This window comes from Aotus nancymaae, unplaced genomic scaffold (assembly GCF_030222135.1).
Source record: "Aotus nancymaae isolate 86718 unplaced genomic scaffold, 86718_ANA_hifiasm-v0.15.2.pri h1tg000057l, whole genome shotgun sequence".
NCBI classification, from domain to species: Eukaryota; Metazoa; Chordata; class Mammalia; order Primates; family Aotidae; genus Aotus; species Aotus nancymaae.
Window position 1 is genome coordinate 52,686,364 of NW_026988471.1, and position 144,179 is coordinate 52,830,542.

The 144,179-nt window shown below is 39.2% G+C and overlaps 1 protein-coding gene and 1 non-coding gene across 2 annotated transcripts; both read right to left on the minus strand.

Moving 5' to 3' along the window:
- Positions 1-732: 732 nt before the first annotated feature.
- On the minus strand, positions 733-109,567 carry PSME4 (proteasome activator subunit 4). The gene is made up of 47 exons (XM_021672856.2): positions 109,332-109,567; positions 86,740-86,880; positions 85,781-85,897; positions 76,695-76,739; positions 73,835-73,984; positions 73,017-73,080; positions 72,392-72,466; positions 70,881-71,003; positions 68,416-68,508; positions 67,583-67,848; positions 63,406-63,592; positions 62,209-62,298; positions 60,802-60,866; positions 60,383-60,533; positions 58,296-58,394; positions 58,027-58,096; positions 57,495-57,562; positions 56,663-56,878; positions 55,983-56,140; positions 55,384-55,479; positions 46,541-46,596; positions 44,977-45,033; positions 44,710-44,765; positions 44,520-44,618; positions 42,499-42,561; positions 42,291-42,386; positions 40,261-40,392; positions 37,332-37,541; positions 35,617-35,753; positions 34,052-34,105; positions 33,609-33,738; positions 32,866-32,947; positions 31,522-31,675; positions 30,946-31,015; positions 29,608-29,733; positions 28,730-28,882; positions 25,708-25,812; positions 23,735-23,826; positions 22,857-22,988; positions 22,277-22,485; positions 20,523-20,608; positions 11,524-11,652; positions 10,214-10,369; positions 6,205-6,367; positions 3,740-3,873; positions 2,784-2,922; positions 733-2,251 (listed from the first exon to the last, which is right to left on the minus strand). The coding sequence occupies exons 1-46, from the start codon at positions 109,565-109,567 to the stop codon at positions 2,788-2,790; spliced, it is 5,526 nt and encodes a 1,841-aa protein (XP_021528531.2). The 3' UTR covers positions 733-2,251; positions 2,784-2,787.
- Positions 3,328-3,464, minus strand: LOC135269822 (small nucleolar RNA SNORA2/SNORA34 family). Its single transcript, XR_010338072.1, has one exon. It is a non-coding gene; the product is annotated as a small nucleolar RNA SNORA2/SNORA34 family (small nucleolar RNA).
- Positions 109,568-144,179: the final 34,612 nt, after the last annotated feature.

Sequence of the window (144,179 nt, forward strand, 5' to 3'; positions counted from 1 at the left end):
CAGGAACAGGCATTGATACTATGAACTGGGACAATGAATTCCATGTACATTTTAACAAAATCCCCTCATGATTCTCAGGCACATCAATTTAAGAACCAGTCACTTAGGACCAGGAACTGTGGCTCACGCCTATAATCCTAGCACTTTAGGAGTCCAAGGCAGGTCTAAGCTCAGCAGTTTGAGATCAGCCTGGGCAACATGGTTCAACATTGTCTCTAGTAAAATACAAAAATCAGCTGGGTGTGGTGGCATATGCCGTTAGTCCCAGCTACCCGGGAGGCTAAGGCACGAGCATTGCTTGAACCTGGGAGGCAGAGGTTGCAGTTAGCAGAGATTATGCCACTGTACTCCAGCCTGGATGACAGAAGAAAACTGTCTCCCCCCCGGAAAAAAAAAAAAAAAAAAGGAAATAAATCACTGTCAGTGCTAGGTGAACTTTCTGTGATGATGGAAAAGTTCATCAATGCTATTCACTGTCGTAATCACTAGCCACATGTGGCTGAACAGTATTTAAAATATGCCCAGTGAGACTGAGGAAATAAATTTTTGATTTACTTAAACATAAACAGATGTGGCTAGGAGCTACTATATTGCATGGGGCAGATCTAGATAATTTATTCTGGTCAGAGGACATACATTTACAGATACAAACCTACGGCTACAAAAGGAAATCCACAGGAGTCACGGCCTACAGAACTGTCTTCTCCTCTTAATGAAGACAAAAGCCAGCTGTTAAAAACAATCCATTTATTGGGTTTTAAACTAGTTACACAATTGAAATAATCAGTTTGGCACTACTCTATACAGGGATTACGCCTGTGTATGCTGACACTTAAATACTGTACCAGGACCGTTGCTGTGCTTAGGTCTGTATTGAGTCATTCAGCATGTAGATACTAAAAATATACTGTAGTGTTCCTTTAAGGAAGACTGTACAGGGTGTGTTGCAAGATGACATTCACCAATTTGTGAATTATGAAGATACCTTTCACTCCATAATCTTGTCATAGGCAAACGTGATGTTAGCATTGAGAGATGCACACAAAAATGTTACATAAAAGTTCAGACATTCTAATGATAAATGAACTTGAAAAAAAAAAGGAAAGAAAAACCCCACATCTCAGTTTTTGTAACAAGAAAAGATAAAGAAAATAATTTAAAAACACAAAAAATGGCATTCAGTTGGTAGAAAAGCCCAAAATCACTGTAATAAAGAACTACATGTGGATCTTTACAAATTACACAATGATGTTGTGTAAAAGGTTGCATCTGTACAAAGTCTTGTCAATGCTATCTCTACAGTTTATACATCTTTTACATTTATATAACATATATTAAACAAGTCAATTAAATATCAAGCCTTATTAGTCTCTCAACGATTCTGCAGGCAAAATAAAAAAGAGAGAGAACAAAAGAAAAAGAAAAAAATTACAAAATGTCCACAAACACAGCAGTCTTCCATTTAGGTGGTAACAGTTTTAAGAGGGTCAAACAACAGTTGTAAGGAATACAGGGAAAACCAACCAGTCAGGATTTTTATTGTTGTTGCTGTTTATTTTTAAAATCACACATCGAATACACACAACAATCAGAAATTTCTTCACCAAACCCCCAATTTTTTTAGCAACTGGCTCTTATTCAGCACCAAAAACTCCAGTCTGTGGGAGGTGCACAAATACAGACTTCACTTCTGTGTCTTGGTCGAGCAATCCATCAGGTCATTGGTTAGGTTCAAGACTTGCCCTCTTTTCCTTCCCTCTTCAAGGCTCTCCAGACCCAAGGCTCTCAAGCCTTCAGATTTATGGCCCACAGCCTGACTATCATCTAAATCCAGCAGCCATTTGGGAAAAATTCAAAATAATTTGAGATGAATGAAATGACAGGACTTGTATTATAGATGGTTATTCTCCATTCCAAGTAAATTGTTTCTTAATGAGCTCCTAGATCCTGGTCTTGGATGCCATGATCATACTGGGTAATTATTTCTAGTCTGAGACTTTGTGATTTATCAGATGTCTCAAAAAAAAAAAAAAGTGATCAGTATTCTGGAAACATTTCAGGACAAGTTAGGAAATCAAATAAATAGCAACTGAGAAGCTGTGGAATGCAGACTAACGAGATCTAACACAGAAACCACCAAAATGATGAGAGCTCAGCAGAGGCAGTTTTAAAACTTGCAGAGAGCCACCACAGATGGTACCTGAGGGTGTGGAATTTTTGATGAAAAGAGCCTGAAGTGAGGACTAGTCATCTGTATCAGGGAGGAAAAAATTTCAATTAGGTAACAGGACATCCAACTCTAAAAGCCCAATAAATGAAATTTTTAATTCTTCCTGTTAAGAGTAGAAAGGCTTCTAAGTGCTCCCTCTTTAACAGAATGGGTAAGGATCCAGATGAAATATTCTCACAACTGTCTAGAACCCGGAGTCCTCAGGGCCACACAAAATGTCCCAGCTCTACCCAGGAGGCAACTAAGAATAAGATTTCTTTCCCTTTATCTAACTATTCCCAGGCTACTGAGACATTCACTTATAAAGGTCCAAAAGCAGTCACACATCAATTCTCTGCTTTATACCTAAAGCAAGGAGGCACAGAAAAATTCTCATTTCCAATGGCTGTAGCAAAAGCCATGTTTAAAAACAAATAACCCTCCCACCCAACTTTATCTAAACATTGACATCTAAGAATGTCAGCAAAAAGAAATAAAAAATACCTACTTCTCAGTCACCAAACCATGTGCCTGAGGACATCACGTCTTTACATTCAAAACTTTGCTGACTTACCTTTCTATGCATAATAGCATGGTGACACAAGAAGATCGGTAAGAACAAGCAGTTGGTCATCAGTGAATTGCTGTTTGTGTTCCTGCCAGTTGTCATGGTGGGTCCTTCGGAAATTGGATAAGGTCTTTTTTACAGTCATCTGTAAAGTAGATGAACCACATATGTTTTAACTTCTCTGGACAACCAGGATCATACGTAGGATATTTTTAGTTAAATTACAATCCCTCTAGACATCAGATCTCACCCATTACTAAGTGCCACAAAAACAAAAAGCCAATGAGAAGGACAAAATCAATGGTCTTTTGAGTTACTAAAAATGCCATCATAATTTCCTATTTAACATGAGCTTCCAGTAAAACACTTTGCAATGCTAGAAAAAGAGAAATTTTTTTTTCCAGACTTATCAGTGGCCATTTATACTAGAAATAAGAACAATACAACAGAAATAAATTAATTCTGGGCAGATGCTCTTCCCTATATTAGCTATCCCTGTCCCTTGGAAGAGCCTATTCCTGAGGATCTTCCAATGTGATGGAGAGCTGTAAGTTGTTTCTTCCAAATGAAAAAGCCATTCCCTGCTGAGGTCCCAGAACAGCCAACAGACCATAGGAAGAGAGTCCTTTAGGCCTCTGCTTGAAATCAGCAGCTACAGAACAACTGTTGGTCTTCAGTCAGGGCCATAGAAACATAAAATTTATCACAATATTGACAGTACTTTACTTCCATTGGACTAGGAGGGATAGAAGCTACAATAATTTCCTCACTACCAAAAAATCTCATATATATGGGAGCAAGGTCTCTGTAATTTTTAAATAAACAATGGTGAGCAGACTAAGCCCTGGCAGAGGCAGTAGCTTTATGAAAGCAGTAGTTCAGAGAATATAGGAAATTATTATTATTATAGTTTCTTATAAAACATCACTGATACTACAGGTACAAACTAATAAGAATTGTACCTCAATAGGCTGAGGATCATTTAGATGTGCACTGAGATTCATGAGGAGCTGGGGCATCCAGGTGGGAACATCATAAGGACTAGAAAGGACACATGCACCAAGTCCTAGCACTCCAGCATGGCGTTTGACCAACTCTGCAAAGAAAACAGCAACATATGTGCAAATATTTACATGTCTCGAATGCCCTTGTTACAGTGAGATAAAATTAGTTTGTGTTGTTTTCGATATGTGAATTTCTGCATTTAAAATGAATCTACATGTATCCATATCAAAAACTTGATTTTGAGGCTAAACTGAAAATAATCCTGTATTTAAGAAATTGTCAGTCAGGCACAGTGGCTCAAACCTGTAACCCCAGCACTTTGGGAGCCAGCGTCGGACGATCACTCGAGGCCAGGAATTTGAGAACAGCCAGGGCAATAAAGTGAGACCATCTCTCCAAAAAAAATTTGTGAAAAATTAGCTGGCAGACAGGCAGGGTGGCTCATGCCTGTAATCCCAGCATGCTGAGGGACCAAGGTGGGCGGATCACCTGAGGTCAGAAGTTCAAGACCATCTTGGCCACCATGGTGAAACCCTGTCTCTACTAGAAATAAAAAAATTACCTGGATGTAATAGCATGTGTAGTCCCAGCTACCCAGAGGCTGAGGCATGAGAATTATTTGAACTTGGGAGGCAGAGGTTGCAGTGAGCCAAGATCGTACTACTGCACTCCAGCCTGGGAGACAGAGCAAGGCTCTGTATCAAAAAAGAAAAGAAAAAATTAGCTGGGCATGGCAGTGCATGTCTGTGGTTCCAGTTGGACAAGAGGTTGAGGCAGGTGAATTGTCTGAGCCTGGGAGGTCAAGGCTGCAGTGAGCCAGGTTCAAAACCACTGCACTCCAAGGAGGGCGACAGAGCAAGATCTTAACTTAAAAAAAAAAAAAAAAGATTTCCATAGTTGTTCATCAATGACAGCATAATTGTACCTAGGCCAGTGCAATCCCTGATTCTAAAACAATCTCCAATCCAAATCAGTGTTTTTTCTGGATGTGAGAACCCTACCCAGAATACATCAATTCATTAGTTTTTTAACACATAATGTATGAAGAACATCTATTTCTTAAAACAGAGAATTGCAGCATGTCTATATGCTAAAGGATCTCTATTCTTTCTGTAGTGGTGTAAGTTAAAGTGCTTTCAAATTCTCAGTTTCTCAATAAAGCTGTATGTATTCATATGTTTTAAAGCATATTATGTATTACATGTGTATGGAAAGTAGGAAGCTGACAGTAAGGAAAAGAGAATTTGAACTGGTCAAAATTGTGAACAATACCATTTGGTGTAACAAAAACCTAAAAACACTTGGGCACTTTATCATTAAATATATATATATATATAATTCTCAGGCCGGGCATTGTGGCTCACGCCTGTAATCCCAGCATTCTGGAAGGTCCAGGTGGGCTGATCACTTGAGGCCAGGAATTCAAGACCAGCCTGATCAACATGGTGAAACCCTATCTCTACAAAAAAGTAGCCGGGCGTGGTAGTACACCTGTAATCCCAGCTACTAGGCTGGCAGAGGCATAAGAATCGCTTGAACCTAGGAGGTGGAGGTTGCAGGGGGCCGAGATTGTACCACTGCACTCCAGCCTGGGTAACAGTGGAAGACCCTGTTTCGAAAAAATACATATTATAAAATGTATTTATAATATTATATATATATATATCCCAAAAAGCAAAGATACTAGAATGTACATTGATGTTTTATTGGATTCTGTTATTAGGTAACTTTGTGACATAATTAAGACACTAACCAGCAGTAAAAGCTTGATATTCTAAGCACTTCCTCTAAATTCAATAAAATTCCTACTTACTATAAACCTTTTTATGTATTTTTATTATGATTACAGTTAACGGTGGCAAGGTACGATGCATCTTTGTAATCACATTTACATTTCTCTTGTGACATAGTAGTCAGATCTTATTCTCATGTTTATCTTGTGTCTGTATTCAATTAGACTGGAAGCTCCTGCAATGACTCCGAACCCTCTCACCAAATGACTAATGAAGTCCCAAATATTCCCCTCTCCAATAAAAACAAGGCTTGCTTTGTTTACTTGTTTTTTTCTGTTAGTTCATCTACATGTAAGTTCTAAATTCCAAAAACAGGTTTTTTAGACCCTCCAAAACAACTAATTCTGGATCTCTCTTTTTTATGAAGCTATTTTGGTTGTAGGGTAGACTGATTATAATTAGGTAGCAGTTCTACATATGGACCTGCTTTGTATCTACATCAATTTTAGCTTTTCTACACTCCAAGTCCTGCTTTCTATATGAAAAGTTCCTCAAAAGAAGGGAAAACTTCCCAGTACCTAGCATAGACATGGGCACATACAGGTATTCAATAAATATTTGTTGAGTAAGCCTGGTTAGCCCTCATTCATCCCCAAAAGGATATGGGTGTTTTCTACCAGCAACGTTACCTGCAGAAGGAATGGTATCTCCTACAGAACCAGGGTCTCGCTTTCTTTTCTTAGGTAGTTTTGTTTTGCAAAGTTGCTCAAAATGAATCTGCATAGGACTGTCCATGGTGAGGAAGTTACACTGCAGCAGGCCGCTTAAGGTGGTAGCAGCCATTTCTCGAACCTGTAGAGATAATAATTTCTATTAGAACTGACATTCTAGGCCGGGCGCAGTGGCTCACACCTATAATCCCAGCACTTTGGGAGGCTGAGGCGGGTGGAATCACGAGGTCAAGAGATCGAGACAATACTGGTCAACATGGTGAAACCCCGTCTCTACTAAAAATAAAAAAAAAAAAAATTAGCTGGGCATGGTGGTGCACGCCTATAGTCCCAGCTACTTGGGAGGCTGATGCAGAATTGCTTGAACCCAGGAGGTGGAGGTTGCGGTGAGCCAAGATTGCGCCATTGCACTCCAGCCTGGGTAACGAGAGCGAAACTGTCTCAAAAAAAAAAAAAAGAAAGAAAAAGAAAAAAGAGAACTGACACTCTGAGGGAATAATGGAGGATAGGGGGTAGTGTGGGAATTGGGGTGAAAACCTTCCTGAAATCGCATCCGAATTTTGTGTATGCTCTTTGGCAGTTTCTCAACAGAGATTTCAGCAGATTCTCAAAGGGTTTGTGGCCTCATAATGGATAAAAACTACATTAGGGTTATGAGCATAAACTTTTATTTATTTTAGCAAAATTACATTTCTCCATAAATTATCTTCCCTGCTGATAGCTCTCATCAGGGCTGTAACTGTAAAAGCAGTGCCAGAGCCTGACATTAAGATCAAGTGTTCCTAGACTCTACATGTAGAAGGCTACTGCTATAGTAGCAAAGACACAGACCAACCTAATTTCTGTAATTGGCATACATCACAGAGACTTATATCCTGGTTAATTTTTAGGAATTTCACAAGCTGTTGTCAGACTATAAACACAGTTTATATATACAAGTATTAAATGAAGTGTGTACAGAGTCCATTTCAAATTGGAACGGTGACTCAACTTTTGGGGAAACAAAAAAAGCACTAAAAAGTCTCACATATAAATTACAAACATTTCTGTTTAATATTCATGATACACAATAATAATTTTAAAAAACAAATGTTTTGCTCTGTTGCATTCCTTCAAAAGGTTGTTCACAAGTTTATCATCATCGTCTGTCGAGAACATAACATCTTCTTTGCTACATTCATTACACTAGCATGCGAAATACATTATAAAATGTTTTACTGGTTGTGTTATTTCCTATAAAGCTTATATGCCACAACTTATTTGCATACTTAACTACTGATTAGATGGCTTTCACATTCTCAATACTATGCTATAAATATTCTTAATTTGTGTAACTTTTCACATTATATATTTTCACTCGGCTAATTTTCTATTTTTTGTAGATACAGGGTCTCACTTTGTTGTCCAGGCTGGTCTCGAACTCCTGGGCTCAAGCAATTCTCCTGCCTGGGCCTCCCCAAAGTGTTGGCACTACAGGCGTAAGCCTCTGTGCCTGGCCTGCAGTATATTTTCTTAGATTGCAAAAACTGGGATTAGTATATTTAAAGATACAACAATTTTCCTATTAATTTTATGGCTATTAGTTGCTTTTCAAAAAAGCTAGTGCTAACATGACACAAAATGTGAACTAGAAGTTATACCTTACACTGCTTATCATTATTACACATTTTTGTTTTCTGAGGGGAGGAAAACACTAAATTGGGAGGAGGTAAAAATGCCTCATTATTTCAAGTTTGCATTTTCCTAGTCATTGAGAGGTATAACTTTTCATTGTTCATAGCATATACTGTCTTTATCTGTATACATTATTACACTACCACCACTATTCTACAAAGTCTTCATGATTCTTGTAGTCAGATATGTACATGTTTTGATGTGACACCTATTAACCCAAAGGCTTAGAAAGTTACCTCTGCTCCTATTATGTTCCTATAAATAATATTCAAAACCACTTTCTCCTAATTTATTTAACTTAAAAAAATGCGGGGGGGGGGGAGTTTCTTTACTATATCAAAAGTATATTGTAATATGAGATGTTTTAATTTATTTTTTTTTCCAAATTGCTAACAAGTCATCCCCAACACCTCCAACTGATTTATGCTCTTTCCCAGTGGTAGGGTCTACTTCTGAGATATTTTACTCCAGGGCAAATGTCTATAATTAACTTTAAAAAGTGAGGAAAGAAGAATACATTTAGCCTTCTCAGCTAAAAACATACTGTTTTCCTCTATTTCTAAGAATTTTCCTTTAAATACAGTAAGATTTTCTTTAAACAGTTCTCATTTATATAACACAGTTCTTTCCCCCATAGTATCAATGAATAGAATTTAATTATTACTGCTTTTTGGTATTACATGTTGCTTTAAAAATATGATAGTTTTAATGAACATCATGGTTATGTTTATATAACAGCTGTGTTTAAACCTCTATATTATGGAAAAAAATATAAAAATAATTTATAAGGCCAAGGCAGGTAGATTGCTTGAGCCCAGGAGTTTGAGACCAGTTTGGGCAACAGGGTGAAACCTCGCCTCTATAAAAATACAAAAAAAGTAATTCGGTGTGGTGGCGAGTGCCCAGAGTCCCAGCTACTCAGGAGGCTGAGGTGGGAGGATCACTTGAGCTCAGGAGGTAGAGGCTGCAGTAGCCATAACTGTGCCACTGCACTACAGCCTGGGCAGCAGAGCAAGACTCGGTCTCAAAAAACAAACAAACAAACAAAACCCATAAAAATGTTCTAAAAGAAGCTCCTAAAAACTACATTTTTATTGCAAGTTGTATAATAATTTGTAGGAAACAATGACATACATAGTCTCAATTTTCCCACTCCTTTAGCATAGTTTTTAAAGAATACAATAAAAAATTAGGAAAAAAAATCACAGCTGTAAATATTTTAATTGAAGCCTGTTGGAGTCATTATAACCAGACTGTGAGTACCACTGGAACTAGAAAATACGCACTCTCAGAATGTAAGAAATCTGAATAGGCTCATTAGGGAGGTGGAGAAATTTCCATTCCTAGTTTCCTGTGAATAAATCTATTTTCAATGCTGATAAGTATATAAAATACTGTGAGTACTACAAGAAAAAAACTATAAAGTCCACAAAATAAGCAAAATATTCACAAAAAATTACATTTTTTTTCTTAATGCCAACTTAAGAAGTAGTATCTCATGCCACATTTACTACCAACATGCTTCTTACATTAGACTGTATGTGATAATACATTATCTTTTTGTACAAAACATTAATGAAACCTCACCACAAAAGTTACCTTTAATTTCTCTACCAAAGAAAAAGAAAGAACGTCAACTTCATCTTAAGTCTACTGGATAGCAGTATCTATGTGCAGATTTTTACTCCCTTTCCAACTGCCATCATGAACATTCTCATTAATTCCTTAAAAATCAGTAGAACTAGTCGGGCAATTATAATCATCATGCCCAATTTCTCATGGTTAAGAAAACTTGGGTTCACAAGTATTATTTGCCCAATTGCAAAGACAGAATGAAAACATGCCCAATTTTTCTTCCATTTGTATTGTAAGGAATCATGATTAGGGTATCAAAACTACTCACACAGAGCTATGTTAAAATTAAAGTTACTTTTATTTAATGTTTTTGAGACAAGGTCTCGTTCTGCTGCCCAGGCTGAATGCAGTGGTGCAATCAAAGCTCAACCTCCAGGCTTAAGTGATCCTTCCACCTCAGCCTCCTAAATAGCTGGGACCACAGGCGCACACCATCACATCTAGCTAATTTTTGAGTATTTTGTAGAAAGAGCCTTGCTACATTATCCAGCTGGTCTCAAACTCCTGGCTTCAGGTGATCTCACTGACACGGTCTCTCAAAGTGTTTGGGTTATAAGTATAAGCAACTGTACCTGGCCACAAGTACTTCTTAAAAAGGGAACCATGATGGTTTTTTCAAAATTGACTGAATTTCCATTTTCTATAAATTAAATTTTACCTCTAGTTGTTCATCCTCCAGAAGACTTATAACCAGCCACCTGATATCTTTAACTGCATCTTCATTGTTTAGGAAAATAAAGAGGTTATAAAATACCATGGTCTGGAGGTAGGTCAGTACTGTGTATCTTGCATGCCAAGAACTGCTTCTTGCTGTCTGTGAATGAGAAATAAATAGAAACGATAAAAGCAGTACTGATGAAAACATGAGATGACAGATAGTAACATTAAACATAAGTAATGTCATATTCTAATTTAACTCTATTTTCACAGGTATAGTTAGGACAAGCTCATCTTCTATTTCCTTATAAATAAAAGGTTGAATGAGGCTGGGCATGGTGGCTCAAGCCTGTAATCCCAGTACTTTGGGAGGCTGAGTGAGGTGGGTGGATCACCTGAGGTCAGGAGTTCGAGATAAGCCTGGCTAACATGGTGAGATCCCCACTTCCACTACAAATACTAAAATTAGCTGGGTGTGGTGGCAGGCAGCTGTAATCCCAGCTACCTGGGAGGCTGAGTCATGAGAATCTCGTGAACCCGGGGAGCAGAGGTTGCAGTGAGCAGAGATGGTGCCACTGCACTCCAGCCTGGCCAGCAAAGTGAGACTCTGTCTCAAAAACAAAAACAAACAACAAAAAACCACACAAAGGTAAAAGTCAATTTCAGAAGAGACAATTAGTCATGATTAATGGCTCTTAACTCCTCTGAGGGTGGCACATAAAATTTTATTTTTGGTAGCAGCAGTAGGGTCTGGAAAGCAAATTATTAACGACTTAAATTCTACTACAAAGAAATAACGTTTTAGGTTGTTAAAAATATTTTCCAGTGTGGTTATTAAATTTAAAATGTGAAAGCTATAGGGAGATGTCTACTTCTATATAACATGTGAAACGTCTGGATAAAGCTGACCATACGGTATAATAACATTGCAGGCAGAAAATGTACATTCACTATAGGTCTCTCTAGAATAGACCAGGTCATAGAAGTGAGGAAAACAAAGGGGAACTGGCATAAAGGAATCACCATCCCCCTTCCTCTTAAGTACTTTTTATCCAAAGCACTTAATAATGAATTAGCTCTCTGCATATTTTTGGCTTGAGTGACTTGCCCAAGGTCACAAAGATGGTGGCAGAGCCAGGCACAGAATCTAGGTCTGTTTCTTTGGTCAATATGTATGTCTTCTCTTATACTAAAAGAAAATTCAAAACAAACAAAAATCAGGTACCGTGAGCATTGTAGCTGACTGTGAAATTCTTAGAATGGTAAACCAAAATCCTAATCAAAAGACATAAATATTATAAACAGTCTTACTTGTTTTAGCACCTGAAGTACCAAAGGCACTTGATGAGGGTAAAGCAACCCCTGAGACATTAATGATAAACATAACTTTGCATCTCTTTTCAGTTCGTCGTAGCTATTGTCATTTTCCACTGGGGCAATCTAAAAAAATGTTAAAAGGACAAAAATGGAAAAATAATTGCCAGTAAGTACAAAGGCATCCTACACAAGAGATAACACATTTTTACTTTTAACAATATTTATGGGAAATTTCAAATATATACAAAACTACAGAATAGTATATGAACCCCCATGAGCCAATCACCTCTTCAAAAACGACAAACCCATAGATAATCTTGTTTCATTTTTTGCTCGCCTCTGATTTCCATTCCCCAGTGAAATTATTTGAAACAAATCCCTATTTTATCCTAAATATTTTATGTTATTTCTAAAAGGTAAAAGACATCATGACACATAAAACTTCATTAGTTATAAAGTAAAAAAATAAAAAATAAAAAAATAATATGAAGTATTTGGCAGCACTCAGATTTCCCCTATTATCACATTCATGTGTTATTACAACCATTTTTTGAAATCAGGTTTAACATAATGACCACATATTGTAATTACTTGGTACGTTTCATAAAGCTCTTTCGATGCATACATTCCCCACACCATCTTTTAAAATCCCTTGCTCTGTATTTTTTTTCCTTAGAGGACAAAGGCTGTGTCTGTTGTTTTGTAGTTTCCGCCATTGTGGCCTTCCCGGATTACTCCCTGCAGTGATATTCCTTGGTCCCAGTAAGTTCTATAAAATGGCTACTACATCTAAAGGTCTGATTTTATCCAAGTTGCATTTTTGGGGCACAACATTAAGTGATGCTGTGTATTTCTTTCATTGATATTTAGTTTTCTCTTCCTGTTATAATCCATTACGAAAAGAGAGGCTCGAGAAATGGTCACTCCTTCTTCATAATTAGCTAGAATACTTAAATATACAAAAGCTTTCCCTCATTCAGAATAATGATTTCCCTTCTGTCCTCCAAAAGTAAATGGCAATTTTTTAAGAGTATCGTTATGAATTCCAACAAATCTGATGGCTGTAGCCACCTCAACTTTCTGGAGTTGGTGAACCTCCCACCTCAGCCTTCCAAGTAGCTGGGAGCACAGACACGCACTACCATGCCCAGCTAATTTTTTTTTTTTTTTTTTAATTTTTTGTAGAGACTGTGTTGCCCATGCTGGTCTCAAACTCCTGGGCTTGAGCAATCTTCCTGCTTTGGCCTCCTAAAGTGCTGAGATTACAGGCATGAGCCACTGTACCCAGTACCCTTATTTGTTTTAATGAAGAAATCAGGTTTGTCTGGTACCATACTTTGATTAGGAATGTATGCTGTTTGATGCCTTAAATTCGTTTTAAATGTCTTAAAAGTATACCCTTGCATATTCAGTAGGGGAAAGCTCTAATCAAGTTTGCTAAGCGATTCTGGGGCACTAAGTTAGAGGGATATCATTAGGCCAGCACAGGTAATAGAACAAGACTTGGTCTCTACAAAAAATAAAAAATAAAAAAAAGTAGCTGGGCGTGGTGGCACATGCCTACAGTCCTTGGGAGGGTGAGGTGGGAAGACTGCTTGAGCCCAGGAGTTCAATGTTACAGTGAGTTTTGATTACACCACTGCACTCTGGCCTGGGTGACAAATTGGTACCCTGTCTGTTAAAAAACAAAAAAACAAAACACCAGTGGCTCGAGCTGATAATCCCCGCACTTTGGGAGGGTGAGGTGGATCATGAGGTCAGGAGTTCGAGACCAGCTTGACCAGCATGGTGAAATCCCACCCCGTCTTGACTAAAAATACAAAAATTAGCTGGGTGTGGTGGCACACGCCTCTAATTCCAGCTATGCAAGGGGCAGGAGAATTGCTTAAGCCAGGGAGGTGGAGGTTGCAGTGAGCCGAGATCACACCACTGCATTGCACTCCAGCCTGGGTGACAGAGCGAGACTCCATCTAAAAAAAAAAAAAAAGTTTGCTAAGGTAAATTATGTCTATCAAACACTGGACAAATCACCACAGTGAATTAATACACTCAGCTTGAAGTTATTGTTAAAAAAATTATTCTGACATTTGTTAAATCATAAGGACAACTTTATTCAGACACATGAGGGGTAGGAGGATTCCTCCTAAACCAACTTAACAGGATTCTTGTGAAAGGCAGAACAGGGCAATCAGATACCAAGGGTGGGGGATTCTTTCTAAACTAAATTAGAGACAGTCTTGCTAAAACTGGACCAAAGACAGACAGGCCAAAGACAGAGCCCAAGGATGAGATGTAGTCAGAAAGAGGGCTCAGAACAGCTGATGAAAGTTTGGTCAAGGAGAGCCTTTGTCATAACAAGGGCATGATGAAGTTCTTGTTTGTTTTAGGTAAGCGAAGACATTTTATAATGCTGAGTTTTTAATATTTTACCTCAGTTGATATAATCCTTGGTATTTTAGAAAAAAAAAATGGTTTCTTTTTGCAAATTAAAACCACAGTGAGTTATGTATTTTCACCTGTCCTTTTGGCAAAAATCATGTTTAATATCATACTGTAAAGCTGAGTATCTGAGGAAATAACCAATAAAGAGGGGTGTGGAGCAGCATCTAGCAAAAGCACATATTCATTTACTTTCTACTGGCAATGTACGTCTACGCTCCTACCTCACAGATACACTGGCAAACGTATGAAATGACTACACCAAGATCTATATTGCAGCACTATTTCAAAAGCACAAGACGAAATAATTCAGATATCTACTGGATCTGGAGAGTGTCTGGTTAAATAAACTGTAGTACATCCTTGTAGTTTAGATATCCTATTGTATGAATCATTCCTATTGTTACGAAGTAATCCCTTAAAAATCTCTTCAGAAAAAAAAAGCAAAAGCAAAATGAAGTATGTGAACCTCACTGTTTAACTGTCTGGCAGGATACATACTTAGAACAGTGACTTTTAAAAATGGTAATATATGCTTTGTGGGATGTATAAAAATCAAATTTATAGTAACTGTCAACAGAAACCAAGGGTTTTCACATGAGAGGTAAAAGATACAAAAATACAAGTGGTTCAATAAAATCTTAGTAATCACAAGTTTAAATTGAAAATGTCAGTATGAGCTATTTCTCATATTTCTTTAGAAAATGTGCTGTGTCTACCAAATAAGCCCAGAAACACTAATCAACTCAGTAACAATGAATACCCCTTGAGTCCAGGAGATTGAGGCTGTAGTGAGCTATGATCCTGCCACTGCACTCCAGCCTGGGTGACAGAGCAAGACCTTGTCTCAAAAAAAAAAAAAAGAAGTAACATTGAACATTAATTACTGAACATCAATTGGTGCAATATCAAAATACATTATTTTTTATCCCTGGCATGTGACAAAAATTAACTTCATGAATTTAATTCCATTCCAGTAGGAATTACGTTTTTAAAGGTTAAAAAAAATTACAGAAGTATAAACTTGACAAGATTCAAAACCCTGCCTTGTTGGTGTGGGTGAGGAAGAACATGGTGGAAATAATTTAACCACATCTCCATAATGGCAGGACATCCACAGTAAAGTAACTTAAATTGGAAAATCAAAAATGAGCAGTATAAGGGCATTTCCTTAGACACAAAGAGGTATGCAAAAGCTTAAAAGTGGTAAACTTGGGCTGGGCAGAGCAGCTCATGCCCGTAATCCCAGCACTTTGGAGACCAAGGCACGAGGATCACTTGAAGCCAGGAGTTTGAGAGCAGCCTGCACCACTGTTAGCGAGACCCCATCTCTACAAAAAATAAAATTAGCTGGGTGTGGTGGCACTGGCACACGAATGTAATTCCAGCTACACAAGAGACTGAGGTGGGAGGATCACTTTAGCCCAGCAGTTTGAGGCCAGCCTGGACAATATGGTGAGATATCATCATCTCTTAAAAAAAAAATGCAGATACATCTCTTTTGCCCAGCAATCTGATACCTATGAAGTATCCTACAAATATGCTCATATGTGCAAGATACTTAAGAAGAGTCAGAGGTTCCATAAACAGAAAACTGGTTAGATTTTTAAATGATGGTACAATTTCATCATAAAAAGAAGCAATTTTGTGTACTGATATGAAAAGACAGACATGATATACTGAGTTAAAAAACAAAATCAACTTGCAGAATTAAATAATTGCTATTCATAAAACAATTTCACAAACACATTTGTAGGTTATAGCAGAGACACATTTATATTATAGTCAAAGGTATAAAAGGACACACACCAACCAAGTCAGGGTACAAATGGTAAATACTCAACAGTTCAAATCTCTAGGCATTACAGGTAGAGTTGTTTTCCTTGTCATTTTATTCACACCACAGTAGATATGAGGTGATTTACAGTTTGGGTAGTTAACTGGAGTATAAAAAAGAAGATATTCATTTGCTGGCAAGGTCTATTACCACCAGAATTTAAGATGACTCACTCGTCTTTTGAATCAGCAGTCTCTCTTCCTACTATTATGAAAAAAATGTGTTTTTCTAACGAAATTAAGACAATATTCTCAACTACAGCATTGACGAAAATGTTCTACTAAAAATAGTAAAATTCTAAAACCCAATAAATTTCACTATGGAGATTACATACTAAACTATGTTAACCAGTAGAAAATGCTGTCCATTTAGTTAGCAAAGGAATCATCTTATATTTTTCTCCTGATTATTGAAAAAATAATTTTTCTAAAGAAATAGGATCAATGTGAGGTAACTGTATCTAATGTACCACAGTATTTGTACATTCTTCTCTAAGTTTCACATATACAAAACTATAGTGGTGGATTTTGATGAGCATTTCCTGAAGTTTGAAACAGGATAAAATACCTCTCCTCCCACCTGGCCACCACTATTTGAGCCCTTAATTGTTCCAAATTAAAATTCAGCTAACTATTTGAGTCCTTAATTGTTCCAAATTAAAATTCAGCTAAAGAGTAGTAAAATAGTAAGTATGTACTTTACCACTATGCTCTCTGCTTTACAGGTATGTCATTTCATCCTTCTAACAATTCTGTGAGGGATACTGATATTAAACTCACTCTCTTTCTAGAAAAAGAGACAAGTTCAAAAGCTTGTGCAAGGTCACAAAGAAAGCACCTGTTACAGGCAGGATTTTTTTTTAAACTGTCACCCAGACTGCAGTGCAGTGGCTAGATCTCAGCTCACTGCAGGCTCCGCCTCCCAGGTTCAAGTGATTCTCCTGCCTCAGCCTCTTGGGTAGCTGGGACTACAGGTATGTGCCACCATGCGTGGCTAATTTTTGTATTTTTGGTACAGATTGGGTTTCACCATGTGGTTCAGGCTGGTCTCAAAACTCCTGATATCAAGTGATCTGCCCGCCTTGGCTTCCCAAAGTGCTGGGATTACATGTGTGAGCCACCGTGTCCAATCTACAGGTAGGATTTTAAACTAGGACTCTATTTACCCCAAAGCCAAGGCTTTGTAAGATATTCTTGGTTGGAAAACTTCTTCCTTTAATCTTAAGAATATGAAGACTCTTAGACCAGAATAGGCAAGTTTATATATAGAAAATATAAATTTAATACATATATATTTCAAGGTTTTTTAATAGATACAACACCGCTTTTTATGGAATAGGATAAAGAAGATTTTTTAACGGAACAGCCAGTGTACCATATGTTTCTTACAACAATGTGTTAGCTGAAGTAGATCCAGCATTTTCACTTATGGTGATTTATCCTATAAAAAATATGTGCAAAGTACGAAAGATATGTACAAGATGTTCACTGTATCCCTAATGAGGAACATGTCCACCATGTTTACCATGTGCCTGATGCTGCTTTAAGGACTTCGCATATGCAATCACCCCTTATTCTCTTAATTTAGGATGCAATATCTTTTAATCTAAACTCTTGCTATTTGCTAATGGCAACCCAGGAATTGGAAAATGCACATAATTCCTTGTAATCAGACTCCATCACTCACTCCTCAATTTGGATAATGAGGGTCATGTATTAACTCATTTAATCCTCATAACATCCTCAGGAGATGGGTGGTATTATTATCACCATTTTACTGATGAAAGGGATAAAGTTCCAAGGGGTTGAATTAGTTGCCCATGATTACATAATTAGTTCATGGGCCATGGAGATGAGTCTGATCCAGGCAGCCTGGCTCAAAACTTCATGTTGTTAATGACTCCACTCACTGCCTCTCTTGTTGTCTATCTAGTGAACAACTGTGATAAAACCAAACATCTACTACTAGAGAGCACACTGGATTTTAAATTCTAAAAGCCGCATAAGAAATACAGATATCTACTTTCTCATGTGGAAAGGTACGTAAAAGATATTGATTAGGTTAATAAAAAGAAAGCTGCAGAACTACTGGCATGACCCTAGCGAGAAACAACTGTGTAGAAAAGTAACATTTGAGGAAATATAAATACAACTATGAAGAGTAGCTGTCAGATATTATACACAACTAGTCTTTTCAGTCTATCTTAAAGATTTTGTATGAGTACGTACTGCTTTTATAAACTCACAGTAATTTCAAGAAAAGATATTTAAGAAAGATTAATGGTAATGGTAGTTATTAATGAATATTTCCCTCCAACTTTCTAAACTTTCTCTCAATAGGTATTTATTTCTTTTAAAAGGAGAGAAATTAAATTTACACTATTACTGAAATTTTCCACAAACTTCAAGTACCTCTTGTTGCCCAGGCTGGAGTGCAATGGCGTGATCTGCCTCCCAGGTTCAAGTGATTCTCCTGCCTCAGCTTCCCGAGTAGCTGGGACTACAGGCACACGTCACCACACCCAGCTAATTTTTTGTATTTTTAGTAGAAACGGGGTTTCTCCATGTTGGTCAGGCTGGTCCCAAACTTCTGACCTCAGGTGATCTGCCTGCCTTGGCCTCCCAAGTCCTCGGATTACAGGCATGAGCCACTGTGCCCAGCCTTAATCTAGTCCTCTTAGATGGTTCTAATTTAGTTCATATAAAGTTATGAGACATATGCTAACTGAATCATCTTTATTCGTTGTGTTTTCATCACCCTAACCTCTGAACACTGGCTAAATTCTTATACTTCTTTTTTTTCCCCATCTATACCCATTCCCTTGATGATCTCATTCAATTTCATGGTTTTAAACACCATCTATGTTGATGACATCGAAGTCTGTACCACCAGGCTGCACTGCTCCACTAAACTCTGAATGTTCACCCATTATCTTCACTTATAAGCAGCATCACATTAAAAGCATCTTCATTTAGAGGTCCTATAAGCATCTGAAATACGTTGAAAAGGGAATTTCTGACCTCCTCTTCAACTCCTTCTGTGCTCCTCTCATGGTTTAGTAAACAGGTTTCTTTTAAATACCTCTCTCTATCCTGACACTCTACACATCTGATTTACGTGCAAAATAACTACGATATGATGCCTTTGTACATCTGGCCCCATTCATCATGATGGCCTAGGAGATTCTAAACCTCAATGTTAGTGTATCCAGGTGAGATGTGAGGCTTCTCAATAGCAACTTATATTGTACAGATCTCTAATGATCTAAGTTTTTCATAAACTTCAAGTGGATTCAAATCATCCTTCTACCAACCTCACTCTTACATACTTGCCTGTATTTGTTCTGAATGAAAGAAAAGGGATGGAACCCCAGCTATCCTAACAATCATTGCACATTATGAGTTTATAAATGTTCTATATCCGCTTACTACGTGACAGAGGAAAAACATTTAAGTACTGGGCAGACAAATCCTACGTACACCAAAGACCTACAGGTAAGAAAGACTTATATACTAGCAACTACTGTCTCTACTTTTATACCCCAAAAGATCCCAGGGACATTCATGGGTATCATTCTCTGCATAGCATTCTTTTTTTTTTTTTTGAGACGGAGTTTCGCTCTTGTTACCCAGGCCAGAGTGCAATGGCGCGATCTCGGCTCACCGCAACCTCCGCCTCCTGGGTTCAGGCAATTCTCCTGCCTCAGCCTCCTGAGTAGCTGGGATTACAGGCACGCGCCACCATGCCCAGCTAATTTTTTTTGTATTTTTAGTAGAGACGGGGTTTCACCATGTTGACCAGGATGGTCTCGATCTCTTGACCTCGTGATCCACCCGCCTCGGCCTCCCAAAGTGCTGGGATTACAGGTGTGAGCCATCGCGCCCGGCGCATAGCATTCTTAAGTGTATTTTAGTAATACAATCTTTGAAAGTTACTGGTACAGTTATCTGTTTGCAATTTCCTAGAGACAAAGTATACTACAGCAAATCAAAAGTTTAGCATACCATTTGTTAATCAACAATAATAAAGGCCCTCCTCCTTAGGTAATAACTGTACCGATGAATAAAAATCAGAAAGTGGTGATGTTTGTGTGAAGCCTTTCAAATATACAGCCAACCATATTATTATTGCAAACTATGATTTTGGAAACTAATGAGTCAACCTGTGACTTTAGTTGTATTAACTACATCCCCTGAGTGGATGGTTAGATAAAACCACTTCAAGCCATGCCTTTCATTAACAAAATGGCATTATGTGATACCAAAGGCAAATGATTTCCTGCAGATATTTGTTAGAAACAGTTATAGGCCCTTTAACACTGTAAAATAAACACAATATACTGAATACTTTCATTTGTAGATTACATTGAGTAAAGAAGTCAGAAATGGGTATATTAAAAATTTTCTTTGTAGCTTTTAACTATCAATAGCCCCTCTAATCTGCTATTACTCAGAAAAAAACCTGCTATCAGGTAAAACAATGTTCTGTTAAATTTTAATATATCTGTCAAAATCCTGCTATCACCTAATATTAAAAACATGATTTCAACAAATACTAAACCACTATCCACTAATGATTTTTCTGTGATCATTCTACTTTTTAGAGATCTAAGCAATATTTACACACTGTCTGAAGAACTTCAACCATCAGACGATGAACACAAATTCCTTATGAAGGTCAAAAAGAGATACGTTGTTAATTTCAGCCATAAACTTACCTTAAAAAACAAAGGCAGAAGCTGAAGTTGTTCTGTGACTGCTGTAGAAAAGGATCTTCCTGCACTTGCCATCAGCCATTTCAATACTATTTTGAAAACAAAGACGCAGAGTAAGTCTTTGCTATTCATTTACAGACCACAAAGTAGAACAATACTGTAATGTTAGTGTCAGCCACTCTGATAGCTCTTCGATGTTACAAAAGAGATCACCTATGTTATTTCATAAATTAGACACTTATTGAGAAGCAGTATAACAGCACCCAAATTAAAATTTAAAGCTTTTGTGCAAAAAAAGATACTACCCTGAGAGTAAAAAGACAACCCATAGAATAGGAGAAAATATTTCTAAATTGTTTATCTAATAAAGGATTGATACTAGAATATATAAAGAACTAAAACTCAAAAACAACAAAACAATCTATTCAGAAATGGGCCGGGACTACAGGTGTGCACCACGCCTGTAATTCCAGCACTTTTGGAAGCCAAGGTGGGAGGATCCTTGAGCCCAGGAGTTCAAGACCAACTTGGGCAACATACGAAAACCACTGCCTCTAGAAAATATTTTAAAATTGCCAGGCGTGGTGGCTCACTCCTGTAATCTCAGCACTTTAGGAGGATGAGGCAGACGGATCACCTGAGGTTGGGAGTTCAAGACCAGCCTGACCAACATGGAGAAACCCTGTCTCTATAAAATAAAAAAAATTAGCTGGATGTGGTGGCACACACCTGTAGTCCCAGCTACTTATGAGGCTCAAATGGGAGGATCTCTTGAGACCTTGAGGTTGAGGCTGCAGTGAGCAGCCTGGATGAGAGTGAGACCCTGTCTCAAAAAAAAAAAAAAAAAAAAAAAAAAAAAAAAAAAAGGCAGCAGAGGGGTGGGTAACGAATGACATGAGTAGGTATTTCTCCAAACAAGATACATGAATGGCCAATAAAGATTCTCTGTAACAGTAATTTTTAGGGAAATACAAACTAAAACCACAAGATACCTCTTCATATCCACTAAGACGGCTCTACTTTAAAAAAGCAAGCAAACAAATGAAGAAACAGAACACAAGTGGTGAGAACACAGAACCCTTGTGCATTTGCTGACTGGAATGTAAAATGGTGCAGCTACTGTGGAAGAGTCTGGCCGCTCTTCAAAAACGTAAGCACAGAAATACCACATGGTCTGACAACTCTACTTCTAGGTACATAACCTAAAGAACTGAAAGCAGGAACTTAAAAACAGGTACTTATACAAACATCAATGTTCAGAGCACCATTAGTTACAATAGCCAAATGTGGAAACAACCCTAATGTCCATCAAACAGATGAATGTGTAACAGATGAATGATATAACATGAATGAGAAATTCATTCATTCAACTTGAAAATACTATGTAACATGAAATAAGCCAGAGACAAAAAGATTTATGATCCAACTTATGTGAGCTACCTAGAATGGGCAAATTCAGAGACATAAAGTAGACAGTGGTTGCAAAGGATGTGGGGAGGGGAAAATGAAGAGTGTTGTTAAAGGGTACAGACTTTCAGTTTTCAATGATGAAAAGGATTCTGGAGAAAAATGGTGGTGATGGTTGCACAAGGGTGTGAATGTATGTAATGCCACTGAAATGCACATTTAAAAATGGTTAAAATAGTACATTTTTCATTATGTCTATTTTACCACAAAAAAAAAAAGTGGCGGAAAAACTCCACAGGGTAATCACATAGATGTTTTCAATTGAGTTTCTACTACTTTTACCCACTCACTGGTTTTCAAGAGTTTAATGCCCTGAGTTCGTTCATCTTCTTCACCGATTCCATTTTCCTCCATAACATGGTTCTGAATTTCTTCATCCACATCCATGAGAGGTTTCAATTTCTCCAGAATTCGAGCAGTAAACTCAGGGACATGAGGTGACGTGGTTGGCGCGGTATTTGGCAAAGAAACATCTATCATGAATATGTAGGTCAGCACACTGCAAAATAAAATAATAATAGGAAAAGGTGCCACATTATAAATAAAAATGAGGACCAAAAGTTATGACCCAGTCAAAGTAGAGCATCCCAAGACAATTCCTGCAGTGGGTCTTAGATTATGCCTGTGTGTAAAAGAAGCCTTATAAACTGAGGTATTATGACTGCTCATCTCTGGCTTCTGAGCACACTGCTGTCCTAGCTTATATTCAGAGTGTTTCATCTTGTTTCCCATGACACAATAGCAAACAATTTGAAGAAGACACCGTGAAACCCAATGACAACATAATCAGCATGTATTATTAGCTATTACAATTACAATTAAAAAAAAAGAAGAATTCGAGAGGTATACCAGAGAGAAAACAGTACCTACCTTCCTATTCTTTCTCTGACATTTTTGTAAACCTGGGTGAGTTTGGGTTCCAAGTACTTCAGTAGTCTGTGCAATAGTTCAGGCACCCTCCATTCTTGCTGGGCAAGGCCACCTTGTAGTACATAAAGTCGACTAAAATTAAAGCATAGTAGCATTATATTGGAGGCCCTTTCTGCCTTTATTGGCAATATGGATAGACAATATCTGTATTTCACTTAAAACCTTTTCATTTTTTCACCTAATAAATAATGCAATATCTACAATTCAAAATAGCCTCTTTATGAAGATTCTATTTTTCCTACATTATTTTCTCTGTATTCACATTTCATCTCCACTACTAGACAACTGAAATACTGACTTAAGAATATTCAGGGAGTAATCTTTAAGCATCAGAATTCAAGTTTTCTCACTAATTAAGTACTTCTTCTTTTTAATGAAATTATCCATATTTCTATTGTCTAACTTTCTACAACACCATATGCCCCAACCAAGGCAGTTTTTCCTTAAAATGATTACTTTCTCTTTGTATCTTTTAAGCAGGAAAAAATGAAAAATAAGATATGATGAATTTAATATTGTTATGGTACAAAAGGCAATTCCAATAAAAGATATGACAGCAAAGAATGCTGACTGTAATTTGTGTTTAAGTTGCTCAGGTTCCCTACATCTTACTTACTTATCCAACTGATAAATAACTCTTACTAAGTATCATATGTTGTATGGAACCAGATCACATCACCTTCCAGAACAAAGTAATTATTTCATCTAGACTTTACAAGTATAGACCATTCATTTCCGTTTATACACCAGTTAACACAAACTGCTGTATACCTCATAGATTTTTTGTGTTAACCTCACAGATTTTTAAAAAAATTTACCACGCATCTACAAAGGATCCTCCTTCTCCACTCAATGGTGATTCCAACAGCAGTTCAAAAAGCCAATGAAGTTTACGGGGATCTCTGCTTTCCTATGTTTAAAATATGAAGTAACAATTAAACAGGGGATCTACAATTCTGTAAATAAATCATATTCAGTTATTTAATTTTATTTTTGAGAATGGATCTAACTCTGTTGCCCAGGCTGGAGTGAAGTAGCGTGATTACCTCCCAAGCTCAAGTAATCCACCAGCCTCACCCTCTCAAGTAGCTGGGATGACAGGCATGTGCCACTACACCTGGCTACTTTTTTGGTTTTTTTTGTAGAGACAGAGTCTCCCTATGTTGCCCAGGCTGGTCTCCAACTCCTGGCCCCAAGCCATCTTCTTGCCTCAGCCTCCCAAAGTGCTGCAATTAAAGGTGAGAGCTACTGCACCCGGCCATATTCAAGTATTTTAGAAATACTAAAAACATATGTAAGTATAGTCACCCCTTGGTATTTGTGGTGGATTGGTTCCAGAACTCCCTCAGGATACCAAAATCCACAATGTTCAAGTCTGATGGTGTAGTATTTACAATAACCTGTGCACATCCTTCCTGTACACTAAGTCTTCTCTAAAATATTTGTAATACTAACACAATGCAAATAGTTGTTATACTGTATTGGTTATGGAATAATGACAAGAAAAAAAGGTCTGTGCATGTTCACTGAAGACACAACCATCCTTCTCCCCAGTCCCCCGCAAATATTCTCCATCTCAGGTTGGTTGAAACCACAGATGTGGAACTCATGGATATGGAAGGCTGGCAGTATAGAAGAAGAAAATCAAACGAAAACTGATAGGTGACTCAAATTCAAATATAATTATCACAGCTCAAGTTAACAGTGAGAAAACTGTTGACAGCTAAATGGATTATCTTCAGTCAAAGTACACAAGCTATGGATGTATCTGGTATAAAAAAATAATATCTAGGCCAGGTGCAGTGGCTCACGCCTGTAATGCTAACACTTAGGGAGGCTGAGGTGGATGGATCATGAGGTCAGGGGATTGAGACCATCCTGGCTAACACAGTAAAACCCCGTCTCTATGAAAAACACAAAAAATTAGCTGGGCACGGTTGCACGCACGTGTAGTTCGAGCTACTTGGGAGGCTGAGGCAGGAGAATCTCTTGAACCCAGAAGGCAGAGGTTGCAGTGAGCTGAGATGGCACCACTGCACTACAGTCTGGGTGACAGAGTAAGACTCTGTCTCAAGAAAAAAAAAAAAAATCTATAAACTTGTATTATGTGGCTTTTACTATATGTAAGTTACATTTCCAAATACATGATTGTCACTTAATTTTAAAATGCATTACCACAGCAGAGAATACACAATAATCACTTAAGAGTTATCTCTCAAGACTTATATGAAAGGCTAAATAGAACCATCTCCAATTACATAAGATGACAAAAGTATGAACAAACTTTCAAGATTCAAGAAGTGAGTTACCTCACTTAGAATAATAGTCTCTAGGCCAGACGAGGTGGCTCATGCCTGTAATCCTAGCACTTTAGGAGGCCAAGGCAGGTGGGATCACCTGAGGTCGGGAGTTCAAGACCAGCCTGACCAACGTGGTGAAACCCTGCCTCTACTACAAATACAAAAATTATCCAGGTGTGGTGGTTGTCACCTGTAATCCCAGCTACTTGGGAGGCTGAAGCAGGAGAATCGTTAGAACCTGGGAGGCAGAGGTTGCAGGGAGCAAAGATTGCACCATTGCACTCCAGCCTAGGCAACAAGAGTGAAATTCCGTCAAAAAAACAAAAAACAAACAAACAAAAAACCAAGTCTCTAATCTCATGGAAATAAAAAATTAAAAAACAAAACCAAAAAAGACTGAAGAAGTGTTATGAGATTTCACACACTCTGAGAGACAGTATCAAACAGTTTGAATAGATGAGTTAGACAAAGAAAGATGCTGGAGAACTTACACAGGACGTTGCTATACAAGCTCCCCAGTCATTGTAAGTTTCTACAGTAATGTTGGACAGTGCTGTTCTAAGCAGAGGGCACAGAAGCTCCCAAAGCTTCTCCACCTACTCAAAACAAAATATATGGGTAAGAGTTAATGACACTCAGAACATTTTTCTTCAAATATCTTTCTTTACCTGGAAATGTACACACACACACACACACACACACACACACACCCCTACATCATTTACTCTATTGCCCAGACTAGAGTACAGTGGCACAATCATACCTCAATGCAGCCTTAAGCTTCTGAGTTCAAGTGATCCACTCGCTTCAGCCTTCCAAGTAGCATGGACCATAAGTGTGTGCCACTATGCCCCGTAATTTTTTAAAAAATTTTTTGTAAAGATAGGATCTTCTGGTCAGGAATGGTGGCTCACACCTGTAATGCCAGCACTTTGGGAGGCCAAGGTGGGCGGATCACGAGGTCAGGAGTTCGAGACCAGTCTGGCCAACACAGTGAAACCCTGTCCCTACTAAAAATATAAAAAATTAGCCAAGTGTGGTAGTGTGTGTGCCTGTAATCCCAGCAACTTGGGAGGCTGAGGCAAGAGAATCACGTGAACTTGGGAGGCGGAGGTTGCAGAGCCGAGATTGCTCCATTGCATTCCAGTCGGGGCTACAGTATGAGACTCCCACTTAAAAAAAGACGGGCTCGTCTTGAACTCCTACCCTCAAGCAATCTTCTCACCTTGGACTCCCAAAGTGCTGGAATTATAGCATGAACCAGCATGCTTGGCCCTAATTATTTTTTAAAGCACCCAAATAATCCAGGGAAGTACCTTACTTCCTTATCCTCACACACATCCAAGTATAGGTGAATTTTTTCCCCCAAAAAAATATTCAGAGAAGAGTAAATACTTTATATGGCTCTTTAAAAAAATATCTTGACTGCGTGCAGTGGCTCATGCCTGTAATCCCAGCACTTTGGGAGGGCGAGGCAGAGGGATCCCTTGAGATCAGGAGTTTGAGACCAGCCTGGCCAACATGGCGAAACCCTGTCTCTACTAAAAATACAAAAATTAGCTGGGTGTGTCGGCGCATGCCTGTAATCCCTTGGGAGGCTGAGGCAGGAGAATTGCTTGAACCCGGGAGGCAGAGGTTGCAGTGAGCTGAGATCATCCCATTGCACTCCAGCCTGGTCAACAGAGCGAGACTCCGTCTCAAAAAAACAAAACAAAAATTTCTCATATGACCGATATTCTTAAAAATCTTGTATAATAGTACACTAGGCTGAAACAAAACCTCAATCAAGTTCTCCATGTTTATCAAGATCATTTGATTAAATCTTAAAAGAGGCAATGGTATTTTAACTTAATTTAGTAATTAGCCTGAGACGTATCTTCAAATTCCAAGTCTTGGATAAACAGCCCTTAAAAACATGTACAGTTGTACAGAGACTGCATTTATACACACAGATTTTCTTATAGGTTAATGAGCATACAAATTACCTTGAGGTCTTGATAAAATGTAGACTGATTAGGCCAGGCATGGTGGCTCACGCCTGTAATCCAAGCACTTTGGAGGCCAAGGCGGGCGGATCACCTGAGGTCGGGAGTTCAACACCAGCCTGACCAACATGGTGAAACCTCGTCTTTATAATTAAAAAAAAACACACACACACAAAAAAAAGTAGACTGATTAATCTCAGGTGGGCCTGAAATCTTACTTACCTAACAAGCTCCCAAGTGCTAACCCTGCTGCAGGTCCATGGATTGTACTTTACAAAGGACACACCTTGATTTCATCATTACATTGTGTGCATGTATCAAAATATTACATATACCCCATAAACATGAACAGTTACTATTATTAATTTTTTAAGTTCCTAAAAAATATGAAAATTAAAAAAAAAAAAAATGAATGAAGGCCAGGCACAGTAGCTCATACCTGAAATCCCAGCACTTTGGGAGGCCAAGATAGGCGGATCATTTGAGGCCAGGAGTTTGAGATCAGCCTGGCCAACATGGAGAAACCCCACCTGTATTAAAAATACAAAAATTAGCCTGATATGCTGGTGCATGCCTGTAATCCCAGCTACTCAGTGGCTGAGGCATTGCTTGAACTGGGGACGTGGAGGTTCCAGTGAGCCATGATCACACCACTGTACTCCAGACTGGGTGACAGAGTAAGACTCTGTCTACAAAAAAAAAGAAAAAAGAAAAAAGAAGAATTAATCAGTAAGAAGGGTTTAAGACAAAATTTCCAGTGGCAGCACTGTTTTGATTTTACCAAAAAAAGCTTTACTCAAAGAAGTTACGAGGAAAGGAGATTTGTTTTGCAGAACAGGTAACTCAAGAGTGGCTTTAGTAATGTAATAAATGACAAGAATACACGTGACATTTTAAAATAAAATTGCTTCTTATAAGCAAAAGTGTTCACAGTCCTCCTAAAAGTTGACCAAAACCCCTATTTGTGTTTCCTCTTTGATAAAATAGTGGTCTAGCTTCTGTTCAGGTATTACTGACATTTGGCCAGGTTATTTTTAGTCTGGTGCATTTTGCTAACAAACTAACCTTAAGGCAGGTGTATGAAAACTAAATCTTACAATTAAAAAGAGGGATATTCTAAAAGGGAGAGTCAAACGCCAACTATCTAGAAGACTAGGCAAGTAATATAAATGATAAGGAGGCTAAGAGAAAGGACTTAATGAGAAGCTGGAATGGCTTCATGAAGAGAGAAGCACACATGTACCATCAGCGAAGTGATACAGTGCAATAATGTAGGACCAGAGTTCCAGGATCTATCTTCCTCTTCTTCAAGACAAACTGGAATTCTTTTTTTTCCCCCCAATATGGGTAAATACTCATTAGGTTGTAATCGGTAATCAAAAGCAACGTCTACGTATCAGCATATTTTACTTCATATCACTGAACATTTCATATTTTAATTATCAGTATCTAATGTGTTGGGAATTGTTACCAAAATAGATAATATAGCTATAACAGGAAATGTTCTGTACAAATATTAAGACATCACCTTTTCAAATGTCCAATGCTTAGAACCTCTGATTAAACCAGCTATAATTTCTGCAACACATCGCTGGGTGCTTTCATGTGAATCTGCAACCAAACGTTCTAAATGGGGCTTCAGAACTGGCAAGAAAGCATCATCAAAATTCCTGAATATACCCTATAAAAACAAAGACAGCTCTTCAGTATTCAAATGACTATGATCTCAATTATAATTATAATATGCCTATAATTATTCTGTACATTACGAATGTGCTTCAAAACTCTAAGCGCTCTCCCCTTTAGAACTAACTGCTTTAACAATACCGGTAAGTTAAATAGTTAAGAATACTGTCATTTTACACATCACATTAAAATGTAACCACTGAAACAGACATTAATAATCTTTCTGATTAAAATATCACACCTCAAAAAAAAAAGCAACTAAACATAAAACACAAAGTTATTTTTTTTCTTTCTAGTGCCAATTACAACAAACATTAAACATAAATACATTCATCCCTTGGTGTACATGGGTAACTGGTTTCAAGATCCCACCCCAGAATTCTAAAATGTTCAAGTCCCTTACATAAAATGGTATTGTATTTGCATATAACCTATATACACCCTTCTGTGTATTTTAAATCATCTTATGAGTACTTACAATACCTACTACAATGTTTCCTAATTGTATTATGTATTGTTATGTAAATACTTGTTATAATGTGTTGTTGAGGGAATAATGACTGACAATAATGACAAGAAAATAACTCTGTACATATTCAGTGTAAACTCCAGTGCCATTTTAGATAAAGACAGACTTTAATAAAATATTTAAAAGTTATGAACCTACAAACTGAATAGTCACTAAGCATTACAAAGAGGATACGTAAATAATACACTTACCTTAAAGAGACAAAAACGTCGTGGATTAAACTTATCTTTTCCTTTTCTGTCTTCTAATGATAGAAAAGTAATTAACTGTTCAACAAATTTGGGATCAGAAAAATGATCAAATATAATCTGTTCTGCCTATAAAGTTAAAAAGAAGAACAATATTCAGGGTTTAAAATCCACTTAAAAACATTATTCTGAAAAAGTTAAAATTACAAGATTTTGATACTCAAATGTAGGCTGTATTTTTGTTTCAATGAATTTTTAGTTCTCATAGATTACAATGATTTCTAAAACCAAATATCTCCCTCTAAAAAACCTAAATCAGTAAGAATAAGCTAAAAGTTTTCCTTCACATTCTCAAGTTTGAATCCTGTTTCTCACACTGTGAATTAAAAATCAACAAATGTTCTGCTTGGGAAATGAAGACTAAAAGCTACTGTGACACTTGGTGTGCAATTTATTAAAATCCCCAAAACTATAAATCAAGCCCCAAAAATCATTTCTATATTTAAGAAACACCAGAAGTTAAAAGGTAGCCCGTTCAGAATCAGAAACTGTTACAACACCATTACCTTTAGGAATATATAAACTTAAAAATCCTTTGTCAATTTTCTTTTTTCTTTTCTTTTAAGACAGGGTCTCACTCTGTCACCCAGGCTGGAGTGCAGTGGCACAATCATGGCTCATTGCAGACTCAACTTCCTTGGCTGAGGTGATTTTCCCACCTCAGCCTCCCGAGTAGCTGGGAATACAGGTATGCACAACTACGCCCAGCTAATTTTTTTATTTCTTGTAGAGACAAGGTTTTGCCATGTTGCTCAAGATAATCTCAAATGCCTGGGCTCAAGTGATCCACCTGTCTCACACTTCCAAAGTGTTGAGATTACAGTCATGCGTCATGGTTCCCAGCCAAGTCAAGTCAACTTTCAAAGTGAAGTAAATTAAAAGAAGTTTAAGAAGTTTTAACCAAAACCTACCAACATGTATTTATGGAGTACCCATAATTTATATGCAATAGAAAACTAAAAATCAGTTATTAACTTTTCCTTCAAAAAGCCTGTATCAGAACTGATACAAGGAATGAGCAGCAAACTACACAATGCAGTAGCCAAGGGAGTGCTGGATGGGGTGGTAACTCAATCTTAGATCCATCAAGATCTATGTCAACTGGCGCTAGTATAAAGGGGTTGGGGAGAAAGGATTACACAGTCACCAATATTTATGCAGTGCTATACTGAAAAACACAAATTGTATTAAGAAAAAAAAAAGAAGAACTGAAGTGAGGTTGAGATAGATCAGTGGCCAAAAATAAGATGCATTTTAACCATGGTGAAATGGAATGCTTACCTCTGTCATATCCTCCCTGCTTCTGCCAAGCTTAGGCTGCTCTTCCACACCAGCATAAACAACCATATTCCTATATAGTAAGAGTTCGTATTTATAATACGCATAGAAAAAAATATTAGAGCTTCATGGATAAAAGCATTAGAAGGCACTTTTAATGAACTCTAACTAGATGCTAAGTTGGGGAAATTAGTAGAGCAATAACAGTCTAGGTCTTAAAAATCTATCAGATCACTGTGTCCTAATAACAAATAGAGTCAGTAAGAGAGAAAAATATGTATTTCTCTGGGTTGGTTTAGGCATATGTATTATCAATAGGTAGGAATATAATTTAGAGCAGCTATTAACAACCTCCTTAGCCATATAACCATGGGATTCAGAAAGGCTAAGGGTTTTAGTACAAGGAAAGAGGCAGGAATGAGGCACAGCATTGGCAGGAGCAAAAGAAAGAGAGGACTAGGGAAGGGGAAAGAGAAAAGAACCTTCAAGTGCCTCGGAACCTCCCCCAGAATCGAAATATGATAAAACAGTTACATCAAAGGCATTTAATGATAAGGTCTGCATTAAGTTACTACTTACTTTGGCCAGGTGTAGTATCCCCAATGAGTTTTTTCCACAAAGCAACTTGACTCCCATTCTTTTTTAGTTCTTGGTATGGTTTTGCTATCATAATGCAACCAATGATTATCTGGCCTATCACCAGCAGTAATTTGGGTGGGTTTAGGATATCCACCTAAGGAAAGGACAATCGCATTTTGATGAATTTAAAAACATTCACCCAACAATTATTTTCAAAGTTCAATCAACAGTACCAGTGTAACTTTGTCTTCACAATACAACACTATTAAATTTTCTCAAGGCAAGACCACACAAATATGAGAAATTGGGGGCACATTTCAAAACAGAGAAGATGGGATTATCTACTAAATTGTGTTGAGTCACTTATTTTGGGGGAGAAGATCAAGTATGAAACATAATTTTGTTTAAACTATTTAGATCTGAAATAACTTCAGACTTACAGGGCTCAATGAATTCCCACATATCTTTCACCATGGCACCCCAAATTTTGACATTGTACCATGCATAGTTTGATATTCTCTCTCTCTACACACACATGCTTATCAAAACTATGAGAATAAACTATAGACACCATCTCAAATAACCAAAATATAATTCTCAAAAAAATTTACATTAACACAGTAAAATTATTTCATCAACAGACTGTACTCAAATTTTGACAGCTGTCCCACTGAATGTACTTTTTACATATTAAAAAAAAATTTAGGCCAGGCACTGAGGCTCATGCCCGTAATCCCAGCTCTTAGGGAGGCAGAAGCAGGAGGATAGCTTGAGCCCAGGAATGAGACCTGCCTGAGCAATATAGTGAGACCCCACTCTCCACAAAATGGAAAAAAAAAAAAAGAAAAAAAATTTAAAAATTTTCTTCTAGACTACAATCCAGGATTAAACATTGCATTAAAGAAAATAAAGACATCATATAATTAAATGTAAAGTTTTAATCCTGGATTGGAGACCAGAAACATTTTATTCTTTTGAAAAATTCTGGTAATACAGTAAGGTATAAAGAAAATTCACCTTGCCCCTAATCCCACAACCCAGAGAGAAACATTTAACAAACTAATAGCAGGAATTTAAGTCTTTGAAATACAGTTGATGAAATAATTAGTGTAATTGTTTAGTGGGTGAGATAAATAATATGAAGACAGAAACAGTCAATCTATTTTTGTAAATACTTATCACTAGTTTTTGCTAAGTCAACTGTTTCCTTCATAATCTTATTTCATATTCTGTGTGAATATCTGTAGAACAATATTTGAGGTCAAGAACTAGAATTTATACATTACAAGAAAATTTTCTGAGTTTTATTGGAAAGCACTATTAATTGCTTTCGGTAGTACTCACTGATTTCACAAGGGTTAATGGTCAGCTTTTTGTGGGTTCTTTTTAGCTGTTTAAGGATACCGGCAACAGCTGAGATAGCCATCTAGAAAAGAAAACAGGTAAAGGTACGCATTCATAAAAAAATTTTAAATCACTTCAGTGTTTGCCTCCTTTACTCAAAGCACAACTGGATTCTGTTTCTTTAAAAAAACACCTCACCTATTGATATCTGGCAGTACAGCCATATATGAGTGCTAAATCTGACTTGGAATGAAATATTTGCAGTTCTTACTCCACAATCTTGGTCCATGAGAGTGACACTTTCTTTGTTAAACCAATACCTGCTCATTCTTCAAATCTTAGCCTCAGGGTATATGTAAAGGTCTTTCTCCAATGCATCAGCTTAGGCCATCTCCCCAACCCCTACCTCACCTCTAACACTTGGGAGAGTAAAAACCCATACCCTTAGGTTTCTTGCCCCTCCTGAAACACTGCACACCTAATTTTCTAATTTTTCAATCGTTCCCATTAGCCTATAAACTTATTCCCTGCTATATCCCCAGTGTTCAAACACAGGGACTAAACATGTCCCTATATATTTGTTAGATGAATCATTATCATCTCTAAACCAATGGGGTGAGATCTCAAATCAATATACTTCAAGATATTTATTAACCAAGTGTGTATTGTTTGTGAAGAATTTAAAGACTTCAAGTACGTACATATTCTTAAATCCAAGACTGTAGCTAAAACAAGGTACCTACCTTTCGAACTACGATTGCATCATGGTTGAGATTCTCAACAAAAAACCGTATGGCACGAAGAGGCAAGACTCGGTCATCTCTCAGCAGTAGAGACAGCAGCCCAATGCCTATATGTTCAAATTTCCAGGGCCTTAAAAGAGGGAGAAATGACAAAGTATATCACACATAAAATCACGAGAATAAAAAAAACTGTATGTGAAACACATTATAATTTTAAGTTGCTTAAGAATTAAAAAAGGTCTACTGAAGAACACTGCTCCTACCATTAATCTCAAACTTTCCCTCCATCTCCTCTCCTCTTAATCTGCTGCCAAATACACAAACCAGAGTATAATTTTTTTTTTTTTTTTTGGTGACACAGTCATTCATAGCCTTCCATGTAGAAAACACCTGTAGTATTTAAGATAAATGCTGTGAGAATTATAAAAATCTTTTCCACTTACAGGTTTCTTTGCTCCACACCATCTAGCAAGGTATCTACCAAATTTTCATAGTTCCTTAAAAAAAAGAAATCAGGTGAGGTATTATTCTACTATAATTCTAAAATGAACATCAAAAAATATTACAGAAATTCAAATTCTAGCCAAATTCACCCTCCTTCCTCATTTCTCACCACCTGACCGTAAAGGACCTGGTGAGAAGCAAGCCAGAATGAAAGTAAACAGGTGAACAGAGATGCTGGGAAAAGCTCATGAAGGGCTAGGGAGAGGAAACTCAACTTTTCCTGAGTGATATGCACAAGTAACTCTGTAAGTAGTAATCTATTAATTGGCAGTGGTACACACACACACACACACACACACACACAGTACACCAGGTATCTGAAATATATTAGGTAGGCTGTAAGAGTTTATTATATATAGACATTTCATAAAACAACAAATAGGCATACTCATATACTAATTTTAAGGCAAAGACAAAATCAAGTTAGGAAGACCCTTGCTTGAGGGTCATCACTGAAGCATTTAAGTGCTTTGGTACCAAGAATCCAAAAACAATTATTAAAATCCTTGATACCAAATTTGACCAAAAAGTCATTACTCTTATACAAGAACTATAAAATGATACATTTGCTAAACTTGAATTTAGGATTTAATGACTGATGTGTACCAGTTATGTAGTTTCTGAAATATTACTACCTTTAAAAAATGAAAGATAACTCACTAGAAAAAAAGATATGATAGTGAAATAACTTTATGCTTTGTTTACTTGAGACAGGGTCTAGTTCTGTTACTTAGGCTGGAGTGCAATGGCACGATCTCTGCTCACTGTAATCTCTACCTCCCAGGTTCAAGTGATCCTCCCACCTCAACCTCCAGAGTAGCTGGGGCTATAGGCACATGCCACCATGCCTGGCTAATTTTTGTATTTTTTGTACAGACAGGGGTTCACCATTATTGCCCAGGCTGGTCTCAAACTCCTGAGCTCGAGCGATCCTCCCACCTCAGCCTCCCAAAGTGCTGCGATAACAGGCATAAGCCACTCCATTTGGACTTATTTTTAAGATGGTGTTTTATAACTCCAGAGCTTAAGAAGGAAAAGTAGGAACCTTTGTAATAATTATCTCTGAACTTTTTCATATTTTTTTCAGAAGTCAATGTGTAAACATCATTAAGCAGTTATGGTATATATCAATATTTTAGAGATGTTAAAAGCTTACTATCAGCCAGGCACGTTGGCTCACGCTTGTAATCCCAGCATTTTGGGAGGCCAAGGTGGGCAGATCACTCAAGGTCAGGAGTTTGAGAGCAGCCTGGCCAATGCAGCGAAACCCCATCTCTACTAAAAATACAAAAATTAGCTGGGTGTGGTGGTACATGCCTGTAATCTCAACTACTTGGGAGGCTGACACACAAGAATCGTTTACACCTGAGAGGTGGAGGTTGCAGTGAGCCAAGATCGTGTCACTGTACTCCAGCCTGGGCGACAGAGCAAGACTCTGTCTCAAAAAAACCCAAAACTTACTATCTATAATGTCATCTACCGAAGCACACCATTCATCAATTACCTTACGGCATCAGCATTCTTTTCTTGTTGGCGTTTAATTCCTTCCTTAATTTTTTCTGGGCTAAGCAATATCTGCTTGATAGAGGGGTTTTTTGACTGCTGAAGTAATTCCGCTATTGCAACACATGATTTTGGAATCTTGTTAAAAAGAAAAAAGCAGGAAAAAAAAATGAAGTTCTGATGCATACTATGTCAATGAACCTGGAAAATGTTATGCTAAGTGAAAGAGGCCAGACACAAAAGTCCACATATTTTATTATTCTATTTATATGAAATATTTAATAATGGGCAAATTTGTTGAGCGAGAAAGTGGTTTCCAGGGGCTTGGGGTATTGAAGAATGGCAAGCGACTGCTATTAGTTACTGGTTTTCTTTTGGGGTGATGAAAACATTGTGGAGGCCAGAAATGGTGGCTCATATCTGTAATCCCAGCACTTTGGGAGGCCAAGGTGGGAGGACTGCTTGTGGCCAGGAGTTCAAGACCAGCCCTGGGAACATAGCAAGACCCCTGTCTGTATAAAAAAAAATTTTAATTTTTTAATTAGCTGGGCGTGGTGGTGCATACAGTCCTAGTTACTTGCAAAGTGGAGGCAGGGGATGATTATGCCGCTGCACGCTAGCCTTGGAGGACAGAATGAGAAAAAAAGAAAAAGAAAAATGTTCTGGAATTTGAGTGGTTACACAGCGCTGTGACTATACTATTGTGGATACAACCTGTATATATTAAAAGGGTGATCTTTATGATATGTGAATTATATCTCAATTAAACATTTTCTTTCTAAAAAATATAGGCCAGGCACGATGGCTCACGCCTGTAATCCCAGCACGTTGGGAGGCCGCTTTGGGTGGATCACAAGGTCAGGAGTTCGAGATCAGCCTGGCCAATATGGTGAAACCCCATTTCTACTAAAAATATAAAAATTAGCTGGGTGTGGTGGTGCGCACCTGTAGTCCCAGTTACTCCGGAGGCTGAGGCAGGAGAGATGCAGTGAGCCGAGATTGCGCCACTGCACTCCAGCCTGGGCAGCAGAGGGAGACTCCATCTCAAAAAAAAAAAAAAAAAAAAAAGTAGAATCTAATGACAGTCGCAAATAGCAAGCCTGTGCTTGATTTAAAAAGGCATATATTTAGACCAGCGGTTTTTAAAACAGGGGAGGGATGTCAACCATAGTCACTTTAGGCAAGAGAGGGATTCTGATACACTCACCCCACGTTCTGAGGGGGTATAAATACAGATTTGCAAGTTCTTAGAAAATCTGCTATAACTCTCAACCTGAGCACTATTGAAAGTTATATTCTTTAGTCTTTCATTTGTCAAATCATTCTATTTTAGTTTTCTTCACTATAAATTACGAACTTAGTAGTTGATCTTTTGTGACTCTGGCTAGCATTGTAAACCTCCTAAAATATAATTAATTCTATGAAAAAATGAAGCTGTGGTTACACACAAAATAAGGGTGAATACAACAAATTAATAACCCTTTGTGGAGCCCTACCTGTCTCCCCACCACGCTCCGACTTGCTACTCTATCCTGTTATCTATAATAATGATCAATGAAAGTACAAAAAGCAAACAGGTAACAAATGCTTTAAAAAAAAAACAAACACTGGAATCAAATGCCAAGAATATTACTGGGAAAAAGGCAAGAAAATAAAGGGCATTTTAACAAGGCAGGATTTCCACTAAAACTTGAATGAAAGAATGGTTTTGCTTACTGTGAAGTCCAAGCCAATTGTTTCATACTGCCTATGAATCTTTTCTGCAAGATCATCGAACAGTCTCACTATTGATGGCTTTTCCAGGGACATTGCTTGGCTAAGCCCTGAAGAAACAATCGCTGGCCAAGTCTGTACAATACAGTCCCAATCATGGAGGTTTGCCAAGCACACACCACTGTGATTTCCAAGGAGACAATACAAGGCACCCTGCAGGGAAAAAAAAAAAAAAAGTTTATATGGGAAATAAGAGGCATCATCATGTAGGTGTAGCCAACGCACCTACATGTGGGTTTTAAATGTGTATTGATTACTTAAATGCTTAACATTGGTTAGGAAAATATGTTCACATATTTAACATGTTACTTTTAGAAACTTGAGCCTGACAAATTTAAGTGGCATCCATTAATATTTTCTCTAGGTCATTTAATACAGAGTTTGGGACAGGTGAGGTGGCTCATGCCTGTAATTCTTGCATTTTGGGAGGCCAAAGCAGACAGATTGCTTGAGCTCAGGAGTTCAAGATCAGCCTGGGCAACATGGCGAAACCTCTTCTCCACAAAAAATACAAAAATAAGCTGGGCATGGTGGCACACGCTTGAGGTCCCAGTTCCTCAGGAGGCTGAGGTGGAAGGATCACTGGACCCTAAGAGGTCGAGACTACAATGAGCCATGTTTGCGCCACTGTACTCCCGTCTGGGTGACAGCGAGACCCTGTCTCCAAAAAGAAAAAAAAAGTTTGCTCAAAGAATGCCTATTAGTAAGGTAATAAAGAAATGTAAGGATGTTTCTAAGAACATATATTCCATTCTAATTTTCTTCAACTATATCACAAAAACCACAAAATGTGCCACTCTTAAAATTTAGAGTCTAGGCCGGGCGCGGTGGCTCAAGCCTGTAATCCCAGCACTTTGGGAGGCCGAGGCGGGTGGATCACGAGGTCAAGAGATCGAGACCATCCTGGTCAACATAGTGAAACCCCGTCTCTACTAATACAAAAAATTAGCTGGGCATGGTGGCACGTGCCTGTAATCCCAGCTACTCAGGAGGCTGAGGCAGGAGAATTGCCTGAACCCAGGAGGCGGAGGTTGCGGTGAGCCGAGATTGCGCCATTGCACTCCAGCCTGGGTAACGAGCGAAACTCCGTCTCAAAAAAAAAAAAATTTAGAGTCTAATATTTGATGTCTGAAATAATTTAGTAAATAGTTAACATGGGTTGCTGAGTAATTTACAAAGTACACAAAACTAAACTATACTGCATATTTATTACTCATAAAAGTCCAATTAATCACAATGATTCTGATGACACCAAGTATCCTTTGATGACAGCAGGTTATCATTTCTAAAATGCTCCTTTTTCCTAAAAAGAGTTATTAGTATCAAAACATTTTGATTTCCAATTCACCTCACTTGATTCCAATCTAGCTTGTTACCCACCTTGTATTCCATTCCTCTTACAGGTTCTCCATAAGGTCACTGAAAATCCTGATTTTGTTGACCTAATAAGATATTTTTCTATTTTGACCGTACTTAATCTCTCTAATTTTGTCCATTTAAACTGCTCTCATTAAGGTCAACAACAGAATAGTCAATGAGTCAAACCTACAACACTCTCAAATTACACATCTGCATCAGGGGTCAGCAAGTATTTTCTATAAAGGGCCAGAGAGTAAACAGCAAAGCCATTTTCTCTGTCTCAACTACTCTTCTCTGCCACTGTAGAATGAAAGTAACCACACATAATACATAAAGTAATGAACATGGCTATGTTTCGATAAAAGTTTTGCAAAAGCCAGCAACTGAGCCTAAGCTATAGTTTATTGACATCTGTCTTACAAGCTTCATGGAACATGTTTAGGGCTCATCTTAATTATCTACAAAAAGCAGTGACTCTACACATTAAGTCTTCCTTCTAGAAAGACCTCTCCTTGCCTTCTGTGATTCTTATTTCTTGATATCTTCCTTATTTCTTAATACCTTTCTGACCTCTCCAGTGTCACTCAGCTCTTCTATTTGGCTTCTAAAGGAGTTTCTCAATATATGCCCCTTGCTCCTCTTCTTAATCTCCTCCCAGGCTTTCTTATCTATGCCCATAGCTTTCAATCATCATCAACATACATGGAAATGGTATCTTCAAACTCAGATGTCTAACTGTCCACTTGATGCTCCTCTTAGTTCACTGGAACCACTTCAAATTAAACTAGTCCAAATTAACTATGTCATCTACTCTACACACACACACACTCTCTCTCTGATGTGCCCAATGACTAACTGTACGATCCAAAAACTTAGTCATTTTGACATTTCCTTTTTCCAGTTCCCTCATTTTCAATCACCAAGTCCTATCTGTTCTCACTCCTAAATCACTCTCAATCTATTTCTTTCTACCTGACAGTATAAGTAATCATTATCTATTACCTATACTCTATTACATCCCCATAGGATGTAGTATTTGCCTTATCTTGTATCATTTCCTTTCTTCTCTACTCCAGTTACATAAGCTTCCATACCATCGCTCAAACTTATCGTATTTCTTCCTTCCTGTCTTAAACCCTTCCTTCATGCTGGTCATGCTTCCCTAAACTTTTTGGTCCTTCATCCCCCTCTCCAATAGGCCAGCCAAGCTACTTGGCCACTAGCACTCAAGATAAATAATTCTTTTCCTCAGGGAAGTCTGCTTCTTATATTTTCTTCATCATAATACTGATCACAGAGGTAAATAAGTAAATAATGAGTCTCCTCATATTGGTATAAAAAAAGTTGATTATATAAAAAAATAAAATGGATGAACAGATGCGATAAAGCAAATACAGGAACATCTTAAATACAGAATGTCAATGGTGAAGATATGGATGTTTACTGTAGAGCTGTTTCAACTTTTCCGTATGTTTGAAAATTTTTACAGTAAAACAGAAAAAAATTCCTATACCTTGAATTGCTGCTGTGTGACATCTTGTCTATCAGGCCGTAAGAACTCCAAAACCAAGGGAATTATATCTCTGCAACAGAAGTTGTATGCTCCCAAGGCAGCAAAAAATGTTTGCTGAGCCTTATTTCTCACCTGGAAGAAGTATTATTAACAAAAGACTTTTATTAAATAGTAAAGTACAAAGCACTATAAATTATCAAAAACAGTGATAATTTAAATGTTTTTCTAACTAACAAAAAAAATTTGAAAGCACATACCCTAAAAAATGATTTATCTACATATTAAAAGGGGAGCACATCACTACCAATCAAATCCATGGTTTAGGTTACACTGATTGAAATGTGTTTGATAGAGGGAAGACTGAATAGAAGCAATGTGCATTTGCTCAGTAACATAGCTGCAAGTCATCAGCATACTACGACACCTTTTATTCTCAATTACTGTTGATATCAAGAGCAGATTTTCACTTCTGTCCACACAAAGAAAATTAAAGGATTTCCAGGAACTTAAATAAACCAAAACAAACACACAACAACTTAACCTTTTTAAGGCAAATCTTAAGTATAGTCTCACATATTTTTGACCCAAACAAAACATTCAGTATAAATTTACAACCTTTGAACTAGTTAAATAGTAACGGAAAATAAATGGTTATAGTAAAAGCAACACATTGCACATATTTCAAACTTTTTTTTTTTTGAGATGGAGTCTCACTCTGTCACCCAGTCTGGAGTGCAGTGGCATGATCTTGGCTCACCGGAATTTCCGCCTCCCAGGTTCAAGTGGTTCTCCTGCCTCAGCCTCCCATGTAGCTGGGGCTACAGGTGGATGCCACCCCACCCGGCTAAGTTTCGTATTTTTAGTAGGGACAGGGTTTCACCATGTTGCCAGGTTGGTCTTGAACTCCTGATCTCAAGTGATCCACCATGCCTGGCCTCAAATTCATTTTAAACATTACTTTAGAGAGTCTCTGAGTTAGAGGCTAGGTACAGGTTGAGTATCCTTTATCTGAAATGCTCAATTGGCCAGGCATGGGGGTTCACACCTGTAATCCCAACACTGTGAGAGGCCCAGGCGGGCAGATTGCTTGAGGCCAGGAGTTTGAGGCCAGCCTGGGCAACAAAGCGAGACCTTGTCTCTACTAAAATTGAAAATAATTAGTCTGGCATTGTGGTGCACACCTGTAATCCCAGCTATTCCAGAGGCTGAGGTAAGATGATCGCTTGAGCTCAAGCTCAAGCTCAAAGCTTGAGTTCAAGCCTACAGTGAGCTGTGATCACACTGCTGTACTGCATCCTGAGTAACAGAGAGAGATCTTGTCTCAAAAAAAAAATAAAGTAAAATAAATGCTCAGGACCAAAAATGTTTTGGATTTTAGGTTTATTCACATTTTGAAATATGTGGATTATAAACTTAGTGGGTGAACATCCCAAATCCAAAAATCTGAAATCTGAAATGCTCTAATAAACAAGAAGTTTTGGATACTGGAGCATTTTGAGTTTCCAATGCTCAACCTGTAGCTAATTTACATTATTTTACAAAGATAGAATAATTGGTTACACATGTCTTTTTCCAGTTCTCTGGGCTTGGAGATAATCTCTTGTTCCTACACTATCTTAAAGGATGGACCTCACAATTCATGTGGTAGCAGCTTCCTAAAACCCAAGCATAATATCTAGAAGGAATTATGTGGCCTTCATAGACTGGACTTCAAAATCTGATTGAAGTGCCAACAATATCACACTAGCACTATCTTTCAAATTTAAAAAAAATGAGAAGAATTATAAACAGAAACATTAAGCATTACAAAAAAATGACTAGCAAACTTAGCTTGAATATATTTACAATTTGAAAGCTGTTTTTTATGCTAATATGAATTAAGAGAGCCTAGCTTTTGGTTCTGGTTTTCTTACTTCCTGGATGTGTGACCTATGGGAGAAATTACTTACTCTCTTGTTAAAAGCGGGATAGTAAGAATGCATGTAATCAAATGGGAGGGAAGGGGAGTACAGTGTTTGCGTAAGTCTTACCTGACTGTATGAACTTGTAGATAAGCGAAGAAGATCTCTGATCATATCTTGATGTATCTTTTTATATTCACAACCCTCAACAGTTAGCGTCCGTAGCTAAGAAAACAAGTGCAAAGTATTTACTAGAATTTAATTATGACAACAAAACTAAATACTCATCTGGAAAACTGGCATTTAAAAAGTCACCATGACTGAAAAAAATATTTACCTCATGCTGTAACATTACTCTATCAATCAACAGTGCTCTGATATGCTGTTTTTTCCCATGGAGCTGGAAAACAAAGTAGCAAGAAACACTTCAACATTTTCGCTAAATGACTTCAACAATGAATGCCTCTAAATACCTTAATAAGGATCAAAAAGGCCCATGGTAGGCTGGTGAGTGGTGGTGGTTGTTTCCTTTATCCTAAAGACATCCGGCTTATATAAAAATAAGCTATCTTAATTAATTTTATGGCTAATAGTAGAAACATCCCCCTTTTAAATAGCCCATCCAACACCCTGTTTTTCTCTAATAGTTTACCATTACACCCATGCAGGGGAGAGCAACAGAGTTGTGTTCTTATTCAGTAAAATATTAAGAGTACAAAAACAGCCTACTAAGAAAATTGTTCAACTCTGTTAAATCTATAAATAGCCACAGCTTTTCAGGGTAAGCATAAATGTTTACTACAAAATACAGTATTTTTCAGATTTCTAAAAGGTATCATTTAAGCTTTTGCCACATAATCTTCTACCCAGTCACCAGAGGCAGATAGTTGAGGCTCAAAACTGTTCCTCTTTCATACCATAGCTTATTGATCATCAAACCTCTCAATTCTACCATTTCCTTTCTTTTTTTTTTTTTTTTTTTTTTTTGAGACAGGGTTTCATTTTTGCTACCCAGGCTGGAGTACAATGGCGCAATCTTGGCTCACTGCAACCTCCGCCTCCCAGGTTGAAGTGATTCTCCTGCCTCAGCCTCCCAAGTAGCTGGGATTTTACAGGCATGAGCCATCACTCCCAGCTAATTTTGTATTTTTAATAGAGACAGGGTTGGTAAGGCTCGTCTTGAACTTCCGACCTCAGGTGATCTGCCTGCCTTGGCCTCCCGAAGTGCTGGGATTACAGGCATGAGCCACCATACCCAGCAAATTCTACCACTTTCAAAACATGTGATCTCCAATTCAACACCAGTGACTTGACTCAGGCTGTGGTTTTCACCTGGACTGTAATAGTTTAACTTCCCTTCTTACTTACAGTACCAGTCTCTCTGCAATTATTGATCACAGTGGTGGCAGAGCTTTTTAACATTTAGTGAGTTGAATGTTGACGTTTCCAATATTCAAATCAGATCTACTTAAGAACTGTTAATGTAACTCCCACTGATGAATATAAAACTAAAACATTTTCTCATAACAAAGTATAAACAATCTAGTTTACCCCCTACAGCCACTTGCCCCTAAAGCATGTCATGTTTTCATATCTCCTTGCCCTTTTTACATGCCATTCTTCTAAAGTATCTAGCAACTGTTGTCTAAAGAATTAACTCACACAACCTTTTTAGACTCAATTTCAGTTAAAAGTTTCTAGTATAAGAAAACTGCCATAAACATCTCCTGGCTTATGATGATACACTTTCTTCCACAGTCCCAAAGAAGCTGTCTTCTATGCAGCATAAATACATCTTTTTCGCAGATTTACATAAAGTAAAATGTTTTAAATTCATGCCTGTAGATAATTCCTCCCTATTTTTAAATTCCTTCAAGTTCTTACAAGATAGCCTCAATGGTATTGTCCAAATTCCCACTGAAAGTTTAGAGACTATCATGGAAACAGAGAGAAGATTCTGTATTAAAAAAAAAAAATACATTTTTTTCTTGTCTCACTGCAATCTCTGCCTCCCGGGTTTAAGTGATTTTCCTGCCTCGGCCTCCCAAGTAGCTGAGATTACAGGCGCCCGCCACCACGCCTGGCTAATTTTTCTATTTTTAGTAGAGTTGGGATTTCACCATGTTGGCCAGGATGGTCTCAATCTTCTGACCTTGTGATCTGCCTGCCTCAGCCTCTCACAAAGTGCTGAGATTACAGGCATGAGCCACTGCGCCCAGTCACCTTTTACCTATTTTAAATCTACTGTTTTTCCTTTTAGGGAAATTTCCTCTATATGCTGAATAATACCCAAATTAGGAGGTTATTATATATACCTTTAAAAAAAATTAGTGCAGACTTTCAGGTGAAAATACTGACCCGATTTTCCATTGATTTCTTTACTAAGTTGAAGCTTTTCCATCGGGAGTCAAATTCATGCTTGTGAGATCCTTGGAATTGCAAAAGGTCTCCAATGATCTGTGTCAAAGAGTTTCAAATTGTATTTGCAAGTCATCAATCCAAGCCTGATCATATTAATAATTATGCAACTATTAAATGACAACTGTACCTTTATAATAAGAAACAATGACTTGGTATCATCTTCTGAATTAGCAAGTATGTGGTCTATAATGGGGGAAGGAAAAGGATTTTGTTTAAAATATTGAACTACCATAAGAATCTTGAGGCATTAGTCAAGAATCCATTAGTTAAGGGGAAAAAAAATCACTGCCAATATTCTCACCATTTGGAATAAAAAACATAAATATGTGCATGCTATAGATTAAAATTCCAAAATACTTAAGAACAAAAAAGTTAAATGTACAGATATACTTACTAAGAAGTTTCCTTATAACTCTAGCAATTGCTTCTCGGTGGTTCTCTCGAGACAGATCTATTTTGGGAAAAATAAAAGAAGGTATTTTAGACACTGAATGCTCCTCAGACTATTAAAGTTTATATCAACAGGTTAGGTCAAGAAGGGATCAAGTATTGGAGAAAAAAACAAATGTGTCTGCCTTTACATAGTTGGATTAGTGGCTAGGCATGTTACAGAAACTTCTAAAACCTCTACATTTAAATTACCTGCTTATGAGCTGTCTGTCACGTTTCAAGAAAAAAAGTAGTAATAAATAAAACGACCTGCTTATAAAACTTCAAGGGGCAAGGAGGTGGGAGGGGCAAGGGGAATAAAAACCATCTTATCTTTGTCAATATTTCAAAGGCTCTAGTCACTAATTAGAGATAAAAATCCACCGAATTGTCTTCTTTTTTTTTTTTTCAGGTGGTGTGTGTCTGTGGGCTGGTCTGATGACCTCAGGTAGGTAAGTAGACCTCTTCATGGAGAAAACACAAGAACAGGGACGGGGGTTTGGTCTCCTGTAGGAGTTCCCCCATCCAGGGTTTCCGGAACCAAATGTTAAAACTTGCGCTTTGAATGAAGAGACCCCCGCAGACAGGCTTTGTGTAAGCAACATGGCTGTTTATTCACCTGGGTGCAGGTGGGCTAAGGTTGAAAAGGGCGTTAGCCAATCCATGGAATTTTCTGATTAGTTGTAGGTGACCTAAATCAAGCAATCACACCTTAGCAATTAATGTATGTAACTAACTTTAGTGTTAATCCAGCAATAAGAAAGGGTGCTAAATTTCTATTTAATGTTAGACTCAGATCAATAACAATAAAATGTTTTATGTAAATGTTATTATAAAACTTAATTTACTAGGAAAGTACAAAGTTCATTCAAATACAGGGTTACAATATTCCTATTGACAACAAGTGTAATATATAAGTGCTAAAATAATTTTAAACATAAATTAACATTACAATATATAAAAGCCTACCTTTGTACATAGAAAGCATTCAAATACAGATTGACCCAATTTCTTACTGACTGTTCTTTATATAATAATTTTCCAGTTTTTCCAAAACAGGCAAAAATGACTGCTGTGTAATTAATATTTTTTTATATATCAAAAAACAGATTAGGAATATCACAATACAAAACTACTTCATTTTAGGCTGGGCATGGTGGCTCATACTTGTAATCCTAGCACTCTGGGAGGTGGAGGTGGGTGGATCACTTGAGGTCAGGAGCTGGAGACCAGCCTGGCCACCACAGTGAAACTCTGTCTCTACTAAAAATATAAAAATTAGCCAGGTTTGGTGGCGCACGCCTGTAATCCTAGCTACTTGGGAGGCTGAAGCAGGAGAATCATTTGAACCTGGGAGGCAGGGGTTGCGGTGGGCGGAGATCTCGTCATCACACTCCAGCCTGGGCAACAGAGTGAGACTCCGTCTCAAACAAACAAACTAAAAAACTACTTCATACTTCATTGTAGTCCTTGTGGAGTTACTACCAAACATAGTCTACACAGATTTACTCAGATTAGGATTCACATACCATATTCAAGTCCAGTATACAACTTTGTCTCTTCCAAGGACACCATACTTGGTACTCTGTATAAAAACAAGAGTGCTTGCATTTATTAATAATACCAATATGAAGTATTAAAGGGAAAAGTTTCACTGCTGGAGTGTTTAAACCAAAACAAAGATAACGTTCTTTCCCACCTTCAGTGGGAAAAATCAATCTACCTTTCTCAAGGTTAATGCTGTTTCAGTAAGAATCACGTTATTTATCTTAAAGGAAAAATTTAGTCACTTCAGGAGGCCTCCTAAAGGAACATAATATTGATATCCAATATTCAAATGTAAAAGATTAAGTGTGGTGATTAACATTGATATAAAGAAAAGTCAGCTTAATAATGGTACAACAGTTAAAACTCACAAATTTTTATTTTATTTTTTTTTATTTTAAGACTAGTCAAGTGCAGAGTGGGAAGGGGGGAAAGAGTAGAACAAGGAGTTCGATCTGTAACTGACTGAACAATCAGAGATAATTCACTACCTTCGGACCTGCCAAAACTCACAAATTTTACTGAAGCATATGAATGAGACAGACTTATTCAGATAATCATTACCTTTCCTCTTAAAATCAGTCAAATGCATTTCTCCTAACACGTGCAGTAAAAAGACACTCTTTTCAAAGAAATTCAGAGGTTAAAAATCACTGTTTCCTAATTAAGATCTGCCATAAAGAATTATGTTGCCACAATCAGAGACTACCCTGAGCCTATAAGGGGTAGCCCTGCTCCGCAAGGCTACCACAAGCAGACCCAGGTAGTTAAATTCAATAAAGGGTTAAAAGTCACTTTTTACATATGCAAGAACAGATTTTATAGTCAAATGAGAATTTATATATCTGAAATCTACATTTTCTTCAGTGAAAAAATATACCTCAATTTTCGACATTTTATTTCAAAATATGAGATTAAATTCAAAGCTTTTTTTAAACAAAGAGATACATTCTAAAAGGAAAAACAGGCACAAATGAGGCAAGCATATACAGGGTTAATAAACAGCAATCTTATTATTATTGCTAATCACCAATGCACTGCACAGCACTTACCATGAAGAAAACAACATTTTTAAATCAATACATCCCCAGGTATATTGTCTACCCCCAACAAGTAGCTGAATTAAATGGGTTATCTCTACCTTAATATTTGACAGTTATGAATTCAGGTATTTATTTAAGTAACAAGTAAAAACATATTTCTAAAATGTCAGTATGTTCCTCGCCATAACCTAGTACTGAGGACAGCAACAATACCTTCTCAAGTTTCAAAACCAAGCCTACAGAGACAAAGAATGGCTTCTTTTTCACTAACTTACTTCAAAGCTCATTAAGATTTTATATTAATAGCATCATCAAACGTCAATTTGCTTTTTCAGACTTTTAAGATCAAATTCCTCTTAAAATTTGGTTTTCCTTCAACCACTGGCAAATTTGAGCATTCTATATCTTTTTGCATGATCAAAAATATGTTACATATCCAAAATCTGTTAGTAAAAAATAAAATCAGATTCCTTTACAAGAACTTCAAGTATTTACTGAAATTAAATTTCATCAAGAGAAAAGGCCTGTACTCAACAGTAACAAGAACAAAGCAGAGGAGGGTTCCCACTCTTCCCCATCCCACCCATTGTTAAAGCAAGGGGAAGTGATTGCCATGAGCCATCCCATTAGACTATGGTCGCCTCACTGCTGCCATAAACACTTAGTTTTCTGAAGTAGAAATACATAGTCTGAGTCTGCAGCTTACCCAGTCTGTATCTAATGCCATATAATATTAAATCAAGCAGGAATTTTAATTACTGTCACTTTAGTTATTGTTGTATTACACAAATAAGAGAAAGCATTCTTTATAGTCAATTATTCTCCACAGTTTTTAGCATATAAAAAAAGCCTCTTATTTGAGAATTCGAAGCTTTTCCTCTAAGAGTCCTGACACCAAATACCTTAAAATCCATGTGACACTTTGAATTGTTTCCTTATCAGGGCATTTGAAAAATTATCACTTATGCTGACTACTTTAAAAAATTCTGTGTAAGATTGTAAAGTATTAAGTAATGTATCTTAAATAAAAGCCTTATCTTCTTCCTGTACTTTTAAAACTTGGATTAAAATACAGCTTCCATATCTCTTGACATAGTTGACCCTTGAACAACACAGGCGTGGATCTACTTACAAATAGATTTTTTTCAATTAAATCTATTAGCAGGATAAGAAATCTACACATATGGAGGGTTGGCGTTTTGTGTATGTGAGTTCTTCAGGGCCTACTGTGGCACTTGAGTATGAGTGGATTTTGGTATGCCGGGGTCCAATCTCCCAACTACACTGAGAGAAGACTATATATAGGACCTATCTGGGTAGTATACATTACAGCTTTTATTTATTTTTATCCACCATAATTTGATCTCTTCTTGCCTACCACAAATTAACTGGATTAACATGTTTTACAGTAAATGTTTCTCAGCAAGTGTAGCTATTAATTTTTTTCAAGACAGGGTCTCCTTCTGCCACCCAGGCTTCAGTGCAGTGGTATGATCATGGCTCACTGCAGCCCCAACCTTCCAGGCTCAAGTGGACCCGCCCACACCTCAGGCTCTTGAGTAGCTGGTACTACAGGTGCACACCACCACGCCAGCTAATTTATATATTTATTTATTTGGTTCAGACCGGGTATCCCTGTGGTGCCCAAGCTGGTCTCAAATGCCTGGCCCCAAGTAATCCCATCTCCACCTCTCAAAGCACTGGGACTACAGGCATGAGCCACAATGCCTTACCTCTCTGATCTTTAGAAGATTTTTTGCTAAAAGAAATCTCTATCCATTACCCAAATAAAATATTATGACTGTCTCTCTTTGTGACATTATAGATCTAGTTGTGCCCAGGATGTAATCTCTGATATATCAAACTGTTCTGGTAATTTTTAGCTATGCACATAACCTTAAGTGAATAGGCTTAAGGCACTGTCTTACAGATCTATATTCTGACTAAAAGCAATAGTAACAATATGTGCAAGTGAAATCAAATTCCATCATCACCTCCCCCTTCCCCATGTGAAATCCATTGTACTCATTCATTGGTTCATTTTACAAACCATAGTATCATTTAATCTAAGGAACAATACAATTAAAAAAAAAAATTCCAGCACCACATATTGTAAATAACACCATCTATATAATAATAATAAAGTTAAATCTGCTTCATAGCTTCTAGATAGTACCAAGCCACCTAACTTATAATAAAATGTGTTAAAATATTTGTACCACTAAAAAAAGACCTATGAATTTACCATACTATTCATACCACTAGATGGCAATCTTCTTTAGATATGATTAGAGAAGAACTATGAAAATAATCACTGCTAGGAAAAAAGGGATGGTGAAAAAGAAATAGTAACATAAAAACAAAATATATAATACAAATCACATATGTAAATAAAGGCTGGGTGAATTGTCTTCCAACCCCTGTAAATAATAATATAAAATACTTCCTGTGTATAAGTGAAAGAACATCCTATCTTCTCAATAACACTTCCCCTTCCAAATGAAAAAAAAAACGTCAAAGATGTAAAACCAAGCCACTAATAGATTTTTTTCCCTTCAAAGGACAACTGTTTCACAAGAGACAATTACGCCTATTTTAGTTTTCTATTATCCAATTCAATCCTAGGTAGCAGTAACAACTATAAACACAAACAAAAAGCTGGCTCTTACGCTGCCAAGTGAACAAAGAGTTGCTAAGAGAAAGCTTACACACTGCTAGATTTTAAATTAACTCTGAAAATAAGAACTATTTTATTTCCATGTCTGACACACAAGCTTTTAAAAATAAATGAAAACAGTCAGAAGGTGAAATAAGGAGAAAACAGGGTTACTCACCGTGGAGTAGTAACTGTTTCCTTTTCTGTGTGCAGCTCCCCCAGCAGAGCTGGGTAGTTTCCTGGAGGTGCCAAGAGAGGTTAGCTAGCCCTGCCCCTCATTGCATAAGCAACACATCCTTTCACATATCAATGAAATGGTCTCACTATTAGACCTTAAGTATGAATTTCTTTCAGTGAAAAGTTAGTAAAAGCTGAGAGCCTAAGGATGATTCAACTAAAAATGATGTAATAAATCTATAAGAGGAAAGGGGGCACAAAGTAAAGAAATATTTTGAGATGACAAATGACTCCTCTACCTTGAGTAACCCTGTTTTTTAGATGTTAGTTCTTTGCATCCTGTGATAGCTGGTTAGACCTAAAAGATTATTTAGAGAATGGACTGCAAAAGAAAAAATTAATGACAATTTCAGGATTAAAGGCAAGTGTCCAAAATTCCTGTGACTCTGGAAAGACATAATCCAACTTCCACATCTATAAAGGTAGAACTATGAGTATAAACTATACCACAAATATTTCTCTTAAAACACTATCTAAAGGTTCCAAGAGCAAACTAGGTCCTATTTTAAGATTAATTCAGCAACCTGTGGTATCTGACAAAACTGTTAAAAACTCAAATTGTTTTCAATGATACTAAATAAGAGAAGAATTTAACCTTAATTACCCATCATGACTTTATTATATCCATCCTTTCAAACTGTAAACTTTACAGTAAGTATAAGATATTTAATAACCCTACACTGCTAGAGGCCTAAAGGTACATGGTATCCCCAAAGCGGATATCATTAGGTAGATCATTTACTTTTATGCTTAGGACTTGGCTTATTTTTAGTCAGTCTCTAATATAATAACATAGCACAGAAGATAGGTTTTCCCATTTAGTAGCCATTTTCCTGAATAAAGAGATTTTAAAACCATCCCACATACCCTAATAGGACTAAGTTAGATATTCTCACAGGAAAACTAGAAAGTAAAACTAAACTTTGGCTGGGTGTGGTGACTCATGCCTGCCTGTAATCCCAGCAATTCTGGAGGTCAAAATGGGCAGATCACTTGAGGTCAGGAGTTTGAGACCAGCCTGGCCAACATGATGAAACCCTGCCTCTGCAAAAAATACAAAAATTAGCTGGGCATGATGACACATGCCTGCAGTCCCAGCTACTCAGGAGCTGATGCAAGAGGATCATTTAAGCCCAGGAGATGGAAGGTGCAGTGAGTGAACCAAGACTGTGCCACTGAACTCCAACCTGGGTAAGAGGTTGAGACCATATCTCAAAAAAAAAAAAAAAAAGGCCAGGTGTGATAGCTCACACCTGTAATCCTAACACTTTGGGAGGTCAAGGTAGAAGGATCACTTGAGCTCAGAGACCAGCCTGAGCAACATAGTGAGACCTCGTCTCTATTTTTTTTTTTTAAGAAGAAAAAATAAAAAGGTAAACTAAGCTTCTAGGTATTTTTAAAATTTTTTTATATCACTGTATTCTTTCTTCTAGAAGACAAAGACTACTAATACATGCACAAGTCAATCTTAATACTGAGTAATGGACAAAAAAATTATAGCAGCTAGAATTTTACATAACTAAGATTTATGTAAGTTTAAATGTTTTAAAAAGGAATTACATGAGGCTAAATGTGGTGGTTCACGCCTGTAATCCCAGCACTTTTGGAGTTCGAGGTGGGTGGATTCACTTGAGGTCAGGAGCTTGCAACCAGCCTGGCCAACATGGTAAAACCCTGTCTCTACTAAAATACAAAAAAAATTAGCCAGGCGTGGTGGCATATGCCTGTAATACCAGCTACTCAGGAGGGTGAGGCTGGAGAATTGCTTGAACCCAGGAGGCAGAGGCTGCAGTGAGCCAAGACAGCACCATTGCACTCTGGCCTGGATGACAAGAGCAAAACTCCACCTCAAGAAAAATTAAAATACAAAAATTAGCCGGGCGTGATGGTGGGCACCTATAATTTCAGCTACTTGAGAGGCTGAGGCAGGAGAATCACTTAAACCCGGGAGGTGGAGGTTGCAGTAAGCCGAGATCACACCACTGCACTCTAGCCTGGGCAACAGAGCGAGACTCCATCTCAAAAAAACAAACAAACAAACAAAAAAACCAAAAACAATCATGAGTTACTATGTGCTTCTAAAAACTGGTCTGGTATTTCACAAAATGCATAATGTCTCATAATACCACAGCCAAACTGTTGTTAACAATAGATATTTTTCTCAGACATATTCTTAGGCATTTTACTAAAATATTCTTTACACTTAGGTGTTTCATTTTCTCTCTCGTATATTTTCCCATTTCCTATGAAGTAACTAATGCCGTAAGAGTTTTCTCTTCCTCTACTAGTTTCAAACTGATCTGCTAATAATCACCATAAATTATGCTACAGATATTCATTCTTCACACCAGGCAGTATGAACTCTTATCATAGAACAATGGAACCATCTATTGAAATTATTCTATTAGTTTTTTCAAATCAAATTAGATTTAGAAGATTTTAATAATTACTAGCCTATGTTAAAATAAGCATTTTAGAAATTTTAAAGGCTATTTTATTTTATGATACTTTGTGAGAGTTTACTGTTAAAAAAAGGTAAAAATGTTAAGACATAGGAAATAAATGTAAAAAGTTACACTTTGCCCAAAAAAAGTTTCAGCTGAAGGTAATGCTGGTTATAAATTAAATACAATTCTATTAAGAACTTTTAAAAGCCAAAGGAATTGCCAAAAGATGCCCTCTTTTGGCAATTCAAAGCCAAAGAGCTGTTCATTTATTCTTAATTCTCTTTATATAATCATTATCCCCCATATATACATGTAACTAAAAAGAACTCTAAAAATATGTATTATTCAATGATTTTTAAAAATTGAAGTTTTACTGTTTTATTTATGTATTAGGAAGCATTTTATATTTTTATCTATATATGTTTAAATACATAAACATTATGTAAGTATATTTAACATAGATTTTTATTACTTCATTTCATTATTAAATTAAATGTTCACTCTAAATGTGAAAGTGCTAAAACGCAAAACCTTTCAGGCTAAATTTATCTTTCCTCTTTAACTTTTCTGGGAAAAGCCTACGAAAGAATACTCAATATCAATTTTATAGCTTATAATATGCAGTAATATAAACTAACAGTTTATATTAGGGTGTTCATCAGATTGTCATAATACACTCTTCCTTATTAAAATGCACTGCATTATACAAAAACCTAACTGGCTTTATAATAATCAAATATATGAAGCTTTTGTCATGATACACATTTATTTCAAAGGATAAAGCCTTTCGTTTCAATTCACTATTATAATGTACATGGCATCGAGACACAGGGTGATACGAACTGCAAGAAAAGTCCCTCGGCCTTTTTAGCTGACCCTTCTGCAGTGCATCCTAATGATCACTCAGTACTAAAAATTTACTAACATGAAAAATACATGTTTTTAAAGTAAATTATGGGATTAAATGACCACAATTTAAACTGTTGACACCTTCAAGTCAAGTTCTTACTGTATTATACACTGTTAAGATCATAGGTAAAAATCAAAACTTTTAAGCCTCTTATTTTAAAATATTGTTCAAAATTAATCTTTTTTAACAAAAGTGAATTTTGGTACAATTGCTCTTATATCAAACAACAAAACTAATGAAAAACAAAAGTTCTTTAAAAAGAATTTGGCAAATTCCTAGAAACATTTAACACAGATTTCCTTACCTGAAATGACCCTAACTTCTCCTTCTTAAACTTAATACTATAAGAAGTTCAATGCCCAAGAACATTTGAAGTGGGAAAAAAAAAAAAAAAAAGGGAAATGCATGACTCCAAACAATGACTATACAACGTATGGGGAAGACATGTAAGCCACATTTTGAAACCACTTCTTGAGGGTTTTTAGCATTTTTGTTGCAAAATTAGTAAATCATTTTCCCTTTTGTGTTTTTTGAGGGGGAAGAGAGAGCACTTACTCATTAGAATGTGATTTGTACGTGATTTTCATTAACTGGCTTAGTAATTAGATATTGATGTTGAAAAAAATGATCTTAGTATACTTAGACTATTATCTACTTAATAATTAAGCTAAAATTAATATATACTGCTGATTTTATTATTTCTTTTATTTTCTTTTTTTTTGTTTTTGAGACAAGGTCTCACTCTATTGCCCAGGCTAGAGTATAGCAGCATGATCTCACCTCACTGCAACCTATGCCTCCCGGACGCAACAATCCTCCCACCTCAGCTGGAACTACAGGTATGTGCCACCATGTCCAGCTCATTTTTGTATTTTTTGTACTGGCAGGGGTTTGCCAAGTCATCCAGGCTGATCTCAAACTCCTGCACTCAAGGGATCCGTATGCCTCAGGAGCCACCACACCGGGGTCTCTGCTGATTTTATTCTAACTTAATTTTTTTTACCTTAAGGGGCAGAACTAACAATGGATTCAATTTAGCTACTCATTTAAAGTAAGAATACTCTGAAAAGCACTTAAAAATCATAAAAACAAATTGGTAGATACAAAAAGTTCAAAATCATAATGAGTAAGATTTACGAAATTTTTATTTTTCAAAAAAGTTTTTTTGCTACAAAATCCTAATTCAACATTTGCTGCAGACAAAACAAAGCAGTATTTTTCCTTTTTAAAAGAACAGTATTTATCTTAATTAACTAAGTAATCTAACAAATTAACTTATTATCTCCACCGTTGGTATTTTAAAATTAATAACTAAAGTTATTCTATCCTGGTACCATGTGAAAATCTGAATAAATCCTTCAGGTTTATAGACCTAAATTGTGCCTCAGTTATTTTTGACCTTAACAATGACAAATAAAATGGTTAAAGTAATACAGAAATAACAGCAATAACAATAACAAACCAATAACTCATTAAGTGACTAAGACTTAAAATATATGCTAAGTTGCAAAATAAAGTACTTATTTTTACTTACAAGTTAGTAACTGGCTCTCCTTTCAACGGAGGTAGGAGGTTTCCAGAGCCAATTAAACAGTTGTGCACTATAGTCAGACTCTGTAGAATATCATCTCTAGAAAAAACAAAAGACATTTTCTTATTTTAGAAGATTCCAAATTCCTATTTAACAAGTCTGTCAGAGTCTAGCACAAAAGTTTTATCATATGGGGATATAAATGATTAAGGTAAAGAAATAACAAACGTCTTCAGTTTACCAACTTAATAGTAAAGAGCATTTTGACAACAACCCAATAAAATCTTAGCTGAGTCTAAGAAAACAGGTATTCCTTTAAAAGGGGGCATATCTACACAGTTGCCAAAAGATACACAAGTGAAACCACTAAGTAGAAGGTACTAAAAAAAAATTAGAAAAAGAAACCCAGAATTTTTGTGTTTAAAAGGTTTAAGTGTTGTCAAATTTTCTGTTATACATTACATTAAATGGTTTTCTAAGTACATGTACAGTAGATTTTGAAACACACATTGAAAATGAATACACGATATATGGCACGAATAAAGGCAAAAAGATTTCTTTAGTCTGCAACTGAATACCTCTACTTATAAAATAAAACCAACCTAGACATTTCAAGTTTGCCGTCCCCACAGTGCTGGAGTTTGAGGAGCTCAGGCTGAAGAAAGGAGTCCAAAAGATAAAAGGCAAAAGATACTTCTTCTGAAGAAGGAACATGCCACTGGATTCCCAGATTCCACAAGTCCCCGGGTTTGCCCCAGTCCTAGAATAGAACAGCATCTACTCAGCAAGCTGAGAAACTGTCAAACCCACCTGGCACATACATATACACAATTTTTAAAATTTAAAAGAAAATGGACACATAATCCAAACCCAAGCTAGCAAATGATACACAAAAAAGTAGCATGAAAACAACATCTTATTGCCTCTTCATTATCACTTCTGAAAAAAGTCTCCCTGAAGAGTGAGTACTCATTACAATAAAAGTTTGCTCTAAGAGTGACGATAAGTTAATGCGAGGCTGTTTATTTAAGCAATAAAATTATATGGAACTATAGACATTAAATATGGCATATATACCAAGCTGTTTCACATACCACTAGGAAAGAAAAAGTTTCAGTTCCATGCAAAGTGAGACAGCACAAGTTCCATACACTTCATAGTTTTAAACTATTTTAAAAATAAAAAACTAAATCTTTATATGCAAGAAAAAAAATAACACTTTGAATCCCTTAAAACAAGAAATCAACATATCCTTGAATCCTAAATGATTGAAAATGCTTGCCTTGATAGGAAAGTATTCAGAAGGAGGCTTGTCAAAGCCACCTGGCACACTGCAGTATTCTGTAGGGTATATAAGTGTGGTAGAACGAAGAAGATGATGCAAAAGGTTACAAGACAGGGTGTAACCCTGCTTACAGGTTAAATGTAGGGTTCTTTGGAGAATCTTTACAAGCTGCTCCCTATAAAGAAGCAACTTCCTTCCATCCACTCGAGTAATCTAAAAAGGGAGAAAAAATAGTTGAAGATATTTGGGTTAAAAGACCAAGAACCGATAATTAATGCAAAGTTCAACGTTTAGCCACTAACATAGTCTAAAATAGTGTTTCTCTAAATGACTTCAATTAATTTTAGGATTGTCGTTTTAACTGCATTCTAATAATTAATTCTTTTTTAAAATCAAACACATTTTCTGAGACTAAGCTTTCATGCACCATAGTAACATCCCTTTCAAACGAGTCTATTCTCCTAAGAAGACTAAACCTAATTAAACTTCTGAAAATACTGATAAAGAAAACTGAAGTTTGATTGATGGCCAAATTTAAAATGCAGACCAAAAAAATTCCCAAATCGAATCAACTTTTTCAATTAATAAGTTACCATATTAGGACTAACCAGTAAAACTAAGTTAAGTAGATGGCTGAACATGCAGTGATCAGCTACACCACTTATTTGACAATGAGAGTATGAAATACTCTTTCTGAAGCCTCATCAAGAATTTTCCAAAACTTCTGATTTTCCATATGTTTTAAAGTCATTTTGTCAGAAAGAGCTATATCCTAAAAGCAAGTCAATGTTTTCACAGTCATATTTCTTAATCCGAAGATTTACAATACCTCAGACAAAAGTTGAAGATTCCACAGTAATTCCTTGTCTAGCTCTTCATCATTTAATACATCATCATCTAAAAACAGCAAAATAGTATCATGGGGGAAAAAACTGCATTCGACTAAATACAGCATTTTTAAATATTTCTATTTAATATTTCCAATAGCTGAGGGAAGCCTCTTTTAGGAAGACTTTCCTCATGAAAATAATTTTTATGTTCTATAAGATGAGCTTCATGAAGAAGAAATAAAAAGTCTTCCCAAAAGGAGATAGAATTTTCAAGAAAATAAACACACCAACCAAAACTTCTGCCCCTCTGTATCTTACAAAATAACTGATATTTTTTAAGTTAACCTCTGGATGGTTGTTGTATAATAATAATAATAGTAAAGTAACATTTTAAAGCTACTGTCAACTTGGATGATACCTTTTTTGGAGACAATTTCTCCCCAAATTGCAAATCAAAATATTGTGTAGCTAATGTCATTAACAAGAGTTTTAGAAACCAAGAAAAAAACTTATGATGATCTTATGACTTACTCATTGTAAGCTGAGTTATAACACTGCAGCAGTGAGGAACAAAGAGCTTCAAAGATTCTTCTGGGCAGCACTGAAAACGTATTTGTACAAATAAGTTTTTTTAAAGGCAAATATATACTAGCATATATTCAGTGGCAACTAAAGACTGTAAATAAGCAGCTACTGAAAAACTATGTATTTTAAGCATACCAGCACCTCTGAAATAATTAACCATATAAGCTTGTTGATTGTTGGGTCATGAATTCATCAGTTCAAAGAACTAAACTCACCTTTACAGCAGCACGGCACATGTCTGCCACCATGCGACCTGCCACTCTTGTTTCAAATATATGTGAAGTAGAAAAATTAAAAACCTTCTGAAGGGCCACCTGTTAAGATATGTAAGAAATGAAAATGTCTAATGAGCATTTTTTAGAAAATTAAACATTTTATGGAACCTAAAAGAAAATTATAAATAGACGATTCCAAAAATAAGCAAATAGGCAATTTTAACTATCTGATTTTATAAGAACGTGCTTAATAATGTTACATTCAGGTCTAATAACAATCTTTCCCCATGACCCAAACTTAAGCAAAACATTTGAGGTACCGGCTGGGTGCAGTGGCTCACACCTGTAATCCTAACACTTTGGGAGGCTGAGGCAGAAGGATCACTTGACATCAGGAGTTCAAGACCAGCCTGGCCATGATGGCAAAACCCTGTCTCCACTAAAAATGCAAAAATTGGCCAAGCATGGTGGTGCATGCCTGTAGTCCCAGCTGCTCAGGAGGATGAGGCATGAGAATGGCTTGAACCTGGAAGGCAGAGGTTGCAGTGACCAAGATCACACCACTGCACTCCAGCCCAGGTGACAGGGTGAGACTCTGTCTCACAAAAAAAATAAATAAATAAATAAAAAATTTGAGGTACAAGATTTTACTTGCTAAAGAAACCTTACACATAAAAGTATACCTCGTGGAAGCAAATGCAATTTAATTATCTTTTTGGCTAATTCAATATAACAAAAAAAATTTTTTAATGCCTAATACAATTTGTCATCCTGACAACTACAAACAGACATCTATTCTTACCCTAAAAGACTACAAGCAGTCTATTTATTCTACAATCATGTCACAAAACTTTAATTTACTTGCTCAATGAAAGAATGAGTTCCAAACCTGGGTTAACAATACTGAAAAGTTTAAACAACTCCTATTGGTTAAAGAAGAGATGATTTGTGTTCATTTCTTTATACTAATATAATCATAGTATTTATTTTACCCAGCTGCAAGGCAGTTTGGCTTTTATCCAGGATTAACATATTTAACAGTGATAATTACAGATGATGGGAGAATAGAAACGAAAATAAAGTGTAGTCTTAAAGGCTACAGATAATAGGTACCATACTACAGATAACAGGTACCAATCAATATGGAATAAGTGAATGCTTACTGAATGTCTTATGAGGATAACTACTTCTAATCCATCAGTTAATCTTAGGATTTAATTTCTATCATGGGAGTGATATCATAAGCAATTTCTAAAACTCAGCTAATTATTTTTAATTGTAAAATTAAAAAATACAGTTGTTTCTTGTTGTTCATGGTAGTCATGTTCTATAAATTTGCTGTGACCACTGAACTAGTAAATACTGAACCACTGCTCCTGGGGAAATACAGGATTATGTTCCTGTGAACCTATGGTCAGTCACAACATTTTCATAAACTGATCAATACATAATCCTGAGTGTGTTTCTGTTTACAATTTATTTAACACATATTGCTGATTCACTAACATTTAATCTACAATCAACAGCACTATAACTCATGCCTGTCGACGCTTACCTAGCACAGTGTTTTCCCATTAGACACAACACAACTCTCTTACGCTTAGAAACCCTAGAACCCCTTTAAACACTAAACTCTTGGGGGCCATTTTTTGACATTTTTAAACAGCAGAATCACCAACAAAAAGCACAACAACAACAACAATGTAAAAATGTGGCATTAAATAGATCGCAAAGGGACAGTTGCTTAAGTGGAGCTGGATATAAGAAGGCAGAGTGCCTTGTTTGCTCTCAGCTGAGAACACGTACATCAGGTATACATGAGATCAAATTGAGATCAAATTTAGGTAACTAAATTTTTGTCACTCACAAAAGCTTTGATTTTGGCATTACAAATAATTTGAGCAAGTAGGTAAATTTGCAGATATGAAATCTGCAAATAATGAGGAACAACTGTACATTTCTTTAAAACTTTAGTATAAATGTAAATGATAAAGTGCATGATATACACAGAGTAACTTGAAGTCAATTTTAAAACATCAAATGAAACTTAAAAGCTGGAAGTTTATTTTTTCCAGCAATGTTCTTACCATAAATATTTCTTTGGAACACTGGGTGAGGATTGTACTAAACGTAGAAGACAGACCTAATTCGACCAAACTCTCCAAGTGTGTCATTTTCTCAGTTTCTGTCTCTTCTCTTGTTTGCTCCAATGTGCTACTTTCTATAAGTCCAAAGCATCTAAATAATCCAAACAAAGCATAATTCAGCAAGTAAAATCTGGTTTGACATTTTTGGTGGTGATCAGGTAACTCTCTATTGTCCTGACTATTCTAGTGACAGCTACTTAATTTCTACATGGTTCAAAAATCAATTACCCTTCTATAACTTCAGGAGCACCCGTAGTAGCTAAATAAAAGTTATAATGCAGAAATAAACTAAAGTTTTGGGGATAGAAGAGTCATTTTCTTGAATGTCAGCTAAACACTGGTGTTGGTTATAAGCTCACCTGTCCATAAACTGTAAGACGAAATCCTCAAATTCAGCTGTGGCTGAGCAAAGTTCTCGTTCCACCTATAATATTCCAATGTGGAGAAAGATTACATATAGCCTTTGTTTATTTCCTGAACTAACAAAACTCAATTATTGCCTGCCAAATGTATCTACACTAAATTATTAAATTGGGTACTATGAGAAACAGCACCATACTTGCATATCAATTTAGAACAACTTGATCTACTACTTTCTAGGAATCAAAGAAAGAAGCAATTAATGTTAATTTACAAGAGCCAAATACAGAAGAAGCTATCTTTATTATAAATTCAGTTTTCAAACTGCTGATATATGTAAAGTCTAGTCTCTCACTACCTGAATGTCCAAAAAAACATACGTGCTCGGACTGGGGACACTGGCTGGCTGGCCAGATGCTGTGGCTCACACCTGTAATCCTAGCACTTTGGGAGGCTGAGGTGAGTAGATCACTTGAGGTCAAGAGTTCAAGACCATGGACAACATGGCAAAACCCTGTCACTACTAAAAATACACACACACAAAATTAGCCAGGCGTGGTGGCACATGCCTGTAATCCCAGCTACTTTGGAGGATAAGGCACAAGAATCACTTGAACCCAGGAGGGCAGAGGCTGCAGTGATCCAAGATGGCACTACTGGACTCCAGCCTAGGCGACATGCTTCCAATAAAGAAAATAGTTCTGAGGGCCAGGTGTGGAGGCTCCCACCTGTAATCCCAGCATTTTAGGAGGGGTTGGGAGGATTACTTGAGGCGAGATCATGAGGTCAAGAGATTGAGACCAGCCTGGCCAACATGGTGAAACCCCGTCTCTACTAAAAATACAAAAAGTTAGCCAGGTGTGGTGGTGCGCACCTGTAGTACCAGCTACTCGGGAGGCTGAGGTAGGAGAATCAATTGAACCCGGGAGGTAGAAGTTGCAGTGAGCCAAGATGGCACCACCGCATTCCAACCTGAGCAACAGAGCAAGACTCCATCTCAAAAAAAAAAAGGAGTTTTGAAAGAGTCAAATAGGGAAGAATAAAATCTATCTTCATTAGATGTCAATCTCTTGGATAGATTACCAACCTAAGATGATGGAAAAATAAAATACCACCATCTTTTGCTTAACAAAACATTTAAAAGTGACATTAAACTGAAATATACCTCCAGATGTCAGATATTGACAGAAATGGCCTATTTTTGAGCCACCTCCTATGGTGGGTGCTCTGCAGGCTCTCTTGCCAATGATGGCTTGGCCCTTTGTATGTGCCATTCTAGTCACAAAATAGTAATTTTACTTTGTAGAACCTATCCAAAGTTGTTTCTAAACTGTCAAGTGTTGCTATGCATATGCAATAATAATCAGAACATCATGAACTCTTTTATAACCATAAAACGTCCTTACTTCTGTGAGGTCACTTCTTTCTTGTAGTACAGATGAACAATCTACTAAAGGCACCAGAGTCGAAAATGTTGCTATGAACTGGAATGTGATCTGTGGAAAGATATAAATGATGTTCAACACATTACATAATTCTAATTCAGAAATACAAGTATACCAGGAACTACAATAAATTATCCCAGTAAATTTCCTCAATCAAAATCCTACAAGTTTTTCTGGATATTCCTCACTTAGAATTGAACACTTTAAGGTTCTTCATAATTAACTAGCAGTCGGCCAGGCGCAGTGGCTCATGCCTGTAATACCACAACTTTGGGAGACCGATGCAGGTGGATCAATTGAGGTCAGGAGTTCGAGACCAGCCTGGGAAACATGGTGAAACCCTGTCTCTACTAAAAATACAAAAACTAGCCGGGCGTGGCAGCATGTGCCTATAATCCGAGCTACCTGGGAGGCTGAGGCAAGAGAATCAGTGGAACTCAGGAGGCGGAGACTGCAGTGAGCCAAGATAGTGTCACTGCACTCCAGCCTGGGTGACAGAGCAAGACTCCGTCTCAGATAGATAGATAGATAGATAGACAGATAGATAGATAGAAAGACAGATGCTAGATAGCTGTTACTTAAGTAATGAAATTATACAACATTTGTTTTCATATAGTTATTTACTGGGCTTAAGCACAAAGTTCTCCAACCTTTTGTCAATGAGAAGTTACTTTGCCTCCCACCTAAATAAGGAGCTTTAACTAAAGATAAATAGAACATGCTAATGCAGAAGCCAGAGACCAGAAAAAAAGGGTAGATGACCAAAGTGCTAAGTCAGAAGACATGTGTAAGCATGATCTAGCACTTTATACCCAATAACTTTTCATTATACCCCATAACCAGTGTAAGTGAAGTAAAACTGATCATACACTATGATTTTTAATGTCCCTGTTTAAGAAAAATAGTAAATATATAATAAGCTTTAAAATATCATTGTATAATCATTAAATGTATATAGGTTATGGCAAATTACTAAGAAAGGCTTTATACAGACCAACTGTCCATAGATCTAAACTTGGGCATCTACAGATACAACACTGTTACTTTTAACAGTTTTTATACTGTACTATGTTTTAACGGTATCTGAAGAGAAATTTAAAATATGTCAATTTACACAATTATGACTCTAAAATTAGGCAAAATCACCAATATACTCACCATGCATTTACTAAAGTCATTTGGATCCACCCCAGGCAATGCTCTCATCAACAGAGGTAGCATATGTGTTGGACCTTCAGGAAACCATCTGCCCCCTGATACCAAACTGCGGGCTACTCCAATTACACAACTTAAAGTAGCTGTAAGCTGGTGAGGTTCTGTTAATGTCTCTAATGCAGGATACGTTCTACAGTTTGAAAACAGATTTTTTAAAGTTTCAATCACAGATATGCATAATGCCATAATACATTAAATATAATACATTCCTAAACTGCACTTTGACTTAAAGACTTATAGTCAGCAAAATACTTAGAGTGAAAATCTGCTTTCAAAGTTAACAGAATTACAGTAGTCCCCCTTATCTGCAGTCTCACTTTCTGTAGTTTCAGTTAACAAAGGTTAATCAATTACAGTGTCCTAACAGTGAGAGACCATATTCACATTACTTGTATTATATTAACAATATATTATTATAATTGCTCTATTTTATGATTGCTGTGCCTCTTACTGTGCCTAATTTATAAATTAAACTTTATCACAGGTATGCACATACATAAAAAAAATCATAGTATACATAGGGTTCAGTACTATCCATGGTTTCAGGTATGCACTGGGGTCTTCAAACATATCCCTCACCAATAAGAGAAGACACTACTGTACACAAATAAAGGCAAGATACACAGATTATTTATTGTATATGTCCCCCATCCTCTGCCACCTTACCAACTCTTTCCATGCAAATCCTATGTGAAAAAAAGAACACAAACTGGTAGAGGCCAGGTGTGATGACTCACCCCTGTAACCCTACCTTTTTGGGAGGTCAAGGCAGGCAGATCACTGGAGGGCAGGAGTACAAGACCAGCATGGCCAACATGGTGAAACCCTGTCTTTACTATGATTACAAAAATTAGCCGGGTGTGGTGGCGCATGCATATAATCCCAGCTACTTGGGAGGCCAAGGCAGGAGAATTGCCTCAACCTGGGAGGCAGAGGTTGCAGTGATCCAAGATTATGCCACTGCACTCCAGCCTGGGCGACAGAGCAAGACTCCGTCTCAAAACACAACAAAACAAAAAGAACATCAACTGGTAGATACTGCATTGCTTCAGCCATCCTAATATCATTATACTAATCTAATGGTCACTCTGTGGAATAACAAGTTAAAATACTCCACTCTTTTTATTTTGAGATGGAGTCTCGCTCTGTCACCCAGACTGGAGTGCAGGGGCGCAATCTCAGCTCACTGCAACTTCCGCCTCCTGGGTTCAAGTGATTCTCCTGCCTCAGCCTCCCGAGTAGCTGGGACTACAGGTGCGTGCCACCATGCCCAGCTAATTTTTTGTGTTTTTAGTAGAGATGGGGTTTCACTATGTTGGCCAGGATGGTCTCAATCTATTGACCTCAAGATCCGCCCACCTCGGCCTCCCAGAGTGCTGGGATTACAGGTGTGAGCCACTGCGCTCGGCCACAAATACTTTACTCTTTCTTTCCTCCCAGCAACCCCAAAACTGCAGTCAGGGTCTCATTCTGTCCCAGGCTGGAGTGCAGTGGCCTGGTCACAGCTCACTGCAGCCTTCACATTGCCCAGCTCAGGTAATCCACCTTGGCTTCTTGAGTAGCTGGGACTACTGGCACATATCACCACTGCCGGCTAATTTTTATATTTTTTTGTAGAGACAGAGTTCGCCATGTTGCCCAGGCTGGTCTCAAACTCCTGAGCTCAAGCAATCTATCTGCCCCAGACTCCCAAAGTGCTAGGACTACAAGCATGAGTCACCACACCCAGTCGCTTATTATTATTATTATTTTTTTTAATGGAGAAAACATACCAAACTCTCAAATAGAAGCTTTCTTAGAGATGTTAAACTAAGTGTCTAAAATTTCTTTTCTACATTTTTAATTTTTTAGAAAGTTTTGCTTTTATTAAAAATAAAATCTTCGGCTGGACATGGTGGCTCACGTCTGTAATCCCAGCACTTTGGGAGGCCAAGTCAGGCAGATCGCTTGAGGTCAGGAGTTCAAGACCAGCCTGACTATCATGGTCAAACTCCCTCTACTAAAAATACAAAAACTAGCTGGGTCTGGTGGCAGGCGCCTGTAATCCCAGCCACTTGGGAGGCTGAGGCAGGAGCATCGCTTGAATCTGGGAGGCAGAGGTTGCAGTGAGTTGAGATTGTGCCAATGCACTCCAGCCTGGGTGACAGAGCCAGAGTCCGTCTCAAAAAAATATATATTTAAAAAAAAATTTTTTTAAGTCATGCCACTTCAAAGCAGCACAAAATTACAATTGAAAGTCTCAAAAAAATGTCATCGTATTGTCAATTTGGTCTATTAAATATTTATCTTGGCCAAACATTCAATATCACTTAATATGCTGATATTAAATTTGTCCAAAATTTTAGGACTAAAGAAAAATGTGATCAGTCTATTTATTTATAAGCTTTGTTCTTTCTAAAAACGTAGCTCACTATTCATAATTAATCAGCTGAAAAACACAAAGAAAAGGAGAAGTAAAGAAACATCAAAACACTCCAAACTTCAAAATTTTAGCTAAGCAAAACAGATGAAGTCCCTCCTCTTCAAGGAGCATCAGGGAAACTGCCATTAACTGTTAGCTTCTGCTATTCTGTGGAAGCCAAGAAGCAAAGAATACTGGAGGGTGCGGACAGACAGGAAACTGCCTATCTTCCCCCACTCCATTTCCTAATTAAGTTCTATATGCTGGAAGAGTTTCAATGCCCCAAGATAGATAGATAGATAGATAGATAGATAGATAGATAGATAGACAGACATACATACATACATACATACATAAATACGTACATACATAAGAGGTTGGGAAAATGAAGTACAACCTAACTTGAATAAAAATGGCAATGAGGGTAGGTAAGGCACCATAAACAGTTGAAAATTACAGATAATGGAGGCCCACTTTGGTTAAGATCTTGAAAATGGTACTCTTCCCCAGTAACTGCCAATAATTATTCCGTCTCAATAGGAAGTCAGAAACTAGGCTATAATTGGAATTCTACCACTAGGGATCTTGGACAAATTTTTATGGAACTCAATGGCTAGATCCTTCTGAGCTCTAAAAAACTTAACATATTTTTTCTTTATTTGACGAAGACATTTAAAGAGAGATCACAAAGCTTAAGTTCAGATAGCAGAGGAAGCAGAGGTACAACAGAAAGCTTGAGTAATTTGCTCTTGAACAAATACTTTAAAAATTATTCTCAAAAATTAAGAGTAGGCTGGGGACAGTGGCTCACACCTGTAATCCCAGCACTCTGGGAAGCCAAAGCAAGTGGATCACCTGAGGTCAGGAGTTGGAGACCAGCCTGGCCAACATGGTGAAATACCACCTCTACTAAAAATACAAAAATTAGCTGGGTGTGGTGGTGGATGCCTGTGATCCCAGCTACTCAGGAGGCTAAGGCAGGAGAATCCTTGAACCCAGAAGGCAGAGGCTGCAGTGAGCCAAGATTGCAAGACTGCACTCTAGCCTGGGCAATCGGAGTGAAATTTCATCTCAAAAAAAAGCAAAGTAGCTGTCTCTCTCTTTGTAAGTACATCATGCTTACTCTGTGACAATGGCTAGGCAAGAAAAGAGTTATTTTCATTACTATTTCAACATACAAAACAAAATGAATATAATAAAACTTACACTGTAAAAATAACACACCTGAATATACAATACATAAAAATAGTAATTTTCTTCTCTATCACTGATTCTAAGAAATAAAAGAAATCCAAAAACCACTTTCACTACCATCTTCTCAATCCTTAGTGACACTCAACATTTGGATCTAAAAGAAAAGCCAGATCTTAATTCATAAGCAAATAATTTTGGTAACTAAAATGTGTCAATAACCCAAAAGACGTATGTTACCCATTTTATTTCAATTTTTTCCTTGGAGAAAAAAAGATGTATGTTACCCATTTTATTTCAATTTTTTCCTCGGAGAAAAAAAGATGTATGTTACCCATTTTATTTCAATATTTTCCTCTCCAACCTTTATCAAGTTACCAATCATTATATTATAATGTCTTGCTTCTCCTCTAGGAACAGGAATAAGCACCGAAAAAGCAAAACAGAAACCACAGAAGAGAAGAGAATCAATCAGAATGAACCAAAAGAAAAACACAGCTATGGCTGAGACTCCCACTAAACACTTACCTTTCAAGTACAGGGGGTATTACTAATTCAGGTCTCATGAGTGCAAGATTCTGCAAAGCCTGGGCTGCTTCTAGACTACCAGTTTTGCTAAACATAGCCAAGAGGACAGGCTGAATAATGCATTGTACAAAGTCTGTAACATCTTGATCAGTAAGCTTGTGGCTATCAGGCACAGGAGTTAACCAAGAGGGCTTCTTGTATCTTTCACGATGCAATCTTCTAACAACACTGTTTGGCAACCGCTGAAGTAGTTTCATTAACTTGTTCTGGGGACACAGAAGCAAAAGTTCTAAGCAGGTTCTACTTTCCCACATAGATATTCATGGTTGCTCTCCAGCTTCTCGAGAAGATTTTTAAAATAACAGTTCTTATTATCTTATTACAAAGAACTGCACACAGCATAACTAGATAGAATTAAAACACTGTTACCAATGAATTATTCCTATTAACAAAAATGAGCTGCAAATTTCAGTCTAAAAAAATTTCTAGCACATAAATTTTCCATTACATGAAAGCCATTTTAACTGGACAACTTAAAAACAACAAAAACAGATGACTGGATAAAACTGGAAAGATGGTTCCAGGTTCCATGGCATTTTTGTTACCATTTTTTTACTAAAATGAGGCATGCTTTCAGCAGTTACCACATAAATATTGTCTTATTTAAGTTATATGTTCTACAACACAGTATTTTAATTTAAGTGTAAGCAGTTACATATAGCCAAAGCTATGGAGAACAGAAAATGTATTACAGGTCACACAATAGGCAACAGTCAAGTATGACTACATCTTTAAAAATTCCAAGCCCTATAATGCAAAACGAAGTTACTCACCAGCCAGCGCCCATTATTTGAAGGATGGTAAAAAGATGAGATGCTGTTAAACAAACCAGCTAGGTGTTTTTGCACTAGCTTACTTGGTCCACCCTGTCCAGATAAAAGAGTAAAACTGTCAGTACCCACATCATACTGTAAAAATAAAGAGGTCAACAGGAGCAAGCCTATATATAAATCACTACTGTGGTTTCTAGCCAACTTGCTGACAAAAATCAATTCTATCTTTAAATAAGAGTCAAAAACAATTCTCTGATGAACTTCATGCAAATCAACTCAAAATATTCTACTACAAATAAGGGCAGCTTACTTGAACCAAAATAAAAAACTAAAAAAATACCTGTCAACTTAGGATAACGGTGTATTTTACTGTTTTGCAGTATATAACCTGGATACTAAAATTTATCACTAAGATCAGCATCTTAAAATTACCAAGAATGCTAACATCAGGCATAAAAAACATTTTTGAAATGACTCAATAAGTAAATTTTTCAGTGTATGAAATGGAGAGGGGAGAGTTAAATAAATGTATTCAAATGATTACTTCTAAATGACTGAAAATGATCAAACTTGTTATATTTGACCACATTGTAACTCAAAAGAAAAATATTTTTATTTCTTGATCTACTGCCCAAACAAACAAACAAAACAACCAATCAAACAACAACAACATAACCTGGGAGACAAATGAGGAAAAAACCTAGTTTTCATCTTATCAAGTTGAATGGCCCTGGAATAAAGGACTACAACTCGGACTTCAAACCTCCTATCTGTGTCATGATGATCTTCTTTCAAGAAATAGCATAGACCTAAAATAAAATGTCAAATTATATTAGGAATAAATGTCTTCCTGCCAAAATGAAATCCACGTACGTTTCCCAATCTACTAACTAGAATAGGGTAACCACTCAGAGACCATAATACCGTAAGAAAAAGTCCACAAAATATTCAAAATTCTAACATAATTAGCAGTATTGATTTTTATTACATATTCAGTTAAAAAAAAAAGCATCAGCCAGGTGCAGTGTCTGATGCCTGTAATCCCAGCACTTTGGGAGGCTGAGGTGGGCAGGTTACTTGAGGTCAGGAGTTCAAGACAAGCCTGGCCAACATGGTGAAACCATGTCTCAACAAAAAACACAAAAATTGGCCAGGCATGGTGGCAGGTGCCTGTAGTCCCAACTACTGGGGAGGCTGTGGCAAGAGAATCACTTGAACCTGGGAGGTGGAGGTTGCAGTGACCTGAGATCACAACATTGCACTCCAGCCTGGGTGACAGAGTAAGACTTTGTCTTTAAAAAAAAAAAAAAGTGTCTCCTTCTGTTGCCCAGGGTGGAGTGTGGTGCTCACTGGAGCCTCAACCTCCTAGGCTCAAGCGACCCTCCCACCTCAGCCTGCTGAGGAGCTAGGACCACAGGCACATGCTACCATGCCTGTGCTCTCGCCATGTTGCCCAGGCTGATCTCAAACTCCTGGGCTCAAGTTATCCTCCCATCTTGGCTTCCCAAAGTGCTAGGATTACAGATGTGAGTCTTGGCACTTGGCCATATTTTCACATTTAACACAAAATCAAGCTGCTGATGAGAACTCTGTGAGAAAGCAGAGCGAAATTCACTCAAATAATAATACTAATCACCACCCAATTCTGCAGCCCCCAAAAATCCAGTTTCAACTCTGCATATGTAAGTTATTAAACATCCTTCAGTGTTTGCTCCTACTCATTAAGAAAAATGGGATTTTTTTCTCTGTTTAACAATAAAATGGCAAAAACAAGGGAGCTTAAATTTGTTCTTCTTACAATGAAATTTAAGAGGTAAGCTTCTAAATAAAAAAAAAAAATTGTCTTTTCCCCAGAAACAAGCTAATATGTAAAACAGAATAATAATTCACAAATAGCTGCAGAAGCAATATGAATGATAAGCTAGGAAATTATAATAGAAAGTTGTTCTGATATTCTTATTTGAAAGATGACACTGAAATCTAAGCTTGTGGATGTCTTAACTTTCCTTTAACGACGTCAACAAAATAATCCTTCGCATATCTCCCTTCACTAAGATTGTTTTGTTAGTAAGCTTTACGCTCAATGTAGTGTTTTATGTGAACATTAACAGTGAGTATAAGTAATGGAGTCTGAGCACGTGCAAATCCCAAGTTGTAATCCTACCTTGGGAAAGTCTTTTGGGCTACAAGTCTGGTTCCCAGACAGTAAAAACGTTAGACATTGTGAATCCCTCAAAATTCTTGATTTCCGACTCTATTTATAATGTCCGTTGGTTAGGGAGATTTAGAAATGGTACGACTATATTCTGGATTTGATAAACATGAGCTTGCTACATCAGAAAATATCCAAGAATCAAGTCACCAACCAAGTTACTATTATCAACTTCTATGACTATACAGAATTTTTGTAAGGTTAACACAAAATAGGGATAAACTATAAAAAACAAATATAATGTATTACAAACCATCATGGCGGTGATCCATATAACAGCATGACCTATATCATAAGCATTTGTTAAAAATCTTGGGACTAACACTTGACTGCTTCCCACTGGGAGGTTCAAGCTTCTCAGAATTCTTGTAAATATCTTTAAAAAAAAAAAATTAAGGACATTTACAGGTATCAAAATAATTCTTTAAATCAGTAAGTGCTGTGTATTAGTGTTACTGAAGACATTCTTATTTTATCACAAGGGTTTTTAAGTAGAATTACATAGTATTTAGTAACTTTATTCTTTAAAAATTACATGTAAACAGATGTGCTGTATGACATTCTGAGGTCACAGGCACATGGACATAAAGCAGCTGTGTCCATGTATCCAAAGAACAGACAAATGTTGTATTTATGGTTAAATATAAAAAGCAAAAACATACATACTATGGCTAAACATGAAATATTTTGACTTCTTTCCTGTCCCGAATGCACAAATAATTTTTCCTAAGCTCCTATTCCACGTCAAGCATGCAGAATAGCACCAACCTAAATTCAAGTATCTTCTAGCAGATTGCTTTCCCCCTCAAAATTTTAATGTGGATTTGATTTTTTCCCTAGAGAATTTGTATTTTAGTCAGTCACTTAATAATTATATTTTAACAAAATTAAATTTAAATTCCAAATTTATCATTACCAATACGTAGGGGCCCAAAGGTGGGGAAGGACAATTTCTCTTCTTCAATTAGTTTCTAATGGCCAAACAACAGAGGAAGACAGCGCAAGCAAAAAGCGAACAGAGCATTTGTTTTCAGCTGCTCCCCAGCTTCGCTCTAATGTAAGTGTGTGCGACAGAATCACCAGGAGATCCCACCCCAGCACTACTGAAACTCCAAGCACAGTGATTCTACTGCAAGTGAAATAATACTAAACATGCAATGTTAAGAAACACTACACCTCAAGCATCTAACTTTATTTACTCTAGGAAAATAAATAATGTGATCTAAAAAGTGGGCAACACTGTGCAGTACCAACCAATTACAATACACAAAATCCACTGGAAGGTACAAATGTATGATGCTCTCAATAATACAGTGAGTACTTTATAAATTACTCTGTCACTCATAATTCATGTAATGCATAAGAAAAAAACACACATTTATGATAGCTTAGTATGTTCTAATTACCTTTTGAAAAGGTAACTGGACCCAGCCATGTAAATTATTTATATATGTTTTTACCAATGATCAAAGAAAATGTTATGTGCCACTTGGAATTAGCATAGAAAAAAACATTTCTCCTTTATGACATAAAATTGTTGTCAGTGCTATTGTATTTATGATCAAAATGTTCTGTTTTTGAGATGGAGTCTCGCTCTGTCACCCAGGCGGCTGGAATGCAGTGGTGTGATCTCAGCTCACTGCAACCTCAGCCTCCTGGGTTCAACCTACTCTCCTGCCTCAGCCTCCCAAACAGCTGGGATTACAGGCGTCCACCACCAGCTTATTTTTTGTAATTTTTTTCCCCAAAAACATTCTTAATTACCTTTGGTACATATGGATCCCAATCTATGTACCCTATATTATCTGTAGCCAATCGAGCAAAGAGATTTACTAGTTGCTGAAAGTAAACAAAAAAACACAAAGTTAACACATTTGTTGTTTTTTAACTGTCATAGTCACACCCCTCATCCATTTGTTCTTTTCAGCAATCATTAGTGCAATCCACTTAAATATATAGTTTATGACTTAAGTTTTTTAAAGCCTCCAAATTTAAATTGATTCATGTCACACATTTAACTCAGTTGCAGTTAAAATGCTTCTAAAAGGGAAAATGACAAAGCACCATCCACAATGAAGACAGAAAAGGAAATTTTAATCCAACAAATATGCAGAAAAACACCACTATATGTCCAGCACCATGATAGCACAGGTACCAAAGAAAACAAACAGGATCTTACATTTCACGCATTTTACAATACATCCTTATACTCCTAAATATTGATAAAACCAAAATAAATGTATACTGTTAGAACACAATAAAATAACATAAAATTGAAAAGAAATTATCATGACATGGCTAACAGCCAATCCTAAGGAACTTCAAGTTACTTATCAAGTGGTATTTATCTCCAAATTAAAAAGTATAGGGAGAAAAAAGGGATACTTACCCCCTCCCACTGTGGGAGATTCTGCACTGAAACCCAAAGGCCAACTAATTCATCAAACCAAAGTCTAAAGAAGAAAAATGTTATGAATAGGAAGTGATTTTAGAAAGTGGTTCAATGCCAGGTATCCTTTGTCTTTTTTACAATATTATTCTTACTGATAACTACATAACTAGAAGAAATAATGCTGATAGTTACAAACTTAATAAAACAAAGGAGTATTTCTTGTCTAAATATTCCTCTCCTGATTTATGCTAAAAAATATGATCTCACATATTAAACTTCTGCTTCATTACTAAATACTGTCCCTTCCTATTTAACAACTGTTTTCAATTTTCTACTTCCTTTTCCCTGCCTTTCTCCTTTATCTGCTTTCCTTTTATTACCGCTTCTGGCAATTCTCTCTTTCTTTCTCTTAATTTTTTAAATTAAAGCCCTCATCTTATTTGGGTGTCATTCAAGTGTTATTCTCTCTTTACTTTCTATTTTATGTTTAACCGTTTCAGCCTTAACATACTTCAAGTATAGGCTCGGCAAGGTGGCTCACGCCTGTAATCCAAGCACTTTGGAGGCCAAGGTGGGCGGATCACCTGAGGTCGGGAGTTCAAGAACAGCCTGACCAACATGAAGAAACCCTGTCTTAAAAAAAAAAAAAAAAAAAAAGAAAAGAAAAGAAAAAAACATACTTCAAGTGTAATAAATGAAGTACAACACTAGCTGAGTTTGCAAAAGGATTTTTCTACTTGTTATTGCTTTACTAGCTTCTTCATCTGTATTTCCTGCTGTATTTTTAGAATTTGTCAAGATATGCATATACTTACTTAAAACCTTTATGATGAAGTTCTGGAGGAAGGGAGGTAGGAAGAAATATTTCAAAATAAGTGATGGCCTTTTGCATTGTTACATCAAAAGGGCACATTAAAGGTCGCCATTCTTCTAGCATCTCAGCGGTGGCATCTGCTGGAAAGTATCTAGTAGAAAAAGGAGGTTTTCATGTATCTGATCATTGGCTAAAAGCTCTACAACAGCAATAACTGACCAAAAGGCCAGGGAAGGAGGAGAATATATGTCATAGGATTTAACACAGTCTACAAATGTCCAAACAATTAAACATTTTCACAACACTAAAATAAATTCCCCAGTCAGGCACACCGGTTCATGCCTGTAATTCCAGCACTTTAGGAAGTCAAGGTCCGTGGATCACCTGAACCCAGGAGTTCAAGACTGGCTTGGGCAAAATGGCAAACCCCAGTCTCTACAAAAAATTGCCAGATGAGATGGTGGCGCACACCTGTAGTGCCAGCTACTCAGCTGGGGTGGGAGGATCACTAGAGCCCAGGAGATCGAGGCTGCAGTAAGTCAACATCACGCCATTGTACTCAAGCCTGGGAAACAAGAGTGAGACTCTGTCTCAAAAAAAAAAAAAAAAAAAAAAAATTCCCCATCATACTTGGATAAATTCTCCTCTTGTCTAAGGGAACTTTTCTAAACACTATGAAGTTAATAAAACTCAGATAAAATCCGAGTCACTCAAATTACCTACAAAATTAAACAGGATTTTTTGTTTTACTTCCTTTGTGCTATGTAACAGCAATCAGAAAAAAGAAAAAAAAAAAAACTTGACATAAAGAATTCAGTCTAGCTGGGTGTGGTGGCTCACACCTGTAATCCCAGCACTTTGGGAGGCCGAGTGGGGATGGATCATGAGGTCAGGAGTTAGAGACCAGCCTGACCAACAAGGTGAAACCCTGTCTCCAATAAAAATACAAAAAAATTAGCTGGGCGTGGTGGCGCATGCCTGTAAATCCCAGCTACTCAGGAAGCTGAGGCAGGAGAATCACTTGAACCCAGGAGGCAGAGGTTGCAGTGAGCCGAGATCACGCCACTGCACTCCAGCCTGGGCAACAGAGCGAGACTCTGTCTCAACACACACACACACAAAACAAAAACAAACAAACAAAAAATCCAGTCTAAAAAGGAAAAGGATAACCAGTAGATGAGAAAGAGAATATCAGCCCAGCAATTTCTAGGCATATTGGATAAACCATTTACCTTCCTTGGACCAGTTCCCTATATGAGAAGTCTACAGGCTGTGATATTCCATAATGTATGAAATGGGCAGGAATGTCCCTGGAGTAGATTTACAAAATTAAAATCCAAAGTGTGCATATACACACAAAATGAAGGCAAATAAAGAGGATACATGTATAACTGCTAAATACACCTTAACTGGTTTATTTTATTCTTTTTTTTAAAGACAGAGTCTCACTATGTTGCCTAGGCTTGCAGCTTCCAAAGTAGCTGGTACTACAGGCGAGTACCACTGCACCCAGCCTTAAGAGGTTTAAAATACGACTAGCATATGAGAAATTCTGATTCTTCCCAAAGAAGTTAGGAAATCCCTTCAAATACACCCATAAGCTTGGCCCACACATCATATTATTAATCCCATTGTACCTGCATATACTTGAGTGAATTAAAATCATATTGCAATCTTCTATGTGAAAAATAAACTTACATGTCTAATAATACTTCTCTTGAGTTCACAAAGTGTTTATGTGTCAGGTCCCTGTGTAACAGGTTGGAATTTCAAAAAAAAAAAAAACCAATAACAAACTATGCTCCACCTTCAAAGATTAATATCAATTCCACTTCTTAAGTTTTCTGAGTCAATTGTTAACCCTGTAATCCACAATAAAAACTTAGGAGTTCTATGAATTACCTATGAACCAGTAAGTACTGAAGTGATAATCAAGTTTCCAGTGAGGAAACACATGCCAAGAGGGTAACTGCCTCCCATAAAATGACACTGTTCATTGCTGACTTATGACTCAGGGTCAATCTGAAGTCACCTGAGAGACAGTTATCTCATATTCTGAAAATACATTTGCCCCACACTAAGTAATACAGAAGGTCAGCAACAAATATCTGATTTAGTAAATATGTATTTAAAACTCATATAACAAGCATATCATGCTTTTTACCAAAAAGGATTCACTGATTCCATACCATCTAAACAGTCTTAGACTTACTTGATAACAATAAAGGTTCAAGTACATAAAACTGAGCTTTAATTAAAATTAAAGATAACCCAAAAAATAATAATTAAAATTAAATTTTATCCACACTCATCTTTAATCATATGAATATGATAATTGGTTGGTAGTGGTGGCTCACGCTTATAATCTCAATGCTTTGGGAGGCCAAGGTGGGAGGATTGCTTGAGGCCAAGAGTTTAAGACCAACCTGGGCAACACAGCAAGACCCCACTCTCTACAAAAAATATTAAAATAAAAAGGAAAGATTACGGGATATTCAAAGTTACATATTCTACTGAAACAGAACATAGTTGAAAAAAGTTATGAACCACCTTCTTGGCATTCCTCCTATTTTCTATCTGAATAACAAATAACAATACTCTAGGAAATGCTTCCAAATAAAGATGATTGTATGTTAAGTACGGTAGTCTTAATTTATAATGGATGACTTTAAAATTTCTAAATTTCTAAATGAAATCTGAGAAGCTCGGTTCACGAACTGGAAATGGTATGTTGTGCTCAGTGACTAACATCACAAAGTCAGGAACTATTTATACTTTTCATTTCCTCTTCAAACCATACTAAAGATGTGAAAAAGCCCACAGAAACAACAAGAGGCTTTATAAATTGAGAAGCTACTTACGGTCGGCAGCTTTTCACGAGCGTTTTGAGAATATTTTCTACAGAACTGGAGGGGAAAGCCATTTGATAAATTAGATTGGTGTATTTTAAGAACACATCTAATTCAATTAATAATCTCTAAGATAAGCTCATACATTCAGATTATTATTTGTTTATATGTAATAACTAAGCCTTCCCTTTCATACAGACAGAATTACAAGGATTAACTCTAAACTTCTTAATCTACTCTTTCCTTTACCCTCATTTCACTGTCTCTGGTATGAACTAAAGAAAAAAAATGTTACACTAGGGAAAGGACAAATTGTTTTCAGTCTTTACAAAGTAGGCAGCAATGACTATACACCATACTTATCAACACGGTGGCTTAAAAATTCAAATAATTTTTACTAAAATACTTTTATATCAAAACACAAGCAACAGACATACCAAAATCTGGGTGTTTCCATCAGAAATTAGCTTTCACAACCAATTGATGAGAGTTCTCTAACCCTCCAAGGCACTTTACTGCCAGCAACAATTATCAATAAGAGCAATAGCATCTCTTTGAGCAGGTACTTATAAAGTTAGTTGAGTAACATTTAAAATTATAACTTACTTTCCAACATACAGTTGCCTCAAGTGAATATAAGAGACCAACACAAAAATGTGTGTATGAATTTATAATCAACATTTCTGTTTTAATGAAAAGGCCAATGCGTACTGGTTTAAACACATGACCAGAATGGAGTATTTAAATATTTACTACTAGATCACAGTCAAGCGGTCAAATGCAAACAAACAATACAAACAATGGAGCACTAGGTAATTTTGAACTGGAATTTTAAAACACCTGTGTGACTACTTACAGTATGATATATTCAAGTAAAAATAAAATTCCCCAAATCTCAAAAACATTTATTTATTTATGGAAACAGAGTAACTTTCAGGCAATGTCTGACCTGACACTTTCACATTAAGCTTTTTGAAATTCTTAAGTCCAGAAGTCTATCCAACTTCTCTGAATGTTTAGGAACTAATATGCAAAGAAATTCCAAGGAATAACAAAAAGCAAACTCAACAAAAAAATCAATCTACTATATAACCAAGAAAGAAAACTATAATCTCATTACTTAGAGCAGTAGAAATCCTCTTTAATTTCAAAACTACTCAGAGAAAAATTACCTGAAGAGGCAACCAGGCTACAACTCATGAGATGACTTCTAAAATAAAAAAGAAACCATGCAGCCAAAGGGCCATCAATAAGCACTGTCTCTGATCATGAGAGGGAGGTTCTACTTTTTCTCACAAAAAGGCTAAGCAATTCAAAAACACACTTTAGAGAACATCTAAGTTTGCCAGTTAAAAAAAAAAAAAAAAGCAAAATAAAATTAAAAAAAAAAAAAAAGAGCAAACTTCTATCCAATTACATTTAAAGCTCCCTGAAGACCACAGCTGTGATTTTTATTTCTGGGCATTTTCAAAGTGCTTATAACAAGGCTATCTGCTCATGTATATCTATACTTATCTGTTGATTTATATATTCAATAAACATTTTATAACAGAGCAACAAAAAGTATAGATCTTGGGTATTCTTTTTGTTTAAATGGGATTGAAGAATCCCATTTAGTAATGAAGTATAGAATTAAAACGTAAAGTTTAAAGAGCCATCTAGTTTTAAACTACATTGCTCAATTTACATCCTGATTTTTAAAAGGTAATTCTACAATTGTTAATTTCTATCATGAAAACGAGCATAAGACATATAATTGTATCAGTCCTAATGTTTGTGTTCTCATTAACATTATATTTATTTTATTGGTTCTGTGCTACACAGAAAACCTGCTGTTTTCACTTAGGAACTTTGCTATACCAACATACTTTCGCATAATGTAAAAAATGATTCTAGAAAGCAAGTCATAAAAGGCTGCAAAGCTACATGTTTTCTCCAGTTCCCTTCAAGCTTCAGAAGAATAGGAAGTTAATTATAACACTTGATAGAGTCACTTCACTTATTAGAGGATTAGGGTATGTGGGAATGTAATTTAGTTAATCTAAATAAAGTCAGTTTCAACCTCTTCTTACATATGTACCAATGGATTTATGCTGTTTATCCAGGAAGGGGTACAATCTCTCTAACCTGTGATATCTGTATAGTGACCTTTTGTGATTCTTGTAATCTCTCAAGATGAAAGGAACAATGTTTCTGTTTAAAAATAAAATAAAAGGTTAAGGCTAGACGCTACTAGACTATATTTCACTAATTTTTAGAGGGAGTGAACAATCACTAAATACTTTCCAACTGTTGGAAATGTATAATATTAAAGTGATAACAATTCAAAACACTTTTCTTTTTTAAATCAAAAGGGATCTACAGAGTGACTAAGCTTTGGATGGGTTTTCTCACACCCTATTTCCTCTTTAAAAAGATATGTTAGGTTGAAAAAGAAAGCCACAGTAGAGCATATAATGGTTTACATTTTGGGCTTGGAGTCAGACAGATCTGAATGTGAGACAGTTCTGCTACTTCCTAGTTGTATAATATAGCTCAGTTTTCTCATCAATATGAGCAATAATACCTACCTCTCATAAAGCTGTTACAAAAATTAAATGAGATAATGTATAGAAAGCAGTTATGTGGCCCAGAATTAAGGACAATAAATGTTAATTATTATTTCATACTCCGCCATAATAAATTGTATTCTCAATTTCCTTAAGAATTAAAATGTTGTGCTTATTTTGCTCTTACATTGATTCCACTGCCTCTGAGTAACTATTAATTTACAACTTAGGAGATAACATCAAACTAGGAAATTCCTTCACAACTGCCACCCTATTATTAAAGGTAGAAAGTGAGTTCTTGTCCCAGTTCTTAAGCTCTTATTCCAGTTTCAACAAATGATTATGTGTTAATATTCCTCTCTGGACCTCAATTTCCTTAGGATGACATTTACGAAGTAAACGTCAAATATTAGCAGATAAGCCTGGGGAAAGCCAATAGCCTTAGCCTCCAGTTACTGAGACAGTTAACTCATTTAAACTTGGAGGTTTATGCTTCCTGCCTCCTTGGCCTTTTTAGGACAATATTCACTTCTAAACCAGAGAAAAGTATAGCAAATGGTAACATTCAACGTGAGAGTAAACTAGACTGCTCATAGCCAGAAGTACTTGCAGCTATACTTGACAGTTCTTGAACTAAAGTTAAACTTCAGAATAATATTTGCTTTTTCATAAATGAACTGGTTAATTGTACCAATGGAATATTCCATATATATATGCCTTTATCCCCTTAAAATTTAATGCTAACTATGTATACAGTATGTTTTCCTTGAACCTGTGCCAAACCCTTCATCTAGAAGTCAGTTTTACTTCCTTTCTCTATATCTAAACAAATCCACTATAAGTTAGTTAAACATTATCCATCTCATATCTAACCTCCAAAATCTCATACTGCTCAGTTAAACTAGCAAGTAGTCATTTTTCGTAGCCACTTCACTCAAAATCAGGGCCAAGATAATTTCACCATAAAGAAAGGTATAAATAATAAGTGCAACATTTTCCTTACTGATGCACATTAATGTTGACTTTTCATTAAAATTACTTTTAAAAAGTATACCTGTATGGCAACTGTTAGGAAATTATAATAATCCTTACCACTCATGTAAAAAGAGCATGCATAATTGTTTTAAATGACAATAAGCCTGATCAACTTGAATTAATTTTTAAAATTGCTTTTTTTTTTTTTTTTGAGACGGAGTTTTGCTCGTTACCCAGGCTGGAGTGCAATGGCGCGATCTCGGCTCACCACAACCTCCGCCTCCTGGGTTCAGGCAATTCTCCTGCCTCAGCCACCTGAGTAGCTGGGATTACAGGCATGCGCCACTGTGCCCAGCTAACTTTTTGTATTTTTAGTAGAGATGGGTTTCACCATGTTGACCGGGATGGTCTCGATCTCTTGACCTCGTGATCCACCCGCCTCGGCCTCCCAAAGTGCTGGGATTACAGGCGTGAGCCACCACGCCCGGCCCCTAAAATTGCTCTTAAAAAAGATCAGTTTTTAAAGAAAGATCATTGTAGCACAGAAACAACTTTTACAAGAAATACTATCAAAATCATTAATAAAATTTTGTTTAAAAAAAAATTTTTTTTTTTTTTTTTTTGAGATGGAGTCTCACTCTTTGACCAGGCTGGAGTGCAGTGGTGTGATCTCGGCTCAATGCAGCCTCGGCCTTCCTGGTTCCAGCGATTCTCCTGCCTCAGCCTCCCGGGCTGAGGATTACAGGTACATGCGCCACATCCAGCTAATTTTTAGATTTTTTAGGAGAGATGGGGTTTCACCATGTTGGCCAGCCTGGTCTTGAACTCCTGACCTCAGGTAATCTGCCCAACTCAGCCTCCCAAAGTGCTAGGATTACAGGTGTGAGCCACCACACACGGTCAAATTTTGTTAAAATTTTAAATTTCCAAATAAAAGAACATTTTTAAAAACAAATAGGTTGTTCTTCAAATACTACCTTTAAAAATCATTGCAAATACCATATTAATAATCATGGTTTACAACCACAAAATCTTTTAAATTTCAACAGGTTCTCAGAGAAATTACTCTCATCATTTGATTATCATACTAAATTTTGTAGCTAGAGTTCTTCCTTGAGCTTCTGGTAGTAATTTAAACTCCATCACATGTGCCAAGAAACCCCAAACAGAGGTCTAGAAAATGTAGTTTCCATGTGGTGAGTGCAGGAAGCTCAGGACAAAGGATTTAACTGTATCTTAAAGAGCACCAATTCAAAGGGCTCTTTGATAGATCGATAGAAAAACAAATGCATAAACAAGTACCAGAAAAAGAAAATATCAGATTTCTCCAGAGGCTGAAAAAAAAAAGAGAATAATACTATATGATACCCTTAGAACAATACATGTAAAAGAAAATACTTTTAAAAATAAATTTTAAAAAATAGTAGGCCGGGCACAGTGGCCCAGTCCTGTGATCCCAGAACTTTGGGAGGCTGAGGTGGGTAGATCATGAGGTCAGGAGTTCAAGACCAGCCTGGCCAAGATGGTAGAACCCCATCTCTACTAAAAATACAAAAATTAGTTGAGCATGTTGGCGGGTGTCTATAATCCCAGCTACTCCGGAGGCGAACTGCTTGAACCCGGGAGGCAGAGGTTGCAGTGAGCCGAAATTGTGCCACTACCCTGCAACCTGGGTGACAGAGCGAGACTCAGTCTCAAAAAAAAAAAAAAGAGTAGTAAACAAGTTATGTAGGCCCAAGCTACTCATGATGCAAATATGAAAACCTTTACTACCACTCACAAAAACCAAATTAGTGGTAATAAAACTAAACAAACGGCCGGGCATGGTGGCTCACGCCTGTAATCCCAGCACTTTGGGAGGCCGAGGCGGGTGGATCACTTGAGGTCAGGAGTTCAAGATCAGCCTGGCTAACATAGTGAAACCCCATCTCTCAAAAAAATAAAAATAAAAAATAAAATAAAATAAAGCTAAATAAACAAATTTATATACACATAGCAATTGAAATATGAATTGTTTGTGCCCATTTGTAAAAGTACATCTATGTATAATTTCTCCCACATTTTGTTAATAGCAACACCATTAGTGTGCTTCCTAAACTATAACTTACAATATGCTACTCAAGGTAAGTGTATGGGACATTGTTTTATGAACTAAAACCATGTCCTTAAGATTCAAAAGCTTCATTTATGAAGTAAATAATAATTCTTATATCACTAATAATTAATTCACACTCATCCCCTTTTCAATTTTACATCTTCTATTGAATAAAAAACATTATCAATTCTTTCTCCAGTAGAAAGTAGAGTGAGATGAGAATAAAGAGACTAAGGCCAGGTGGGGTGGCTCACGCCTATAATCCAAGCACTTTGGGGACCAAGGCGGGTGGATCACCTGAGGTCAGGAGTTCAAGACCAGCCTCACTAATATGGTGAAAGCCCATCTTAAAAAAAAAAAAAAATTTTTTGTATTTAAAAAATTTTTATTTATAAAAAATTTTTTAATATAATTTTTTTTTTAAAAAAGAGAGAATAAAGAGACTAAAAATGGTCTTTTGCCCTTGAGGCAAAGAGAAAACTAGAAGGAGGAAGTAAGAGAGAGAGGAGGGAAACAGGGTAGGAAAAGGGATGGGGAAGAAGGGAAAGGTAAAGAGGAAGGGAAGAGAGCAAAGTTGATAATCTTTGCTTCAATCAATAGAATTAGCTTTTAAAATCATGTTGAAATACATGCCACTCTAAGCAGTGATTTCAATAAGGACAAAAACATAAGGCACATGATTTTAAAATTTGAAAGACATTTAACAAATGAAGCAATCTTTCACTTTTGATTATTAAAATAGCATTCTAAAAATAGTATGAACACATGCAGTCAGCTGACGAAAGTGTTTCAAAATGTGGCAGAATATATCTAAGATGAAAATACTCAAAATTGTCAGAGAGTAGGTAAAGAGTATAGGTAGGTTACATGATTTATGAATTTTAATTTAGAATAATTACAATTACAAAATGAAATGCTGAGTCTGTTAAGAGTTGAGAGTCAGTGTTTCAGTCACAATGTCTCTTCAAAAGATCAAGAACTGCTATGGCAAAACTTTTAAGGGCAAGGATGATGTGACACTTTAGGAAGAGACATGGTAAACAAAACTAATAAGCACTGACTGACCAATACTAATAGAAATTTCCAGACAACAGCTCTTATCACTGAAGAGGAAAGCCACAGATATATATTCAGGATCACACAGGACTTTAAAAGCAGCAAGTGCCTTTGCAAAGGTAGACACTTAAGGCAGGAAAGTAGGACGATTGGTTATGAAGCCGTTAAGTAAGAAGACATACTGAAGAACAGGGTATCACTGAAGAAAGTGCCTCACCTCCTCCTTTCATTTACAAAGTACTTTCAGAGGAAGCCAAAATTATCAGCAAGAAAAATCTCAGAAAGATAACTTCTCTGAACACAGTTCAAAGGTCCCTGAGATCTATGAAAACGGGAAGCCTGTCTATGGCCATACCACCGTGAATGTGCCCACTCTCATCTGAAATGGTAAAGCCAGTGAGCAATTCCCTGACCTCATATTTTTCTTTTTTTTTTTGAGAAGGGGTCTCACTATGTTGCCCAGGCTGGAGTGCAGCGGCTATTCACAGGCGTGATCCCACTACTGATCAGCACGGGAGTTTTGACTTGCTCCATTTCCAAACTGGGCCGGTTCACCCCTCCTTAGGCAACCTAGTGGTCCCCGGCTCTCAAGAGGTCACCGTGATGCCAAACTTAGTGTGGATACTCGGTGGGTGTAGCGCACTACAGCCCAGAACTCCTGGGCTCAAGAGATCCTCCCACCTCAGCCTCCTGAGTAGCTGGGACTACAGGCACGTGCCACCGCACCTGGCCCGACTTCATATTTAAAGAAGACTCAGTCAAACCAGTATAGGTCATGGTCTCTGTGGCAAAATAACACCCAAAAGGAATCTTTGCAAACAAAGCTTTTATATTGAATTTTGAGTTTTAATAACAAATATTTGGGCCAGGTGTAGTGGCTCATGCCTGTAATCCCAATACTTGGGGAGGCCAAGGCGGGAGGATCACTTAAGCCCAGGAATTCAAGACCAGCTCGGGCAACAGTGAGACTCTGTTGCTATGAATCAAAAATTTTAAAAATTAGCTGGGCATGGTGGCACATACCTGTGGTCCCAGCTTCTCAGGAGGCTGAGGCAGCAGGACTGCTTGAGCCCAGGAGGTCAAGGCTGTGGCAAGCCAAGATCTTGCCACTGCACTCCAGCCTGGGCAACAGAGCAAGACTCTGTCAAGCAAGCAAGGAAAGAAAAGAAAGGAAAGAAAAAAGAAAGAAGAAAAGAGAAGGAAGGAAGAAAGGGAGGGGAGAGGGGGAGAGAGAGAGAGAGAGAGGGAAGGAGGGACTTAGTTTATAAAAAAGAAAAAGGAAATTAATACAGGCTTCTAGAATAATGCTCTTCAAGAAATGAGTATATAAGTATATGATAAATGACTGTAAAAAACGAGAGAAAACAGTTATTAAAAACTGAAGTGGCCAGGCACAGTAGCTCACGCCTATAATCCCAGCACTTTGGGAGGCCAAGTTGGGTGGATCACCTGAGTTCAGGTGTTTGCGACCAGCCTGGCCAACATGGTAAAACCTCATCTCTACTAAAAATACAAAAATTAGCCAGGCATGGTGGTGTGCGTCTGTAATCCCAGCTGCTCGGGAGGCTGACACGAGAATCACTTGAACCCAGGAGGCAGAGGTTGCAGTGAGCTAAGATCGTGCCACTGCACGCCAGCCTGAGCCACAGAGGGAGACACGGTCTCAAAACAAAACAGAAGAAAAAATTTCCTTAAAAAAAAAAATCACAAATTTAAAAGAATGATAAACCGCCTGGGCGTGGTGACTCACGCCTATAATCCCAGCACTTTGGGAGGCCAAGGCAGGTGGATCACTTGAGGCAGGAACTTGAGACCAGCCTGGACAACATGGTGAAACCCCATCTCTACTAAAATAAAAATACAAAAATACAAAAATTAACCGGGCATAGTGGCATGTGCCTGTAACCCAGCTACTTGTGAGACCGAGGCAGAAGAATTGCTTGAAGCCAGGAGGCAGAGGATGCAGTGAGCTGAGATTGTGCCACTGCACTCCAGCCTAGATGACAGAGACTCTGTCTCAAAAAAACAAAAAAAGAAATGATAAGCCAAACATGCTAAAACTGTGAAAATTAAAAGCTAGACCACAACTAGACAGAAATGATACTTGTCAGTCAAATATGAAATCACTATTAACCAAAAAAGGCAAATGACACTTTATTATATAAACTCAGAATAAAATATAGAACCAAAAATTAGGTCTCAAAGAGGCAGGATGGAGGTGCGAGTCAATGATCTGCAAGAGATGCAGCTTCAGATACAGTTTACAGAGGGCAATGAATTGGTTCAGCAGTCAAATTACATAGCAACAGGCACATTAACATACCCACTGCTTCTTTCAAACAACCCAATGTTGTTCAATCACGACCAATCCCCCAAAAGACCCCATGTGCTCCCAAATAAGTGCTTTAAATGGAAACACTTACTTAGGAAACCAATTTAATCCCAGGTGCTCTGTCTTGGAATATAAGATTCTTTCTACCATGTCATAAAGTGGTCTCCAGGGTAACTCCAAATCATCTCTTGAAAGAAGTTCCTTTTTCCTAAAAAGTAAAATTAAATACCTATGTATGCTTATATGCACAGATGTGTGTATACCATAAATACTATACAGGGACAGTTCAATGTTGCTACTCATTACAGTGGGTTTTGCTTTTCCCCATCCACGGCTACTCACTGGCAGAACATAGTATTAGGAAGAATCACGCACCCGATTCTTGCTGCTGCTCAAACCTCAAAGAGCGCCAGATACAACGGGGCATTTAAATTTGTGTCACCATTATTGTAGATGAAATTTCATGTTTTCCCACACTATGGAATATTTAATGTTTCCAGCATGGAGCTGGATACGTCGGAATAAGCAAAAGAATCTTTGGGAGGCCAGGGCAGGTGGATCACAAGGTCAGGAGATGAAGACTATCATGACCAGCATCGTGAAGCCCTGCCTCTACTAAAAATACAAAAATAAGCTAGGTGTAGTGGCACGTGCCTGTAATCCCAGCTACTAGGAAGGCTGAGGCAGGAGAATCACAGTTTGCAGTGAGTCGAGATCCCGCCACTGCACTCCAGCCTGGCAACAAAGCGAGACTCAGTCTCAAAAAAAGAAAGAGTCTATGATCCTTGTTTTGTCTTCTCAAGGAACTTAACAATCTATAAAAGGGGAAGTTCAACGGGTGCTAGAGAAGAGACTGCATCATGGAAGAGATGGAATTTTAATTAAAAGGCTAATTAACACATTGGATGAAACTTATGATAATGTTTCTGCAATCATTTTCCAAATTGGCAAGTTGAGACTTGGTCTTCTCACCAAAAGCACTTAATCCTCATTCCCTAAAACCCTGAAGAAACAAACTAACCTTAACAGAAATCTTTGGAATAGACTTACTTTAACAAGTTGATCAAAAGGCGGGCAAATCCCTGCATCATGCTGATTTCCAGTTTTGGAATTGATACCAGCTCATACAATAACTTAATAAAAAGAACATGATCTTCTTTGCTAAATTTTCTCCCATAAAGTCGAATATACCTGCAAGAGAAAAACAGATATACCCTTTAAAAATAGGTATGATGATACACCCATGTTTGTTGCAGCGTTATCCATACAAGCCAAGACGTAGATGCAACCTGAATGTCCACAGAAGGATGAATGGATAAAGAAAATGTTGCATATGTAATATGATGGATTATTGTCGTTTTTCCTTTTTTAAAAAAAACATTTCATGGAAAACTTTATTGGTTTTCTGGATAGAAATGGGAATTTATTTGCCAGGAAGGATGACTCCATCATACTTCAGCTAGAACCAGTGGATGAGGATGATTCAGTCTTAAAAAAGAAGGCAATCTTAAGCTACAGCATGGATGAAACTTAAGTGAAATAAGCTAGTCACAAAAGACAAATACTGCATAGCTATCTACAGTAATCAAACTCATAGAAACAGAAAGTAGAATAGTGGTTGTCAGGTGTTGAAAGGAAGGGGAAATGGAGAGCTGCTATTCAATGGGTATAGTTTCAGTCATGCAAAATAAAAAAGTCATACAGCAATATATATGTGGTTAACAATACTGCACATAAATTTGATATTTTTAATAATTTTTAAAAATAGGTATAACGATTTCAAATGTCTTTGATGGTTATGTCTATCTATTCTCATTGTTATGCAGGAAGGAATTATTCTGTACTTTAATCAAGAGATTAGCAGGCCAGGCAAAGTAGTTTATGCCTGTAATCCCAGCACTTTGAGAGGCTAAAATGGGATGATCGCTTGAACCCAGGAGTTCAAGACCAGCCTGGGAAACAGGGCAAAACCCAATCTCTACAACAAATACAAAATATTAGCCAGGCATGATGGCGTGCACCTGTGGTCCCAGTTACTCAGTAGGCTGAGGTGGGAGGATCACTGGAGCCCAGGAAGTCAAGGGAGCAGTAAGCTGTGATCGCACCACTGTGCTCCAGCCAGCCTAGGCAACAGAGTGAGACCTTGTCTCCAAAAGAAAAAAAAAAAAGAGAGAGAGAGAGAGAGAGATTACCAAATAATTATTTTAATAACGTATTTATAATAATAACTGGCTGTCATCAACATCTACTTACCAATTAAAACACTGCTCTCTTATTGTTCTATTTGTTTCTAATTGTTAACTTATAATTACAATACAATTAGGTTACTACCAAAAATAACTTACAGAATATTTTTATAATAATTAATTATATATTAGTTATAATTAATATAAATAATTTAAGAAATTAATATTTTATCTCAAAATTAAATTTTAATTTCTATAAACAATGTAATCAAAAGCACCAACTTTAAGAAAAAGGTGTCCTAAAACCCAAGAACAACAAATCACAGCATATTTAAGAATTCAGAAGTAACTGATCCAAACAAATTACTGTATCTCATGAAACCCTTTGAGGGGGATTATTTTATTAAATATATAAGTCAATAGGGAAAAGAGCATTAGTATTCCTCGTAAGATCTTTAACGCTCCCCTAGCACCTAAGATCAAATTAAACTTAAATTTAACTTTTTTTTTCTTTCCAGACGGAGTCTTGCTCTATCACCCAGGCTGGAGCGCAGTGGCGCGATCTTGGCTCACTGCAACCTCAGCCTCCCAGGTTCAAGCACTTCTGCCTCAGCCTACTGAGTAGCTATAATTATAAGTGCCTGCCGCCACACTTGGTTAACTTTTGTATTTTTAGTACAGACAGGATTTCACTATGTTGGCCAGGCTGGCCTTGAACTCCTAACCTTGTGATCCACCCATGTCAGCCTCCCAAAGTGCTGGGATTACAGCTGTGAGCCACCATGCCCAGCACTTATATTTAACTTCTAAAATTAGGGCATCTAACTGCTTTTTTTATCTTCCATAAATTCTTCAAAGTTCTTGGTTCACTGACTATTTTCTCATGCTGTTCTGAATTTATTCAGCTCTTTTCTGTCATTTCAAGGTATAATCTCATGATCTCATGTTAGTACTATGAGCCAGCAAGTATAGAGGGAAGAGCAATGAGACCCGAGATCTTGTTTTGACTCTGCCAGTACAGGTTCAATACTCTTAATCTGAAAATCCAAAACCCTCCAAAATCCAAAACTTCCTGAGCAACAACATGACAGTCAAAGGAAATGCTCATGGAGTTTTCCAATTTCTGATTTTTGGATTTGAGATGCTCAGTCGGTAAGTATATAATGCAGATATTACAAAACCCCCCAAAATCCAAAATCCTAAACGTTTCTGGTCCCAGAATTTCAGATAAGGGATATTCAAATTATTGTTAAAGTTTCTTAAATACCCTAAAATGGTAACGCACATAGATTACTGAAGACAAAAGATCCCACATCTAAAGATATTAATATTTTGGGCTGTTGAATAAGCATAATGATACAGCCTTCTGACACCTCCCTCAATTTCACTCTAAATTTAGGAGCAAAATCCAGAATCATTAAAATCTTATTTTAAATGAAAACAAACTATCTCCCTAAAAACTGGCACATGTTTAAGATACAGACAGAAGACATCAAGACTGCTTTCAGTGGCTGCTGCAGGCCTTGTCAAGATTCCAGATGCCAGCCAGGCATGGTGGCTCACGCCTGTAATCCCAGCATTTCGGGAGGCTGAAGCAGGCAGATCACGAGGTCAAGAAATCGAGACCATCCTGGCCAACACGGTGAAACCCCATCTCTACCAAAAATACAAAAATTAGCATGGTGGTGCACGCCTGTAGTCCCAGCTACTCGGGAGGCTGAAGCAGGAGAATCGCCTGAACCCAGGAGGTGGAGGTTGCAGTGAGCCAAGATCACACCACTGCACTCCAGCCTGGGCAACGCAACAAGAGTGAACTCCATCTAAAAAAAATAAAATAAAATTAGCCAGGTATGGTGGTGGGCACCTGCAATTCCAGCTACTTGTTTGGCTGAGGCATGAGAATCGCTTGAACCTGGGAGGCAGAGGTTGCAGTTAACCAGGATCGTGCTAGTGTACTCCAGTCTGGGTGACAGAGCGAGCAGTCTCAAACAAACAAAAAGGTTCCAGATGCCCCTGAAGTCATGCACTCATTCTCCCCTGTGGTTAGGATACTTCTGTAGAAAACTGGAGAAACACTGTACTCTAAGCCAGCAGTCCCCAACCGTTTTGGCACCAGGGAGAATTTCTTAAGGAGCACACAGCCTAGATCCCTTGCAATGGGCAGTTCACAACAGGGTTTGAGCTCCCATGAGAATCTAACACCAGCTAATATGACAGGAGGCAGATCTCAGGCAGTATTGCTCAATCGCCTGCCCGCTGCTCCCTCCTGCTGTGCAGCCCAGTTCCTAACAGGCCACGGACCCATACCAGTCCCCAGGCTTCGAGTTGGGGGGACCCCTGCTCTAAGCCACTTAAGTAATTTAGCTACAGCCCATTGTTTTCATTTCAGCAGACAGACAACTATACGTTTAACGTTAATTGGGGACATAAAATTAACAAAGCTCAAATTTTAATACTATAAAAGAGCCCAATAGGAGGATTCCCAGAAAGCCTAGGGCTGTTGACAAATCTAAAGATTTTGGAGGGACTTCTCAGAAATCTATTTCCCCCAGCTCCTTGCCAACCAGCAAGTGGTTCTATCAAAATGTGGCCAAAGAGATTTGTTTTAAAAGAACACGAAAGTACTAACCATAAAAAGAAAATTAGTCAATTGGTCTTTATGATAAAGAACTTCCAGTCACAATAAGACAACATTAAAAGTAAAAAGTCCAGTCAGATATCTAAAATACATATATTTGACAAAGAACTCACATTCAAATTACATAAAGAGCTACTACAAACTAAGAAAAAGACACAAACAATCCAATTAAAAATGGGCAAAAAAGGCTGGGCGCAGTACACCTGCAATCCCAGTGTTTTGGGAGGCAAAGGCGGGAGGATCAATTGAGCTCAGGAGTTCAAGACCAGCCTGAGCAACATGGTGAAACCCCATCGCTATTTAAGAAAAAAAAAAGAAGAACTATGCAGGGTAACTTTAAAATGCATATTCTTGGGATCCAAAAATCCTAGGAATGTTAAATCTCAGTAAAGCTGTTTGTCTTTTTTTTTTTTAAAAGGCGACTGAAAAATTCCTGGAATGCTAGAGTGGAGACTACCAATCTTCATTTTTTAGACTACTCTGGTTTGATTTTTGTGTACATTTAAGTTCCAAAACCCTACTTTAGACTGTAACTACAGATGGTCCATTCCCTTTTTCCAGTCAATTTTCACATTAGGTTTTAGAACTAAATATTACTATTAGGTGTCCCAAAATATCTGAAAACCCTGGTAATAGTCATGATTGAATGTGATTGATACAGAGTATTTCTTTCAACTATCCAGAATATATGGATGACAAGTCAGTTTGTTCCATCCTCCCACAGGGGAAGAAAAAAAGGTAGTAAAAGATAATACAATAGCAATTCCAGCTGCTTCCTCCTCACAGCCCTGCAGTGTATTAATCAAATGACTTAATTTTTAATCACAAGAAAGACAGGGGGCCAGGCGCCGTGGCTCACACCTGAAATCCCAGTATTTTGGAAGGCAGAGTCAGGAGAATCACTTGAACCCAGGAGTTCAAGACCAGCCTGGGCAACACAGTGAGACCCCATCTCTATTACATATATTAAAAAATTTAATAAAAAATTAATAAAAATTCTACATCTAGCAATATATCTTGAGTAAATAATTCAGGCCAGGCACAATGGCTCTCACCTGTAATCCCACCACCTTGGGAGGCCAAGGCAGGCAGAACGCTTAAGGTCAGGAGTTCAAGATCAGCCTGGCCAACATGGCAAAACCCCCGAATCTTCTGAAAAATCCAAAAATTAGCTGGGCATAGTGGCAGGCGCCTGTAGTCCCAGCTACTCAGGAGGCTGAAGCAGGAGAATCTGTTGAACTCGGGAGGTGGAGGTTGCAGTGAGCCAAGATTGTACTGCTGCACTCCAGCCTGGGTAACAGAGAGACTTGTATCAAATAATAATAATAATAATTCAGAATATCAAAGTCAAAATGACAAAATGGCCTAGGCATTGTGGTTCACACCTATAATCCTAGCACTTTAGGAAGTTGAGAAGGAAAGATCACTTGAGCCCAGGAATTCAAGACTGGCCTGGGCAACACAAGGAGACCCCATCTCTACAAAAAAAAATCGCCAGGTGTGATGGCACATGCCTGTAGTCCCAGCTACTTGGGAGGCTGAAGCAGAGGAACATTTGAGTCTGGAAGGTCGAGGCTGCAGTGAGCCATAATCTTGCCACTGCATTTCAGCCTCGGTAAGAGAGTAAGAGCTTGACTATCAAACAATAAAAAATTTTTAAAAAGGCAAATGCACATAAGTTTCAAAATTTCCTGAAAAAAAGTCTAAAAATCTATATGAGAATGGCTTGTTAAAGTTACTCCTCTGGACCAAGCTTGTCCAATCCATGGCCCAGGATTGCTCTGAATGGGGCCCAACACAGATTCATAACTTTGTTAAAACATTTAGATTTTTTTTGGAAATATCTTTATTTATTTATTTATTTAGGCGGAGTTTTGCTCTTGTTGCCCAGGCTGGAGTGCAATGGTGCAATCTCAGCTCACTGAAACCTCCTCCTCCCAGGTTCAAGCAATTCTCCTGTCTCAGCCTCCAGAATAGCTGGGATTACAGGCATGTGCCACCACGTCCTGCTAATTTGGCATTGTTAGTAGAGAGGGAGTTTCACCATGTTGGTCAGGCTGCTCTCAAACTCCCAACACTTCAAGTGATCCGCCCACCTCAGCCTCCCAAAGTGCTGGGATTACAGGTGTGGAGCCCTGTCTTTTCTTGCAATTTTTTTAAGCTTATCAGCCATCATTAGCATTAATGTATTTTATGTGTGGCCCAAGACAATTCTTCCAATGCGGCCCAGGGAGGCTAAAAGATTAGAGACCCCTGCTTTAGACTATATAAGGCAGTCATTTAAAATTATGTTTTCAAATAAACTTTAGTAGAATATGGAATGAAATATAATATTTTTAAAGCAAAGTACAAAATAATATGACCATAATTAAATAAAAATACATAATCATTCAAGTAAAAAGAAATAAAGCAGACCAGGCATGGTGGCTTGCACCTACAAAACCAGCACTTTTGGAAGCCAAGGCAGGCAGATTGCTTGAGTCCAGGAGTTTGAGACCAGCCTGGGCAACATTGAGAGACCTCATGTCTGCAAAATATACAAAAATTAGCTGGGCATGATAGTGTATGTCTGTAGTCCCAGCTACTCAGGATGCTGAGGTGGGAAGATCGGTGGGACCTGGGAAGCGAATGTTGCAATGTGCCAAGATCGTGCCACTGCACTCCAACCTAGGCAACAGTGAGACCTTAGTATCAAACACACACACACACACACACACACACACACACACACACACAGAAAAAAAAAGTAAATACCATAAAATATTATTTCTGGGAGCCAGATGCAGTGGCTCATGCCTGTAATTCCAGTACTTTGAGAGGCTGAAACAAGTAGATAGCTTGAGACCAGGAGATCAAGACCAGCCTAGGCAACACAGCAAAATCCCATCTCTACAAAAATTTAAATATTTTTTGAGACAGAGTCTCATTCTGTTGCCCAGCATGGAGTGCTGTGGCACAATCTTAGCTCACAGGAATCTCTACCTCCTGGGTTAAGCAATTCTCTGCCTCAGCCTCCCAAGTAGCTGGGATTACAGGCCCTGTCACCACACCCAGCTAATTTTTGTATTTTTAGTAGAGATGAGGTTTCATCATCTTGTCCAGGCTGGTCTTGAACTCCTGACCTTGTGATCTACCTGCCTCAGCCTTCCACAGTGCTAGGATTACAGTTGTGAGCCACCGTGCCCAGCCCTAAAAAAAAAAAAATTTTTTTTAACTACCTCTGGGTGGTAAAACAGTGATTTTCATATTTTTGAAAACACATTTTCAGTTTTTTCACTTTTTAAAAGTAATCAGGCCAGGCGAGGTGGCTTGGGCCTGTAATCCCAACACATTGGGAGGCCGAGGAGGGCGGATCACCTGAGGTCAGGAGTTCAAGACCAGCCTGGCCAACACAGTGAAACTCCATCTCCACTAAAAATACAAAAATTAGCCCAGTTTGGTGGTGGGCGTCTATAATCCCAACTACTTGGGAGGCTGAGGAAGGAGAATCGCTTGAACATAGGAGGCAGAGGTTGCAGTGAGCCTATATAGCACCACTACACTCCAGCCTGGGCAACAGAGCTAGACTCCGTCTCAAAAAAAACAAAAACAAAAACAAAAAAAACGCTATTTCTGTGGCAAGGAGAAACAACTAACAGAACAGAATGTCATATGTTTCCATTCTAGCTTGCTTTGCAACTATCAACATAACTCTGGATAGAACATTTATTGATTTCAACATAGCCAAGTGAGCAGAAACAGCATGGTTCTTCAAGTCTGTTAAGAACTCAAACTGCTCTGTCAGCCATTGGGAAGTCATTTAATCTTTGCAAAATCTGGCTTTCTCCACAAGGCTATGGTGACAGACTGACCAAAGTACATGAAAGATGCTATAACTTAACTGATTTTCAGTGGGACTCTGGGTACCAGTTGCTTTTCAATTTTTTTTTATGTTCCCCAGATGTATCAGTTGGTTTGAAAACCAATGAAATCTAGTGAAGTGATGAGAACACAATAATGTCATCCCTAAGTATACATGGGGATTGGTTTCAGGACCTCCCACAGACACCAAAGTCCACAGATTCTCAATCCCTTGTGTAAAATGGTATATTATCTGCATAAAACCTAGATGCATCCTCCCATATGCTTTAAATAATCTCTAGATTACTTACACTTAATAAAATGCCTTTACATCACTCACTTTATTTATGTACATTCAACATCGTATATGACATGTGGTTAATTCAAGTTTTGCTTTCTGGAATTCCGTAGATTTTTCTTTCTGTTGCCCAGGCTGCATGTAGTGGTGCGATCATGGCTCACTGCAGCCTCAATCTCTCATGCTCAAGCAATCCTCCCATCTCAGCCTCCCAAGTAGCTGGGACTACAGGTGCAGGCTAGCACATCCATCTAATTTTTAAATTTTTTTTATAGAGTTGGGGTCTCACAGTGTTGCCAGGGCTGGTCCTACATTCCCGGGCTCAGGCACTCCTTCTGCTTCAGCCTCCAAAAGTGCTGGGATTACAGACATGAGCCACCACGTTTGGCCATTTTCTGGGTATTTTCAATTCTGGGTTCAATCCATGGATGCAGAACCCACAAATACAGAGGGCCTATTGTGCATGCTTTTAAAAGTCTATTTAAATCATTAAAAATATGACACTTCCACTTTGCCATGGAGGTGAGAAAAAATTTAAAAAATGATACTAAATACAACCCATTTCAATATATGTCTTTAGTTATGAAGCTAAATAGATTTTAAGAAGTTTGCTCACTATATATATTTTCATGTGAATTATCTGTTCTATCCTTGAAAGCCTATCTATCCTTTAAGACTTCCCTTCTTCATTGTCTTCCCAACCAAATGCCCTATCTGTCCTCTTCCCCTTAATAGCTTGTACCAAACTTGAGTATTTTTCACATTCTAACTCATACTACAGTTAAATATGTATATATGATTTTATTTCTTTAGATGACTGACAGCTACTTGGGGAAAGGGATCATGCTGCTCTACACTCGCTTAAGAAATCCAGAACTCTAGAGATTAAACAAGGGGAACATTCTGAGAAAACTTTTTTTTTGGAGACGGAGTCTCGCTCTGTCGCCAGGCTAGAGTGCAGTGGTGCGATCTCAGGCTCACTGCAACCTCCGACTCCCTGGTTCAAGCGATTCTCCTGCCTCAGCCTTTCAGGTAGCTGGGATTACCAGCAGGAGCCACCACATCCAACTAACTTTTGTATTTTTAGTAGAGAGGGGGTTGACTAGGATGGTCTTGATCTCCCGACCTCATGATTCAACTGCCTTGGCCTCCCAAAGTGTTGGGATTACAGGTGTGAGTCACTGCACCCAGACCTGAGAAACATTTTTTAAATGACTGAATGTACAAGTATACCTTGAAGAATATACTGGCTTATATAATTGCAAAGATCTTACTAGGACTAATTCTTTTTTTTGGAGACGAGTCTCGCTCTGTCGCCCAGGCTGGAGTGCAGTGGTGCGATCTCAGTTCATCACAACCTCTGCCTCCTGGGTTCAAGTGATTCTCCTGCCTCAGTCTTCTGAGTAGCTGGGATTCAGCCTTCTCAGTAGCTGGGATCACAAGAGTGCACCACCACGCCTGGCTAATTTTTGCATTTTTAGTAGAGACGGGGTTTCACCATGTTGGTCAGGCTAGTTTCAAACTCCTGATCTTGTGATCCACCCGTCTCAGCCTCCCAAAGTGCTGGGATTACAGGCATGAGCTACCACACTTGGCCAGGACTAATTCTTAAAATACATACACACACAAATCTCTAACTAACAATAAATATTCAACCACATTAAACAAATTGGGTTTAAAATGTGGAGGTTTCTAAAAAGCACTTTAAAAAAACAGGTCTATTGGCAGGGCATGGTGGCTCACACCTGTAATCCTAGCACTTTGAGAGGCCAAGGTTGGCAGATCACCTGTCAGGAGATCGAGACCAGCCTGACTAACATGGAGAAACCCCATCTCTATTAAAAATACAAAACTAGCCAGGTGTGGTGGCGCATGCCTGTAATCCCAGCTGCTCGGCAGGCAGAGACAAGAGAATCACTTGAACCTGGGAGACACAGGTTGCAGTGAGCCTGATGAAAGGCTCTAAAGAGACAAAGAGTTCAAAGGCATACACTTCTCTTTATCTCCACCCACCATAGGCTAATCAATACTTACTGAAGTTTCAGCATACTGCAGTTCAAAAACTAACACAATTTCTGAACTAATCAAGTAATTCACCATTAATACCTAATAAAGATCCCACTATCCTTTTCCCAGTTGTTTCTCTCTTGAGGCAAGGATAAAGGGAATGATTTCTTGAAATGCTTTCTGTGTGTCATTTATAAGACAGATATGGCAACAGGCAATGGAAATATAAAAATAAATAACAAATTCCCTGGGGCTTACAGCCTAGAGAGACAAGTAACTGATTATTTCAACGTGATGTTTCGAGTACAATTTTTTTTTTTTGAGATAGGCTAGAGTGCAGTAGCACAATCACAGCTCACTGCAACCTTAATCACTGGGCCCAGTGATCCTCCCACCTCAGCCACCTAGGTAGCTAGTACTACAGGTGTTTACCACCATACCAGCTACTTGTATTTTTTGTAGAGACGGGGTTTCGCCACGTTGGCCAGGCTGCTCTCAAATTCCTGAGCTCAAGCAATCTTCCTGTCTTGGCCTCCTAAAGTGCTGAGATTACAGGTGTGAGCCACTGCACCAGGCCAGGAGAACAGATTTTTAATAGCTGTTTGGTTAATTTGCCCATTAATGCCTCTGTTCCCCCAAATTAAATGGTTTTCTCTGAATTTCTCCTTATCTAACCAAATCCTTCCTCAAAACTAGAGGTCAGCCTTCCTCTGGGTAGAATTTCTCAGGCTATACAGCTTTCCTTTCTATGGACAGAGTGGTCAAGGGCAAGACCTTTGAGGTTATCAGGCTAATTGGCTGTAACATAGCCTCTGCTATGATTGAATGCTTATATCCCCTCAAAAATTCATGCTGAAACCCTAATCCCCAACATGACAGTATTTGGAAATGAGGCTTTTGGCAGGCAGTCTTGAAGGTGGAGACCTCATCGTGGCATTACTACCTGATAAGAAGAGTCACAAAGTGCTTGCTTCCATTCCCTCCCCTGCCCCGAGTCAGGTGAGGACAGCAAGAAGGCACTGTGGCATTACTACCTGATATCATCGTGGCATTACTACCTGATAAGAAGAGTCACAAAGTGCTTGCTTCCATTCCCTCCCCTGCCCCCAGTCAGGTGAGGACAGCAAGAAGGCACTGTGGCATTACTACCTGATATCATCATGGCATTACTACCTGATAAGAAGAGTCACAAAGTGCTTGCTTCCATTCCCTCCCCTGCCCCCAGTCAGGTGAGGACAGCAAGAAGGCTGTCTATCTGCCACAAGTGGGCCCTCACCAATACCCCCTTCATCCTGACACCCTGATCTTGGACGTCCAGCCTCTAGAACTGAGAAAAGTAAATGTCTGCTGTTTAAACTACTCAGTCTATGGTATTCTGTTATAGCAGCCCAAGCCGACTAAGACAACCTTATTAAGTCTCATTTCTTCCATGCTAAAACTATGATAACAAATATGCCTACAGGCCTGCAGGGGCCTGGCAAGGCAGCTGGGCAGGTGGCCCCTCTAAAAAAGCAACTAGTTCATAGGGTTGTAGATGAGAATAAAATGAAATAATGCACTTAGCACAGTGCTGGCACATTATGACCCCTAAATATAAGGTAGTATTTATGTCACTCATTTAACCTTCTATTAATGTTCTCTTTTATAATCCCTCAGGTTATTGATATTATAAAAACTGTTATAACTTTCATTTTCATTCCTTATATCCTTAAATCTCAGTAAGTGTTCACTATATGGTCTTAAGTACAGAAAGAAACCTGTTAAACCAGCAGCTTTCAAAGTTTTTAGCCATAACCCATAGTAATAAATATATCATAACCCAGTACACACATACACATATATGTAACTGAGCCAAAGGACATGAACTTTCAACCTCACCACTTCCAAATGCATTCTAATGACTCTAATCTTGTTCACTCAAAATGAAACAAAAAATGGTCAGTATCTTCCAAATTGATTTCACAACCCTTTTCTTGTGACCCACAATTTGGAAAAATATATAATATACATAGTTTTTACATTGGGGTCCACAAGACTGAGGTACCCTCAGAAAAACACAAAGTGAAAAGATAATTCTGCCTACTAAATTATGAGGATTGTTTTTTTAAAAATCACCTTTCTAAATCATTCCTGAACTTGTTAAATAATATTCCACTTGCCATACACAGAATGAAAATGTCCATTTGTTTTATGTTTACAAAAACGGACATGATTTGATGCTTGCAAGTGACCTATCCATCCCAACTAAACTCTTCATAAATCTGCCCCAAAATTACTAACTTCATTCAAAAGCCACCTGAGTAGAGAAATAAAAGAATTTCTGCCTGAAAATACATACACTCACATGGTAAGTTTGCACTCATAAAACTTCCTGCTCTAAAAACTTATACTTCAACATTGGCTTAAAAAAGAAAATCAGGCCGGGCGCGGTGGCTCAAGCCTGTAATCCCAGCACTTTGGGAGGCCGAGGCGGGTGGATCACGAGGTCAAGAGATCGAGACCATCCTGGTCAACATGGTGAAACCCCGTCTCTACTAATACAAAAAAAAAATTAGCTGGGCACGGTGGCGTGTGCCTGTAATCCCAGCTACTCAGGAGGCTGAGGCAGGAGAATTGCCTGAACCCAGGAGGCGGAGATTGCGGTGACCCGAGATCGCGCCATTGCGCTCCAGCCTGGGTATCAAGAGCGAAACTCCGCCTCAAAAAAAAAAAAAAAAAAAAAAAGAAAATCAGTGGCAGGGTTGCAAAAAGTTAATTAATTTAATTAAAAAGTGCCAAAACATGAAATGAAACATGCACATGTAACAGTCCAAAGATTACAAACACATTCCACTTAGACTGTCTACCATTAGAAGATTTAAAGCATTTTTTAAAATTCTTTTTAGTGTTTTTGTTGTTGTTGTTGTTGTTGTTGAGACAGGGTCTGGCTGTGTTGCCCAGGCTGGAGTGCAGTGGCACAATCTTGGCTCACTGCAACCTCTGCCTCCCAGATTCAAGCCAGTCTCCCACCTCAGCCGTCCGAATAACTGGAACTACCGGCATATGTCACCATGCCCAGCTAATATTTGTATTTTTTGTAGAGACAGGGTTTCACTATGTTGCCCAGGCTGGTCTTGAACTCCTGAGTTCATGTTATCTACCCGCCTCAGCATCCCAAAGTGCTAGGATTCACAGGCATGAAGAACCTCATCCAGTCTCATTTTTAATAATTCTTAACCAGTCTTCAACTTGTTTGCATTATAATACTATTCCTATACCCACTTCACAGCTGCAGTGGTGTTAGGTTTTTTTTTTTTGAAAAGGATAAAAAGTATTATATTTTTAATCTAAAAAATTTAGGATCTGCATATCACCAAAAAAGCCAAATTGGCATAATACAATGATGACCACTACTAAAATTTTATGATTTATCTATCAAAAAATTATACTAGCCAGGTCGGTGGCTCGTCCCTGTAATCTCAGCACCTGAGGAGGCTGAGAAGGTGAATCACTTGAGATCAGGAGTTCAAGACCAGTCTGGCTAACATGGAGAAAACCCATCTCTACTAAGACCATAAAAATTAGCAGGGCATGGTGGCAGACACCTGCCTGTAATCCCAGCTACTTGGGAGGCTGAGGCAGGAGAATCACTTGAACCCGGGAAGCAGAGGTTGCAGTGGGCCGAGATCACGCCACTGCACTCCAGCCTGGGCAACAGAGCGAAACTGTCTCAAAAAAAAAAAAAAAAACCTCACTGTAAAGAATGGAACATAAGCAGGGTGCAGCAATGCGTGCCTGTAATCCCAGCTACTCGAGAGGCTGAGGTGAGAGGATTGCTTGAGTCCAGGAGTTCTGGGCTGTAGTGCGATATGCCAATGGGGTGTCCACACTAAGTTCGGCATCAATATGGTGACCTCCCGGGAGTGGGGGACCACCAGGTTGCCTAAGGAGGGGTGAACCGGCCCAGGTTGGAAACAGAGCAAATTAAAACTACCGTGCTGATCAGTAGTGGGATCGCGCCTGTTAATAGCCACTGCACTCCAGCCTGGGCAACATAGCAAGATCCCATCTCAGAAAAAAAAAAAAGAGAAAGAGAATGGAACATAAGTATACAAAAAATACAAAAGCATGAACAAGGGATCGAGAGAGTATACTTAAAGAGAAGAAAAGTTAAGTGTAAACCAAATATGGAAGCAGCCAACCTCAAGGTTCCAAATGGGAATATTTGTAGTATGTGCTCTTTTAACATTCAAGTAGGGGTCTCAATAAATGTAGGGGTTTTTTGTTGCTGTTTGCTTACTGTTGCTTTTATTACCATGCTCTCAGTTTGGTGTTTATACAGAATGAGGTTTTAATTTAATTTTCTACAAAGGTTAGTGAGAAACACATATTTGAATTTTTGTATTTAAAAAGAAGTGAAGAGGGGCTAGGTGCACTGGCTTATGTGTGAAATCCCAGCACTTTGGGAGGCCGACGTGGGAAGATTACTTAAGCCCAGGAGTTTGAGACCAGCCCTGGCAACATAGTGAGATCCTGTGTCTACAAATATAAAAATAAAAATAAAATAATAAAAACCTAGCTGGGTGTGCTGCTACATGCCCAGGGTCCCAGCTACTCTGGAGGCTGGGATGGGAAGATTGCTTGAGCCTGGGAGGTTGAGGGTGCAGTGAGCTGTGACGGCGCCACTGCACTCCAACCTGGGTGACAGAGGAAGACACTGTCTCAAAATAAGGGTATGAAGAGGGAGAAGGGGATTCTCTAAAAAGTAAGTCTCATTTAACAGAAAAAAGTTAATTCCCAGGTTCCATGATAAGAAAAACAGTTATGGCCGGGCGCGGTGTCTCACGCCTATCTATAATCCCAGCACTTTAGGAGGCCGAGGCAGGCAGATCACAAGGTCAAGAGATCGAGACCATCCTGACCAACATGGTGAAACCCCCCCTCTACTAAAAATACAAAAATTAGCTGGGCGTGGTGGAGCACGCCTGTAGTCCCAGCTACTCGGGAAGCTGAGGCAGAAGAATTGCTTGAACCCAGGAGGTGGAGGTTGCAGTTAGCCGAGATCACGCCACTGCATTCCAGCCCAGCGCCTGGCGACAGAGCAAGACTCTGTCTCAAAAAAAAAAAAAAAAGGAAAACAGTTCTTAGAAGTTATATGCTTATTTACAAGCTTGCCTAAAAAAACAATAAAAATTTGCCTCCATTTCAATTAAAGACATATATTTCAAATACAATTTTATTCTCAGCACTGCAGAAAGAACACCTAGGAAAACCATTCTTAAATGACATTCAGATCTCAGAAGAACATCAAATGATACTTTTTTTTTTTTCTAACTGCCTTTCTTAGTGTTTCAAAGTAAGGCATTAAAACGCACTGGTCAGAATGAGATTTTCTTTTCAAACAATACATTCAGAATTCCTATTTTCTTCAAATTTTTTGATGAAGTTACCACCTAGCCTGGTCTGTCCTAAATGAACAAAAATATGCACTAAAAGAAAGCACACATACCATATGCGGTGGCTCACACAGGTAATCCCAACACTTTCAGGAGGCCAAGGTGGGATCTCTTGAGCCCAAGAGTTCAAGGCCAGCCTGAGCAACACAGCAAGACTCTGTCTCTACAAAAACTTTAAAAATTAGCTTGGCGTGGTGGCATATGTCTGTAGTCCAAGCTATTCAGGAGGCTGAGGTGGGAGGATCACTTGAGCCCAGGAGCTCAAGGCTAAAACAGGGAGTTATGATTGCACTCCCTATGTTTCCAGCCTGGGTGACAGACCAAGACTGTCTCTTCAAAAAAAACCACACACACAAAAAGAGCACATTGGGACTTCCAGAGAGCAGAAAATTTTCACTGATACATCTCAAATGCCAAAACCAGTGCCCAGCTCATGCAATGTACTAAAAAAAAATGTGTTCAAAGAAGACTGACATCTGTCTCTAGTACATCGTGTTAACCATGACTGTGCACTAACCTATGAGCCTCTGTGTCATTTTTTAATGAAGGTAACTTAAAAGAGTACCTGTTACCCCAGGACTCAGTCTAAGTCTTCAAAGGTAAGAGGCAGAAATGAAAGATGTCATAATGGGAAAATGTTCATTAATCAACTACTATAGTAAACCTTAGACAAAACAATACAAATAAAATGAAAACTCAATAGTAAAACCACAAATGTGGCGAAGAAGCAGAACCTCATGAGATTGATCAAAGTGATAATAGATGTTAGTATTTTCAAGTTTTATAATAGTATTGGTATTACTTTTTTTAAAAAAAATTCCTTTTCCTTTAAAGATACATACTGGAAACATTTATGAATAAAGTAATGTGCTTCAAAAACAATGGGGAAAGGGGATGATAAAAAGAATATAACTTGCCATGAGTTAACTGATGATGGGTGACAAGGCTCATTATATTATTATCTTCTTTTGTATATTTTTGGTATTATTCATAATAAAAAAATGTTTAATGAATAGAGTTTAAATACTAAAATCTTCAAATCAGAAACACACATATGCTCATTGGCCAGTGATGTTCAGGAAGAAATAGCCAATAAACTAGTGAAAAGAAAACTGACAAACTGTTTTCAGGAAATTATTGAGAGGTTTCTGGAAAATGGTAAGGGCCTCAAATATTTTTGGAAAAAAGTATATGTATGACAGTGTCATGAAAAGTCAAATGTGTGCATGTGTAGGGACACAGGGTATATGGGAACTCTACACTTTCCATTCAACTTTGCTGTGAACCTAAAAACTGCTCTCAGCAATAAAATTTATTATTTTTGAAAAAATCATTATGAAATGCGTCTTCTTGTGCTATTATACAACTTTGTCAAAAAAATTCATGTTCTCCAAAATCACTTACTTTTTTTCTCCCTATGGAAAATCAACTTTCTCACTACAAAGAAACCTTGGTTCTCATTTCGAATGAACACTTATTAACTAACAAACCTCTGCTATCACTCTCTGTAACTGGTTCTCACTGATAAGTTTGGTAATTTGTAAGATTTCAAGATTCTTTTACAAATAAAACCACTTGCATTTACTGTGTACTTCAATTTCAATACTATAATCATTAGATATTCTTTTTTGTTTGTTTGTTTGTTTGTTTGTTTGAGACAGAGTTTCGCTCTTGTTACCCAGGCTGGAGTGCAATGGCGCGATCTCAGCTCACCGCAACCTCCGCCTCCTGGGTTCAGGCAATTCTCCTGCCTCAGCCTCCTGAGTAGCTGGGATTACAGGCGCGCGCCACCACGTCCAGCTAATTTTTTGTATTTTTAGTAGAGACGGGGTTTCACCACGTTGACCGGGATGGTCTCGATCTCTTGACCTCGTGATCCACCCGCCTCGGCCTCCCAAAGTGCTGGGATTACAGGCTTGAGCCACCGCACTCGGCATCATTAGATATTCTTAAGTGCCTCATAACAGAAAATGCAGATTCCGCAGTTAGTATTTCCTTTCTTTCCCAACACAGAGATATGAATGTGGGTGCTCCAGTGGCCACTTGTTACTTTCCACAAGAGGAGGTCTGTGTATTTGACAACTCATACCTTGACTACACTTAAGTTTCTGGTGGTTATTTAATCTAATTAAATATGGTATGTGGTATCAACTGGGATAATTGATTCAGAAAGGCTATATAATATTTGTAATAATAAACAATTGTACTTGTAATTCTAAAGGGTGCCACAGTTTAATTAGCAAATAAAATGACTTCACAGTATAATGCAGGCACTTAATCATAAAACAATACAGAACATGTCACTGTAGCAAACAAGGGATCTAAATTTGCTTCATATTACACCAAACCCACATACTTTACTAAAATTCTGTTTAAAACACACGCACGCCCGCGCGCGCGCGCACACACGAATCATAGATGGGATAAGTTGTAGGAAATAATTACCCATTCACTTACTCTCCCTCCTTTTCCCTCCCTTTCGTCCAGACTAGTTGAAAAGGAACACAGAGCTAGAAAGGTCAAGTGATTTTTTTCTTTTTTTAAGACAAGTCTCCCCCTCTGTCGCCCAGGCTGGAGTTCAGTGGCGCGATCTCTGCTCACTGTAGCCTCTGCCTCCCAGGTTCAAGCGATTCTTCTGCCTCAGCCTCCCTAGTAGTTGGGATTACAGGTAAGTGCTTATTTTTGTATTTTTAGTAGAGACTGCGTTTCACCACATTGGCCAGGGAACTCCTGGCCTCAAATAATCCCAGCCTTCCAAAGGGCAGGATTACAGGCATTGAGCCACCATACCCAGAGCACCCAAGTGATTTTTCAAATAGTATGTTTTGGAGCCCAGAGGAAGTTTCAGGAGTTCTACTATCAAGGGAGAATTTTTTTTTTTAAGCAGTAAGGTTTTAATTTGCCTGAGGAATCCAATTTCATGTTTAATTTTTTTTTTTTTAGATGGAGTCTTGATCTGTCACCCAGGCTGGAGTGCAGTGGCATGATCTTGGCTCTCTGCAACCTCCACCTCCCAGGTTCAAGCAATTCTCCTGCCTCAGCCTCCTGAGTAGCTGGGATTATGGTGCGTACCACCACGCCAGGCTAATTTTTGTATTTTTAGTAGAGACGGCTTTTCATCATGTTGGTCAGGCTAGCATGGAACTCCTAACCTCGTGATCTGACCCCCTAGGCTTCCCAAAGTGCTGGGATTACAGGCGTGACAAAATCAAGTTTTAAGAATACCTTTCTTTAGACTGGGCGCGCAGCTCACGCCTATAATCCCAGCACTTTGGGAGGCTGAGGCAGGCGGATCGCAAGGTCAGGAGATAGATAGAGACCATTCTGGCTAACGCAGTGAAACCCCATCTCTTAAAAAAAATTTTTTTTAATTAAATTTAAATTTTAAAAAAAGAATACTTTTCAATTCCCTTCATTCTCATATTTCACTTACAGTGTCCATGAGCTGTCTGCTATTGTCCAAAGACCGTTAATTTGTTCCTACTTTCTCTGTTTCCTCAACTTCTCTGATTTGTTTACCGCTTTATGAAAAATTTGCTTTGGGGCCAGGCGCAGTGGCTCACGCCTGTAATCCCAGCACTTTGGGAGGCTGAGGCGGGTGGATCACGAGGTCAAGAGATTGAGACCATCCTGGTCAACATGGTGAAACCCCGTCTCTACTAAAAATACAAAAAATGAGCTGGGCATGGTGGCGCGTGCCTGTAGTCCCAGCTACTCAGGAGACTGAGGCAGGAGAATTGCCTGAACCCAGGAGGCGGAGGTTGCAGTGAGCCGAGATTGCGCCATTGCACTCCAGCCTGGGTAACAAGAGCAAAAGAAACTCCATCTCAAAAAAAAAAAAAAAAAAAAAAAATTTGCTTTGTGAGTTATTACATCACACAATCGCTCTTGATCAGACAGTTCTAGTACTTTAAACTGTCTGTACTGGAGAGCCTATATCACATGGCCAAGTATTTAAATCTATAGAAATAACCTTCTTCAGAGATGCTAAAAACATCTGAAAGTCTCAAAATGGATTTAAACTATTAAAAATGAAGAAAAAAAGTCAAAAAAGGCTGGGTGTAGTAGCTCACACCTATAATCCCAGCACTTTGGGAGGCCGACGGGGGCACATCACCTGGGTTCAAGACCACCCTTTGCCAACATGGTGAAACCCCGTCCCTACTAAAAATACAAAACTTAGTCTGGTATGGCAGCGCACACTTGTAATCCCAGCTACTCAGGAGGCTGAGGCAGGAGAATCATTTGAACCAGGGAGGTAGAGGTTGCAGTGAGCCGAGATTGTGCCACTGCACTCCAGTCTGGGCAACACAGCAAGACTGTCTCAAAAAAAAAAAAAAAGAAAAAGCCAAAAAGAGGGAACAAATGTAAAGCTTGAGAATCTCCCAAACCAGAACTTGGTCCCAGACACACCTCTGATGTCCTGATTAGGGGGTGCACATTTCTGGTAGGGGAGATAGTCCCAGTGCCTCTCAACTGCATTTACACTTTGGTCTTTAGAATGTACTTGACCTGTGCAACTGTTTACCAGTACTTTACAAATTCTTCAAACAGTTCTTGTACAAAGATACACACATTGACTGATGTGAAGCTTGACAGGATTAAAAAAATAAAACTGCAGAATACCACAGCAGAAACGGTTCTCAATTATTTAGTCCAGGCGAGGTGCAGTGGCTCACACATGTGATCTCAGCACTCTGGGAGGCCAAGGCAAGCAAATCACTTGAGGTCAGGAGTTCAAGCCTAGTCTGACCAACATGGTGAAATCCTGTCTCTACTAAAAATAAAAAAATTAGCTGGGCGTGGTGGAACTTGCCTATAATCCCACCTACTTGGGAGGCTGAGGCAGGAGAATCGCTTAAATCTGAGAGGTAGAGGTTGCTGTGAGCCCACTGCACTCCAGCATGGGTGACAGAACGAGACTCCATCTCAAAAAAAAAAAAAAAAAAAAATTATTTAGTCTAGTCCCCTCATTTCAAGCACAAGAATACTGAAACACATGATTAAGTAACTTTCCCACAGTCTCAGAGCTAGTGGGAGAAACTAGATTTTCTTTTCATTACCACTTTCTATTCTCCGAAGAACTAAATATGACCACTCAGCTTTCATCACACGTTTTGGCATTATTCAGATGTTCACTTATGCAACACAGAAGACTGAAAAAACAACAAGCACAACTATAAACAGGTCACCTTAACATGACTTAGGGAGAAAAAAAAAACACACCCAACCAAGATCACAACATGTCCCACTGCGTTCAAAATGTCTCATAGTGCAATCCCACCAATCAGCTTCCAGCATCTAACCACTATTCCAAAATAAAATTCTACCCGATAGCATTTCTTGCTGGTTATTTAGATATAAACTTAATACCATGGGTTCATGGGTATTAAGCCATCAAGCTATCTGCAGTTCAGCTCTAAACACTAAACATTAGCTCCACTGTTATTTTTAACCCTTTCTAGGTAAAAACTTTTTACCTAATAAGCCAAACAATAACAAAACTCGGGTGCTAACTTACCAAACTTGGTAACAGTAAATACTTCAGAAAACAATGCTTAATTATGAGTTGGTAGATTCTAGGTTCATAAATCCACACCAGACATGCCTTCACACCATGGCATATTTATATACTGTACATCTAAAAAAAGGCTGTTTATGTCCCCAGAAATGGTAGGTATTCTCTGGCAAGTCTAATTCAAGTGATTAAAATGGGGAATTACTGTGACAAAGTGACTATTTTTACTGTGCCTGAGTAACACAAAAACCTAGGAGGCTCACTTGAAAAAGCATTTGGATTGTAACTATTTATATTCTTTTTTGACTAACCGTGGTTCTTTTCCCTGTTGCATTCCTGCTTCTGCCCCTCACCCCCATTCTCCTAAGAATCCTAACACCAAAAACTTCTTTATACTCTAGTCAACAAGAGAGTTAACCTTGACATTTCATGATCCCTCTTGGAAGAGGGCAAATTACATGTTTTAGCTATGTTTCTTTTTAATTAAAAAGGTAATTACTCCCACCCACCCCTCAAGTGGAAATGAGAAATTTGTCAGAGGCCCCCTAATAACTGGCAAATAAGAATCATCCAGTGAAGAAATATAGACAAGACTATTATAAAACCCTGAGTCATCACTCAGTTCAATCAGCAGATTTGGGTAAACACTGAATAAGTGACTTTGTTTTGTGTGTTCACCCATCCATATCCACATGCGTGAACATACCATGTTACCAGAGTTTATGTACAGTTAACCAAACGAGATACAGCAAAATTCTTTCTTAAAAAGTTCTTCGGACACAGTAAAGACGCCCATCCAGCAAGTAAATCTAAACTTTTTTCCCCCGACTGTATTTTTACTAGTTTTTTTTTTTCTAATTTCATTGACACTATAGTTTGAAGATAGTTTATAAAGAACAACGTAACTCCTGAAGCTGATTTAGGTAATCTACGTTAATCTGAGCAACTCAACAAATTAACTCAAGCCTGATACCAATATCGCCCTAAACATCCTGATAGCGCTATTCCCTGTTTTCTTCAGTATCTTAAAGGTCTTTCCAAAAGAAATGTCACGACAGGAGCAACACACAATCCTTAGAATCTTAAACAACGTTGTCAACATTAACGTCAAAGACGTTAAGCTCAAGAATGAGGTCTAACTTTAAACCAACCTTTTCAATCAACTCCGCCAGGTCTGAGCGGGCCCCAAAAAAGCAGAACCCCTAAGTTTCCCTATGGCTTCCTTCCCATTCAGAAAGTTACTAGACGCCAATGGAGATGTGAAGAGCTGGGGATCGCAGGGGAAGGAAGAACCAGAGGAAGCACAGACAGAAGAAGTCAAGGAACTCCCTCAAAGACAAATCCTCTCTGCCCCGCCTCTCCCATGCGCCAAGGTCCAAGAGGACTCTTGGGAACGGCTCACCTCTCTCCCTCGGGGCCCGGAGCCCTCGGGCTCCCCAGGGCCCCACAAGTGGGAAGAAAACAAACCGAACGCTTCGGGAGAAGCAGCTGGGGAGGACATAGATGGCCGGTGAGGACCCGGGAAGTCCCATAGGAATGTGGCAAGGAGAACGGCTTGAGTGCTCCACTGGCTCTGTCATGACCGTGGGACAACCGCTCGGGGACAGCTCCAGCGAGGACAGAGCTAAGGGTCCAGTCCTCTGGACAAAGAGCACCCACCTCCGATACCTCTTACTGAGCCTTTCCCCCTCGCCTGGGCCGCAGGCCCGGGCACACTTACGTGGAGAGTTTCCTGGTCCAGAAGAGGCCCCCGGGCCATAGCTCTTGGAGCTGCACGGCCCGGCCCAGGTTGCATTTGATCTGGGCCAGCTGCAAGTCGGACTCGGCGTCTAGGCGCTCGGCATAGGGTAGCAGCTTGTTGTAGACGATTTCCTTCTGCGGGACGAAGCCCCGTGGCTCGGGACGCCCGCCAGGCTCCGGGGGCTCTCCGCCTCCCGCCCGCTCGGCCGGCTCCATGAGCCCAGGGACACCCCCCCCACCCCCTCCCACCCTAGCCCTCCCCGACCCCCACCCCTCTCCGGGCTCCGCCTCCTCCGCGTCGTCGTCGCCTTGGGGCCGCCGTCCTGGGACCGATCGCTAGGCCCCTTCCCTGGCCGGCGTGCTGCTGGGCCCCGCGCGGTTCCCGGTTCGTTGGCGGCAGCAGCGACCGCTCCGCCCGCCCCGCACCGGCTCGGCTTGTGACGCTGCAGCCACCAGGCCCAGAGGTTCCGGACCGGCCTCAAGTCACTTCCGGGGCGGGGCGGGGCGGGGCGGGGCGATGGCGTAGTGGGAGGAGGCGGTAGCTGCCGCTGGAGCGCAGGGGTCCGCGCCTTCCTCGCTGTCGGCACGGCTCCGAGCCCCGAGCCCCCGGCCTCACTGGACCAGCGCGAGGCTGCCCCACCGGAAACACGAGGCCGAATTCCAAGCTATTGTCCTGCCTCGCTGGGGGTCGCGCACTGGCCCCAGCAGCCCACCGGAGCCCCAGTCGCCGCGGCAGGCGGCGGTCGGCAGCCGGGTTGGCCTGGTCCCCCTAGCCGGGCACCCCCAGCTTCTAGGTTACAGGGGTTTATGAAAAAGTCCACGTACCCACTTGCTCCTTATAGATTTATTTACTCCATCCCACTTATTCCTTCTAGAATTATAATTCTGTCCCTTTTAAGACCCCATCTTTCTGGTATTCTGGCCGCCATCATTCCAAAGAAAATAGTTACTCACTGAATAAATACTAATTGAACAACTGTTTTGTGTGTAAGGCGCTCCGTTTAGGCTATTGAAATGGAAAGTTTAACTTGGTTTCCGCCCTCCCAAGGACTTAGTCTAGCAGAAATAAAGACGTGAATTACAAGATAATGCTCTTAATTGCTAGATAAGTACAGGAAGCCTTGGGAACTCTACAAAGAAGTTTAAACAAAGGAGTTGAGAGGGAGATACTTAAATTAAGCTGTAAGGGTTGAGTGCAAAGTTGGTTAGAAAAAGGAAGGAGGGACTAGGCTCGGTGGCTCACTCCTGTAATACCAGCACTTCGGGAGGCCGGGGCGGGAGGGTCGCCTGAGATCAGGGGTTCGAGACCAGCCTGGCCAGCATGCTGAAACCCCATCTCTACTAAAAATACAAAAATTAGCTGGGCGTGGTGGCAGACGCCTGTAATGCCAGCTACTCGGGAAGCTGAGGCAGGAGAATCGCTTGAACCCGGGAGGTGGAGGCTGCAGTGAGCCGAGATAGCACCATTGCACTCCAGCCTGGGCAACAGACCGAGACTCAGTCTCAAAAGAATAGAAAAGAAAAAGGAGGGAGAATTGGGCATGGTGGCTTACGCTGGAAATCCCAGTACTGTGGGAGGCCGAGGCGGGCGGATCATCTGAGGTCAGGAGTTTGAGGCCATCCTGGCTAACATGGTGAAACCCCGTTTCTACTAAAAATACAAAAATACAGCCAGGCGTGGTGGCTCGCACCTGTAATCACAGCTACTCCGGAGACTGAGACAGGAGAATCGCTTGGACCCGGAAGGCGAAGGCTGCAGTGAGCAGAGATCGCACCATTGCACTCCAGCTTGGGCAAGGAGATCGAAACTCCGTCTCAAAAAAAAGAAAAAGAAAAGTAAAAGGAGGGAGGAGAACATGTATTTCAGCTGAGAGAACAGCTCTGAAGCTGCAAGCATGTATTCTAGAAATTCTAAGTTCAAAATAGCGCAAGACAGGATAGGGAGAAATGAGACTGAGAAGGAAATCCTGAGGAATTCAGAGCTTTATCCTAAAGACAAACTTCCAAACGATGTTAAGCATAGCGGTGGAATGATATAATTTACATTGTTTAAGAATCACTCCATTAGACTTGATCCTCTTAAAAAAAAAATCACTTTGCCTTCTTCTGGAAAATGGGTTGGAACTGACAAGATTGGGAAATGGAGGACCCCTTAAGGTGTGACATAATCATGGCCTGAATGTCAGTTGAAATTGAGAGATACTTCAGCAGAATGGCTTGGGCTTAGTAGTTGACTGAATGTGAAAAATGAAAAAGGAAAGACAAGATGATGCAAGGTAAATAGTGAAGTCCTTCACTGAGATAAAGAACACAGCAGGAACAACTTAGGAGGCAGAATGCCTATGGGATGGGTATGTTGACATATGTATCAGGAGGGTGATCTAAACTGGGATGCAGATTAGACTGTAGGTGGACAGAAGGGAAGGAAATATACAATATGAGAAAATGGGGCCCTTGAGAAATCTCCTCCCACTTCGGCCTCCTAAGTGACTGGGACTACAGGTGCATGCTACCATACCTGGCTAATTTTTAATTTCTTGTAGAGGCAGAGTCTCAATGTGTTGCCCAGGCAGGTCTTGAACTCCTGGGCTCAAGCAGTCTGCCCGCTTCAGCCCTGAAAAGTGCTGGGATTACAGGGGTTAGCCACCACACCCGGTCAGAAACATAATCTTCAGAAGTATTTTAATTATATTAGAATGCTTCATTCTAATGTAATCAAATATCCAGACTTCTGCTGAATTGCAGTTATTAAAAGAACAAGAATGTAAGATCTGGTCTGAGGATTTAGGAGGAAAAAAGGCCGCCTTGGCCTCCCAAAGTGCTGGATTACAGGCATGAGCCACCATACCTGGCTGAGAAATGTTGAGTTTTTTCTAGTTCCTGTATGATTTTCAAGTTTTGAATTTTTCATTCCAAAATCATTTTCTTCCAGCCATTGTATCCACTTCACTTCATTTGAACTAGAGTATATTTGGAGTTCAGTTTCTCCTAAGGAAAACCATAGCTAAAAGAATGAATTTTTCTCTCATTATTTTAGAAATTTGTTAGACCTTCTGTTATTTCACTAAAATGTACCGAGATGTGGTTTCCTTTTTATTTTGTGGGGATTTGTGTTTTTTGAATTCATCAATTATTCAAAATTTTCACTCTTATATTTTTGTAATTTCTTTGTATTCTTCTCCTTGTAGAATTCCTGTTAGGAATTTGTTGTACTGCCGGGCGCATTGGCTCACTCCTGTAATCCCAGCACTTTGGGAGGCCAAGGTGGACGGATCATGAGGTCAGGAGATCAAGACCATCCTTACTAACACGGAGAAAAGCCATCTCTACTAAAAATACAAAAAATTAGCTGAGTATGGTGGCACATGCCTGTAGTCCCAGCTACTCAAGAGCTGAGGCAAGAGAATTGCTTGAATCCAGGAGGCAGAGGTTGCAGTGAGCCGAGATTGTACCACTGCACTCCAGCCTGGGCAACACCGTGAGACTCTGTCTCAAAAAAAAAAAAAAAAAAAAAAAAAAAAAAGAAGAGTATAGCATATTTACTCATGTACAGTACATGATACTTGATAATAAATGACTGTTACTAGTTTATGTATTTGCTATACTATACCTTTTATTGTTATTTTAGACTATGCTCCTTCTACTTATTTTTTAAAAAGAGGTAACTGTAAAACAGCCTCAGGCAGGTCCTTCAGGAGGTATTTAAGAAGAAGTCATCCTTATCAAAGGAGATGAAAGCTCCATGTTTGATGACCTTCTAGTGAGACAAGATGCGGAGGTAGAAGAGAGTGATATCAATTATCTTGACCCTGTGTAGGCTGAGGCTAATGTGTGTGTTTGTGTCTGCATTTTTTTTTTTTTTTTTGAGACAGAGTCTTGCTGTGTCACCAGGCTGGAGTGCAGTGGCACAATCTCGGCTCACTGCAACCTCCGCCTCCTGGGTTCAAGCGATTCTTCTGTCTCAGCCTCCCAAGTAGCTGGGACCACAGGTGCGTGCCACCGCGCCCAGTTAAATTTTGTATTTTTAGTAGAGACAGGGTTTCACCATGGCCAGGACGGTCTTGATCTCTTGACCTCATGATCCTCCCTCCTCGGCCTGTGTCTGCATTTTTAACAAAAAAAAATTTAAAAAGAAAGAATATATAAAAATAGAAAAATAGGAAAGAAAATAAAAAGTAAGGATACAAAAATATTTTGTGCAGCAGTACAATGTGTGTGTTTTTTTGTTTTTTGGTGTTTTTTTTTTTTTTAGATGGAGTCTCACTCTGTGGCCCAGGCTGGAGTGCAGTGGTGTAAACTTGGTTCCCTGCAACCTCTGCTTCAAGGGGTCCTCCCGCCTCAGCCTTTCTGGTAGCTAGGATTAGAGTCATGTGCCACCATGCCTGGCTATTTTGTATTTTTAGTGGAGACAAGGTTTTACCATGTTGGCCAGGCTGGTCTGGAGCTTCTCACCTCAAGTGACCCACCTACCTTGGCCTCCCAAAGTGCTGGAATTATAGGTGTGAGCCACCACACCTGGGCCAATGTGTTTGTTTTTTAAGCTAAGTATTATTACAAAAGAGTCAAAAAGTTAAAATTTAAAAGTTCATAGCTGGCCACCATGGCTCACATCTGTAATCCCAGCACTTTGTGAGGCCAAGGCAGGAGGTTCACTTGAGCCCAGGAATTCAAGACCAGCCCTGGCAACATAGCAATACTCCAACTGTATAAAAAAATGAAAAATTAGCCAGGAGTGGTGGCATGTGCCTGTAGTCCCAGCTACCTGGGAGGCTGAAGTGGGAGACTGCTTAAACCTGGGGGATGGAGGCTGCAGTGAGCCAGGATCTCACCACTGTATTCCAACCTGGGAGACAGAGTGAGACCCTGCCTCAAAACAATTTTTTTTTTTTATAAAATGAAAAAGTTACAGTAAGCTAAATTTAATTTATTATTGAAGAAAGAAAATACTGAGGCCAGACACTGTGGCTCACACCTGTAATTCCAGCACTGTGGGAGGCCAAGGCAGAAGGATCGCTTGAGCTAGGGGTTCAAGACCAGGCTGGGCAATGAGGTGAGAAAAACTTTAAAAAAATAAAGAAAATACAGTTTATAAATTTAGTGTAGCCTAAACGTACAGTGTTTATAAAGTCTACTGCAGTATATAGTGAAATCCCAGGCCTTCACATTCACTCACCACTCACTCAGTTACTGACCCAACCTAGAGCAACTTCTAGTCCTGTAGACTCCTTCATGGTAAGTGCTCTATATAGGTGTACTCTTTTTTTTCTTTTCTTTTTAGATAGGGTTTCACTCTGTGGCCCAGGGTGGAGTGCAATGGTGCAATCACAGCTCATTGCAGGCTCGACCTCCCTAGGCTCAGGTGATCCTCCCACCTCAGTCTCCTGAGTACTTGTGTCTACAGGTGTGTACCACCATACCCTGCTAATATTCTGTTTTTTGCAGAAATGGGATTTCTCCATGTTGCCCAGCCTAGTCTCGAACTCCTGGGCTCAAGCCATTCATCCACCTCCACCTCATAAAGTGCTGGGATTACAAGTATGAGCCACCATACCTGGCCAGGTGTACCATTGTTTATATTTTATATTGTATTTTTACTGCACTTCTTCTATGTTTAGATACACAACTACTTACCATTGTGTTACAATTGCCTACAGTATTCAGTACAGACATGCTGTACAGGTTTGTAGCCTAGAAGTGTTACTGGTGGAGGGTGTCGAGGTTTTTGGCATTTCAAATAATGCTTTTGACAAAACACACAAAGCAAGGAAAGAATGAAGCAACAAAAGCAGAGATTTATTAAAAATGAAAGTACACTCCACAAGGTGGGAGTGGGCTGAGCATAGGGGCTGAAGAGGCCCATAACAAAATTTTCTGGGGTTAAAATACCCTCTGGTGGTTTCCCATTGGTCGCTTGGTGTACACTCTATGTAAATAAAGTAGTGGCCACAATCAGTCTGATTGGTTTTGGAAAGCAACCAATCAGAGGTTGAAGTGAAGTTACAAAGTTACACCCCTATGCAAAAGAAGGCTTGGCCTGCAATCAGTCTGATTGGTTGCAGAAAGCAACCAATGGTGCAACTTTCAATTTTCCATTTGTGGCATAGAAAAAGGGAAGGGAGTTTGCAAAGGGAGTAGCCTCTGGTCCTTTTGTTACTTAGTTTTGAAAAGTTGGGGTTTTCCTTTAGATTTAGTTCTAGGAAGTCAGCATGAATTGGCCTTAGGTTACCTGCCAGCAGACCCTATTCTCCTGCCTCAGAAACAATAGGCTACACCATACAGGCAAGGTGTATATTAGGACACATAATCCAGGTTTGTGTAGGTACACTCTGATGTTTGTACAATGATGAAATCACCTAACAATACATTTCAAAGACATAGCTCCATCGTTAAGTGGCTTATTTAATGATAAAAAATTTATTAAAACATGTATTTGATATTTAAATACTAAAAGTTTTTCAGCATCACCAAGGCTCTTTGTGTTTCTTCTTTTTGACAAGCTGTGAATAATGTAGGAGGTGACAGCTTCCCTCATAATCAAATATAGTAAAGAGATATACTGTATTTTTTAATGGTAGTTGAAGAAATTTACAATAGAGTCAGTGAAGAGATAATAACTAATGCACAAAAAGGACATACACTCTTTCCACCTACCCCTCAGTTTTTATATGTATAAATAGAACAGGCTTTGCTCACAGGCAGACAATGGGATTATCTGTATGCATAATTTGAATAGCCAGTAAGACATTCACACTTGATCACATCTGATATTTGAAATGCTACTATTTCCAATCTGTTTCTTTATACTAAGCAGAATATCTTTTGAAATTTACAGACACATAAGAGAGCTAATATATCAAATCCCTAGTTCTCCAGAGTGTATCATATATCCATTAATTCAATAAACATTTATTTGTGCCCCCAGAGTGCCAAATCAGAGATCATTAGATGAATGACACAGTACTTGTCCTCAAGCAGTTCACTTTCCAGTAGACTGACGGATATGAAAACAGACAAAATTATAACCAAATGTCATCTGGGATTTTCCCACATCTTAAGATCACTAGATAAAACTAATTCACACTCCCTTCGACCCACTGTCTACAATTCAATCCATTATCCAATAGTCTTGTCTATTTTGAAAGATGAGACTTGTATTTTTATGGTCACTCTCATCTCTAACCTTTGACTCCTGCTAAACTACCCCTGTTAAGTGATTGTCTTAGCATTAGGCTTCTGTTGTCACACTTTGGCACTGCTTCAACCCAAACGTTAAACCTGGCTATTTTCCTTGATTTTCACAATTTCCATACAACAAATCCTTCACACAAGACTGTGTGTGTGTGTGTGTGTGTGTGTGTGTGTGTGTGTCTAATATAAACAGATTCAGGGAAGTGTGTGTGTGTGTGTGTGTGTGTGTGTGTGTGTGTGTGTGTATAAATAGGTTAAGGGAGAACCAGAGATTTATATGCTGGAACTATGAACAACCTAAAAGTTAGCATGAAATAATCCTTTTCTTAAGGATCCATTTCTGCATAGTTCCTGTTATTATGGAGTTCACTGGTTAGAGAAGGGCAGCCAGACAGTGAACAAGCTACTTTATAGGTACTTAGTTATAATTTTGTTAGATGCTTTAATAGGATAGATGTTGCTCTGGTTATGTAGAACAGGGGGACCTGGACTAGGATAGGAGGCCTAGACCAAATTCTTTGAGGAAGCAACATTTGATGAATGAAGACTTGGGGAGAAGGATGATTAGAAATGATGCAGCTAAGAAAATAGCGTGGGCCAGGCACAGTGGCTCATACCTGTTATCCCAGCGCTTTAGGAGGCCAAGGTAGGAGGATCACTTGAGCCCAGGAGTTGAAAATGATAGCAAAACCCCAACTCTATAAAAAATACAAAAATTAGCTGGGTGTGGTGCCATGTGCTTGTAGTGCCAGCTACTTGGGAGGCTGAGGTAGAAGAATTGCTTGAACCCAGGAGGTTGAGGCCGCATTGAGCTGTGATTGCTGACACTGCAATCCAGCCTGGGCAGCAGAGCAAGACCCTCTCTCAAAAAAGGAGAGGAGAGGAAAGGAAAGGGAAGGGAAGGAAAGGAAGGGAAGGGAAGGGAGGGGAGGGGAAGGGAGGGGAGGGATGGGGGAGAGGGAGGGGGGAGTGTGAATGGAAGCTTGAGGTAGAGGAAGAATTTGGCTTGTATGAAAAATTAAAAATAAAAACACCTATGTGCTCTCTCCCTGTTTTTCACAGGTGTTTTTATTTTTAATTTCTCATACAAGCCAATATTAAGAATAGTAGTACATATGGCTGAAGCAGAGTTAGATCATGTAGTACCTTATAAATTGGGTTAAGAATTTTGGATTTTTCCTGAAAAGCTATTTCAGATATGTCAATACAGTGCTCTGGGTAGTAACCAAATACTTGGAGGAAGCTGAAGGGGTGACATTTGATTGGTCAAGTCTTGAAGGCAAGTGGATAAGCATATTCCCAGCAGAGGCGTCAGTATGTAGAAAGACCAAGAGTTTTCAGTGGGCCCAGTTAGGCCAGGGAACAATGGTCCGCCCGCCTCAGCCTCCCAAAGAGCTAGGATTATAGGTGTGAGCCACCGCACCCAGCCAAACCTCTTTTTAAAATAAAGTATCCAGTCTCTGATTTCCTTTATAACAATGCAAATGTACTAGGACAACTACACAGCAATGAGAATAAAAAATGCACAAATATGGCTGGGCGCGGTGGCTCACTCCTGTAATCCCAGCACTTTGGGAGGCTGAGGCGGGCAGATCACTTGAGGTCAGGAGTGCAAGACCAACCTGGCCAACATGGTGAAACCTCATATTTAAAAAATTAATTAATTAATTAAAAAATGCACAAATACATGCAATAATATGGATGAATCTTGAAAACATAATGTTGAAGCAAAAGCAGACACACAAGGGCATGTTCTGCATGATTCTGTTTCTGTGTTATAGCAGGCGAAACTAATTTGTGATATGAGAAGTTCACAAAGTGGTCACGCCTGAGGGTAGGGCACAGAATGGAAGAGGACATGGAAAGGGCTTCTGGAGTTCTGGTTATGTTCTGTTTCTCCATCTGGGAGCTGGTTACATGAGCGTGGTTAGTATGTTAAAGTTAAATGAGCTATACATTTATGATACATACCTTTTTATAGATGTGGATCATGCTTTTATATATATATACAAAGTTAAAAGAAAAGGAAGCAGTTCCAGACTTTTTTACGAAGTGTAGGCTCCTAATTCCCATTTAGCAAAGAGGACAAAGTAGTTCATCTACAGGTTTTTGTGTAAACACAAGTTTTAGTCTCTCTGGGACAAATATCCAGCAGTGCAATTGCTAGGTCAAGCGGTAGTTGTGTGTTTCATTTTGTAAAGAAAAAACTGCCAAACTGTTTTCTAGAGTAGCTGTATCATTTTACATTCTCATCAGCAACGTATGAGCAATCCAGTTTCTCTGCCAAAACCTGGTGTTGTCACTACTTTTTATTTACGCTATTCTGATAAGTGTGCGGTGATCTCACTGTGGATTTAATTTGCATTCTCCTAATAAGTAATGATGTTGAACAAGAACATGCTTTTGTGTGCTTATTTATCATTTTATATCCTCTTTGGTGAAATATCTGCTCATGTTTTTTGCATGTTTTCTAATTGGATTGCTTGGTTTTTTTTGGTTTTTGGATTGCTTGTTTTTTTTACTGTTGAGTTTTAAGAGTTCTTTATATAGTCCAGATACTATTATTTTGTCAGATATGTGGTTTGCAAATGTTTTATTTCTGTAGCTTGTCTTTCATTTTCTTTTTCTTTTTTTTTTTTTTTTTTTTTTTTTTTTTGAGACGGAGTTTCGCTCTTGTTACCCAGGCTGGAGTGCAATGGCGCGATCTCGGCTCACCGCAACCTCCGCCTCCTGGGTTCAGGCAATTCTCCTGCCTCAGCCTCCTGAGTAGCTGGGATTACAGGCACGCGCCACCATGCCCAGCTAATTTTTTGTATTTTTAGTAGAGACGGGGTTTCACCATGTCGACCAGGATGGTCTCGATCTCTCGACCTTGTAATCCACCCGCCTCGGCCTCCCAAAGTGCTGGGATTACAGGCTTGAGCCACCGCGCCCGGCCGTCTTTCATTTTCTTAATGGGGTCTTTTGCAGAGCAAAAGTTTTTAATTTTGATGAGGTCCAGTTTATCAATTTTTCCTTTAATGTGTCAAACTTTTAGTCTGAAATCTAAGAACTAGGTTGGATGTGGTGTTGCACACCTGTAATCCTAGTGACTCAAGGGGCTGAAGCAGGAGGATTACTTGAGTCCAGGAGTTCAAGACCAACCTGTGCAACATAGCAAGACTTCATCTCATATTAAAATAACAATAATAATAATCTAAAAGCTCTTTGCCTGGTCCTAGATTCCAAATTTTTTTTTCTAAAAGTTTTATAGTTTTATGTCTTACATTTAAGTTTGTGGTTCATCATTAGTTAACTTTTTGTTGTTGTTTAATTAATTTTTACATGTGGCATGACATTTAGTTCAAGGTTTATGTTTTGTCTATGAATGTCCAAGTAATTCAGTTTTATTTTTTATTTATTATTATTTTTAGACAGGGTCTTGCTCTGTCCCCCAGGCTGGAGTGCAGTGGCACAGTATCGGCTCAATGCAATCTCTCTGCCTTCTGGGTTCAAGAGATTCTCCCTGCCTCAGGCTTCTTAATAGCTGGGATTACAGGTGAGCACCACCATGCCTGGCTCATTTTTTTTGTATTTTTAGTAGAGATGGGGTTTTGCCCCGTTGGCCAGGCTGATCTTGAACCCCTGACCTCAGGTGATCCACCCGCCACAGCCTCCCAAAGTGCTGGGATGACAGTGAGCCACTGCACCCGGCCTATAATTCCATGTTAAATAACACCATCTGAAGGCCACCAAGAGTCTAGTCCCAGTAGGACTATTGTAAACCCAGCCATTTCTTTTCAGTCGTTATTCAAACATGCAGTGGAAAGACCATCAGGTCCGCATGTGCCTGCTGGCACCACCCACCATTATGATCTACTGTAAGCCAGTACTTAAATAAGAAGACATACCGTTCAATAACAAAAAGAAAGATTTGTAGACAATTCTCTCTTTTTTTTTTTTCCACAGATAAGGACTCCCAGGCTCAAGCAATCCACCTGCCTCGGCCTTCCAAAGTGCTAGAATTATAGGCATGAGCCACCATGCCCCAGCTGACAATTCTTGAGTCAGATATTAGTAAAACAAAGAATATATTTGCCCAGTTCCTTTAGGGCATAGTCCTGCTATAATACACCTAATGTATGTATTTAGGTCACTTACGGTAGTGGTCATCTGTAATTGTTTTTGGCTGCCCGGCATCTGAACCCACTTGCTAGATTTGGGTCATCTCCCATTATCTAGGTCTTGGTGGGATGTAGGCTCTGACCTCTAACTTTAGAAGCCTAAGGGATGAGATTCACCCTCTATTAACTCCCCTGACAGCCTTGTGACCCAGATTTAGCCACTGTGTTCTTTGAGTCTTGAGTAAGCGATGCCAAGATGAAGGGATGATAAGTGATACTGGATCTGTGGTAGCTATGTTATTAGCAGTTTGGCATCGTGGCTGTGTTTATTGTGAGCAGTGCCACCTACAGTGGTCACTATGTCAAATACTAGAGATGTCATATGTTGGTAGTGGCAGCAGCATCTCCACCAGACTGTTCCTGCCACTCCTACTCCCTTGGTTCCAGCCAATTGTTTGAGAATGTTTCTCATTATTTCTCATTACTTCCATGAGTTACTTAATCTTTTTTTTTTTGAGTTGGAGTCTCTCTCTGTTGCCCAGGCTGGAGTGCAGTGGTGCGATCTCAACTCACTGCAACCTCTGCCTCCTGAGTTCAAGAAATTCTCCTGCCTCAGCCTCCGTAGTAGCTGAGTCTACAGGTGTGCAACACCACATCTGGCTGATTTTTGTATTTTTAGTAGAGACAAGGTTTCACCATGTTGGCCAGGCTGGTTTTGAACTTCTGACCTCAAGTGATCCGCCTGCCTTGGCCTCCCAAAGTGTTGGGATTACAGCTGTCAGCCACCATACTCGGCATATAACAATTTTCAGGCTGGGCACAGTGGCTCACGCCTGTAATCCTAGCGCTTTGTGAGGCCGACGCAGGTGGATCACTTGTGGTCAGAAGTTCGAGACCAGCCTGACCAACATGATGAAACCCCATCTCTATTTAAAAAAAAAAAAAAAATTTTTTTTAAAGAAACACTTTTCAGTAAACTCACCTTCCATTTAAGTTAGGCAGAGTTCACTTCTAACAATCAAGATACTTGATATATCAAGAATCCTGGCCAGGCACGGTGGCTCACACCTGTAATCCCAGCACCTTGGGAGGCCAAGGCAAGTGGATCACCTAAAGTCAGGAATTCAAGACCAGCCTGGCCAACATAGTGAAACCCCATCTATACTAAATATACAAAAATTAGCTGGGCGTGGTGGCAGCCACCTGTAATTCCAGCTACTCAGGAGGCTGAGGCAGGAAAATCTGTTGAATCTGGGGGCAAATCAGCCTAAAGCAGTGGTTGAGAGAGTTTCTACTCTCAGAGTTTCTGATTTAGTGGGTCTGGAGATGACCTAAGAATTTGCATTTCTAACAAGTTGCTAGGTGATGCTGCTGGTCAAGTGTTTGTTACAAACATTAGCCAGACATGGTGGTAGGCACCCGTAATTCCATCTACTTCGAACTACACTCCAGCCTGGACAACAGAGTGAGACTCTGTCTCAGGAAAATAAATTTTAAAAAAGTAGTTACGCCATTTTACACTTTTGTCAACAGTGTATGAGAATTCTGGTTGCTCCACATCCTTGCCTATACTTGGTATGGTCAGTCTTTTTTTTTTTTTTTACTAGGTCAATACAAAAGTAGGTATCATCAGTCTTTTTAAACTACAGACATTCTAGTGAGAGTGCAGCGTATCTATCTCATTGTGGGTTATAATTTGCATTTTCCTGATGACTAATAATGATGAGCATCTTTTTGAGTGCTTACTTAGTGATATGGTTTGGATCTGTGTCCCTGCCTAATCTCAAGTCTAAGTGTAATTCCCAGTGTTGGAGGTGGGGCCTGGTGAGAAGTGATTGTATCATGGGGGCGGATTTCCCTCTTGGTGCTGTCCTCCTGATAGTGAGTGAGTTCTCGTGATATTTGGTTGTTTAAAAGCATGTGGCTCTTCCGCCTCACCTTCCTCCTGCTCCAGCCATGCAAGACAAGCCTGCTTCTTTGCCTTCTGCCATGATTCTAGGTTTCCTGAGGCCTCCCCAGAAGTCAAGCAGATGCCAGCATCATGCCTCTTGTATAGCCTACAGAACTGTGAGCAAATTCAACTTCTTTTCTTTATAAATTACCCAGTCTCAGGTATTTCTTTATAGCAGTGTGAGAACAGACAAAAACACTTAATATCTACATATCTTTTTCTTTTAATGGAATCTCACTATGTTATCTAGGCTGGACTTGAACTCCTAGGCTCAAGCCATCCTCCTGCCTTAGCCTCCCAAGTAGGTGGGACTACAAGTGCATTCCATTCCACCCAGCTTGTATCTGTATATCTTTCTTGATGAAATGTCTATTAAAACCTTTGTCGCCTTTTTTTTTTTTTTTTTTTTTTTGAGACAGAGTCTGTCTCTGTTGCCCAGGCTGGAATGCAGTAGCACAGTTTCAGCTCACTGCACCTCCCTGGTTCTAGCGATTTTCCTGCCTCAGCTTCCTGAGTAGCTGGGGCTACAGGCATGTGCCACCACACCTGGCTAATTTTTGTATTTTTAGTAGAGACAGGGTTTTACCATGTTGCCCAGGCTGGTCTTGAACTCCTGACCTCAAGTGATCTGCCCGCCTCAGCCTCCCCAAATCTGGGATTACAGGCATGAGCCACTGAGCCTGCTGTATTTTTATTTATTTATTTATTTATTTTTAAGTAGAGATGGGTTTTCGCCATGTTGGCCAAGCTGGTCTCCAACTCCTGACTCAGGTGATCCTGACCTCAGGTGATCCGTCGGCCTCAGCCTCCCAAAGTGCTAGGATTACAGGCGTGAGCCACTGCACCCGGTCTTAGTCTCCTTTTGGGAGACTAATATTTTCTCATTATTGAGTTTCAATGGTTCCTTATGTATTCTGGGGATAAATTCTGTACCACATACGTGATTTGCAAATATGTTCTCCCACTTCGTGGCCTTCCCCACTCCCATTCCCTTGATAGAGAGTCATTTTAACAAAAATTATCAAAAGCCTCATTAATTTTCCTAATAGGTTGTTTTAATTGCTTGAATTCAAATTATTCCTTTTTGAAGCACATTCCTTTTCTATTTTCTCTGCTTCTACTGTTAACTGGTATAATTGCAGAGCCTGACTTGCCAATAGCATTGTGTATTTCCTTTACCTGTTGCAAAATCTGTAGTTTCATTCTTTTTGCATTTCATTGATATTTTTGAATGCTCATTACAATCTCAAAACTCAAGCCAATACCAATGTCAGCTGAGGTGTAACTAGATGAGATACTTGATATATCAAGAATCCTGGCCAGGCATGGTGGCTCACACCTGTAATCCCAGCATCTTGGGCGGCCAAGGCAAGTGGATCACCTAAAGTCAGGAATTCAAGACCAGCCTGGCCAACATAGTGAAACCCCATCTATACTAAATATACAAAAATTAGCTGGGCGTGGTGGCGGCCGCCTGTAATTCCAGCTACTCAGGAGGCTGAGGCAGGAAAATCTGTTGAATCTGGGGGCAAATCAGCCTAAAGCAGTGGTTGAGAGAGTTTCTACTCTCAGAGTTTCTGATTTAGTGGGTCTGGAGATGACCTAAGAATTTGCATTTCTGACAAGTTGCTAGGTGATGCTGCTGGTCAAGTGTTTGTTACAAACATTAGCCAGACATGGTGGTAGGCGCCTGTAATTCCATCTACTTGGGAGGCAGAGTTTTGCTCTTATTGCCCAGGCTGGAGTGCAATGGCATGTCTCAGTTCACCGCAGCCTCCACCTTCTGGTTTCGAGTGATTCTCCTGCCTCGGCCTCCTGAGCAGCTGGGATTACAGGAATGCACTACTAGGCCTGGCTAATTTTGTATTTTTAGTAGAGATGGGGTTTCTCCATGTTGGTCAGGCTGGTCTGGAACTCCTGACCTCAGGTGATGCACCCAGCTCAGCCTCCGAAAGTGCTGGGATTACAGGTGTCAGCCACCATGCCTGGCCTAATTTTTGTATTTTTAATAGAGATGAATCAGGTAAGATAAGGTCCAAAGTGTCCAATGGATTTGGCAATATAGAGGTCATTGGTGACCTTGACAGACACAATTTGAGAGGCATAGAGATAAAGAGAAGGTGGATTAGAGAGGATTGAAGAGTGACTTGGTGAGGAATTATTTTCTAAATGTTGTATTTATAAGAGGCAGTAATATGAAATTATATCATTGAAATGCTTCAACCTCTATCAAGACCTACTTCAAAAGGAAAATATTGTGTCAAGTTAAGAATGAAATAAGATATCAGACCTTCAACCAAATAGTGTTTTTTTTTTTTTTTTTGGAGATGGAGTTTCACTCTTGTTACCCAGGCTGGAGTGCAATGGCGCGATCTCGGCTCACCACAACCTCCGCCTCCTGGGTTCAGGCAATTCTCCTGCCTCAGCCTCCTGAGTAGCTGGGATTACAGGCACGCGCCACCATGCCCAGCTAACTTTTTGTATTTTTAGTAGAGACGAGGTTTCACCATGTTGACCAGGATGGTCTCGATCTCTTGACCTTGTGATCCACCTGCCTCGGCCTCCCAAAGTGCTGGGATTACAGGCGTGAGCCACTGCGCCTGGCCCCCTTTTTTCTTTTTTAATTTTTTTTTTTTTTTTTTTTTTCTTGGTTACTGAGTCTCACTCTATTGCCAGGCTGGAGTGCAGTGGCGTGATCTCAGCTCACTGCAACCTCCACCTCCTTTTAAAGCAATTATCCTGCTTCAGCCTTCCAAGTAGCTGAGACTACAGGCCTGTGCCACCACATCTGGCTAATTTTTTTTTTTGGTAGAGACGGGGTTTCACTATGTTAGCCAGGATGGTCTTGATCTCCTGACCTCATGATTCACCTGCCTCAGCCTCCCAAAGTGCTGGGATTACAAGTGTGAGCCCCTGCGCCCAGTAGTTTTATTTTTTTTTAAATACTTTAAGTTCTGGGGTACACGTGCAGAATGTGCAGGTTTGTTACATAGGTATACACGTGCCATGGTGGTTTGCTGCATCCATCACCCTGTCATCTACATTAGGTATTTCTCCTAATGCTATAATGCTATCCCTCCCCTACCCCCACCACCTGCTAACCCTCCCCTAGACCCCCACCCCCAAACAGACCTTGGTGTGTGATGCTCCCCTCCCTGTGTCCATGTGTTCTCATTGTTCAACACCCACTTATGAGTGAGAACATGTGGTGTTTGGTCTTCTGTTCTTGTGTCAGTTTGCTGAGAATGATGGTTTCCAGCTTCATCCATGTCCCCGCAAGGACGTGCACTCATCCTTTTTAATGGCTGCATAGTATTCCATGATGTCTATGTGCCACATTTTCTTTCTCCAGTCTATCATTGATGGGCATTTGGGTTGGTTCCAGGTCTTTGCTAATTGTGAATATTGCCACAATAAACATATGTGTACATGTGTCTTTATAATAATATGATTTATAATCCTTTAAATATATACCCAGTAATGGGATTGCTAAGTCAAATGGTATTTCTAGATCCTTGAGGAATATCCACACTGTCTTCCACAATGGTTGAACTAATTTACACTCCCACCAACAGTGTAAAAGCATTCCTATTTCTCCACATCCTCTCCAGCATCTGTTGTCTCCTGATTTTTTTTAATGATTGCCATTCTAACTGATGTGAGATGGTATCTCAATGTGATTTTGATTTGCATTTCTCTAATGACCAGTGATAATGAGCTTTTGTTCATATGTTTGTTGGCTGCATAAATGTCTTTTTTTGAGAAGCATCTGTTCATATTCTTTGCCCACTTTTTGATGGGGTTGTTGTTTTTTTTTCTTGTAAATCTGTGTAAGTTCTTTGTAGATTCTGGATATTAGCCCTTTGTCAGATGGGTAGATTGCAAAAACTTTTTCCCATTCTGTTGGTTGCTGGTTCACTCTAATGATAGTTTCTTTTACTGTGCAGAAGCTCTTTAGTTTAATTTGATCCCATTTGTCTATTTTGGCTTTTGTTGTCATTGCTTTTGGTGTTTTAGTCATGAAGTCCTTGCCCATGCCTACATCCTGAATGGTATTGCCTAGATTTTCTTCTAGGGTTTTTATAGTGTTAGGTCTTATGTTTAAATCTTTAATCCATCTGGAGTTAATTTTTGTATAAGGTGTAAAGAAGGGATCCAGTTTCAGCTTTCTATATATAGCTAGCCAGTTTTCCCAACACCATTTATTAAATAAGAAATCCTTTCCCCATTCCTTGTTTATGTCAGATTTGTCAAAGATCAGATGGTTGTAGATATGTGGTATTATTTCTGAGGCTTCTGTTCTGTTCCATTGGTCTGTATCTCTGTTTTGGTACCAGTACCATTCTGTTTTGATTACTGTAGCCTTGTAGTATAGTTTGCAGTCAGGTAGCATGACGCCTCCAGCTTTGGTTTTTGTTTTTTGCTTAGGATTGTCTTGGCTATGCAGGCTCTTTTTTGGTTCCATATGAAATTTAATGTGTTTTTTTCCAATTCTGTTAAGAAAGTCAATGGTAGTGTGAGGGGGATAGCATTGAATCTATAAATTACTTTGGCCAGTATGGCCATTTTCACGATATTGATTCTTCCTAACCATGAGCAGGGAATGTTTTTCCATCTGTTTATGTCCTCTCTTATTTCCTTGAGCAGCAGTTTGTAGTTCAAATAGTTCTTAATAGCTCAAAACTACTGTAGGATAACAATTTTATTCCCAAATTATTTTAGAACTGAACGTCTGAAACTCAGTGACCAAAAGCCACTCAACCAGTCTTCCCCAGTCTAACACACACACACACACACACACACAAAATATACCTCTAGCATTATATGATAAGTTCCCCCATCAAACAAAACAGGAAGAGTGGTTGTGTTTAGCTGACAGCGTTAGATGGTCTGTCATGTAGCGTTTCCGTTACATTCTGAATTTAAGTTGGTATACTACGTGACAGTTCTTTCTGTATATGTTTTCAACACTGCCATGACAAGAGTGTCTTTCTATTTTTGCATCAGTGTCTCATGCAAACAAGGCATAAAGAATATTCAAAAGAAATTTCAATAATCTTTGTTATCTGAAGGACATATCTTTAGTGCATATTGTCTCTGCTATTTGCTAAACTCTAGCTGCAGCACTTGTCTCAGAGAACTGCTCTGCCCTGCCCGTCTATCCCATTATTACTTTCAGTTGTGAGATGATGCTCTGTTTGAAAAAAAAATTGATTTCTCTAAATAAAGAAATGTCCAAATAGCTACTTTATTCTTGTCTGGTAGGGGACTTTTGGCCCCGTTCCCTGGCCATGTGGAAAGGGCCTAATTCCCTACAAAGGTAGCCCTTCCTCCCCTGCAGGGAGGGGCCCTTATCTCATTCCATCCAGGCCCAGCCCGAGACCAGCAACCTTCCCGCCCGGCCGGTCACTGAACCAATCACCATCCACCCCATCAGCTCTCCAGTAACCTCCCCTCCCACAAACTCCCGCCCGGCAGGTTTCCTGCCTAGCAACCAACCTGGCCAATCACTACCCGCCAGGTCAACTCCCCCTAGCCTATCACTACCTGCCAGATCAGCTCTCCCGCCGCCCCAGGCCCTCTGCCCCTATAAAACAGATTGAACAAAGAAAGCGCGCGCGATTCCTCCTTGCCCGCCGGAGTCGCCCGGAGATCCCAATAAAGTCGGTACTGGTCACCATGCTTCCTGCCTCGTGTCGGTCGAGCGCCTGCCTGCCTCCGTGGGTCGGGGTCCCACAACCGGGGTCACACAATTCTCTTCTTTAATCTCAAATTAAATCAGAGAAAAGATTTCAGCATGTATAAAACATCCAAATCTTCAGTGACCTTGGTGCTTTTCTCAATGCGTAAATCACATTTCTTAATTTTCTAGTGCATGAAATAATTAACTTAAAATATGTTCTTTAATTCTAGACATAATTATTTCAATTCTATTATTTTTATTTATATATTTATTTTTGAGATGGGGGTCTAGTTCTGTTACCCAGGCTGGAGTGCAGTGACACCATCTTGACTCACCGCAACCTCTGCCTCCCAGGTTCCAGCGATTATCAGCTAATTTTTGTATTTTTAGTAGAGATAAGGTTTTACTGTGTTGGCCAGGCTGGTCTCGAACCCCTGATCTCAAGTGATCCAGCTGCCTTGGCCTCTCAAAGTGCTAAGATTACAGGCATGAGCCATCTCGTTTGGCCTCAATGCTATTAATTTTTTACTTGTGTAAATTTTGTAGTGTATAACTTCCCACATATTTCTAAAGTGTTTTTATATTTAACATTTATCAAAGACTCACAATGGGCCGAGCATGGTTGCTAACGCATGTAATCCCAGCACTTTGGGAGGCTAAGGCAAGTGGATCACCTGATGTAAGGAGTTTGAGACCCACCTGGCCAAGATGGTGAAACCCCATCTCTACTAAAAATACAAAAAAATTTACCAGGTGTGGTGGTCAGCACCTGTAATCCCAGCTACTTGGGAGGCTGAGGCAGGAGAATTGCTTGAACCTGGGAGGTGGAGATCGCAGTGAGCCTAGGTTGTGCCACTACACTCCAGCCTGGGCAATAAGAGTGAAACTCCATCCCCACCCACCCTCCCCCCAAAAAATGACCCACAGTGTATAAAGAGCTATTCTAGGCATAGTAGGTTCTAGAGGTTCTAGGAGAAAAAGATTCCTTGATAGAATCAAACTTTCTATTTAGAGTTGTGTAGTTTTGGGTCCTTCAGCAAGCAGACACTGAAATAAACTTGGAAGTGCAAGAGGTTTAGGGGGTGGGATGGGGGTGGGAATGTACACCTATGAGTTAAAAAAGCAGGATGGAGAATTGGGTAAAGAAAGGCTTCCTATCTGGATATTGATCTGATATCTGTGAAAGGAAAGAGGGGAGTAAACAGGACTGGGCTGGGAGAGCCTCAGGCTTCGATGTATATTGAGTAAAGTCTCAGCCTACTTCATGGGGAGATGCAGAGCAAAGACTGTCTGTTAGAGAAGTTTTGCATTGGGTAGAACTGGTCCTGTTAATGCTGCCATGATCAGCCACTGGTATGGGCTGCCTGGGAAGAGTATAACCTCAGCTTGAAAGCTGCTGTGATAGAGTCCAAAGGTGCTACAGCTGATGGCCATTAGCTAAGTGCTTTCTTTCAGCTAAAAGAAGATCCCAGCAACATGCTTTCACACCTGCTATATCAGCTGTGCCCCTTTTGCTAATGTTGCTCTCCTCACGCATTTTAGATCTATGCTTCCTAAGTTCAGAGCATGGACTCTTGCACTGTCTTCTAATTCTTCCCCTTTTGACCATTTCCTCATCTCTCTATTAATTACTTTTAGCAGATTAATCTTTCTAAAAGATCATTTTTGTCTTGTCAGTCTTCTGCTCAAAAATACTGTGTCTCTCTATCATCTACAAAATAAAGCCCAGACTCTTTAGCCTGATACTCAAGGCTCTTGATAGCTCAAAACTCTATAGGATAACAATTTTATTCCCAAATTATTCTAAAACAGAACATCTAAAACTCAGTGACAAAAAGCCAGTTAACCAATCTTCCCCAGCCTAGCCCCAACCTACCATTCTGTTTTTATGTAACTTTGTGTCCTGTCTGGTCAACCTGTGTGGAACCTATTCATTATCTCCTCAAAATGCATTTATATTTACAGATCTCTTGTTGCTCACATAATATCTTCTACCCCATTTGACAAACCATTCTCTGTTCTCTCTACCTATCAAAAACAAACCTGTCTTTGAAGGAACAGTTTACATTTCCTCTCCTATGGAAAGTAGTATTGACCCTTCCTCAGAAGTAGATCAATATGTCTTTCCCTTGTTCACATTTTTCCTTCTTTTTAAAATTATTATTATTTAGATGGAGTTTTGTTCTGTTGCCCAGGCTGGAGTGCAGTGGTGTGATCCCAGCTCACTACAACCTCTGCCTTCTGGGTTCAGGCGATTCTCATCCCTCAACCTCCTGAGTAGCTGGGATTATAGGCGTGTACCACCACACCCGGCTAAGTTTTGTAGAGACAGGGTTTCACCATATTGGTCAGGATGATCTCAAACTCCTGACCTCAGGTGATCCACCCGCTTCAGCCTCCCAAAGTGCTGAGATTACAGGCGTGAGCCACCACACCTGGCCATATTTTTTCTTCTTTTAGTACTAAAGTTTTAATGTGAACAGTAACTCTTTTTCAGCTCTATGTCATTTCTTTTGGTATAATAAGAACACAGGTTTTTTTTTTTTTTTTGAGACGGAGTTTCACTCGTTACCCAGGCTGGAGTGCAATGGCGCGATCTCGGCTCACCGCAACCTCCACCTCCTGGGTTCAGGCAATTCTCCCGCCTCAGCCTCCTGAGTAGCTGGGATTACAGGCACGTGCCACCATGCCCAGCTAATTTTTTGTATTAGTAGAGACGAGGTTTCACCATGTTGACCAGGATGGTCTCGATCTCTTGACCTCGTGATCCACCCGCCTCGGCCTCCCAAAGTGCTGGGATTACAGGCTTGAGCCACTGCGCCCGGCCTAGAACACAGGTTTTATAGCTTAGCAACAACTCCATGATTGAATAAAGAGATAGATGGGGAATAGATGGTAAGAAGCCACCACAGAAATGCAAAAAATAAAATAGAGTGAGTTAAAATATCAGGGTGTTAGAGGAAAATACACTGGGAAATGAAAGAATACTCCATGTGACTGTTTTGTGGAAATGAATGACCCTCTTCCTCTTCTGTTTTTTTCCTAAATACAGACCAGGGCAGAATTCTTTACCAAAGGTACAGACCTATTGAGGCTATTTATAAACAGACTTTGGTGGCATTTGCTGATCAAAACCTCTTTGAAATGTATATTTAAAAAACCTTGTATAGATGTGTATGTACATTTTTTCCTAGGAATAGGATCTGTCTCTTTTACCTGATTTTCAAGGGGTCTGTGATCATATAAGGTTTTAAAACCACTTGACCAGAATTTGGGGCCTTAGAGGAAGAGAGTCAAGCAGGCTTGAGCATGATTTGGCAAGTACAGGGTCACTGGTAATCTTAAAGCAAATAGATTCTGAAGAATGAAGAAAGCAGGAGTCCATATCACCAGGAATTAAAGAGTGAGTGAGTGGTGAGGATGTGGATGTAGCCGATATAGACTTTTCCTCCCAGAAATATATCAGTGAATGAGAAGAAATCTATATGATAACTTAAGGAACTGTAGGATCAGGGGAAGGATTTTGTTTTGTTTGGATGGGAGATACTTGAGCGTATTAAGAAAAAAGTGAAAGGGGATGAATCCTAAGCAAATTAGGTGGGAAGGTGTCTGGGTAGTGTGGATTTACGCTGTGGCAACAGCTCCCTAATATTGATGACTTAACACATAAAAGTTTACTTCCAGCTGGGTATAGTGGCTCATGCCTGTAATCCCAGCACTTTGGGAGGCTGAGGAGGGCGGATCATTTGAGCCTAGGAGTTCGAGACCAGCCTGGGCAACAAAGGAGACCCCCCATCTCTACTAAAAGTATAAAAATTAGCTAAGCATAGTGGTGTCCACCTGTATTCCCAGCTACTTGAGAGGCTGAGGATGGAGGATGGCTTGAGCCTGGGAAGTAGAGGTTGCAGTGAGTCGAGACTGCACTGCTGCACTCCAGTCTGGGGGATGGAGTTTACAAAAAAGAAAAGAAAAAATTTCCCTGCCAATGCAACCTGGAGTGTAGACTGCTGCCCTCTATGCTGAGATTCACGGATCCAGGCTGCTTCAGTCTGTGGACTCTCTGTTCATGACTGAAGGGGAAGAGACTAGAGAGTCATGGGGAGGGATCCCACGGCCACTGCTCTGAAGTGACACCTGTTACTTCCACGCATGTTTTACTTTCGAGAACTTGTCACATGGCAGTGCTTAATTGTTGGGGAAGGGTAGGGAAGTGTAGAGGAAATACAAAAAAAGGATGTGGTGAGGACATAATGATCTTTGCTACATAAAGAAATTAAGAGAAAAAGTAAAAGGAATTCTGGGTGACTGGCAGTGGCACAGGTTTTTAATAGTCCCGTAGCTTGTCACAAACACTGAAAGAGTAACTTGGATGGCAAAACCTAAAACCGGCAAACAACATCAATAGCAAGTTTATGAACCCTCAAAATATATACATACGGGGAGATGTCATGAGAGCAAGATTCACAGGTGGGAAGAGGCAGAGGGAGCCAAATAAAACAAAGCAAAAAGCCAAGTTACCAAAACATGTCCAGGAAGGAAGGAGTCCCACTTGGTGAGTGAAATCGTAGAGGACCCATCTGAGGATAGCAGTCAAAATCAGAGGGGAACTTCATGGGCTCCATTTTGCAGGTGAACCCAAGGGAATTGTGGGAAGATTGGATAGTGCTAGAATGTTCTAGACCTTTTGGGTCAGTGCTAGAATGTATTTTCAAAACCAACCTAACCACCCTTCCAGGATGAAGCCCTGCATAGGAGAGACGCTGCTAGGAGAAGACATAAAACAAGCCCTGTTTTATAATCACCACAAAGAGTACATTAATTAAAGAAACTTCAAATCTGAAAATTCATCCTCCAGTCTATTTTCCATAACAATCATATTCAGTAGCATTGTCCAATCTCACATTTCAGAGAGCTTGCAACGAGACTACCTGGCACCATTAGAATACTTTAATAATAAAATACAGTCAACATAGAGACCCTCTCTCCAATTATCACATTCCCAGGGAAAATTAAAGTGCAAAGATTAAAACCTCATATAAATTAAGTCCAAAGGAATTAGTGTCTGAAGGGAAATTCACTTGCCCTTGAGATTTAAACTTCAAAGAAATTAATGTTCAGAATTCATCCTCTCTAGATTTTACCCAATCTTAATTAGAGGGATTCTTAAGCCTTAAATAGAGTTAGTTTTTTTTTGTTTTGTTTGTTTTTTTGAGCCATAGTTTTGCTCTTGTTGCTCAGGCTGCCAGGCTGGAGTGCAATGGCACCATCTTGGCTCACTGCAACCTCCACCTCCCAGGTTCAAGCGATTCTCCTGCCTCAACCTCCTGAGTAGCTGGGATTACAGGTGTGTGCCATCATGCCTGGCTAATTTTTATATTTTTAATAAGGGCAGAGTCTTGCCATGTTGGCCAGGCTGGTCTCGAACTCCTGGCCTCAAGTGATGCTCCTGCCTCAGCCTCCCAAAGTGCTGGGATTACATGTGTGAGTCACTACACCTGGCCGAACTGATTTCTTTTTAACATTGAATAGGCCAGGTGTGGTGGCTCATGCCTGTAATCCAAGCATTTTGGAGGCCAAGGTGAATGGATCACCTGAGGTCGGGAGTTCAAGACCAGCCTGACCAACATGGTGAAATCCCGTCTTTAGGAAAAAAAACATTGAATAATGTTCAGTTGTCTGGATATACCACAGTTTATATATTCATTTACCTATTGAAGAATATTTTGTTTTCTTTCCCCAGTTTTGGCAAGCATGAATAAAGCTGCTATTAACATCTGCGTGTAGGGTTTTGTTTGAACATGTTTCAAGTCATTTGGGTAAATACTGATACCAAATGTGATTACTGGATTGTATGGTAAGAGTATGTATAATTGAGCCCTGGCACGGTGGCTTACATCTGTAATCCCCGCACTTTGGGAGGCTGAGGCAGGCGGATCACGAGGTCAAGAGATTGAGACCATCCTGGCCAACATGGTGAAACCCTGTCACTACTAAAAAGACAAAAATTTAGTAGATTTTTGTATTTTGGGTGTGGTGGCACGCACCTGTAATCCCAGCTACTCGGGAGGCTGAGGCAGGAGAATCACTTGAACCCAGGAGGCGGAGGTTACAGTGAGCTGAGATTGTGCCACTGCACTCCAGCCTAGTGACAGAGTGAGACTCCGTCTCAAAAAGAAAAAAAAAAAAAAAAAAGCCGTCTCAAAAAGAAAAAAAAAAAAAAAAGAGTATGTATAGTTTTATAAGAAACTGTCAAACTATCTTCCAAAGTGCCTATACCATTTTGTATTCCCATTAGCAATGATGAGAGTTTCTGTTGATTTAGCTCCTCAGCAGAATTTTCTGTTGTGAGTGTTTTGGGTTTTGGCCACTCCCATAGATGTGTAGTGGTGCCTCATTGTTTTTGTTTTGTTTTTGAGAAGGAGTCTCACTGTGTCATCCAGGCTGGAGTGCAGTGGAGTGATCTCCACTCACTGCAACCTCCGCCTTCTTGGTTCAAAGGATTCTCCTGCCTCAGCCTCCTGAGCAACCAGGACCACAGACACACACCACCACGCCTGCCTAATTTTTTGTGTGTGTTTTTAATAGAGACGGGGTTTCACCATGTTGGCCAGGCTGGTCTCGAACTCTGGACCTCAGATGATCTGCCCACCTCAGCCTCCCAAAGTGCTGGGATTGCAGGTGTGAGCCACCACACCCAGCACACTCATACATCTTTTTTTGTTTGTTTGTTTTTTTGAGATGGAGTTTCGCTCTGTCACCCAGGCTGGAGTGCACTGGCATAGTCTCACCTCAGTGCAACCTCTGCCTCCTGGGTTCAAGCAATTCTCTTGCCTCAGCCTCCCAAATAGCTGGGATTACAGGCACCAGCCACCACACCTAGCTAATTTTTGTATTTTTAGTAGAGATGGGGTTTCACCATGTTGACCAGGCTGGTCTCGAACTCCTGACTTCAAGCAATCTTCCCACCCTGGCCTTTTTTTTTTTCTCTGAGACAGAGTCTTACTCTGTCACTCAGGCTGGAGTGCAGTGGCACCATCTGGGCTCACTGCAACCTCCGTCCGCCTCCCAAGTTGAAGCAATTATTCTGCCTCAGCCTCCTGAGTAGCTGGGACTACAAGCGCATGTCACCACACCTGGCTAATTTTTGTATTTTTAGTAGAGACAGGGTTTTACCATATTGGTCAGGCTGGTCTTGAACCCCTGACCTCAGGTGATCCTCCCTCCTTGGCCTCCCAAAGTGCTGGGATTACAGGTATGAACCACGGTGCCCAGCCACGTTTTTTTTTTTTTTTAGTTTTTAATTTATATAACATAGTTACATATTTTGGAGGAGCCTAACTATGTTGTCCAGGCTGGTCTCAAACACTTGGGTTTAAGCAGTCCTCCTGTTTTGGCCTCCCGAATTGCTGGGATTACAGGTATGAGCCAGCCCACCTGGCCACATGTGTTATCTGATACATGTATACAATATGTGTAATGATCAAATCAGGCTTATTGGCATATCGATCACCTCAAACATTAATCTTTTCTTTGTGTTGAATACATAACAGTTTTTCTCTTTAGCTAGTTGGAAACAAACAATAAAGTATTTTTTTTTAATTTTATTTTATTGAAACACAGTCTCACTCTATCACCAGGCTGAAGTGCAGTGGCATGATCCCGACTCACTGCAACTTCTGTTTTGCGGTTTCAAGCAATTCTCCTGCCTCAGCCTCCTGAGTAGCTGGGACTACAGTCATGCACCACCACACTCGGCTAATTTTTTGTACTTTTAGTAGAGATGGGGTTTCACCATGTTGGCCAGGATGGTCTCGATCTCTTGACTTTGCGATCCGCCCGCGTCAGCCTCCCAAAGTTCTGGGATTACAGGCATCAGCCACCGCGCCTGGCCAAAGTGTTGTTAACTATAATTTCCCTACCATACTATCAAATACTAGAACTTATTTCCTCTATCTGTAGTTTTGCAAACATTAACCAACTTCTCTTCATCCTCCCTACCACCTCCCCCCGCCCAATTCTTAGATTTCTTTCACTAGAATTTTGTAGTTTTTCTTATATATATCTTATATATATTTTGTTGGATTTATACTTAAGTATTCCAATTTTGTGGATAATATAAATGGTATTGATTCTCATTTCAAATTCTATTTGTTCACTGCTGGTATATAGGAAAGAAATTTACTTTTCTCTCTCTCTCTTTTTTTTTTTTTTTTTTTTGAGACAGAGTCTTGCTCTGTCACTCTGGCTGGAGTGCAGTGGCGCTGTCTCAGCTCACTGCAATTTCCACCTTCTGGGTTCAAGCAATTCTCCTGGCTCAGCCTCCTGAGTAGCTGAGATTATAGGTGCGTGCCAACATGCCCAGCTAATTTTTGTATTTTTAGTAGAGAGGGGGTTTCACCATGTTGGCCAGGCTGGTCTCCAACTCCTGACCTTGTGATCCACCTGCCTTGGCCTCCCTAAGTGCTGAGATTACAGGTGTAAGCCACTCTGCCCAGCCAGCCATTGACTTTCGTAGGTTAACTTTGCACCCTGTAACCTTGGTAGAATCACTTATTAGTTCTAGAAGTTTTCTTAAATTTATGCTTTCAGATTTTCTGCATAGACAGTCATGTCATCCATGAACAAATTTGGTAGAAAAGAGAAGAGAATGGTGGCAGTATTTGTATTAAATTTCAAATGAGACTATGTAATCCAATCTTTGCTCACTGCAACCTCCACCTACGGGTTCAAGTGATTCTCCTGCCTCAGCCTCCTGAGTAGCTGGGATTACTGGCTTGAGCATTCATGCCTGGCTAATTTTTGTATTTTTTTTTTTTTTTTTTTTAGTAGAGACGGGGTTTCACCATGTTGGCCAAGCTGGTGTCAAACTCCTGACCTTAGGTGATCCGGCCATGCTGGCCTCCCAAAGTGCTGGGATTATAGGCCTGAGCTACCGTGCCTGTCCCCTCCCTCTATTTTTGGAATGCACACGCCTCCTTTATTTATATAAGAGAAAGGTGAAGAACAAAGAAAGGCTAAAAGGCATGTCACATTATTAATAATCTTGGCTAGTTGTAACAAAGTCAAATAAAAAGTCTCAATAAATTGTTAAATCTTTGTTGCTTGGCTTGTTTCATTTTAGCACTGAGAATCAAGCTTAAAAAAAAAATTGAAAAGGAGACTCAAGGTTAAATTTCTAGGTAATCAGTTATAAGAATATAGCCGGGTGCGGTGGCTCACCCCTGTAATCCCAGCACTTTGGGAGACCGAGACAGGTGGATCACAATGTCAGGAGTTGGAGACCAGCCTGTTCAACATAGTGAAACCCCATCTCTACTAAAAAAAAATACAAAAATTAGCTGGGCATGGTGGTGTACACCTGTAATCACAGCTATCTGGGAGGCTGAGGCAGGAGAGTTGCTTGAACCTGGGAGGTGGAGGTTGCAATAAGCTGAGATCGTGTCACTGTATTCCAGCCTGGACAACAGAGCAAGACTCTGTCTGAAAATAAAAAAAAGAAAGAAAAAAAAAAGAATATACAGGAAATAAAACACTTTTTTTCCCAGAATAAAAATAGAATGCTTTTACTCCCAGTAGCTCCTTTTCTGTTTTTCATTAAAATTTTTTGATGTTGCTGACACATCCCATTTAAATGTAATTTTTATTTCCTTAGATATTTTTGAATAAAACGTTCTCTCTCCTGCTGTTCTTTAGCAGAAATAATATTCATTGGCACTGTTTGATGACATTTCGAAAGTGTCTCCTGCTTCCATTCTTAGATTTGTGTTACATTTTCCTCCAGGAATACATAGCATCTTTTTGTAGTTCTCATAATTGGAGAAGATAACTGATATGCATTTATTAATCTCTTTTAAAGTTACAGACATTTAATGTTGTATTTTGCATTTTGGAGAACCTTTTTGTTTCTATTGATTGCCCTTTCCATATTGGAAAATGGTCTGTGTCATTTAGCAATGAGCTTCCCTATTAGAAATAACAAAAGATATTCTGACAAATTGGGACACCTCAGTGTATTTTCAGCCATTTTATATTCATATCTTTTTTGGTATAGTTTTCAAAAAACATCTAATCTTTGTTTCTCCGTTCCAGGGCGTTTTCTTCTTGAGTAGCTCAGTAAGTTATCTTGGCACATTCATAAATGCTTTCAGAGAATTTGATTTTAAATGGTTTCAAGTCTCATCTAGCTTTTAAGATGTCTACCTCAGAAAGTTTTTGAACTTGAGATTTACCTGTAAACATTTCTGATTTAAAATATTCCTAGGGCTAAGTGAAGTGGCTCACGCTTGTATTCCTAGCACTTTGGGAGGCTGAGGTGGGTGAATCACTTGAGGTCAGGAGTTCAAGACCAGCCTGGCCAACATGGTGAAACCCTGTCTCTACTAAAAATACAAAAATTAGCTAGGCATGATAGCACGTGCCTATAGTCCCAGCTACTCGGGAATCTGAGGCAGAAGAATCACTTAAACCCGGGAAGTGGAGGTTGCAGTGAGCTGGGACTGTGCCACTGCACTCCAACCTGGGCAACAGAACGAGACTCTGTCTCAAAAAACAAATGAAATACTCCTGGGCTTGGCATTGTGGCTCACACCTGTAATCCCAGCACTTTGGGAGGCTGAGGAGGGAGGATCGCTTGAGTTTAGGGGTTCAAGACTAGTCTGAGCAACCTAGCAAGAACTCGCTCCTATGAACTAAAAAAATAATAAATACATAAATAAAAATTAGCCAGGCATGGTGGTGTATGCTTATAGTTCAGCTACTCAGGAGGCTGAGGCAGGAGGATCACTTGAGCCCAGGAGGTTGAGGCTGCAGTGAGCCATGACTGTGCCTCTGCACTCCAGTCTAGTCGTGAGCAAGACCCTGTCTCAATGAACCAATCTTTAAAGTGCTTTGCATTTGTCTTCCTGCTTTCCCTATGCTGACCAGAAGCATGACACTGTCCGTCTTGGTACAGCACTGAGGCCGTTAGTCACCAGAATCTAGTGACTTCTCCATCCTCAGCTCCTCTGTTACTCCTCTGAGCTACAGTCCTTTCCTCCATCAGCTCTGTCTGGCCTGGGTTGTTTCCTGGGCCTCCCAGTTGCTTGGCCAGCGTTGGCACTCCTAACTGTATCCTCTTTCTCAACTAGCAGCCAGAGTTTTTCTATTAAAAGCTAAGCCAGGTCATGTCACTCTTGGCGCTGGAGTGGCTTCCCATCTTGCTCAGAGTGAAAGCAGGTGTTCACGTAGCCTATGACGCTGAATGCTCTGTCCTGTCTTCCTCTCTGATCTCACGTCCCCCCGCCCGCCTGCTCTGGCTACATCAGCTCCTAGCTGTTCCTTGAATATGCCAACATGCTCTTACCTCAAGACGTGCACTATCTTTGCAAGGAACACCTTCTGCAGATATATCTATCTGCTAGCATGACACCATCCCTCACCTCTTCAAGGTTTTGCTCAAAATGTCACTTTCCCAAGCAGGCTTTCTCTGAGCCCCTTTTAAACTCCCCCCCATCCCCCACAACCTTAGCAATTTCTGTTTCTTTCCCCTGCCATGTTTTGGTCAATATAACATTTACCACCATCTAATATACTTTTTTTTTTTTTGAGACAGAGTCTTACTCTGTTGCCCAGCTGGGGTGCAGTGGCATGATATCAGCTCACTGCGGTCTCTGCCTCCAGGGTTCAAACAATTCTCCTGCCTCAGTCTCAAGTAGCTGGGATTACAGGCATACGCTGCCATGCCTGGTTAATTTTTTTATTTTTAGTAAAGATGGGATTTCATCATATTGGCCAGGCTGATCTCAAACTCCTGACCTCAGGTGATCCACCCGCCTTGTCCTTCCAAAAGGTATCAAACTCTTAGGCTTAAGGTATCCTCCTGCCTTGCAAAGGGTTGGGATTACAGGTGTAAGCCACCGCACAGGGCCACCATCTAATATACTTTAAGTGATGTATTATTTATTGACTGCACTGCCATACAAATCCTTGACTCTTAGTTCTATGAGGAGGTTATTGAACAGTTCCAGAGACACAGAGGCACTACAAGAAAACAAAAACAAGAGAGAGGTGAGTGAATTCACTTAGTAGTTAGCATGAGAAATGAGAAATTGTACTAAATGAAGTAACACACTGGGAACATTGGATAACAATTTGTGGTTACAATGGAAGGTTTAAGAAACTCCATGGAGGCTGAGCACGGTGGCTCATGCCTCATCCCAGCACTTTGGGAGGCTGAGGTGGGCTGATCACTTGAGGTCAGGAGCTCAAGACCAGCCTGACCAACATGGTAAAACCCCATCTCTACTAAAAATACAAAACTTAGCTGGGTGTGGTCATTGGCACCTGTAATCTCAGGTACCTGGGAGGCTGAGGCAGGAAAATCGATTGAACCTGGGAGGCGGAGGTTGCAGTGAGCTGAGATTGCGCCCCTGCACTCCAGCCTGGGCAACAAGAGGAAAAAAACACTGTCTGAAAAAAAAAAAAAAAAAAGTAAGTCAGTGGATTCAAGGCAGGCGGGGCAGGCAGGGGAATGCAAACCTTTCAGTTTCTGTGGTTGTCCTTCCTCTTCACCTCCTGTGGTGAAGATGAGGGCGGGACTAAGGTCAGGATTATCTTCACTTTATTTCCCTTTCTTCCTTTCTTTCTCTGTCTTTTCTTTTCTTTCCTTTCTCTCTCTTTCCCCTTCCCCTTCCTCTTCCCCTTTCCCTTCCCCTTCCCATTCCTTTGCTTTCCTTTCTTGACGGGAGTTTTGCTCTGTCGCCCAGGCTGGAGTGCAGCGGCACAATCCTGGCTCACTACAACCTCTGCCTCCGAGGTTCAAGTGATTCTCCTGCCTCAGCCTCCTGAGTAGCTGGGACTACAGGCGCGTGTCACCACGCCCGACTAATTTTTTGTATTTTTGGTAGAGACGGGGTTTCACTGTATTAGCCAGGATGGTCTCTATTTCCTGACCTCATGATCCACCTGCCTCAGCCTCCCAAAGTTCCGGGATTACAGTGAGCCACTGCTACAGCTTTTTAAATTTTTTCCTTTACATTTTCTTTGAACTCTGGGAAGCTAAGGATTATCTTCACTTTAAGCCAAATTGAGGCCTTAGGTGTTGCATTAGGTATTAAATACTATTCTGCTGACTTAATTCTCCAGTCTGGTATAAATTTTCTTTCTTTTTTTTTTTAAGAGGCAGTGTCTTGCTCTGTCACCCAGGCTGAAGTGCAGTAGTAGACTTAGCTCACTGTAGCCTCGAACTCCTAGGATCAACCATCCTCCCACCTCAGCCTCCCAAGTAGCTAGGATTGCAGACAGATATGCCTCACCACACCCAGCTAATTTAAAAGTTTTTTTTTTTTTGTAGACACAGAATCTTGCTTTGTTGCCCAGGCTGGTATCAAACTCTTAGGCTCAAGGTATCCTCCTGCCTTAGCCTTGCAAAGAGTTGAGAGTATAGGTGTGAGCCACCACACCCGACCTTCACTAGGAATTCTGTGATTTTTATAGAAATGGGAATATTTGTTTCCCTTTTCCCTCACTTTCTGTCCTTTTCTTTCTTTCTTTTTTTTTAAGTAGAGACGGGGTTTATCATGTTGGCCAGGCTGGTCTCAAACTCCTGACCTCAAGTGATCTGCCCACCTTGGCCTCCCAAAGTGCTGGGATTACAGACGTGAGCCACCACACCTGGCCCATGAATCCCTTCTCTAAAGATCTACATCACTGGGACTTCTAGAGAGCTTTCTCTTGGGTCCTAAATCCCAAGTGAAGCACTTTTATCTTTGGAAAGATGCAGAAACTGAAAAACTAACAAACCGTGACCTCCAAGTTCTATTTTCAAGCTGCTAGTCTATTCTCCAATTAATCAACCCTGGAATCTGCAACCACCTTTGAAAGGACCTACCTTTGTATATGTAGCCGGTTTAGTAGAGTGAAGGAACCCTTCACATCTTTCACCTGACCACTCCCCGCAGTCTCCATTCAAGCCAGTTCTGCAGATTCACTCTTCCCCACATTTTGGATAAGATTTTGGGCAGGTCGGTCGGGTGCGGTGTCTCATGCCTGTAATCCCAGTACTTTGGGAGGCCGAGGTGGGCGGATCGCAAGGTCAGGAGTTTGAGACCAGCCTGGCCAATATGGTGAAATCCCATCTTTACTAAAACTACAAAAAGCTGTGTGTGGTGGTAGACACCTGTAGTCCCACTTACTCGGGAGGCTGAGGCAGGAGAATTGCTTGAACCTGGGAGGCGGAGGTTGCAGTGAGTGGAGATCGCACCATTGCACTCCAGCCTGGGCAACAGAGCGAGGCTCCATCTCAAAAAAAAGAAAAAAGGATTTTGGGCCTATCTTATACCTTTCAGGTAATTCTCAGATAGTAAAGAGCTAGTCCACATTAGAGGTCCATTTTTGAGATGGCATGGCTGTTCCAGCACACCTCTTGGTCAGAGACCCTTTTAAGAAAGGCCAGCTCCCTCTGAAACTCTTACCAGAAAGGGATACAGACCCCAAAGAGAGTTCTTGGATCTCACGCAAGAGAGAACTCTGGGCAAGTCCACAGAGTAGAGTGAAAGCAAGTTTATTAAGAAAGTAAAGGAATCAAAGAATGGCTACTCCATAAGCAGTGCAGTGGCATGGCTTGCTTGACTGAGTATACTTACAGTTATTTCTTGATTATATGTGAAACAATGGGCAGATTATTCATGAGTTTTCAGGGAAAGGGCTGGGGAGTTCCTGGAACTAAGAGTTCCTCCTTTTTTTTTAGACGAAGTTTTGCTCTTTGTTGCCCAGGTTGGAGTGCAGTGGCGCGATCTCAGCTCACTGCAACTTCCGCCTCCTGGGTTCAAGCAATTCTCCTGCCTCAGCCTCCCAAGCAGCTGGGATTACAGGCACCTGCCACCCAGCCTGGCTAATTTTTGTATTTTTAGTAGAGATGGGGTTTCACCATGTTGGCCAGGTTGGTCTTGAACTCTTGACCTCAGGTGATCTGCTCACCTTGGCCTCCCAAAGTGCTGGGATTATAGGAGTGAGCCACCATGCCTGACCAAGTTCCTCCTTTTTTTAGACCATATATGATAACTTCCAGGTATTGCCATGGCTCTGGTGGGAGTGACTTTTAGTATGTTAATATATTATAATTTGCATATAACAAGCAGTGAGGACGACTAGAGGTCACTTTCATCATCATCTCAGTTTTGGTGGGTTTTGGCCAGCTTCTTTATCATATCCTGTTTTATCAGCAGGCTCTTTGTGACCTGTATCTTGTGCCCACCTCCTGTCTCATCCTATGACTAAGAATGCCTAACTTCCTGGGAATGCAATCCAGCAGGTCACAACCGCATCTTACTCAGCCTGTATTCAAGATGGAGTTGCTCTGGCTCCAATGCCTTTGACAAAGCCACCTTTGCAAAAATTGTAACAGTGAGAAAATTATGACAGTGAAAGGAATCTGGTCTAACCAACACCCTCATCTTGCTTTTAACCTCCAACCTGTTCTTAGGCAGTCCTGGGCTTGGGCCAAGCAAACTTTGGGATAAATGTAATGTATAGTTTAAATGATAATAGAACTTCCTCCAAAATAACATGCTTTTGTAAAGCTAATGAAAGACTACCACAAACAGGCAAGTGGTGGTTCACACCTGTAATTCCAGCATTTTGGGAGGCTGAAGCAGAAGGATTGCTGGAGCCCAGGAGATCAGCCTAGGAAACATAGTGAGACTTCATCTCTATAAGAAAACGGAAAAAATTAACTGGATGTGGTGGTGTGCACCTGTGGTCCCAGCTACTCAGGAGCCTGAGGTGGGAGGATCACCTGGGCCTAGGAAGTCGAGGCTGCAGTGAGCTATGATAGTGCCACTGCACTCCAGCTTGGGCAATGGAGGCTTTCTTTCTTTCTTTCTTTCTTTCTTATTTTTTTTTTTAAGCCTCTGTCTCAAACAACAA

Bases quoted from the DNA above. Each gene is read 5' to 3' on its own strand.
- PSME4 (XM_021672856.2), bottom strand. From the start codon at position 109,567: ATGGAGCCGGCCGAGCGGGCGGGAGGCGGAGAGCCCCCGGAGCCTGGC. The intron at 72,467-73,016 runs GTAAGTATCCCT...GTTTACTTTCAG, and splicing joins ATCTCCCACAGTGGGAGGGG to CAACTAGTAAATCTCTTTGC. The intron at 31,676-32,865 runs GTGAGTACTACC...TCCTTTCCTTAG, and splicing joins CATTAACCCTTGTGAAATCA to GTGGATATCCTAAACCCACC.